This window comes from Seriola aureovittata, chromosome 2, assembly GCF_021018895.1.
Source record: "Seriola aureovittata isolate HTS-2021-v1 ecotype China chromosome 2, ASM2101889v1, whole genome shotgun sequence".
In the NCBI taxonomy this organism is placed as follows: Eukaryota; Metazoa; Chordata; class Actinopteri; order Carangiformes; family Carangidae; genus Seriola; species Seriola aureovittata.
Window position 1 is genome coordinate 8,414,441 of NC_079365.1, and position 133,489 is coordinate 8,547,929.

At 41.2% G+C, this 133,489-nt stretch overlaps 4 protein-coding genes and 38 non-coding genes across 46 annotated transcripts; 10 read left to right on the forward strand and 32 right to left on the reverse strand.

Annotated features, from left to right (window-relative positions):
- The first annotated feature begins 18,608 nt into the window (after positions 1-18,608).
- On the forward strand, positions 18,609-24,701 carry uba3 (ubiquitin-like modifier activating enzyme 3). 4 transcript variants are annotated; one of them, XM_056365272.1, is made up of 18 exons: positions 18,609-18,650; positions 18,774-18,812; positions 19,511-19,631; positions 20,247-20,327; positions 20,427-20,509; positions 20,616-20,696; positions 20,912-20,955; positions 21,373-21,437; positions 21,599-21,754; positions 21,858-21,960; positions 22,156-22,269; positions 22,478-22,531; positions 22,713-22,749; positions 22,856-22,937; positions 23,031-23,131; positions 23,289-23,352; positions 23,924-23,978; positions 24,120-24,701. In XM_056365272.1, the coding sequence occupies exons 1-18, from the start codon at positions 18,631-18,633 to the stop codon at positions 24,206-24,208; spliced, it is 1,389 nt and encodes a 462-aa protein (XP_056221247.1). In that variant the 5' UTR covers positions 18,609-18,630; the 3' UTR covers positions 24,209-24,701. The 4 variants fall into 4 exon arrangements, with proteins under 4 accessions (XP_056221247.1, XP_056221255.1, XP_056221265.1 ...); XM_056365280.1 differs by lacking the exon at positions 18,774-18,812 and having other exon boundaries at positions 18,616-18,650; XM_056365290.1 differs by lacking the exon at positions 18,609-18,650 and having other exon boundaries at positions 18,678-18,812; positions 24,107-24,701.
- Positions 24,702-25,104: 403 nt separating this feature from the next.
- tmf1 (TATA element modulatory factor 1) lies at positions 25,105-35,376 on the forward strand. Its single transcript, XM_056402553.1, has 17 exons — positions 25,105-25,728; positions 25,823-27,210; positions 27,901-28,004; positions 28,389-28,515; positions 28,696-28,801; positions 29,490-29,632; positions 30,091-30,257; positions 30,753-30,909; positions 31,372-31,464; positions 31,559-31,715; positions 31,834-32,026; positions 33,369-33,438; positions 33,522-33,614; positions 33,750-33,872; positions 33,965-34,123; positions 34,382-34,507; positions 34,637-35,376. The coding sequence occupies exons 1-17, from the start codon at positions 25,593-25,595 to the stop codon at positions 34,775-34,777; spliced, it is 3,483 nt and encodes a 1,160-aa protein (XP_056258528.1). The 5' UTR covers positions 25,105-25,592; the 3' UTR covers positions 34,778-35,376.
- On the forward strand, positions 33,085-33,157 carry trnar-acg (transfer RNA arginine (anticodon ACG)). Its single transcript has one exon. It is a non-coding gene; the product is annotated as a tRNA-Arg (tRNA).
- Positions 35,377-35,907: 531 nt separating the features above from the next.
- On the forward strand, positions 35,908-75,546 carry eogt (EGF domain-specific O-linked N-acetylglucosamine (GlcNAc) transferase). Its single transcript, XM_056364984.1, has 16 exons — positions 35,908-35,966; positions 37,268-37,520; positions 37,784-37,881; positions 38,196-38,304; positions 38,559-38,653; positions 38,759-38,863; positions 40,802-40,908; positions 41,270-41,373; positions 42,117-42,209; positions 42,631-42,702; positions 43,445-43,531; positions 73,520-73,588; positions 73,944-74,005; positions 74,172-74,291; positions 74,860-74,962; positions 75,262-75,546. The coding sequence occupies exons 2-16, from the start codon at positions 37,317-37,319 to the stop codon at positions 75,406-75,408; spliced, it is 1,575 nt and encodes a 524-aa protein (XP_056220959.1). The 5' UTR covers positions 35,908-35,966; positions 37,268-37,316; the 3' UTR covers positions 75,409-75,546.
- On the reverse strand, positions 38,986-39,057 carry trnae-cuc (transfer RNA glutamic acid (anticodon CUC)). The gene has a single exon. It is a non-coding gene; the product is annotated as a tRNA-Glu (tRNA).
- On the reverse strand, positions 39,390-39,461 carry trnae-cuc (transfer RNA glutamic acid (anticodon CUC)). Its single transcript has one exon. It is a non-coding gene; the product is annotated as a tRNA-Glu (tRNA).
- On the forward strand, positions 40,167-40,239 carry trnar-acg (transfer RNA arginine (anticodon ACG)). The gene has a single exon. It is a non-coding gene; the product is annotated as a tRNA-Arg (tRNA).
- trnae-cuc (transfer RNA glutamic acid (anticodon CUC)) lies at positions 46,876-46,947 on the reverse strand. Its single transcript has one exon. It is a non-coding gene; the product is annotated as a tRNA-Glu (tRNA).
- Positions 47,474-47,544, reverse strand: trnae-cuc (transfer RNA glutamic acid (anticodon CUC)). The gene has a single exon. It is a non-coding gene; the product is annotated as a tRNA-Glu (tRNA).
- On the reverse strand, positions 48,071-48,142 carry trnae-cuc (transfer RNA glutamic acid (anticodon CUC)). The gene has a single exon. It is a non-coding gene; the product is annotated as a tRNA-Glu (tRNA).
- trnae-cuc (transfer RNA glutamic acid (anticodon CUC)) lies at positions 48,669-48,740 on the reverse strand. Its single transcript has one exon. It is a non-coding gene; the product is annotated as a tRNA-Glu (tRNA).
- Positions 49,265-49,336, reverse strand: trnae-cuc (transfer RNA glutamic acid (anticodon CUC)). Its single transcript has one exon. It is a non-coding gene; the product is annotated as a tRNA-Glu (tRNA).
- On the reverse strand, positions 49,863-49,933 carry trnae-cuc (transfer RNA glutamic acid (anticodon CUC)). The gene has a single exon. It is a non-coding gene; the product is annotated as a tRNA-Glu (tRNA).
- Positions 50,458-50,529, reverse strand: trnae-cuc (transfer RNA glutamic acid (anticodon CUC)). The gene has a single exon. It is a non-coding gene; the product is annotated as a tRNA-Glu (tRNA).
- On the reverse strand, positions 51,054-51,125 carry trnae-cuc (transfer RNA glutamic acid (anticodon CUC)). Its single transcript has one exon. It is a non-coding gene; the product is annotated as a tRNA-Glu (tRNA).
- trnae-cuc (transfer RNA glutamic acid (anticodon CUC)) lies at positions 51,650-51,721 on the reverse strand. The gene has a single exon. It is a non-coding gene; the product is annotated as a tRNA-Glu (tRNA).
- trnae-cuc (transfer RNA glutamic acid (anticodon CUC)) lies at positions 52,246-52,317 on the reverse strand. Its single transcript has one exon. It is a non-coding gene; the product is annotated as a tRNA-Glu (tRNA).
- trnae-cuc (transfer RNA glutamic acid (anticodon CUC)) lies at positions 52,844-52,915 on the reverse strand. The gene has a single exon. It is a non-coding gene; the product is annotated as a tRNA-Glu (tRNA).
- On the reverse strand, positions 53,439-53,510 carry trnae-cuc (transfer RNA glutamic acid (anticodon CUC)). Its single transcript has one exon. It is a non-coding gene; the product is annotated as a tRNA-Glu (tRNA).
- On the reverse strand, positions 54,035-54,106 carry trnae-cuc (transfer RNA glutamic acid (anticodon CUC)). Its single transcript has one exon. It is a non-coding gene; the product is annotated as a tRNA-Glu (tRNA).
- trnae-cuc (transfer RNA glutamic acid (anticodon CUC)) lies at positions 54,631-54,702 on the reverse strand. The gene has a single exon. It is a non-coding gene; the product is annotated as a tRNA-Glu (tRNA).
- trnae-cuc (transfer RNA glutamic acid (anticodon CUC)) lies at positions 55,229-55,300 on the reverse strand. The gene has a single exon. It is a non-coding gene; the product is annotated as a tRNA-Glu (tRNA).
- trnae-cuc (transfer RNA glutamic acid (anticodon CUC)) lies at positions 55,825-55,896 on the reverse strand. The gene has a single exon. It is a non-coding gene; the product is annotated as a tRNA-Glu (tRNA).
- trnae-cuc (transfer RNA glutamic acid (anticodon CUC)) lies at positions 56,423-56,494 on the reverse strand. The gene has a single exon. It is a non-coding gene; the product is annotated as a tRNA-Glu (tRNA).
- On the reverse strand, positions 57,019-57,089 carry trnae-cuc (transfer RNA glutamic acid (anticodon CUC)). Its single transcript has one exon. It is a non-coding gene; the product is annotated as a tRNA-Glu (tRNA).
- Positions 57,614-57,685, reverse strand: trnae-cuc (transfer RNA glutamic acid (anticodon CUC)). The gene has a single exon. It is a non-coding gene; the product is annotated as a tRNA-Glu (tRNA).
- Positions 58,212-58,284, reverse strand: trnae-cuc (transfer RNA glutamic acid (anticodon CUC)). The gene has a single exon. It is a non-coding gene; the product is annotated as a tRNA-Glu (tRNA).
- Positions 58,811-58,882, reverse strand: trnae-cuc (transfer RNA glutamic acid (anticodon CUC)). The gene has a single exon. It is a non-coding gene; the product is annotated as a tRNA-Glu (tRNA).
- On the reverse strand, positions 59,406-59,477 carry trnae-cuc (transfer RNA glutamic acid (anticodon CUC)). Its single transcript has one exon. It is a non-coding gene; the product is annotated as a tRNA-Glu (tRNA).
- trnae-cuc (transfer RNA glutamic acid (anticodon CUC)) lies at positions 60,002-60,073 on the reverse strand. Its single transcript has one exon. It is a non-coding gene; the product is annotated as a tRNA-Glu (tRNA).
- Positions 60,600-60,671, reverse strand: trnae-cuc (transfer RNA glutamic acid (anticodon CUC)). The gene has a single exon. It is a non-coding gene; the product is annotated as a tRNA-Glu (tRNA).
- trnae-cuc (transfer RNA glutamic acid (anticodon CUC)) lies at positions 61,196-61,267 on the reverse strand. The gene has a single exon. It is a non-coding gene; the product is annotated as a tRNA-Glu (tRNA).
- On the reverse strand, positions 61,792-61,863 carry trnae-cuc (transfer RNA glutamic acid (anticodon CUC)). Its single transcript has one exon. It is a non-coding gene; the product is annotated as a tRNA-Glu (tRNA).
- trnae-cuc (transfer RNA glutamic acid (anticodon CUC)) lies at positions 62,390-62,461 on the reverse strand. The gene has a single exon. It is a non-coding gene; the product is annotated as a tRNA-Glu (tRNA).
- trnae-cuc (transfer RNA glutamic acid (anticodon CUC)) lies at positions 62,985-63,056 on the reverse strand. The gene has a single exon. It is a non-coding gene; the product is annotated as a tRNA-Glu (tRNA).
- Positions 63,581-63,652, reverse strand: trnae-cuc (transfer RNA glutamic acid (anticodon CUC)). The gene has a single exon. It is a non-coding gene; the product is annotated as a tRNA-Glu (tRNA).
- trnae-cuc (transfer RNA glutamic acid (anticodon CUC)) lies at positions 64,177-64,248 on the reverse strand. The gene has a single exon. It is a non-coding gene; the product is annotated as a tRNA-Glu (tRNA).
- On the forward strand, positions 67,216-67,287 carry trnae-cuc (transfer RNA glutamic acid (anticodon CUC)). The gene has a single exon. It is a non-coding gene; the product is annotated as a tRNA-Glu (tRNA).
- Positions 67,812-67,883, forward strand: trnae-cuc (transfer RNA glutamic acid (anticodon CUC)). Its single transcript has one exon. It is a non-coding gene; the product is annotated as a tRNA-Glu (tRNA).
- Positions 68,395-68,466, forward strand: trnae-cuc (transfer RNA glutamic acid (anticodon CUC)). Its single transcript has one exon. It is a non-coding gene; the product is annotated as a tRNA-Glu (tRNA).
- On the forward strand, positions 68,979-69,050 carry trnae-cuc (transfer RNA glutamic acid (anticodon CUC)). The gene has a single exon. It is a non-coding gene; the product is annotated as a tRNA-Glu (tRNA).
- A 1,619-nt stretch (positions 75,547-77,165) lies between the features above and the next one.
- On the forward strand, positions 77,166-119,114 carry tafa4b (TAFA chemokine like family member 4b). Of its 2 annotated transcripts, none has more exons than XM_056400243.1 (6): positions 77,166-77,872; positions 93,713-93,855; positions 95,257-95,372; positions 104,342-104,497; positions 115,780-115,904; positions 118,104-119,114. In XM_056400243.1, the coding sequence occupies exons 2-6, from the start codon at positions 93,782-93,784 to the stop codon at positions 118,113-118,115; spliced, it is 483 nt and encodes a 160-aa protein (XP_056256218.1). In that variant the 5' UTR covers positions 77,166-77,872; positions 93,713-93,781; the 3' UTR covers positions 118,116-119,114. The 2 variants fall into 2 exon arrangements, with proteins under 2 accessions (XP_056256218.1, XP_056256208.1); XM_056400233.1 differs by lacking the exon at positions 77,166-77,872 and adding an exon at positions 80,231-80,729.
- The last annotated feature ends 14,375 nt before the right edge of the window (positions 119,115-133,489 follow it).

Consider the following 133,489-nt stretch of genomic DNA (forward strand, 5'->3'; position numbering starts at 1 on the left):
TGCAGAGAAGAATGGCTTTAGGAATAAATATCCCTCCAGATGTGGCACAGACGGTCAAAACATGTTTTTGGACGGAGGACACAAATTTCCTGGACCGCTTCTGGCTGTGTGCTGCGCTCTGTCACCCCACCTGGAACATGACTTGACTGGACGAAAAAAAAAGGGCGGGTGGGGGTGGGGGTGGAGATGTTAGGAAAAACATGTCGTAGTAGCAGGGAACAAACTGACTCCATCTCCCCTCCACTCGACTGCACACACAGAACGCCAAACAGGAAAGGGATCAGGGGAAGGGGTCAGCAACTTGTTCCCAGAGCTGAGACAATCCATAACACCTGCTTTGCCAGAGAGTGGACACCGAACTGAATGGATGTGCTGAGTGTTTTTATTCCCCTCTGAGACTAAAAGCCATGTGACATCACACTTTCATGCAGCTGATTACTGGAAAGCACATGTTTTGATTTTTGCCCCACTGGCACAGTGTGATACATTACTGTATGCAAGTGGCAGGTTTGCTACAGGATTAATTTCTAGGAAAAGAAGGGACTTAATCACACCGTTATGCAAATGAGCGGTAGTGTATTAAGTTTAGGTATTGATTTATGTGATACTCAAGTACAATCAGGCAGAGGTCTTTCACTCTTTAAAGTGACCCAAACACCTTTGTAATTGGATGGCAAAGCATTTGACTGCTGTAATGGATCGAATCATTATTGACATGAGGTATTGATTGCCAGCTGTGCACAACCAATAAGGAGCGCTCCTCTGAGACATGTATATTTGCCCTGAGCTTTAGATCCTGATTAAAAGACTTTGGAGCAGCGAGGATATGCACTTTATTAAAATGTCAGAAAACCTGAAGAGTGCAGAGATTATTCTAGGATTAATAGAGTTTGGTTGTTTGGGACAAAGAACTGTGACAAGAGAGATGATGCATTATTAAACAAAAACCGCATCATCTGTTAGTACCCAAGAAACTCAAGTGTCTTTTGGCATAAAAATAGTTTTGTGTAACCTGAGTGAAATAAGAAAACTCCATTGTCAGCAGTGTGTACTCCACTCTCCCAACAATATAAAGTCAGGTCCCCCAACCCCCACCCCCCAGTGACTGCCTTTGCATGCACACACACACACACACACACACACACACACACACACACACACACACACACACACACTGCAGAGCTTTACAGTAAATAGGTGCACCATGCAAAAATCAGCTTTTCATCAAAAAAAGCAGCAAATACGGGCTTAATTCCCCACAGGGCCAGAACTCCGCAGCAAATCAATGAAACCGGCCTGTATCATTTTTGTCATTTGAACAACAAAGAGACATTATATTACATTCAAAAATGTTTGAAGTATGTTATTGTTATTGTGCTGTAGTCATCACAATGTGGGTTTCTCCCACGTGTAAGCACAATGAAAAATAACACTCAACTTATCCAAATAGTGGCTGGGTGGTGTGTCACTGGCTCATTAGGTCACATTTAAGTTGTAATTTCAGCAGTGCTGTTTATATTAAGTCTAGCCTACTCTAAGATAAAGTGGCAGCACTACTCCATTACCAAAAAACAAAGTCTTATTCCTCAGTAGTAAAAGGCCATGGCTACGGCACAATAGCTGTCACGCTGCCGTTAATTAGCCTGAAGCCCAGAGAGCAGGTCAGACTCTGATAACAGATGAATTTGTTATTCTTTTTCTCTATTGCTGCACAGACAACCTTCCAAGCTCTACTGTAAAAACAATGATTTACTGGTTCAAAATAAAATTCTCATGGAGCCCTATTAAAAAAAAAAGAAAGAAGCATTTATGTCCTTTCCAAATAAAGCACAATAGCTCCGTCAAAACATTATGTGCTGGCTTCTGCTGTCACATTAATGAGCACTGTAGAGGCTTTTCATTGTGAGAAGCTGTTGAGATTGTGCAGTCTCTGTTGCTGCATTATATTGTATATTTCCTCAGTCTCTGCAGTATCTTTTTGTTTATCATTTTAATAGCTCTGGACACTCAGGTCCCATGTGGCAATATAACAGATTCTCTGCATGGGATCTGCTCCGAGCGCATTAGGTGTGTGTTACATGTGTTCACGCGAGTGTGTGCTATACATGCCCACATAGGAGCCACCGTAAAACAAGTATGTGTGCTATCCACGAGCTCCATTCTGATTGTGTACGGCGCTAAAGGATCTAGAAGGAAAACAATAGGATCATGAAAAAAGCCCCAAGCCAGAATTTACTCTTCCTGTGAGTGTTTTCACATTTCTAAGCCAAAGGAGACTGGGCGGATGCAGGTACTCCTGCTAGTGAAACACACGTCTTTGGCAGAGCTTTTATACAGTCTCACGCAAGTCTAAGTGAAGGTGTGAGCACACTGCATGACTTATGTAACAGCATGCAACAAAACTTTTAAGCCCGTATGAGAGTCTTAAATGTGTCTGTCAATAGTTAGCGGGGAATTCACTGTAGAGCTAAAGCATTTATTGCTTTTTATTGCTTTGTGATATGTCAGTGTCCTTGTCTTTGAAGGTTTGCAACATGAATAAAAAACACATGGCATTCTGCACAACATCAGCGCCATAAGTCAAACCTTTGATAAATCAGTGCTATTCATTCAGAGAAACAGTATGTGCATAAATTGTTTGTGCTACAAAAACAATGATAATCAAACTTAAACATCAAACAAGGAAAACATATCTGGGGGCTTTCCAACTTCTTCTGACAATGCATCTTTCATCATACTGCCCGTGTGCACAGATATGAGTGAGCGATGTGATGTCTGTGTGCATGTGTGTGTTCACTCAGCCTGGCTCTCATTGAGCTAGATAGCCGTGTGGAAAACACAGATGGTTGTTGCTTTTGCTTCTTCCGCCAGACCTGTGTGACCTTTTACACAAAGATAACAGGGCGGGCTCTTATCCCCAGGACCCCCATCCCCCCACCCGCACCCCCCCCCATCCAAAAAACAGCCAGGCCTGGCAGCTCAGACAGAGGACTTCCTCCCTTCGAGCTGTCTGATAGAACAATATCAACAGCCAGCGCCACAACCTCCCTTTTGTGTCTCCACTCAGCTTTTGTTTTGGAATAATTAAGTCCTTTCTAATCAAGACAGGTCCCTGACAGACAGGAAATGAGAGATCTGCATTGAAATAAGATTAAGTTTGTATTAGTCTTTGTACACTAACAGTCCTTCTAACTCACTGGTCATGTTTGTTTAATACTCAGATGAGACTTACTGTTCATGTCATGCAAGACATGTGCTGTCATAGTGACAGTCCAACCATAAATTTGAGAATCGTTTGAAATTTAAATCAGAAAAAATGACTCATTTTTATGAAAAGTCATTAAATGAATATTTTCAAAATGACACAAACCATAGGTTTCTATTCTCGATCATTGTGCTATTTTTGTGTACTTCTGCTTTTTTTATTTTACTCACACTGTGTCTCTGTTCTGTACGTGAAGTTTGCCTCAGCAAATACTGATAATTATTTTTCTGTGCATTTGACCATATAGATGCAATCCATGTGTTTTCACACTTTGGAGATGAAACCATCCAAATAGATATTTAAAAGATAAGGCAAGAAATATTCTATATTTTTGTTATTTGTAATATCACCAAATCCTCTGATAAACTTTAGTCCGAGTTCCCCAACCTGTCTGTGACTCTCAGCCCGTTTGTTCCTATGAAGCTCAACAATGTTGTTTTTTGTTACTTAATGTTACTTAAACAGGGCATTTGTAAGAGGACTATTTTCATCTGTGGATTAACACACATATGCTATAAAGACAATACTTATTAGTAAGACACACTCATTGATTTTTTTTGTTTTTATGGGATTTGTTGACAGTAAGAAAAATATGCATAATCATCAGACTTATCCTTGAACAATTACAAATACTATCTTATTTCAGCTCCTCCCATTTGCAACGCCAGTCTCGTCAACTCATGTTGTTGTCCACATGCATGGGCTCTGTGTGACTGTGTCCTTTCTGAATGTCTGCCGTGCCAACATCACTTCAGGTCATGGTGAATTTTCGGTTGGCAGGACAATTTTTTCCCCTGGAGAACATTGATGTCCGTCCTGTGAGCACAAGGTTATAGAAAGCTATTATGTCAGGATATAGAGGCTTATTCAAATATATTTGACTTTGCTAATATCTTTTCTCCCTTATTTTCTCTATCTTTCTCTTTCATTCTCAGTGGCATCCTCTTTCACACTCGTGTTTTCTTTTCCTTTGTTTCTCTTTTTATCTCTCTCTCATGGCTTCACACTCAAGGGACATGAGTGGTCTAGCTGTCCTGTCTCTGGTCCGATATTTTGCTGAGGTGGTTTTAGCCGGGGCTCTTGTGTATTCTCATGCACACTGAGCCTCAGGGGATGAGGGGTGTGGTGAGGGCTCGGGGGGTGGGGGGCTTCATATACAAACTGGAGGGTTTTCTACCATCATCAGCACAAACAGCACGGTCAATTTTCATTTAAGGAAGCTGCAAAACCATCAAAGTGTGGAATATGCCTCAGTGCGTATATTTGATCACATGATTTATCATGACAACAATGCATAGGTCACAACATTGCTACAGTCTGGTGATGTGGTTAGACTGGTGATAATGAAAAAGCCGTTGACCTGTAGTGACCTTTTTGTGCGTTCATCTGTTTTTCAGTGGGAAACAGATGAAGGAGAAGACACTTAAAATAACATTACCTATAAGTAATATCTGCCCCAGGTGATGGGTGTCAATCTCAACACTGTGTCAGCTGATGTCAATCAGCAGTTATCACTCCTGTCGAGATGTGTTTCCATGGCAACCTGGAGGTCAAAAGGGTCAGCTTTGATACAATGCGCCACAGCCGATCGTTACTGTCGTCACAACACATTGGCAGGGTGATATTGCCTGAGTTGTCATTATTTGGCGCAGTGAAAATCCCTCTTGCTCCATCCCTTGGGAGTCACTTTCTTTACTCACCCCTCATTGACCCAGCGGCCATTGTCTGTAATGCCCACGCTTGTTTTCTAGAGCGGGGTCTTGGCTCTGCTGTGTCGTATTGGTTTATGAATTCAGCACTGTGGCGCCAGTGCAATAACTGAGATTTAAATGTCAGGTGATGGAGCCACTTTAAGCTGAAGTCTGTAATAAAGAAATATTGCAGCAGAAAAAGTGTCTTTTTAAGTGTCATGTGTGTACAGGTTGAAATATCTGTTTAGATTTTATGTGAATGTGTTTATGTGTGTGTGTATAGGTCACAGATATATATTTTGTGTGTTTTTTTTTTTCATTTAGCTCTAATGTGGTTAAATGGCACCTGCAGGTGAAACACAGCTGGGGTCATAGCCAGACCACCAGACAAAATAATTTGGAGCATTCATTTTTTTTGTCATGTTTTATTCAATTGAATTTCGCTCCCCTGTAGTGAAGCCAAATCCAACCCAAAGTCATGGCAAAACATATCTGACTGTTATTGAGAAATACATGTTGCAGCAGAAGCAACAATTCAGACTAAACTAATGAAATGTGGCTGATTGGATTAAATGGATGTATTCAAATGGCATCGCTGTCAATGGACTGAGTTAGACAGCAGATTGTCATGAAGCACAACTGTCATTATCATCATCAGACTGTATCCTGCATTAACGGGATTTAACCTTGACATATGTTGTGTGGGTGTCGATGTTATGAGGCAGAAAACAATAGACAGTTTTTTTATTATATTGTTTCCAAGTGTAGCTGTAAAAGCTAATGATTGTATTTTTGTCAGTTGTGTTGCAGAGTATCTGAAGACGAAAGAAATAAAAGTAACATTCACAAAGTACAAGCATCAGTGCTCTTTCCATTGTAGCAGCCATAGGTCCCCACTGTGAGAAAATCTGTACCTTCTAGCAGTATGCACATTTTATGAGCTCCATTACAAAGTTTGTGCTAACATAGACATAAACAGGCCATAAAATGGGAGATACCATCCTCGGGGTAAACTTCACTATTGGATTCCTCTTCTCCTCAGGATGGACACATGCTTATTGTGCTAAACAAACCCCTGCTCCCTTTAGCAACAACACCTTTCAGCATTTTTTCCCACCCTGCCTTTGGGAGGTGTGAGCGTGTGTGCGCGTGCTGGGAGGTGGCCTACATTTAACCACAGCTGCACTTTTCATTACTCTCATAAGGTGAGGTCGAGGGGTGAGGTGTGCACAGGTCTTACAGCCTAGGTGCACAACTACAGTGTTGGTGAAATGAGATGTAATATGTGGCGGAGTGGCTTTTATCAAACTGTGCGTCCTTGCGGCAGACAGTGAGCGGGGCGGACGGTGACAGGCAGGGAAATGAAGCTTTAGTGGTGGCCGCTGAGATGGAACAGGAGATGTCTCAGTCAGATAGATAGCAGCAAGCTAACAGCAAGCCACTGAGCTCCCTGCAGAGACCGTCAGCGGAGCACAACGTAAATTATAAGACAGACACATTTGCAGTTGTGGGCTGTATTCCTGAGATACTTTGTGCCAAATGGGAGGGCATAAACAAAAGTTTTCATCAGTGAGGTTTTCAGATGTGAGGTATCAAATTTGACAAGATTAAAGCAAATTTATAAAACAGTATTTGTTTTGTGCAGCTGTGACCAGCGTCCTAACCTGCAGAGGACATGGCTGTCACAATCTCATCTCCGATGTGCATCCATTACTGTGTGGAATTATAATGGGACACAGCCACTACAAGGGCAGAGCCAAACACTAACATGATTATGGTAATGACTGCCAACAGCTATCCCTCGAAGCGCCAGGGAGATGCGCACTGGAAAGGCAATTCCCAACAATTAATCAAAACACATAAATAGACATAATGTCATTGACTTTCACTCCTGGCAGACAAGCGATTGGTGAATGTTGTTGATACCTCTAAAGCTATTCAATCACTGTGATGCATGGGGTTGGAGGTGGGGGAATTTGGCAGGCTACAATACATCATGTCAACGTTTAGTTTACACTTTGTCAGCAAATGTAATTAGCCAGAATCACAATTTTACATGTTAGATACCTGAAGCACATATAACACCCATCTCACCAGAGTACTGAAGTCTTTAAAGTGGCCAGTTGTATTTCAGATTAAACAAACCCCAGGGATCCCCACTGTGATGACAAACTACTGTATGCTAATAGTGAAAACAGTGCTTTGAATAATGTGATGTGAAAGGACATGCTGTGAGGAGTCCGATCATGAAGAACTGCAACTAAACAAGGCAGAGAGTTTACAGCTATGCAAGCAGCTCTGTGAGGCTCTACCAAGACACAGCAGCAGAGCTTTGAGCTAAATGCTAACGTGCTCACGGTGCACAGTGGCATGTGCTTGGCAGGTTTAATGTTCACTGTCACTTTTTGTACAAAGTAGTACAGGTAAGGCCGACGGGAACGTCATCTGTTTCGCAGCCACTGTATTTTGATCATAAAGCGAAGTATTGGAATAATTTAGATTTTAACCGGATGATGCAGCTAAATGAAAAGTCAGGGGATCACCAAAGTTATAACAAGTCATCCTGAGGAGGGAACATGAATGCCTGTACTAAATTTAATCGCAATCCATCCAGTGGTTTTCAAGACATTTCAGTTAAAACCACAGATGTGAACATCATGGTCATGGATTTACCAGAGCCAGATACATCTCAGAAGTACTGAACCAGATTTTGTGGCATCAACCAGTAGTTGTTGAGATGTTTCAGTCTGGACCAAAGTGGTGGATCAACCTACTCATAAACCAAGAGCCACGGCACTAGCATGGCTAAAACAAAAAAAAAATGGTATAAATTACATTCTGTTTAACTAGCAGCAAAATGATGAAATATGAATAATATGATGAATATGTTTCCTAAACTTTATGTCTGATCTGATTAATGTCATGTCAATATATTCACTGATCACAGGACAACCTGTATTTCATGGTTGGATTGGAATCATATGTGGTTCACAACAGGTCTATGATCATTTCTGAGCTAATCAGAGTCAGTGTGAGGTTTTAAAGCATATTACAGCAGTTCTCTATCTGCCTGACAGCCTGCTGATTGGATCTTCCACCGGCGAGGAGAGCAGCAGTCACCCACACAGGGTGTAAATTCCAGCACCTCCTGTGAGCCACCAGCCTTTCTGATCTAATGCATGTGTGATCAGTCGAGCGTGTGGTTAAATGCAAGTGTTGACTACTACTTTATCCACAGAGACAGATGGCGCCCCCTCCCTCCAACACCACTTTTCACTTCCCCTTCTTCTCAAAAATACATGGGTTTGATTTATGTTCTGCCCCCATAGGCAACTATCTCTTTTACTCCTCTTCTCTTCTTTTAATTGCCACAGTTTTTTTCTGTCTCTCACCGTTTCCTCTCGGCACACAAAGGCTTTGCTGCTTTTTTTTGGGGTTGCAGTGGAGCTGCAGTATATTGCTGTAGGCTTTGAATCAGCAGACAACTATATAAAGCCTGTCTTGAGACTGGACCAACACGCAGGACCGGCCTCCATCAGAGCGGACTTTATATATGTTTCATATATACTTACTATCCCGGGAACCTTGAGGGATTTCTGTGTTTATGTTTCTGGTTCCAGGTAATATGAAAAATCCAAAACCACAATAAACAATGATCTTTTCATTTTTGCCCCATTTATATTTTTATCACTTTCCCTGTGACACATGGTATGATTTTCCATCCTCAGTACCACCATGGGAAGTACATAACCAAGACGGATATAGGGCTCTTATCAAACAGTAGCTTAAGGTTGTTTCAGCAATAGTCTGTGCTCACAGATATCCACCCTATATTATCACTTTATGACAAATATATAGAAATATAGGAACTTGGAGGCATATGGAAGCAGTGGTTGCTTTAGTTCAACACTCACTGAATTCAAGGCGTTGCTATGGTGTTAATAATATCTATAGTCAAGGTATCAGGTGAGATATGTTTTGGCAGACTGAGCAGAAAAAAAATTCACAAGAAGCCCCCCCCCCCCCCCCCCTCCTGTTCACATCTAATTCTTACCCCTTATGGATTGTCAGCTGTGCTGGATTTGATTTGTCCATGAACATCATAAAGTGGTGAATTGCTTGTGTTTATTAGTGGGGAGAGGGTGGCTTAGCCATGGTGGAGCTGTATTGATCCTCCATCAGCATCCCCCATGCTAAATCCTCTTCTTGACAACTGTGACTGAACAGTTTTTTTTTGCCTGTGGGTTGTGTGTAACCGCTCATGGAGAAATCAGTGATAAAGTACAAATTGTCAGCAATTCCTCTGGTATCCGTGAGTTTTTTCCTCTCATGCATTCTGCCCTCTAATCTGTCCTAGAGGGGGTTGTATGGCCTGGTTCCCACCTGCATTTGGCAGCTCCTTGAAGTCAGCACTCTATTACCCAGTTCTCTATATATTGTCATTCTGATTCTCCACTGTGTAAATATACTGTATATACTCTTGTGGTTTGTCTCTGTCTTCTCCGTGCATATGACTTCTGCTGCAGGTGTGTCCATCCTAGAGGAGGGATCCCTGCCCTGATGTTTGCTGTTAGTCGCTGCTGCCCTGCAATACAGTCATATGTTGTATGCCGTATGGTGCATTTTCATTATTTCTTCAGACAGTTAGGACCTAAACTGAAATCCCATCTTCCAAGGTAAATTAATTTGTCCATAATCTAGCTTGATGTTAATGATAACCATTTGTCCCCTGCTGTGGCAATAGATTGCTTCACTCTGAAAACAGCCACGTCGATCGACTTAAGAAGGTGTAAAATGCAAATAGATACACTGTCAAACCAGCGGAGGGCCCGCCCCAGGCTGTTTGCTAAGTGTTTGTGTGTGAAAAAAAGTGCCAGTTCTGTTCTACATACCTGTGCACACAAAGAGTTTGCAGTGGAAATGGGGTAGAGACTTTAACAGTCTTAGACTCAGTGAGCTGAAAAAACATTTTGTAGAGTGGTAATTTCATGTGTAGGGTGCACATGAAATGTACATGACAGAGTGTGTAGGCAACAAAAAAAAAAGAAAAAAAAATCAAAGCCAGGGTCTCATTTTCAGGTTAAATTTTCAGAGGATGGACTTAAAAGACATCATAGATTCCAAATCATTAAGCAGCTTTTATGATAAAATCAGTTCGTTCTCATCTTGTTTTAAAGGTAGAGTTGAGATATCTGATTCTGCCTGAGTTTTATTCGTGTTGTTTACTACTTCCCTTTTAATAGACTTCACTAAAAAAGTTATCCAGCCCTCAGTGGTGGAAGATTTTCAAGGACTTCATTTATAATCAAGCATTCTGGTGACTTTGTGCCAACACTTATGATCACTAGCAGAACCATTATCTACTTCTACAGAGAGTTATAAACTTAATGACTCAGCATAATCTCATTTTCTACTTCATTATTAATCTGATCCTCCACAGCTGTAATCAGGAGGGAAAATCTGTTCAAAATGGATGGTTTTATCATGTTTGTTGCAGACACTGTGCAAGCTGTTCATGCTCCCCCTACTCGCTACTACTGAACAGACAGAGGTATGATGACTGTTCTGAAACTATATTTGGATCTTTTGGTCAAAGATACAAAATCCTACAGAAACAATTGTTTGACACATCATATACTACTTCAGCTGAGCTTCAATTATGTAAATATGCATTTGATTTGACCACACTCTCCGTCCATGCACACAAATGCACTTACAGATAAACATGCCATGTGTAGCAGGACTTTCATCAAATTCAACAAATTGCAATATAATGTATTAAAGTATTTCCCTAAACTTTGACTCTGAATATTTGCACCCCAACATGAACTGCACATGACCCCCCCCCCCCCCCCCCCCCCTCCACACACCACATGCTAGGACTGCGGCTGTGGGCAACCTGTTTTTGGAAAAGCAGTAAATCCCCACTAGATGAGGTGTAATGAGGGAGCGCTGGGCAGTGATCCCCTCTGTCTGGACTTAATATGGTAATACCTGCCCCCACAACACCCCGGCTGTCGGCTGAGGACACAACTAGGATTTACTCTCTTTATTACCTCAGCGGAGCTTTTCATTTCCTGGGCATTTGGGTGGGTTAGTGGTACAAGCAGGCGGGAGTCAGGACTGGCAATCACTCAGGGTGATGCTGGGAGACACTGACATACAACAGAGTCATCACTTCAGGCAGAAGCGAGAGAGAGAGACAGAATAATCTTTTGTTTGGGATGATGAGGCCCCAGTTGCATGGCCTTGGTTGAGAAATGGGATGCGTTCAACATACACTCCCAAGTGTTAAATATGAATGTGTGGGTGTCCCTGGGTTTCTGTGTGATTATATTGCTGCATACTGAGTCATGTGACAGCTATTCTTTCATTGAGTGGCCCATGGGAGCTGATAAACACCACTTGGCCACCTCTTTCATAAATAAGTTGGCACCCAAGTTGTTTTTAATGAAGATCTAATTTTTGTTGCGCTCTAATGAATTCATGATGGGGGACTGGGGAGAAGCTTAATGCTAGTTGGCAAGCTGCTTGCGTCCGCACTAGGGGAGCCACTGTTATGTCATCAAACTGAGCTGAATCAGAGACAAGGAAAGTAAGTTACAATACAAAGTAAAAAGGAAGAAGTTCTTACCCACGTTTTCATACATGAATGAGTCTGACTGAGATAATGGCCGGTACTTTTTAGTGACATTAGGACAAAGCATTTAAAATCTGAGCGAAAGCTCCCTTATTACAATATAAGTCCAGTGTATACAGCCTGTTCACCCCCTTTTCACTGTATTTAAAGTCTGTGGTTACAGGTAAAATGGGTGGTATTTCTGGGTATACAGGCTGGTTGACCCTTTTTCACTCTGTTTACTGTCTAGTTACAAGGTATGCGGTCAGTAAAATAATAACAGGTCCTGGTTCAGTCCCTGGTTCACCCCTTTTTTCAATGCGATTACCAAGTAAATATTGTGTATGCAGACCGTAAAATGTAGCATTCATTATTCCAGTATAATTACACAGTACAGTCTATCACAAAAAAAGAACAGACAGAAAATGAAATATGTCCAACATAATGTAAAACAGATGTCAAAGTGTCAACAGAAAACAGACTGTAAAACATCTAATATTTTGTTTATTTTCTTGGAAATAAACTTAGATGCCTCTGAATAAGGCTAAATAAATCTGGATAACATGTCAGCCATATGGTAACATTTGGAAGCTCTGCAGTAAAGTCTTCTTTTTTCAAACACAAGGGTAGGAGTTTAAGAAAGAAGCGCTTGTGATGTAATTTATTTCTAGGTCATTCCTTTACAGAAATTTTTTACCCCTTTATTTCTTGTCCTCCTTTCCTTGTGCCGACCTCTAGGCACCCATTGACATCACGAAAGCGCTCGCTGAGATGTGGGAACATGGTGACATTGGTACAATGAAGTCATACATAATCAGAAACACGAGGAGTCAGATAATCAGATATTTTGTAGAAAAGACAACTGTTTTGCCAAATTATCTCCCACTTTATTTGAGATAAATAAAGAGTGATAATGGAATTATCTTTTACAAAGAGGAGCATTCTGTATTATTCCTGCCAAGTCATTTGAGAGGGGGAGTTCAAACAGACTACACCACTGTGTCTCCACCACTCAGAGATGTTTAACAAGCATACAATCACATCACATCGTCATTGTTCTTGATTAATGTGGTGATAAATTTTATTCATGGATTAAACTATGAATCAAGACTGAGGCAGATTGCAAGCAGATGTGTCGCAGTCATAAAGATTAAAAGTCCAGAAAAAAAGACATTTACGTTCATTAACATGTGATATGTCAACATGAGTAATATTGTGCACAGTCTCTGCAGTTATGATTATGAGAAGCCACTTTGTATAAATCTAAGTGAAATATGAATGAGAATGTAGCTAATCTTTCCATTATGTAATGTAGTAGATCTTAAATATCATTATGAGTGCATGTAAAAATGACTTATTCTTTCAGTGGATGGAATCTAAATCACATGAATCCAGCCAGAGAAAACTACAAACTACTAAAACACATTTTAATACATAACGCTGAGAGAAGAGCATCTTTTCTTTTAGGTGCCACTTTAATAGTGCCAATCTCACAGGCAATTTAACTTTAAGGGCTGCCATGCTACTAGGTGCTCTGCTGTGTCATTTCGAAGTGAAAGATTTCAGGATACCTTATCTCCTGTGACTGCTTCAAATGAATGTTACTTGTAAACATAAAAAAAATCAGTGTAATGACAGAGGAGATAAGCTGTAAGTTGCTAGTGGCATCAGGTCGCCAGTCATCCAAGTCTCGAGCCTCTTACCTAACCCTCATTCTCAGTGGAGAGGAAGGATATACCCCACTTCCTTGAGCTCCACCCTGCCCCATGCTCTGCAGAGGAAAGAGGAGAACATAAAATGCAGGGCTAAGAAACTCCCCAGGGGTTAAATCTTAGGGTGGGAACAGTACAGACAAAACACAGTAGCTTCTCTATCATAAATCATGGCTGTTTATAAGCTATGGTGAGGTGTGGTATGTGTCACACCTTAACTCAGGTGAGCTTGACTTCGATTTTGCAGTGTCGATCGTTTGATTTACAGCATTTGATTTGATTAAGCGCAAACGAAACCTGGTGCAACAGGAAATTCCTGAAGAAATATTCCTTCATTGACCGAATGAGATCAGCAGTGAGGCACTGCTTGGCTTTTTCACACCAAAAATTTACCAGATCAATAAGGGGGGGAATCACGCTCCCTGTGCCACAGACTTTGTCATACGCAGGCGCAGGAATGAGAGAGGAACACTTGGGAGCTCCCTTATTATTCTTTTATACACCTTCTCTGTCAGATTCTTCATCCTACTCAAATGGGAAAATCTAAATCTCTGTTGTTTGCCACTTGATTCTTAGGTGTGTGTCACTCTTGTGAGGAAATTCTTGGGTGACTGCTGACAGACTGGATGTTGTCTTCACAATGCACAATGTCTCTTCTCAGCAAGGAGGGGACAATAGTGATGGAGGAACAGTAGGAATGGCAGAGCAGGAAGTATGCTGAGGAGGACAGGAAATAGGAAGCGCAAAGCAGGAATAAACGCTGTTGAAATAGTCGGAGGGAAATTGCTGTGCCACTGTCTTGAGGTTCTCCCAGTCATTCCTCTGCCGTCTTTGAGAGACACATAAAGCACGCCTCTCTCAAAGATGAGAGGGTTGATAGAAGGAATATATCCTTGTTGATATTAATACTACACTGATACACACCGCAGCTCAATGGAGACATGGGCCCATGAGGATGCGCAGTTATTTGTTTGGTGGCATTTGACTGACCCGAGCAATATGTGTAAACAAGTCTTGGTGCCAAAACCATTGGAAACGAGCACTTATCATACTGTGAACCACTGTATGAGACTGTGACTAAGAGCTGTCACAGTCTTATGGTGGTGTAGCTGTCAAGAACTCAAACTGTCATGAACTGTGATGAAACTTCAAGAAACAATTAGATGGCAAGGTAGATCACTCTCATGTCTATACACTGGAGCCAGTAGCTTTAGTTAGCTTAGCTTAGCCCAAAGACTGCCAGCAGGTGGAAACAGCTGGCAGTTTTGTTTATGACTCTGTAAAGCACTTATATGACTCATAGTTCTTTCTTATGTGTTCTTATGTTCAATGTTTTTACATTTTCACTGATCTTAAAGGTTTTTTGGCTCTGTAAAGCACTTTGTGACTGTGAAAAGTGCCATGTAAATAAACTCTCACTTACGTACTCGCCTGGCTGTGTCCAAATGTAAAAATGTCAGCAAATCAGAATCTCTAAAACTCACAAATTCGCATGGTGTGTCATGTATGTGAGATGTTTCCCTCTGCATTAGTCTTTATGCAAGGCTAAGCTAATTACCTGTTGGCTGTGGCTCCTTGCTTACCGTACAGATACTCCTTCAACCAAGACAGCAAATAAGCAGATTTCACTAAACATTAAAGTATTACTTTAATCTTGACAACAGATGATGGAAATTAAAATCAGATATGAATTTCCATTAGTCTTTGATGGGATTATAACTCAGTTGTGGCATCTGACTGTAGTTTATCATATTTTCTTACTCAGCCCTACATTCATCCATATCTTTCTTTCTGTCTCTTAAGAGCTAGTCCCCTCTTTTGATCATTGTTTTTTAAAATCATTTGCCAAGGTTGCTCCTAGCTCATTTTAAGTCGCAAACTGTAACTAATATGAGTTCAAATATGAACTGAAAACGTGCCAAAGTCTATTGTTTTCTCATTTGTAAATGTTAATTAGAGAACATATATGGTCAAATATATTGCCATTAAAGTTAAGAGTCAGTGAGTTATGAAAATGTATTTATTTAAAATACAATGATCGGGTTTGGGTTAGATGTGAACATGTGAGACTAATCGGTCAATTGGAGTTACTTGTCATTCATAGAGTAGTGGGACAGGTTCTTCAAAGTCACTACGTGATCAACATTTTTTGGTCCAAATCTTCTGCTTTCCCTCCTTCTTAGAAAAAAGCTCTTAGGGACCAAACATTGGGGAAAAAAACATGTGCAACAAGGTCACGGCAAGTCCTCCACCCCTGTAGGCAGGAAGTGCCGAGCACAAATCGTCTGTGCGGCTCTGCCCATCAGAAACAGGAAGAACAAAGTGCAAACCAGCAATGACGCCACACCCCTCACACTAGGAAGATGGATTATGTTGCTGAACACCTTGGTGATGTTGCAACAACCTCTGACAATGATAACGGTAACCCAGCATCAGGTGTAAGTGCCATGATAGTCCAGTTTCAAAAAATATTAATTTGGATATACACTGGAAGTAACAGTGTAAAAAAATATATATTTAATGGGGTTTTAATGGTATTCAGTTGGGAAAATGCCAAATAAGTCCTAATTTTCCACCCATTATCAGGGTAACGAAATGTTTAGATTGAATCTGTTGCCCTTGTGGCATCCATTATCTATCTTTCCTTATCTCCTGTCAAACTACAGAGACCAATCCAAACCAAAACCCACAGCTCTGAACCATCAAACACAGCATGGATGCATTTTCATAGCAAATATCTCTTTATAGAGCTTCTTGGTAATTGTGAATTGAATACACTCCAGGCAATTTCAGTCAAAGGTAAACACATCCATCACATTTTAAATAATTGGAAAATACCTCACGTGCAACACATTTCCTGCTTTAATACAAAAAAATTGAATGGAGGTGTGTTTCCCTGGAAATCTATTCAGACAGACTTTGGGAAGGATTTAGATGTGCACTATTGCAATATAAAATATATGGACACACACACACACACACACACACACACACACACACACACAGACACACAGACACACACAGATAGCAAGACAACACTGTTTTGTTGAGTGTATATATAGAGTCTAATTACATTGTGAGCAGTGGTGATAAATCACTGGAGTCTTAATCAAAGCACTACAACAGAGAGAGTCATCAATCACTTACTACAGCACAACACAACATCAGCCCATCGCGTCTCCTTGTCTTGTGGCTGGCAGCCCCACTCTGCACCCAACATGGGACATATCGCTGTGACACATTATCATTAGCACAATCAACACCACTTTGGATGTACTGACAGAAAGCCATCAAATGGCAAATGGATATGGAGATATATGGGGCCATAAATCTGACAAACCCTGATTCCCATGTGAATGTTTGTAGAGGAAATGCACAAGGAGAAAATGAGATTTTCTTCTCTGTTTTCTGAAAAACTGGAGAGTGAGATGTGGTCAGGAGAAGAATATCAGCAGGTCCTCTGAGGTTCCTCTTCCAGGCAAGGTGTCAGTCTTTTGATAGCTATGATAGCTATGATCAAGTATTTCAAGTAACGGTCTTTTCAGCTCTGGACTCTTCGATCTCTGCATGGACACGTTAACTGTGCTTGGCTGTGATGGATGGCAGAGAGCTGGGTCACCTCAAAGGCACGGTAGTGACATTCAGAATGTCCCTGCTTAAGGTGGGAAAATGACAGATGGCATTTTAATGGAATCTATAAAAATGTGTCAGCACTGGAAGATGTTTTGACTTCTAGTTCTACGCTGCCCTACTTCAGATCCAGAGTACATTCAACATCAAGCGAAGACCCTCAAAATAATACTGGAGGTAAAACTAATAGGGGAGGCTTTGGATCAACCTGAAGATCTGGGTACAGTCATGTACTAAAGTGCCCATGAGCAATACTGTCAAAGCAATGTATCTCATTCATAATGCAAACCATTTTCAAGTGTCTTATTTTTTTGGGAATGAAATTTCAACAGATCATTCTGCTGTTTAACATGAGAACATAGCTGAGGTTAAATGAAAGTGGTCAGGACAGACAGAACAAATAAAGAGTGAGGGAGCGGAGGGCTGAGATGGCAGGCAGTCAGCTATGAAGGACATAGTCCCAGCAGTTATTTTTAGTTATCAGTTTTCGGAGGCTGTCATTCGGAACATCTCATTAAAAATCAGAAAAAAAAATCTTGCGCCATCAACCCATTCAAATCAAAGAAACTCTGAGAAAAAAAAGTGTCTTTGTCCTGCTGCACACACACACACACAGACACACACACACACACACACACACACACACACACACACACACACAAATTACATTGGCATCAAATAATTTGATTGCACTAGGCTATCACTACATACATTAGCCAGATTTTTTGGTGACCTCTGCAAAAGGCATCTCCTCCATATTTCCTTTAGTACTGGAGGGGGTGTGGACAGATGGATTAATTACATCTTGGGCCCACAGGCATGTCTCTTAAAATGCATAGAAGCCCGTCCAAGTTTTATTAATCATTCTATAATGAGAGATTAAACACTGAGATTCATTTGCACGTTGGACACAGTAAATCAGATACTTGAGGGAGGAGTCCTCACTAGTAAAGTCATTAATGCCATAATAATAACACAGAGATAAAAACTCTAAATATATCGATGGATTGAATTATTGATCCAATTACAGTTTGTTTTCTTTTCTAGGCCAATCAAGCCAATTTCATCCCGTCCATGTAAAAAGTTTATTCGACTCAAATGGGCCATTTCCTCTCCTGCTGTCTCTCCTTGACTGTTAACTGCTTTTATAGATAATTGCTAAAGTTATAGGACTGAGCCATACAGAGCAAAGCAATTATTGACTAATTACTTGCACAATCAATTATTTAAATTCGCCATTGGTGAATCAACTCCTCCTACATTTTTTACAAAGGCCAGATTAATTTTGCATGAAAAAGAACCAACATTTGGACAAATATGCCAAGACACTGTTTGACCATGAATATTTGATATATATACTATATATGGCCTACTTTACATCGCATGGGCCGCAGCACTCAAAAGTTAAATGCTGCCACCTGTTGGATCTTTGATGTAATCGCCTTTTATTTAGTGGACTGTTCACAATGCTGCGTTCATGACTTTCGGAAATATTGTAACTCAATTTAAACTGTATAGGCGCTAGCTAAAGTAGTTTATATGCCCTTTATCCCCTGTAACCTGGGACTGTATGGTGCAATAGCTCTGGTGGTCCGTTGTTAAACCAGTGCCCGAATCTACCTTTGTCCTGGGTACTATTTTGATTTTACTGGCCAAGAGGACTTGAATTTACTACTGCTAACTCCGACAATGAAAGCAGATAAGTAGCCAAACATGGCGGACACGGATGAGCCGTAAGTAGCTGCCGAAGAAACAAGCAAGAAACACAGTCATTAACTGCCCGAAAGATGCTTTCAAATCTCATTAACCTACGAAAGCACAGCATGAATGAACCTTCTTTTATTCTCTCTTTTTAGGGAGAAGAAAAGAAGGAGAGTAGTGGAGCTGACTGAGAAGTTAGTGATGAATTGGTAGAACTGCCGGAAGGTTTGAGGTTACTAGACAGGAGGAAGGTTAACGTTAGCTAGCTGAGGAAGCTAACCTAATACTGGTTGTAAACAAAACATTAAAGTAGCTAGTCTACGGACAAAACTATTGGCTAGTTGAGCGTGAGTTGCTAACACGTCCGTACAGTGATTGTTTTATAGTATCATTCACCTCTATTCAAAATTAGAGGTATTTACTGTACGTTCTCACTGTTGACATGTTAGCTATTCACCTAGCCTACCAACTGGGAGCTGTCCAGGCAAGAGAGTTGGAAACCTAAATGTCATAGGGTCCCAAACGCCCACTTGTCAGATATGCAATTTTACTACATTTTCATTGAAAGATTAAACGTATTATATCATATGGGTCACATATGTTAGAGAGCAGACGCTTACACGGGGCAGGCATGAAAGCAGAAGATTCTTGAACCTCATAAATTATTGCATGCTCTGCTGTAAACCGTAAATACCGTTACTATGTGAAAATTAATCATTAATCAGAGTACTGAGTTTAGGTCTTGACTGATTTGATTTTTTGCATGCTATCTGTAGACTTTGTGTAACATCAAACCATACAGTATTATGCATGTCATCTACCATTAAATACTCTGAGATTGTCAGAGATGCTGCTGATGACACATCATAAATGTACATATTGTTGTTTTCAGGATGGTGGTGGATGGAGGCAATGGAGGCAGCTGTGAGTGGGATGGGCGATGGAACCATATCAAAAAGTTTCTGGAAAGATCAGGGCCTTTCACGCATCCTGACTTTGAAGCAAGCACAGAGGTAATAATTACATTCTCACTTCTTCCATAATGCAAATTGTGTATTTATTAGAGTGCGACCGATATTGGATTTTTGGGGCTGATGCCGATACTAGGGAGTAAAAATATTCGTTATCGATATATCAGTACTGTTATATATATATATATATATAAACACTTGTGAAAAAGATATGTAATGAAAGCAGGATATTTTACAGTTTAACAATAAACTTTAATGACCTAAATGACATCAGTGCACTGAAACGGTAAACTTAACTGGGAATTAAATAAATATAAAAATAAATAGCCATAAATACAAAACTTAAAAACAAATATGTATATATAATATATATTTATCTCTATTTAACATGAATGAAAACAAAGGATGAAATATACATAAATTGCTGCGTATATAACTTGACTTAACACGTGCATTTCCACTGCATTATTGCTTCTTAATAGAAGTATTCATATTAGCGAATATATGCGCCGATACTGATATATCTGTGATAAGCCGATATTGGCAGATAAAATCGGCTGGCCGATAAATTGGTTGGGCTCTAGTATTTATCATTTGATCTGTCATGTGACATCTTGTATTACTCTAATATGTAATGTCCATCATCTCTCACCACAGTCACTGCAGTTTATGTTAGAAACCTGCAGAATCCTGGTGATTGGTGCTGGTGGTCTTGGATGTGAGCTGCTGAAAGACCTGGTATACTCACTATTATTTTGAATATTTAAAAAATTGTATGTAAGTTTTAATGAATGGTCAACTTGTACTTTTCTTGTTTTCATTTCTCTTGTGGTACAGGCTTTATCAGGCATCCGCAACATCCATGTTGTCGACATGGACACCATTGATGTTTCCAATCTGAATCGCCAGTTCCTTTTCAGGTCAGTACTGTTATGCATTCTGTGTAAAATTTATGACCTGCATTATTAAGTAATGTCATGTTTGAATCAAGTAATTATTTTTCTTTTATTGTGTAATTTTGACCAGACCAAAAGATGTAGGTCGACCCAAGGCGGATGTTGCAGCTGATTTTATTAACAGCCGAATACCTGGATGCTGTGTTGTACCGTATCCTTTTGACAGTGATGCATTGTGTGTCAGTTGTTCAATAAAGATTCTAAAAGCTAGATAAAAATTGAGTTGTTCAAAATGCCAAATCAATAATTCATAATCCAAATGGAAAGAACAATGTAGCCCTGCCATAGTATGTGAAGCATTGTTAAAATTCATAAACTTTTATTTAAAAAATTGCTGAGTGAACTTCTCCTTAATGCTATGTTCAGACATTTTAACAAAATCCAAGACCTGGATGAAACATTCTACAGACGTAAGTATTTTTATGACATTTAATTTCCTACTTGTTGGAAATTGTTGATGGGGGTGTAACAGTACAGACAGTTTATGTTTTGGTTCAATTCATAATACAGGGCTCTAGGTTTGATTCACTGACAATACTTTTCACTATAATAATCAACCTGAGACTAAAAGACAGACTGAAAAGCCATTTCAGCATTTAACAAGACTTCACAGTGGCTGATACATTCCCACTCAGCACTGCTCACCTGGCTAGACAATATGTGTTAAATTATATTGGAATCCTTTTTCAGTTCTGTGATGCTGATGATTTTATATTGTGAAATATTGTTCCACACGATTTTTGTGATGCAGTCTAACCCGTTCCGGTTGGACTGCATCGTTATCAGACATTAGATTTGAATGTATTCCCCTCTCTGTTTTCATCTAGAATTCCACATAATTGTCTGTGGACTGGACTCTGTAGTTGCCAGGAGGTGGATGAATGGTATGCTGGTAAGCTACTCATCTTAATTGCAATCTTTGTTACAGTCCTAATTTTCTTGTTACATTTGCCGAATTTTATGTAGTAATGCTTGTAATTAATCAATGGTAAAGCTGTTGGTTGTTGTGCAAAAAAAGGAAGTTTTGTGCAACCCCTGTGTCTTTCTGTGCAGCTTTCTTTACTGGTGTATGAGGATGGTGTCTTGGATCCAGGTTCCATCATTCCTTTAATTGATGGAGGGACTGAAGGCTTTAAAGGCAATGCCAGAGTCATCCTCCCTGGAATGACTGCCTGCATCGACTGCACCCTTGAGCTTTATCCTCCTCAGGTAAGGTTACATTTTTTTGTAAAAATAATGTTTAAAACCACAGCTTAATCACCTTACAGAAACAGTCCCTGGTCAGTTTTCTAAAATACACCTGTCTTTGTAGATCAACTTCCCCATGTGTACAATAGCCTCCATGCCTCGTTTGCCTGAACATTGCATTGAGTATGTCCGGATGCTGCTGTGGCCCAAAGAGACACCCTTCGGAGGTATGAAATCAGCCTGCGGTTCCAATAATTTCTGTTGAATAATCTTTGTTATATCAAGAATCAACATTAAGTATCACCTGACTTGTAAGACCTATGAACAAAAAAAAGTTAACATTAGTTTTGTGTGTGTGTGTGTGTGTGTGTGCGTGCGTGCGTGCGTGCGTGCGTGCGTGCGTGCGTGCGTGCGTGCATTAGACGGTGTGGCCCTGGATGGAGACGACCCAGAACACATTCAGTGGGTGTATCAGAGATCTCTTGAGAGGGCAGCAGAGTTCAACATAACAGGAGTCACATACAGACTAACCCAGGGTGAGTACATTGCATAAAACACAGCAAGCTGTTTCTGTCCAAATCATTTTTGAAACTTGATATTTTAGTCTGTGTCTGTAAAACATTCTTTCTTTTTGTGCAAAAAAGTTGGAGAAAATTACAACCAACATTTCTTATGGATGTTCACTCTAATCAGCAGAGTTGAGTAAGTAAAGCATATTTTCTATATCCTGTTTGAATGTTGCAGGTGTTGTTAAAAGGATAATCCCTGCTGTAGCTTCTACAAATGCTGTTATTGCTGGTAAGTAACTAAAAGTAAAAACTTGAGTATTTTAGTAGAGACTGGACCTTTGTGAAAGATTTTCATGCCCTACCATATAAGAGTTAATTATTTCCAAACAGTACTGAGCATACTGACTTCCTGTTAACAGAAACTTTGTTTAAAACTTTTAAAAAACTTGTTTCTGCTTTATTTGACCCAGCTGCTTGCGCAACCGAGGTTTTCAAAATAGCATCAAGGTGAGTTTGCTGGCTTTGCTTGGTAGCCATATGCACAAAAGAAATTTTTGTATAAACTGCGCATGCCTTTCACCATTTCTCATGATATTACCTTTTCCATCTGCAGTGCCTATATGCCTCTCAATAACTACATGGTCTTCAATGATGTTGACGGCCTGTACACGTACACTTTTGAGGCAGAACGGAAGGTTTGCCCCTGAAATGCATTTGGCAGTTCATGTTTGCTGCAGTGATCAAGTCACCATTTAGATAAAGTATGTTTATGTTCACTCTTGTTGCAGGAAAACTGTTCAGCCTGCAGCCAAGTACCTCTGGACTTGCACTTTGCTCCATCTTCCAAACTCCAGGAAGTGCTTGACTACCTGACTGAGAGGGCTTCCCTGTAAGTTTGCCTACCTCATTAGAATTTATTACCAATTACTACAGTATAACTAACCTACTCAAGTTCTGCTTACGGCCATACTGTGTTATCTTGCTGTTTGATTTGTAGGTATGTATTATACATTGCCTTCCACAACCAATTATAATTTTTTTTTCAGACAAATGAAATCACCTGCTATAACAGCAACAGTGGAAGGAAAGAACAAAACATTATATTTACAGGTAATAAATCTCTGGTTTCACACTGTTTTGTGTTTTCAGTTCAGTCTCATTGAAGTGTAAATCTGAGGTTTTCGTGGTAATGTGAGGTGTGTCCAAGGGATGCTCGTTTTGAATTTATTTATTTTTCCTGACAGATAGCTGACGCTCATTAACCGATCATTAACTGTTAACTGACAAGATTAAAAGTGATTATTTAGAATAAACGAGTGTTTGTAAACAAAAAACATGTTGAATCCTCCGTCACCGAATGCACTGTATAACCAGCATAATAGCTTCTCCAGTGTAGGAAAATATTAAATAACTTTTTATTCAGCAATAGCAACATGTCAACATGCTGTGGAGTTAGTCTGGTGCACAGTCTGTTAACTGCAAGACCGCCAGCAGTGAATACCCACTCAGATGGTACCTATGTCCCAGGATATTTTAACTGTTTGACTGATAGGTCAACATTCTTATTGTAGGTTAACGGTTAAGCGATTAATATTGAACAATATTAGTGTGTCCTGACGAAATTAGACAATCTTACAAGTTTTAGTTTGAGCTTAAGTTCATTTGGTATTTTGTTTTACAGTCTGTCGCTTCTATTGAACAGAGGACTCGACCAAATCTCTCCAAAACTCTGAAAGGTGAGATACTTTATTTATACTGAATATGTTTCCTAGAAATGGCACAGCATAGACTTTGAAGTTGTCAGAATACAATGAATGTATGAATGAATGCATTGTGAATATTCTGACTCCGTTATGTAATGAAGATTTTTTTTCCAGAGCTAGGGCTGACTGATGGACAAGAGCTGGCTGTAGCTGATGTCACCACACCACAGACCATGTTGTTCAGACTTTGCTTTACCTCATAGGAAGAACTCAAGCACTCCCACGACCAGCTGATGTCATTTGTGTTTCTTGGCCAACTATGACTGGATGCAGAATGTTGAAAATGGCCTAAAAACTGGAGCAGTTTACAGTGTATTCAGTCACAGTATAAATGATAATACATTAGCTAATTTTATTGTTTTAATGTACTTATTGACTAAAGTTAATGTTTTGCACTGAAAAGCCAAATCATAGTTCACACCTTGTCATGTTTTGGTGGTACAGCATCTGCAGGTGTTAGGGATTTCTGCATTAATGTGCTATCTGCACTACAACTTAAAGTGTGCTCTGTGCAAACAAAGAGACAACCAGTGGTTACTTTGGAAAATATTATTCTGTACTTCTGTTCTGGTTTTCAATATTTTCAATATTTATTTATTCCAACACATTTTTTAGTTGCAGTAACCACTGAAGTGACAATGAAGAGACACTGATAATGATGTGTGAACTGGAATAAAATGTTTTTTTTCTTACATAGCACTGTTTCTGTTCTCTTTATCTGCCATGTGATTGTGAGAGTGAAATAATATTCAGTATAAATGGACTGAGAGGCCTTTCTATATGAGATACACTTAGAAACCGTTACATGTATCAACACAGACTGAGCATTTAATTTGCAAGGTGTGGGCTGACTTACAAAAGCAAAGCCTCAAGCATAACATATTGAACTAATACTATGTACGCACTGCAGTTGTGAAGAATAGTTTTATATTATTATTATTATCATTATTATTATTATTATTATTTAATTAAACTCTTAAAAACGTAGGCGTATGGGGTTCTGGAGGATCTCCCTCTGCTGACCAGACTTCCCCAGCATTCCAGGCTCAGTCATACCGGATCATGACGTCATGGTGCTACGTGGAAAGGAAGTGGCGAGCAGGCTAATGCTAGCTGGGCTACAAGTTGAGCGCGACCAAAACAAACGATGACGGCCGAGCAAGTGAGCCGAAAAAGGCTTGGAATGGATTTTCCTTGGTAGTACTGGCAGCGTTTTTGATGCAGAATAAGAGATGTCTCTGTTTCTACATGAGTGACTGGCGTAGATTATATGATTTTTACGTGCCAAATGGTTTTGCGAACTGTAACTGTATCTGGATTGGTGCTGTCTCTGTACACCAGCGTTATGCGTTGGCTAACTTACAGCTTTGCTAGCTAGGTAGGTGATCGCTAGCTGTCAACACAGCTTTTCTGGACAGAACAAAACTTGAAATAGCTAAATATTGTTCACACCAGGTTAAAGCTGACAACGAAAAATGTCAGAGGACAGATAAAGTGACTGGGCTTTGTGTGACAACGCCAGTTTCCTTGCAAGAACCGTGTAACGATTTCTGAATTTGGTGGTTGCTAGCTAAATTATTAGTCAAAATGAGTTGGTTCAACGCATCTCACCTGTCCAGCTTCGCTAAACAAGCGTTAACGACAGCTCAGAAGTCAATCGACCGTGTTCTGGACATCAAAGAGGAGGACCAATGGGGTGACACAACTGTGATGCCCTACGATGGTAAGTAATGGGGTGGTACACTGTTGTCATAATCTTATTTTGGATCACTGCTACAACCACTTCATAGATTAAAAATATTGTCTGTTGTTGTCAGATGTTACATTACCTGGGAAGCTGTCATTAAGTGGAGGATGGGGGATGACGCAGTGGGAAGCACCCCCCGAGGAAAAGACCACCACTCCTCCTCCCTCCTCAGAGGCCATCACTACTCCTGTCACCCGCACTGTTGTGGATGAATCAGAAAACTTTTTTAGTGCCTTTCTGTCACCTGTAGATGTACAAGGTGTCACCCAAAGCCAGGTAGTGTCTGTACCCCCTGCTAAGTCCCAAAGGCGGCGTCAGGAGAAGGAGAAGAAAAACAAAGAGGCTGTGATCCTAAAAGACGTGGAGACTCAAAAGTCAGCACCTGCTGATAACATTCATAAGAATCAAACAGTTGCTGAGAGCCAGCCAGTGGAGTCTGAGCCTTCACCAGCAGCACCTTATCAAGACACTATCCTCTTGCATCCTGTGTCTCCTGTTTCTTCTTCCAACGATCTGAATTGTAACCCTGACAGCAAATTGAGTAGCGTAAAAAAAAATGTTGGCTCAACAGTTAATTCAGAATCAAAAACAGAGCAATCACAGACATCATCAGAACACCAGGTTGAGCAGGATACCACTGACTCCTCTGAACCTTCTGCTGTCACATCTGAACCGAAGAGCTCTACCCCTTCTGATTCTGCACCCTCCCCATCCTCTAAAGAAGTACTCCTAGAACATAAAGACTCAAAGGTGGAGGACCGTCAAAATGATACCCCCTCCCCTCCAGTAAGCGCCTTCTCCTCAGGAACCTCTACCACCAGTGACATTGAAGTGCTCGACCATGAGAGTGTATTGAGTGAGAGCTCAGCCAGCTCCAGACAAGAAACAGGTGAGGGTAAGGCTGGCCTTCACTTAATGCAGGGCTCTTTCCAGCTTCTCACTGCCTCCACCTGTGGAGATTTCCCCCGCCTGGAGGACTACCCCAAACTCACGGAGAGCTGCGGTTCCTCCTCAGATGCATTTGAACGCATTGATTCATTCAGTGTGCAATCACTGGATAGCCGGAGTGTCAGTGAGGTTAACTCAGATGATGAGATCCCTGGCAGTCGGACACTAGCGTCTGTCACTGCAGGTCCGGCTCCTCTAACGGTGTCGTCAGCTGTATGTCAGAAGCAGGAAGACGGTGTGGTGGAGAAGGTAGGAGAGGAGGGAGAGGAGGAAGAAGAGGCATTCACTGAAACAATGAGGGAGCAGTCACTGGATGAGATGGAGGAGAGTGGGCGGAGTGCGACACCTGTGAATAGTGAGCAACCTGAAGAGTTGATAGAGCAGGAACAGGAATCTGAGGCTAATGTCACATTATCTGATCCCTCCACCAACACTGAAGAACAGATCACTCCTCCAATCACAGAAGAAATGAAAAGTGTCTCAACAGTTCAGATACTGGAGCTTCAAAAGGTAACAACTTGCATTGAATTCCTATGTATCTGGTTTAATCAGTTGTAAAGATTTGTTTTATGCAAATATTGTATGCCTTTTATGTGTTTTCAGTACGGGCAGTAGTTGGTCATAGGGATGTCAAATTCTGCAAAATTTAAGTTTACAAATTCTATGTATCCGTGTGGATCACAGTGACTACACTAGGCTTTTTGTTCAACTCCAAAACATCCTACCTCCAGAACATAGCTTTGCAGCACTTGGTAAATAAATATGAGGGATTGAAGAAAAGCTGTTTATCTGATCAAGAGTAATTACCTGATAATTAACTTAATAATTTGTAACTCTGTAGTAATCACAAAGAAACATTTAAAATGTAACAACTAATACTTTCAAACTCAACTCACGATTTTGCCTTGTACAGAGGGAGATTGTCTTTAATCTGAATTTTCCCATGTTGTCCAAGACCATTCAACAGGCATGTATTTCAAAATATCTGCTAGTAAATAGTGTATTCAGAACTTATGTTTGCTCAAATATTCCCCGCAAAGTCCCAGAATTTGTTTGGCTATGTGAACAAGGCAATTGTAAAAATCACACAGTGTATTTAAACACTGCTTCACTGCTTTTCTCATGAGTAAATTTGATATTTTCAGGCTTTTCTGTGCAACTGCTGTTGTAAACATGAGGAATGTTGTGGACATGTTGCAGGTGATTGATGAGCTGTCAGGCCGCCTGGAGAAGAGAGAGTCTCAGCTGCTAGCAGTCAGCAAAGACAAGGCCGGGCTGGAGGAGGAGTGTGACAATCTCAAAGAGTGAGTATATGCCACACGCAGCTGATCTTGATAAGGAAGTCGTTTTGACCAATGTTCTTGCTGATATTTACTTCAGGCGAGGCTTTGCCAACATAAGATCACTGTGGATTAAACATTTACAAAATGATTATTGTTGTTTTATGTGAAAAACAAACAGCTAAGCTACTATAAAGCTTTAAATGGTCACATTAAATACCTTTTATGTACTTATGTAATTATTAAAACTACAATATAGATATACTGGCAAAATGTTGTGGTGTTTTCTTGAAGTAGCTCTGCTTGTTGAATGCTTAAAATAATCTACTTGTGCAGATCGTCTTGGCCTAGAGGCTGTATATATTTTGACTATGAGCTCTTTCACTAATTAGTCTGTTCATCCTCCAGTGAAGTGATAAGCCTCAAGGAGGAGAGCTCCACTGTTCAGTCCCTGAAGGATGAGTTCACCCAGCGCATAGCAGATGCAGAGAGAAAGGCTCAGTTGGCCTGCAAAGAGAGAGATATAGCGAAGAAGGTAACTCTCAAATTAGTGATCAGTGGCTCTACTTTCTCCATCTCCCATTAAACAAGTTGATAAACCAAGAGCTACAAAAGCAGTTTTAGATTAGAACCCAAATCCATATATTATGATGTTCAAATCCAAAATCAAACATGTCCAAAGTTTCTGTGTCAAAGATATTTTTCTGTGCTACAGGAGATAAAGGGCTTGCGAGAAGAGCTCTCTACAAGGCTGAACTCCAGTGACACAATGGAGATCATCAAAGAGAAAGAGGAGCAGATCAGGGGTCTACTGGAAGAGGGTAAGATACATTCACAGCGCAAACTATTACTCACCAACCCACTCGCCACCTGTTCAGTCTAAAAAGGCTGCACACTCTATGTGAACATAGAGGCAGGTGTTGACTCGAACTTGAATTATACTGCAGCTGCTTATACTGTCTCCAATTTCACAAAAAGTTGCTCAAGTAGCACAAGAGGTGTTGAATGAAGAGTGTGCTTGCCAAAAAAATATAAATGCATTTACCACCTGGATATAAACCTGTCAAAAGGTGAGCTTGCCCACATTAACTGTGTCCTAGCATACTTCGGTTATTATTTTTTATTTGGTAAATGCGGGACAATTTGCATTTTATAGCTTTGTTTCACAAAAAGGTTGCAGTTTTCTAAAGTGATTGAAAATGTGTAAAAAGAGAGATCCTTCACAGATGTGTATTTTATGGTGGGACAGCCCTAAGCACTAGAAGATTTGTCTGGAAATGTTTGATTAATGGAGTTAATGGATGGAAACCATAATTTCAAAGATATGGCAAATGATTTACTTGGGCTCAAACATCCTGCGTACATCAGTCTTGATGTAGAAGAGTGTGGATGTTTAAAATAATATCTGGAGCCTTTATACCACTGAAATACTGCTCAGACGTGGTGGGTTTTGTCTCAGCATCTGTTTATAACTTTACCTAAGTAGGTGTTTATTTATCGCACTTTAAGGTGAAAAGTTGTCCAAGCAGCAGCTGCAGCACAGCAACATCATCAAGAAGCTGCGTGTGAAGGAGAAGGAAAGCGACACAAAAATAATCAAGCAGCAGAAGAAAATCAAGGAGCAGGAGGAAGAGCTCAGGCACCTGCAGCAGGTCAGAATTCAGTCCTGATGGTCATTTGAAGAATTATGGCAGACTTGCAGGTTTAACATAATGATGGCTGTAGTGTGCTGGATCATGTCATATTTAGTTAAAGTTTTTAGTGTATCACAAGCTGTGTCAAAAAACAACAACATCTCTTGATAATACTCAACTTGTTAGTAAAGACATGATGAAACACCTTGTTCCCTTGCGATGTCCTGTATATAGTACAGGAAAGCTGAAGAATATATGGCCTTTAAATGTTGTATATCTACATATTTATTATTTGTTTACCTCTGTTTGTTACCGTGTTCTCTTTGTCGTTCATCATATGAACCAGTGTAAAACATGACTTGTTTTTCCTCAAAGAGTTGGACTCAATTACTGTCATGATTAGATAAAATATTATTGTAATTGAATGCAATTAGTATAATTATGGCAACCATTCTGCCCATTTTTTATATGTTTAGGTTCTGGATGGGAAGGAGGAGGTGGAGAAACAGCACAGGGAAAACATCAAGAAGCTGAACGCTGTGGTGGAGCGGCAGGAGAAAGAGCTGAGCAGGCTGCAGTCAGACTCTGAGGAGCTGCAGGAGAAAAACAGAAGCCTACAGGCCGCTCTGGACAACTCTTACAAGTAAATACTGCCACACCCTGCTGTTAATACTGAATACTGAGAACTACAGCTCTTACTGTAAATATATTCCATCCAGCTGGCTATTATATTCTTCTATGGTTGAGTATACATACAGCACAGTGTTTGGAAAGTGACACATTCATTGTGTGGCACTCCAGTTTATTGAATTTGAAAGGAAACAATGAAACTGAAGATAAATTGTTAGCTTCCACCTTTATTTTGAGGGTTCATTGGGTGTAGTGTAGGAAGTGTGGGAATTGTTAACATTGTTGTACATAGTTCCCCAGTTATAAGGGAACAGAAAGTAGTTGGAAAAATTAACATGTTCTTAAATAATATTTTATATAAATACCCCGTAGTCATTGTTTCATTTCAAATCCAGTGTGCTGGAGTACAGAGCCAAAGCAGTAAAGAATGCTTCACTGTTCATGTACTCGCTGACTACACTGTAATAGGGTCATGATGTTAATGGTCTTCTTCAACAACTGTTGCCAGGGAGCTGGCAGAACTCCACAAGGCGAATGCCAGCAGAGCCAGCGTGGCTGAAGAAGCAGCTCTGAGCAGGGAAACGCAGGCCAAGGAGCAGCTGAGTCTGGCTCTGGAGAAAGCCCAGGAGGAGGCCAGGATGCAACAGGAGGTCCTGGCCAACCAGGTAAGACATGCTCAAGATGTAGAAACACACCATGGAACAGTTTGTTTGCTGGATTAGTGCTGCGTGAGGGACACAGCAAACTGTATACTGAACAAGTTCATGCAACATGTACAGCAGGCTTTGGTTTAGAGTCAGTAAACCTCAATCCCCAATGTGAGTCACTACTGCAGCTATGATTTGTAACTGATTTCTTGCTGTGGGGCTGAAGGTACTGCATCCTCAGGGATCCTTAGTTGAATTTCTTACAGCATATGCATACGTTTCTTTTTATTTTTTGCACACTAATTTTCAATAATATTTTATATTAATAAATTATTTCATTTACACATAAATGAAACAAAGCTGGTACTGCCTGCATTAATTGTTCTGCCATTTCTCAATTTTGTGCACTTGCTAAGTACCTCCTCACTGCCAAGTTTAACTGTACATTACCTCATCAACTCTTTCTAATGTTGTCCACAGGTGGCTGACCTGAGACTGGCTCTGCAGAGGGCTGAGCAACAGCAGGCAAGGAAAGAAGATTATTTGAGGGAGGAGATCAGTGAGCTTCAGCAGGTAACTTCATATGCTTGATCTATTGTGTCCAGCCAAGCTAATTGCGACAGGGCAGGAATTGTTTGATGTACGCCATATTTTTTATTTTCTACAGAGGCTCCAGGAGGCAGAGACGAGGAACCAAGAGCTCAGTCAGAGTGTTACCTCGGCAACACGGCCCCTTCTGCGACAGATTGAGAACTTACAGGCCTCATTGGGCGGACAAACAGCATCCTGGGAAAAACTGGAGAAGAACATCTCTGATAGGCTCGGTAAGAGGCAGGAGTTTAACTGTATGTGTAAAACAATCGCCATGACAGTACCGTACAAAGCAGGTAAAAATCTTAACCTCTTTTTATTCTCCCTTCAATCCCCTTTACTTTTCAACAGCTGATGCCCAGGCACAGCTGGCTGTTGCTGTGGAGAAGGAGCGTTCAGCAACGGAGGAACTGTTGTCCATCAAGTCCCAGCTGGCTTCCCTGGAGTCCCAGAATTCCTTGCTCCGCCAGGAGAAAGCCCGCCACCTGGCACAACTGGAGGCTGAGAAGAACAAGAGAGAGAAACTGGAGGATGAGAGCAGCAGGTAATGAATTATAACTTAAAACTCAGGCCTACAGAGTTTAGTGATGGTGTATATCCGTCCATCAACCAGTCACCAATACATATACTCTCTGTTCTCTATGTATTTATGTGTATAACCGTGGAATGTGGGATAGATGGGTTGTGTTGCTTGTTTAGCAGCTTAAGCCAAGAGATTCATTTAACTTTGCTGTCCGGAGCTTTTTTGCTTTGCAGTCATTTTGTACAATGTATGGATGAATGAGAGCATCATCGGATGGTTAAAAATGCAGGTTTTCCCAAGCTGCATCAGAGAAGCTTCAAGTAGCACATTTCCCTGACTGGGAATTGAACTCAGACTGCAGTGGTGAGAGTGCTGAATCCTTCCCACAATACCACTGAGAGTGCATTGTAGATGAGATGGATGCTGTATGAGTAAGTGCTGTATGATGAAAATAGAAGAATTGATGTCTTCTCAAGTTTTTCTCTAAAACAGTGGTGTTCTTGTCTGCAGTTGGTGTAATTTTAATGCCACCACCTGCAGTTTCTGCGTTGTCTGCCTCGTCTCAGTAAAGCCTTGAGGGAATTTCTTCAAATTTGGCACAAACATTTACTTGGACTCAAGGATGAAGTGATTCAATTTAAGTGGTAAAAAGGTAACATATCTTGATCACAAAACCACAGTCTGTTGATTATGTGTGATCCTGGATTTAAAAGTCACAATTGTTGTCCCACTACTTTGTTAAGAGAAAGGGTGAGAGAAGACTTGTGGCCCAAAAGAATACTGCATTAGACCTGTACCAAACAGCTATGGCTGGGGGTTTTTAGACACGTGAAGAAAACACTGGCAATGTTTTTCAGACTGTGGAAGTTGTCTGAAACATCTACTCACTACATCTCCCCTTGTAATGCTAATGCCTCCACGAGAGTGTTTTTGTTTAACAACAAAGCCATTTGTGAGTCAGAGTATGAAGCAGAGGTTGGCGGAGCCACCCTCCCCCCTCCAAGGGGAACTACTCATGCTTGTGCACATGGCTGTATGTGACAGCAGTATCTTTTGTGAGAAAGTGACCTGTTGTCATGGGGCCAGTGGCGCAATGGATAACGCGTCTGACTACGGATCAGAAGATTCTAGGTTCGACTCCTGGCTGGCTCGGAACACTTTTATCTCATTATGATAGGTGTCTGCATATAGTGCACTTTGCAGACATCATGTGACACAGAGGAAAAAAATAGAGAATTGTCTCTATGTTTTACACTGTTATGCTTTTATTTGATTAAGCCTGTCAGAGAGGTATTATGTTAGTTTTGAATCTTTAATGCTGTTGATTGTTTGCAGTGATGTCTTGCTTTTTATCTCAATGTAGGGAGCATGTTGAATTGGAAAATCTGCGAGGAGAACACAGTCGAATGCTGGACGAGGCCAAGAAGGAAAAGGTATCATAATGCTCTCTCCTACTGTTGTTGTTATCCTCTATGAAACATCTTCTTTATGTGCACATTTTTGTTTTTTCTACCAGCTGCTGTTGACCAATCAGCTAGAAATGGAGAAGATGAAGGTGGAGCAAGAGAAGAAGAAAAGCTACTTGGCACAAGAGGCACTCAAGGAAAAGGTTTAGGAGGACTTTAGAAATTATTTTCATCAACTATTATCTTTAGTCTATTTCATTTAGTCAGCAGTTCTCAATTTAAACAGGGAAGATGTTTTAATTTTTTTTTCTAATAGTTGTGAAATGATTCCCTATCAGGAGCGGAAGGCTATGACCCACTCTGTAGGAGAGCCCGCAGCGTCTTCCACACCCTCCCTGTCCCGCTCCAGCTCCATCAGTGGTGTGGACAATGCTGGTCTGCACACCCCTATTCTTTCCCAGGTACACACTCTGGAAATGTTAAACTCGAGAAATGAAGTTGAGTTTGTACACACTTGGATTTGTGTAGGTTATTTGGTTTTATTCTTCCCCAGGATGACTCTTTAGACCACTCACTGGGCACCATGACCATGTCTGTGTCGATGAGTGGGACCAACCTGTACGAGGCTGCCAGGCTGTCTGGGGGGTCGAGCATCATAGAGAACCTCCAGTCTCAGCTCAAACTAAGAGAAGGAGAGATAGCTCAGCTGCAGGTAGCAATTCAGAACAATGTTGCACAAAACTACTGAAAACTGTATTCACAAGTTTGATGGTTCTGCTGCATGTCAGCCACACCTGCCTGCGGATTTTCTCACAATTTAAAAAAAAAAAAAAAAAAGAATTTAAAAGTGAAAAAAGTGTCAACTCCAAAACATGATAGAAAAAAAAATTGTCAACTCCTGTACTCAAAGCCAGTAATGGTATGTACCGGTGGTTTTCAAAACCCTTTTTCTTTCCTTCTGCTGTTGCAGCTTGAAATCTCTAGTCTGGAGAGGAGTCGCTCTGTGATGGCGGAGGAGCTGGTCCGACTGACTAATCAAAATGACGAGATGGAGGAGAAGGTGAAGGAGATCCCCAAGTTGAAAATTCAGCTCAAGGTGAGAGCTATAAATCTTGGGTGTAGTCTCAGAGATCAGAGAAGATGTTTTATTCTAACTATTAAACTCTTCAGAAGCACTGTGTCAGCAGAGGTTTCTTCTTCTTACTTGTGTGATTGTGCATATCAGGATCTGGAGCAAAGGCACAACACCATCCTGCAGATGTATGGAGAAAAGGCTGAAGAGGCGGAGGAGCTGAGATTGGACCTTGAAGATGTGAAGAACATGTACAAAACCCAGATTGATGAACTGCTGCAGAACCAGAAATAAACCGTTTTTACTGCACTGTTACATCTGGGACACTCACAAGCAAATCATTTGGCCATCTTAGCCAGAAACACATTCACAGAAAAGATAGGACATAAGATTTAAGTTTAATCACTTTGTCAAAATAAAATTCATTTATCTTTATCTATTATTTTATTTTAATGAATTATAATATACTCTATTTAAGTGGGGTGGTGGGATTACACATAACATACACTGCATTATTACAGAATCAGTATGAAGGATAGCCACAGTTTGTGATTCAGGTGTCCATTTGAAATCTTTGGGCGTTAGTACAAACTTTGCTTTAGACAAAATTTCTCATGATTGAACCTTTGACATAGTATTGTATAGACAGTTTATAACTGTAGGTTGAAGGTTTTTGCACTATACAAAGTCATCCTTGTTTATTTCTTGAGGCATATTCAGAATGGTTTAAGAAATATATAAAAAATTGTACAGAGAAATGTATGTATTCTTAACTCCTTATAAATCACACAATTTGGTGTAGACCTGAGAGTAGTCTGTGATTGGAATCCCAAAAATGGGATTTTAAATTATATAAATATGTAAATGAATAAACATTTATTTGGGTGGTGAAACTACTGTCATTCGTACTTTAAATTGTTTGGAATCCCATATTGAATGTCAGCGTCTTCATGGCATTCACACAAAATACTACATTATCTCAATGCTACATACACATACTTTCTCAAATAAATTTCCATGTTCTGAACAATTCCATACAGTTGTCCAATCTTTATCTTATATTTGACCCACAGTCAGACAGACATACATTTTATTAAAACTGACATTTTATACTGTTTGTGAAACATACACTACATAACCTATTGCCTTCCAAAATTGTGAAGAACAGGTGTGCTTCTTTTTAGGAGAGACATTTAATCAGATTTAGATCTGTAAAAATGTAAAACTTTTTGATACTGGATTTTACCATTTAATGGTAAGTTTGTCTTCTATTTTCTGACTCCAGCCTATTATCTAATTAATAGATACTGTTTCTTGTTTTGATGTTACCCTTTAGTTGACAGTATTTAGGCTGGAGTGTGGTACACAGCGCCACCCTGTGCCTGTTAATGCACACGACATGCCGGTATAAGGTTTCCGGTGTTATGGCGACCACCGGTAACATCATCGCTTCAGTTTGGAGAGTAGCAGGCTGTGCGTACAGGTAACCCGTCTCTCACACAAACTCATACGAATCTTAAATAGACGACTATTGCCAGTGCAAATTTTTGTACCACAAAAGTGTTGAATATTGTTTCCTGTCCGGTTCTTTTGCTCCATATCGGCACTGCATAAATTACTGTTAAGGGGTCTTGGCTTTGTCAAGAACTAACGCTACATGTTAGCCAATACGTAAATATTTCACACATTAGCCTCCAATAATTTGATTTTCATATACTTTATACCGTTAAAAAATAGTAAGTAATGCGTCATTACTTTTGCAGCTCCTCAGTCTTAACATTTATCTAACGTGCCTGTGCAGTCACTGAGTTTCTGGTCGGTTGCAACGTTAACGTTATCTTAAACTAACTAATGTTAAGCTAGCTAAAAGTTTGATAGTCTCATAACACAGTTAAGCTAATTAGCTGGCTAAAATGAAGTTTGCTTCTTTGAGATCTCATTAGCGACAAAAGACATGGATATAAAATCAGGGGACACATTTTCTACAGCTTTTAAAAAATCAGAAACAACCATCTGCCTTATATTAACACTTAAATTAAACCTGTTCCAAAAAATGCCATCATAAAGTTTTGTGAACATCGCCAGCGCCGTGAATTCACAGCTTTACTCTCTGAGACATTCGTGAGATTTGACAGTTTAATGCAGCACGGTAGTTTTTACGTCCACAGCCGACTGTTAGACTAATTTCACTGATACTTTACTCCCTCTAAGTTAATTCCGTGAGAATGCGTAATTAGTGACTGGCCATACATTTACCAGCTTTTGTCACCAAAATCTGCAAAATAGACTTTATAGAGAGAATAGAGTTTACTTATTTTGGTAAATCCAGAAACATCAATCTCTGATCCTTCAGATGTGAAACTGTTCAGGAGCCATTGTTAAACAGCACATTGTGGTTAGAGCATCAGCAAAAGTCACACTGTTCATCAGTCGTCGATTTTTGTGAGTGAAAAATGCCTTTGGCTAAAGGCTTTGTAAGCACATTCATGCTTGAGACTTTAACGAGTTAGCCACCTGGAGCTGTGTTGGTCACATTATTAAGAGCCCAGGACTTTTCATGTGCCCCTCCAATCTCATTTGTGATTACTCAGACAACAGTCGGAAAAAGGTCAGTAATACTTCCTGCAACAGGACCTCTCCTTATGTGGAGCTCAGATCCGCTTGGAACTATGCTCCCACACACTTGCTTGTGCCCACATGCTTGTATACTGTGGTGTTAGACTTTTAACCAAGATTACAGAGTGCTAGTCTGAGTCTGAATCTCTGTCTCACCCCTTCTCACAGAGGGCTGTGAAGAGAGGCAGCTATCTCACATGTCTATGTAATTCTGACTATGCTGCTCTTGGTAGCACTGGGCATAGTTTTTTCTTCCACTGTGGTCACCACTGAGAAGGCTGCAAACACCAACCACAAACCACCAGCACCGCTCCTCAACTTCAGCAGGATCTCCCTGCCGCCGGAGCACATACCCTACTTCCTCTACAGCAACAAGAGGGTCGCCAAGCAATGTAGTCTGGACCCACTCTGCCCTTTTAAAGTAAGATATGCACTCTGTCAACTTTTCACTGTTCAGATGTTTTTTCAGTGCAGAATGGCAGCATGTTAGTTACAGTAGTTTCTTTGAGTTTTGCTGTGTTGTGAAGGAAAGCTCCAAAAACTTTACTGTCAAGTGCCATAAGATTTAGATTATGATTGTGTCACACCACTATATAAAGCTTCTTGTCTCGCTTGTTCTCTCTCTCACTCTCTCTCCCTCTCACACCACACACACACACATTTTCACACTTGTTTTTACAACAGGATGCACTGGATTTGTTTGCCTGTTGGGGTTACGAGAAGAACTGTGATCCAGGGAAGCGCTTTAGCTATCCAGTGTGTACCAAAGCTGACTCTGGATGGTACTGCTCCTCACATCACATTCTAACACACTTCATGTTCTCACTCTTTTGTCCTAAGTGGTATAATGCAATACAGTTTACATAATTTACTTCCCACATTCTTACTGCAGCCATCTGTGATGTGTCAGATGCTCAGCAATCTTAAGTATCACAAATAAAAGTGCTCTTTTATGCATGGGTATTGAATTTACTGTACCACTGTCTCCAACTGTCTTTCCAGAATAAAAGTGTGCTCATTTACAGCATGCATCATTGATGAGCCATTCTGGTTTTGGCTTTGCTGATTTGCCTACAGTAAATCTCTGATCTGTTAGGACTCGTTCACTGGAGGCAGCCCAGGAGCTTTTCTGGAAGCAGGCTGATTTTGGCTATGTCAAAGAGCGTCTCTCTGAGCTCAAAACACTCTGCAAGGCCAGCAAGCCAGTAAGTCTGCTCATTTCCTTAGTTCCCACGGCCTACTGAGTCAACAGGAAGAAACAACAGGTAGAAAGAGACACAATGTTAAGGAGACAATAGGCTTGATTTTCTTAGGACATGATTTTCAGTTCAAAAGCAGTAGTATACAGAGCATATAATATAGACACCACTCTCACAAACTCCAAGATCCGTTTTTTTAGTTTATTAGTTTATTAATAGTACTTGAATACTGAGTAGTTCAAATTTTTTATATTTTTCAGGGGGACTCATCATTAAAATGCAGTAGCCACACTAGATTCTGTAAGGCAACTAACCTTTATCTGGACTTGCGGAAGACACGCAGAAGTCATGAGAGGTCAGTACAATTCAAATTACAATACAATTCAAATATCCTTCAAAAAAGCATGACCCTGATTCTGATGAGAAAGTGCCTTGGAACCTACCCATTTTTATTCTGCAGATACATGGAGGACTTCATTCAGAAGGGTGAGATTGGTGGTCATTGCAGACTGAACAAACGAGCGCTTGCTGCCGAGGGAGAGCACAAGAGCCCCTTGCAGTCTTGGTGAGGCAGGACACACACATTCACACACTCAGTTTGCGAGCTTTAGCCAAAGACTATGGCATGATCTCCTGGGAATTTGAGAAAACATGGGTTTATGGTTACTAAAAGAGTCCAAAAAGTGATTCCCTGACAGGGAATCGAACCCCGGCCGCAGCGGTGAGAGCGCCAAATCCTAACCACTAGACCACCAGGGAGTTGATAATAAATATTTTTGAACCGATTTTGTTATATATTACAGGCTTTTACTCATGGCCTGTATTATTCAGTAAGTAAGCAGATATTCATTGACCGGGAATCGAACCAGGCCACGGTGCTGGGAGTGCCAAATCCTACCCAACATTCTCACAAATTCCTTACTTGTCATTGCAGATATGGTCAGGACAGATTTTTTTGGTAAGGCTAGTGACCTTTTATTTGGATTTAGCCTTTTGTTTAAATTAAAACTCACTTACAGCATATTTTGGCACCTACCTGCAAGTAATAAGCTTTTATTCACGGCTTATATTATTCAGTAAGTAAAGGGATGTTCCCTGACCGGGAATCGAACCCGGGCCGCGGCGGTGAGAGCGCCGAATCCTAGCCACTAGACCATCAGGGAGCTGATGCATATCAAGATGAGTGTACAGCTGTATTTGGATGAATTCCTATGGGAGTCCTTATATACACTTTGATAGGTTTAAGTTAATTAGCCAATCCTAGCCACTAGACCACCAGGGAGTTAATGATAAGTGACGGTTTTTCCATTGTATCACAACCATCTATAGGTTACATGTACATGGTTTATGCGTCCATATAAGGTTGATTTGTAAATTGATTGTTAATGGTCCGGACTGTATGATCTGCATGTACACCCCTCTATCTTCCTTGATTTTGTGAATTCAACTGAGAATGGCAAGTGCTGAAACATGACTGCAAATAGATAGAAAAGACATAATTTCAGTATGACTTTACTGTGCAGGCCCCCTGTGTACTGCTGATATTGTTTTCCACCCTGGTAAAGAACAGGCATTTGTAGGTTTTAATCTAGGCATTAGTGGCTTTCTTGCATTTACAGCATGCATCAAGTTTACTTTGAGTCAGACCAACTGTTCCAGACACAAAAACATGTAGAGCGAGCTATAAGAGCTAAGAACAACAGGCTGTCACCAGGAGTAGTAGTCCTCCTCACTGATCATGTATCTTAAAGCAGTGGAAAACACAATGCAGTGCCCAAAGGGGAGGGTGAGACGGGACCAGTCAGAAATGTGGGGAGGGGGGGTGGAGTTTGTGCTTGTGTTTTGTTAAAACCATGTGCTGTGGCAGTGGGCCAGTGGCGCAATGGATAACGCGTCTGACTACGGATCAGAAGATTCTAGGTTCGACTCCTGGCTGGCTCGCTTCACATTTTACATTATTAGTAGAAAGAATTATATGCAGTTACTACAATAGTCATATACCGAGTCAGCAAATTTGACTGTCTGTGTAAAGTAGTGCCCATTATATGCATCTAATATAGAAATTTGTTGTATTATGTCTTATTGTCATTTTAAGACATGTTATATTATTAATTGTAATAGCATGACATTAATAATGACAGTAAATTATTGCATTTGTAATTATTCAACCTCCATACTCTGTAAACTGTTCAGACCAACATTAGCCTTGTATCAAAAAGCTGTTGTGTGTCTTGACACAGCCTTATACACTTGACAGCTGGACCTTTCCTAATCTTCTGGATTTGCCTCACCACTCTAAACTACTCAAACAATCCTGTCTGTGACCTGTCTATAGCACCCTAACCCTATATAGCATTGAACCAAAAGGAAAATGGGCACTCACCAAGCCCAATGCTCTTCGAAGTCAAATCACTTTTTTTTGTAATGCTTGTTATTTCCATGGTGTGCTACCTGTACATTTCTATTTATATTACGACATTGATGTGATGTGCTGTTTTTGTAGGTATGCTGAGCTGCAGACATACACAGAGCTGGACTTTCATCCCATAGAGGATGGACACTGTGAAATCATCATCGAAAAACCCACCATTTTTATGAAACTGGATGCTGGTAAGTAACAACGATTTACGTGACTCAGTTTAAAAAATCTAAATAAGTAGCTAAAACCTAAACTGTCATTGTGCCTTCATAGAAAATGATACGCATGTGTTCTGTACATGTGTACACATTTAACTTGTTTGAGGCTAAACACTGTATTAAGATTTTCCTGGAATCAACCTTCCAGTTGATTCACACTTAACAATGATTCTGCCAAAACTGGCTTCTAAAAATAATGTATTGAAAACTTGTCTCTAGCTTATTATTCTTTTTAGAGAATAAAAAGGTCTAAAACAGACTGATATTCACAGATCACTCATTTTCTGTTTTCATTTGTGACAATGACAACATAATAACTGTGTTTTTCTAATAGGGGTCAACATGTACCACCATTTCTGTGACTTTGTCAACCTCTACATCTCCCAGCACATTAACAACTCCTTCAGCACAGATATCAACATTGTCATGTGGGACACGGTGGGTTGTTATTAGCTGAACGTAGCTGATCTAATTGAGAGGAATATGCCTGCTATTAAAACTGGAAATTACAGCAATTCATGCATGACGTACTTGTTTACTGCATTTTATGTCACCCTTTCAGACTGAGGCAAAAGAAGACAAATGTTTCAGATGTTCATGTTACACCTTAACTTATCTGCCAAAATAACACATAAAGCAGGGTATTCCCATGTGGCCTGTCTCAAATGGATTGGTGACTGCTTATATCTTATAGCTACATAAGAAATAAATAGTTCCATTTATGAACAAATCCTTAGGCTGGGCTTAGATTATAGGTGTTTCAAATCTGTTCTTGGATCACAACACAAGATTTTGTTTAACAAGTCAGCAGTATGAGTGCCTCATGAAGACATCAATGGGAAACACCAGTTGAAAAACGGAATGATTTACTGGCAGCCCTATCCGGCCCATTGTTCCCTCTCTGTGCATAGAGGTAAAGAGGAAAAAGGAAAGAGAGAAAAAAGAAGAGGGAGGGAGACAAAACTGACAGGGAGGAGGAAAGCAGTGACCTTTCATCGCAAACTGCGCACTTCAAACCAAACAGGGTCAGGCTGTCAGATAATAGTGTGCTAAAAGACTTTGTATAAAACCAAAACTTCAGAAAAATACAACCGGCAGAGTTTGAAAACCTTTCAAAGGTTCAGGTTTCAATTGTAACATTAATCAACATTTGTTCCCTTCTTTGTATGTCTTTTCACCAGAGTTTTTATGGTTATGGCGATCTGTTCAGTGAAACTTGGAAGGCCTTCTCAGAGTATGACATCATCCACCTGAAGACCTATGACTCGAAAAGAGTAGGTATAATGTCACCTCTGAGTGGTCCTTGTATGCCTGTTCTTTGTAGAGGAGTTGAAATCATCACTTACTTAATTTCGGTTGTTTAGAAATACCAAACAAAAGTAGTTGTTTGCAGTAGTAATCCATTAAGGTAATTAAGAGTGCTGTTATAGCTCTCTGGTACTGGTTTGTTTTCTTCCTGGAAGAATCCTCTGGCACACAGGAAATATATTGTTTGGTGTTTCCACAAGCAGCAACAATGGTCTAGTTGAAATATAAATATAAAAAGCTGAAGTTAGTATGACTGAACAGATGGGAAATTAGCAATTCTTCCAACAATATTCCATCGTGTGTGTCTTACACCATGACATACAAGCAAACAGATTTCTGTGCCATGCTGTATACTTCCTTCATTGCTCTATTCATACTTGTTCCTAGGTTTGTTTCAAAGATGCCTTCTTCTCCCTCCTTCCAAGAATGAGATATGGCCTCTTTTACAACACACCTCTCGTAAGTTACCCCTCACATATCTATGTGTGTAGCCACAAACAGGATGTACTTTACAAAGGTTTTTGCTTTGAACAAATTGTAGTGTCCAACACTTTCAATGCTGCCTTGTTTGTGTCTCCATTTTATCTCACATTTTTTGATAGATTCATGCACAGTGATTGTTTAGTCATAAACATGCAGTTCAGATCAAAAATGTATGTGATTTTTCAAAAGCTCAGCAAGTGCTTATTTAAATGATAATTCTAAGGAGATTACTATTAAGATGATACCATGTAAATATGTGCTGTCCTGTGGTTGCTGCCTTGAGGTGTGAAATATTGATAGGTCAGCCTCAAGCTGATGCATTTGATTGCCCCTGCAGCACATGCCATGTTTATATTCATGTGCTCACATTTAGAGCTGCACTGCAGAAGTGCATGTGGGAAATTCTCAGACTTAAGTAATGCGTAGGCTCATATGATATGATATTTATTTGAGATTGGGAAATATGTTTACAATTGTCAGACTTAGACTCCCAGTCCAATGTGGTAGCACACAAATGTGGCCAGATTCAATTTACCTTCAATTCATGTTTAACTCAGTAAATTTTCATAATAATGAAAAATATTGTTAATATTTTAGCATGATGATATACAACCTATAACAAAATAATAATTTTAATACAATATTTTGAATTGAATGGATGAAAAATAAATTGCATATGTGACTAAAATGGAAACTTTCTGTTGTGTGCTGATGGCAGATCTCAGACTGCTACAGTGAAGGAATGTTTAGGGCATTCTCCCAGCATGTCCTTCATCGTCTGAACATCCTGCAAGACGGGCCAAAGGTGGGAAGAATGTCTTTTATGAAACACTAATGAATGAATGTGTATGAATGTCGGGACCTCTTGAAAGAGGCTGTATTAATTCTAATTGTTGCATACTGTCAAATCACTGTATTGGAATGGTCAGCAGTAACATAACTGTATGTCCTTTTTTGTTAATTAACTTAAACCTATCAAAGTGTATATAAGGATTCCCATAGCTCATAGTTCATCCAAGTACAGGTCTACACTGATCTTACCAGGTATCAGCTCCCTAATGGTCTAGTGGCTAGGATTCGGCGCTCTCACCGCCGTGACCCGGGTTCGATTCCCGTTTAGTGAAGGACTCTTTAGTTACTGAATAATACAGGTCATTTATAAAAGCGAATATCATGAAGGTAGGTGCCAAAATATGCTGAAATTGAGTGTGTCTTGATTCAAAGAAAATACAAAACTCAAAAAATCTCCCTGGCAATACCCAAAATCTGATCCTGGCCATATTTACAATGAGAAGTTTTGTTTGATTATTGGTTAGGATTTGGCAGTATCACCACCGTGGCTTAGGTTCGATTCCCAATCTGGAGGAAAATTTCATTGTGTCCATACCTTTAACATTCGTCAAAATATCTATTGAGTCAGTCTTTGTAGGAGGTTTTGTCTGTAACCATTTTCGTATGAACACAAAATGAATGATTTTTCTCTATAGTTTCAGTTGTTTTCAAGTTCAAATCACTACATTGACATGGTCAACAGTAACATAACTGTATGTCCTTTTTGGCTAATTAACTTAAACCTATCAAAGTGTATATAAGGACTCCCATAGGAGTTCATCCAAGTACAGCTGTACACTCATCTTGCTAGATATCAGCTCCCTGATGGTCTAGTGGCTAGGATTCGGCGCTCTCACTGCCGCGGCCTGGATTCGATTCCCGGTCAGGGAAGGATTCTTTAGTTACTGAATAGTACAGGTCATTTATAAAAGCGAATATCATGAAGGTAGGTGCCAAAATATGCTGAAATTGAGTGTGTCTTGATTCAAAGAAAAGACAAAACTCAAAAAATCTCCCTAGCATGACCCAAAATCTAATCCTGGCCATATTTACAATGAGTAGTTTTGTTTGATTATTGGTTAGGATTTGGAGGTATCACCACCGTGCCTTGAGTTCGATTCCCAATCTGGTGGAAAATTTCATTGTGTCCATACTTTTAACATTCGTCAGAATATCTATTGAGTCAGTCTTTGTAGGAGGGGCTTGTGCATATTCTCCTTTGTCCAGGTCATAGTATCCTAAAGGAGTTTTAAATCGAAAAAACAACTGGACTTGATTATTTGTCTGGGAAGACGTTTCACCTCTCATCCAAGAGGCTTCATCAGTTCATGTACGCATCTGACCAAGCTGGGACTGGTCCTACTTTCTGGTGTGGAGACCCAGGTATTTAACCTCTTGTGGGCGTTCACAAGGTTGATGATGTCACTGGTTCCCTTTTGTGCTCCAAGTGTCAACGACAGTCGTTTGCATGACTGTCGTTGGTGGAAAGTTGGTTTCGACTTCGTTAGTGCTCTATTGTGTTATAACGATGGTCGTTGGAGTCACTTGCCACTTGTGAACAGTTGTTATTCTTAGAGGCTAGATTGTTGAATCTCCTGGGAAGGGATGAAAGGGCAGCATTGTAAATTGGAGATAGGTGGTGTCTGAGACCTCCTCCCCTGTTGAGGGATCGTTTCTCTACTTTTACATAGATGGCCTCTTTTACTCCTCTTTCAAACCAACTGTCCTCTCTGTCTAGGATGTGGACATTGCTGTCCTCAAAGGAGTGGGCTTTCTCCTTGAGATGTAAATGGACAGCAGAGTCCAAACCTGAGGAGTTAGCTCTCCTGTGTTGGGCCATGCGTTTATGCAGTGGTTGTTTCGTTTCTCCAATGTAGAGGTCATTGCATTCCTCGTTACACCGGACTGCATACACCAGATTGCTTGGTGTGTGGTGTTCTGTCCTTGGGATGTACCAGCCTCTGTCTGAGTGTGTTGCTGGGTTTGAAATACACAGGGATACGGTGTTTGTTGAAGATCCTCCTGAGTTTTTCTGATACTCCAGACACATATGGAATGACTATGTTGTTTCTCTTGTTTAGTTTTTCTTTCTCAACCACTTTGCTGGTTTTCTTTCTGGAAGTAGCTGCAGTTTTCACAAAGGTCCAGCTAGGGTAACCACAAGTTGTGAGGGCAACCTTCAGGTGCTTGTGTTCTGCCCCTTGGGCCTGTGAGCTGGTAGGCACGTTATCAGCTCTATGTTGCAGGGTTCTGATAACACCAAGCTTGTGTTCCAGGTGGTGTGAGTCGAAAAGTAGATATTGGTCCGTATGCGTGGGTTTTCTGTATACCCCAATGTGGAGGCTCCTGTCCTTTTCCATGTGGACGTCACAATCTAAGAAAGGCAAACTATTGTCCTTGGCATCCTCTCTGGTGAACTTGATGTTTTTGTCCACTGAGTTAATGTGTTCAGTAAAAGCTTGCACCTCTGACTGTCGACTGTCATTGACACTTGGAGCACAAAACGGAACCAGTGACATCATCAGCCTTGTGAACGCCCACAAGAGGTTAAATACCTGGGTCTCCACACCAGAAAGTAGGACCAGTCCCAGCCTGGTGAGATGCGTACATGAACTGATGAAGCCTCTTGGATGAGAGGTGAAACGTCTTCCCAGACAAATAATCAAGTCCAGTTTTTTTTTTGTTTTTTTTTTCGATTTAAAACTCCTTTAGGAACTGAAACTATAGAGAAAAAGCATTCATTTTGTGTTGTGGCGGTGAGAGCGCCAAATCCTAGCCACTAGACCATCAGGCAGCTGATATCCATAAAGACGATTATAGAGTTGTACTTGGATGAACTTCTATGGGAGTCCTTATATACTTTAGTAGGTTTAAGTTAATTAGCCAAAAAGGACATACAGTTATGTTACTGTTGACCATCTCAATGTAGTGATTTGAACTTGAAAAGAACTGAAACTATAGAGAAAAAGCATTCATTTTGTGTTCATACAAAAATGGTTACAGACAAAACCTCCTACAAAGACTGACTCAATAGATATTCTGACGAATGTTAAAAGTATGGACGCAATGAAATTTTCCTCCAGATTGGGAATTGAACCTAAGCCACGGTGGTGATACCGCCAAATCCTAACCAATAATCAAACAAAACTTCTCATTGTAAATATGGCCAGGATCAGATTTTGGGTATTGCCAGGGAGATTTTTTGAGTTTTGTCTTTTCTTTGAATCAAGACACACTCAATTTCAGCATATTTTGGCACCTACCTTCATGATATTCGCTTTTATAAATGACCTGTACTATTCAGTAACTAAAGAGTCCTTCCCTGACCGGGAATCGAACCCGGGCCGCGGCGGTGAGAGCGCCGAATCCTAGCCACTAGACCATCAGGGAGCTGATATCTAGCAAGATGAGTGTACAGCTGTACTTGGATGAACTCCTATGGGAGTCCTTATATACACTTTGATAGGTTTAAGTTAATTAGCCAAAAAGGACACACAGTTATGTTACTGTTGACCATCTCAATGTAGCGATTTGAACTTGAAAAGAACTGAAACTATAGAGAAAAATCATTCATTTTGTGTTCATACAAAAATGGTTACAGACGAAACCTCCTACAAAGACTGACTCAATAGATATTGTGACGAATGTTAAAAGTATGGACACAATGAAATTTTCCACCAGATTGGGAATCGAACTTAAGCCACGGTGGTGATACCACCAAATCCTAACCAATAATCAAACAAAACTTCTCATTGTAAATATGGCCAGGATCAGTTTTTGGGTCATGATAGGGAGATTTTTTGAGTTTTGTCTTTTCTTTGAATCAAGACACACTCAATTTCAGCATATTTTGGCACCTACCTTCATGATATTCGCTTTTATAAATGACCTGTACTATTCAGTAACTAAAGAGTCCTTCCCTGACCGGAATCGAACCCGGGCCGCGGCGGTGAGAGCGCCGAATCCTAGCCACTAGACCATCAGGGAGCTGATATCTAGCAAGATGAGTGTACAGCTGTACTTGGATGAACTTCTATGGGAGTCCTTATATACACTTTGATAAGTTTAAGTTAATTAGCCTAAAAGGACTTACAGTTATGTTACTGTTGACCATCTCAATGTAGTGATTTGAACTTGAAAAGAACTGAAACTATAGAGAAAAAGCATTCATTTTGTGTTCATACAAAAATGGTTACAGACAAAACCTCCTACAAAGACTGACTCAATAGATATTCTGACGAATGTTAAAAGTATGGACACAATGAAATTTTCCACCAGATTGGGAATCGAACTTAAGCCACGGTGGTGATACCGCCAAATCCTAACCAATAATCAAACAAAACTTCTCATTGTAAATATAGCCAGGATCAGTTTTTGGGTCATGATAGGGAGATTTTTTGAGTTTTGTCTTTTCTTTGAATCAAGACACACTCAATTTCAGCATATTTTGGCACCTACCTTCATGATATTCGCTTTTATAAATGACCTGTACTATTCAGTAACTAAAGAGTCCTTCCCTGACCGGGAATCGAACCCGGGCCGCGGCGGTGAGAGCGCCGAATCCTAGCCACTAGACCATCAGGGAGCTGATATCTAGCAAGATGAGTGTACAGCTGTACTTGGATGAACTCCTATGGGAGTCCTTATATACACTTTGATAAGTTTAAGTTAATTAGCCTAAAAGGACTTACAGTTATGTTACTGTTGACCATCTCAATGTAGCGATTTGAACTTGAAAAGAACTGAAACTATAGAGAAAAAGCATTCATTTTGTGTTCATACAAAAATGGTTACAGACAAAACCTCCTACAAAGACTGACTCAATAGATATTCTGACGAATGTTAAAAGTATGGACACAATGAAATTTTCCACCAGATTGGGAATCGAACTTAAGCCACGGTGGTGATACCACCAAATCCTAACCAATAATCAAACAAAACTTCTCATTGTAAATATGGCCAGGATCAGATTTTGGGTCATGATAGGGAGATTTTTTGAGTTTTGTCTTTTCTTTGAATCAAGACACACTCAATTTCAGCATATTTTGGCACCTACCTTCATGATATTCGCTTTTATAAATGACCTGTACTATTCAGTAACTAAAGAGTCCTTCCCTGACCGGGAATCGAACCCGGGCCGCGGCGGTGAGAGCGCCGAATCCTAGCCACTAGACCATCAGGGAGCTGATATCTAGCAAGATGAGTGTAGACCTGTAGTTGGATGAACTTCTATGGGAGTCCATATATACTTTAGTAGGTTTAAGTTAATTAGCCAAAAAGGACATACAGTTGTGTTACTGTTGACCATCCCAATGTAGCGATTTGAACTTGAAAAGAACTGAAACTATAGAGAAAAAGCATTCATTTTGTGTTCATACAAAAATGGTTACAGACGAAACCTCCTACAAAGACTGACTCAATAAATATTCTGACGAATGTTAAAAGTATGGACGCAATGAAATTTTCCTCCAGATTGGGAATTGAACCTAAGCCACGGTGGTGATACCGCCAAATCCTAACCAATAATCAAACAAAACTTCTCATTGTAAATATGGCCAGGATCAGATTTTGGGTCATGCCAGGGAGATTTTTTGAGTTTTGTCTTTTCTTTGAATCAAGACACACTCAATTTCAGCATATTTTGGCACCTACCTTCATGATATTCGCTTTTATAAATGACCTGTACTATTCAGTAACTAAAGAGTCCTTCCCTGACCGGGAATCGAACCCGGGCCGCGGCGGTGAGAGCGCCGAATCCTAGCCACTAGACCATCAGGGAGCTGATATCTAGCAAGATGAGTGTACAGCTGTACTTGGATGAACTCCTATGGGAGTCCTTATATACACTTTGATAGGTTTAAGTTAATTAGCCAAAAAGGACATACAGTTATGTTACTGTTGACCATCTCAATGTAGCGATTTGAACTTGAAAAGAACTGAAACTATAGAGAAAAATCATTCATTTTGTGTTCATACAAAAATGGTTACAGACGAAACCTCCTACAAAGACTGACTCAATAGATATTGTGACGAATGTTAAAAGTATGGACACAATGAAATTTTCCACCAGATTGGGAATCGAACTTAAGCCACGGTGGTGATACCGCCAAATCCTAACCAATAATCAAACAAAACTTCTCATTGTAAATATGGCCAGGATCAGTTTTTGGGTCATGATAGGGAGATTTTTTGAGTTTTGTCTTTTCTTTGAATCAAGACACACTCAATTTCAGCATATTTTGGCACCTACCTTCATGATATTCGCTTTTATAAATGACCTGTACTATTCAGTAACTAAAGAGTCCTTCCCTGACCGGAATCGAACCCGGGCCGCGGCGGTGAGAGCGCCGAATCCTAGCCACTAGACCATCAGGGAGCTGATATCTAGCAAGATGAGTGTAGACCTGTAGTTGGATGAACTTCTATGGGAGTCCATATATACTTTAGTAGGTTTAAGTTAATTAGCCAAAAAGGACATACAGTTGTGTTACTGTTGACCATCCCAATGTAGCGATTTGAACTTGAAAAGAACTGAAACTATAGAGAAAAAGCATTCATTTTGTGTTCATACGAAAATGGTTACAGACAAAACCGCCTACAAAGACTGACTCAATAAATATTCTGACGAATGTTAAAAGTATGGACGCAATGAAATTTTCCTCCAGATTGGGAATTGAACCTAAGCCACGGTGGTGATACCGCCAAATCCTAACCAATAATCAAACAAAACTTCTCATTGTAAATATGGCCAGGATCAGATTTTGGGTCATGCCAGGGAGATTTTTTGAGTTTTGTCTTTTCTTTGAATCAAGACACACTCAATTTCAGCATATTTTGGCACCTACCTTCATGATATTCGCTTTTATAAATGACCTGTACTATTCAGTAACTAAAGAGTCCTTCCCTGACCGGGAATCGAACCCGGGCCGCGGCGGTGAGAGCGCCGAATCCTAGCCACTAGACCATCAGGGAGCTGATATCTAGCAAGATGAGTGTAGACCTGTAGTTGGATGAACTTCTATGGGAGTCCATATATACTTTAGTAGGTTTAAGTTAATTAGCCAAAAAGGACATACAGTTGTGTTACTGTTGACCATCTCAATGTAGCGATTTGAACTTGAAAAGAACTGAAACTATAGAGAAAAAGCATTCATTTTGTGTTCATACGAAAATGGTTACAGACAAAACCTCCTACAAAGACTGACTCAATAAATATTCTGACGAATGTTAAAAGTATGGACACAATGAAATTTTCCACCAGATTGGGAATCGAACTTAAGCCACGGTGGTGATACCACCAAATCCTAACCAATAATCAAACAAAACTTCTCATTGTAAATATAGCCAGGATCAGATTTTGGGTCATGCTAGGGAGATTTTTTGAGTTTTGTCTTTTCTTTGAATCAAGACACACTCAATTTCAGCATATTTTGGCACCTACCTTCATGATATTCGCTTTTATAAATGACCTGTACTATTCAGTAACTAAAGAGTGCTTCCCTGACCGGGAATCGAACCCGGGCCGCGGCGGTGAGAGCGCCGAATCCTAGCCACTAGACCATCAGGGAGCTGATATCTTGCAAGATGAGTGTACAGCTGTACTATGATGAACTCCTATGGGAGTCCATATATACTTTAGTAGGTTTAAGTTAATTAGCCAAAAAGGACATACAGTTATGTTACTGTTGACCATCTCAATGTTGTGATTTGAACTTGAAAAGAACTGAAACTATAGAGAAAAAGCATTCATTTTGTGTTCATACGAAAATGGTTACAGACAAAACCTCCTACAAAGACTGACTCAATAAATATTCTGACGAATGTTAAAAGTATGGACACAATGAAATTTTCCACCAGATTGGGAATTGAACCTAAGCCACGGTGGTGATACCGCCAAATCCTAACCAATAATCAAACAAAACTTCTCATTGTAAATATAGCCAGGATCAGATTTTGGGTCATGCTAGGGAGATTTTTTGAGTTTTGTCTTTTCTTTGAATCAAGACACACTCAATTTCAGCATATTTTGGCACCTACCTTCATGATATTCGCTTTTATAAATGACCTGTACTATTCAGTAACTAAAGAGTGCTTCCCTGACCGGGAATCGAACCCGGGCCGCGGCGGTGAGAGCGCCGAATCCTAGCCACTAGACCATCAGGGAGCTGATATCTTGCAAGATGAGTGTACAGCTGTACTTGGATGAACTTCTATGGGAGTGCATATATACTTTAGTAGGTTTAAGTTAATTAGCCAAAAAGGACATACAGTTATGTTACTGTTGACCATCTCAATGTTGTGATTTGAACTTGAAAAGAACTGAAACTATAGAGAAAAAGCATTCATTTTGTGTTCATACAAAAATGGTTACAGACAAAACCTCCTACAAAGACTGACTCAATAGATATTGTGACGAATGTTAAAAGTATGGACACAATGAAATTTTCCACCAGATTGGGAATCGAACTTAAGCCACGGTGGTGATACCACCAAATCCTAACCAATAATCAAACAAAACTTCTCATTGTAAATATGGCCAGGATCAGATTTTGGGTCATGATAGAGAGATTTTTTGAGTTTTGTCTTTTCTTTGAATCAAGACACACTCAATTTCAGCATATTTTGGCACCTACCTTCATGATATTCGCTTTTATAAATGACCTGTACTATTCAGTAACTAAAGAGTGCTTCCCTGACCGGGAATCGAACCCGGGCCGCGGCGGTGAGAGCGCCGAATCCTAGCCACTAGACCATCAGGGAGCTGATAGCTAGCAAGATGAGTGTACAGCTGTACTTGGATGAACTCCTATGGGAGTCCTTATATACACTTTGATAAGTTTAAGTTAATTAGCCTAAAAGGACTTACAGTTATGTTACTGTTGACCATCTCAATGTAGCGATTTGAACTTGAAAAGAACTGAAACTATAGAGAAAAAGCATTCATTTTGTGTTCATACAAAAATGGTTACAGACGAAACCTCCTACAAAGACTGACTCAATAGATATTGTGACGAATGTTAAAAGTATGGACACAATGAAATTTTCCACCAGATTGGGAATCGAACTTAAGCCACGGTGGTGATACCACCAAATCCTAACCAATAATCAAACAAAACTTCTCATTGTAAATATAGCCAGGATCAGATTTTGGGTCATGCTAGGGAGATTTTTTGAGTTTTGTCTTTTCTTTGAATCAAGACACACTCAATTTCAGCATATTTTGGCACCTACCTTCATGATATTCGCTTTTATAAATGACCTGTACTATTCAGTAACTAAAGAGTGCTTCCCTGACCGGGAATCGAACCCGGGCCGCGGCGGTGAGAGCGCCGAATCCTAGCCACTAGACCATCAGGGAGCTGATATCTTGCAAGATGAGTGTACAGCTGTACTTGGATGAACTTCTATGGGAGTGCATATATACTTTAGTAGGTTTAAGTTAATTAGCCAAAAAGGACATACAGTTGTGTTACTGTTGACCATCTCAATGTTGTGATTTGAACTTGAAAAGAACTGAAACTATAGAGAAAAAGCATTCATTTTGTGTTCATACGAAAATGGTTACAGAGAAAACCTCCTACAAAGACTGACTCAATAATATTCTGACGAATGTTAAAAGTATGGACACAATGAAATTTTCCACCAGATTGGGAATTGAACCTAAGCCACGGTGGTGATACCGCCAAATCCTAACCAATAATCAAACAAAACTTCTCATTGTAAATATAGCCAGGATCAGATTTTGGGTCATGCCAGGGAGATTTTTTGAGTTTTGTCTTTTCTTTGAATCAAGACACACTCAATTTCAGCATATTTTGGCACCTACCTTCATGATATTCGCTTTTATAAATGACCTGTACTATTCAGTAACTAAATAGTCCTTCCCTGACCGGGAATCGAACCCGGGCCGCGGCGGTGAGAGCGCCGAATCCTAGCCACTAGACCATCAGGGAGCTGATATCTTGCAAGATGAGTGTACAGCTGTACTTGGATGAACTTCTATGGGAGTGCATATATACTTTAGTAGGTTTAAGTTAATTAGCCAAAAAGGACATACAGTTATGTTACTGTTGACCATCTCAATGTAGTGATTTGAACTTGAAAAGAACTGAAACTATAGAGAAAAAGCATTCATTTTGTGTTCATACGAAAATGGTTACAGAGAAAACCTCCTACAAAGACTGACTCAATAGATATTCTGACGAATGTTAAAAGTATGGACACAATGAAATTTTCCACCAGATTGGGAATCGAACTTAAGCCACGGTGGTGATACCACCAAATCCTAACCAATAATCAAACAAAACTTCTCATTGTAAATATAGCCAGGATCAGATTTTGGGTCATGCTAGGGAGATTTTTTGAGTTTTGTCTTTTCTTTGAATCAAGACACACTCAATTTCAGCATATTTTGGCACCTACCTTCATGATATTCGCTTTTATAAATGACCTGTACTATTCAGTAACTAAAGAGTGCTTCCCTGACCGGGAATCGAACCCGGGCCGCGGCGGTGAGAGCGCCGAATCCTAGCCACTAGACCATCAGGGAGCTGATATCTTGCAAGATGAGTGTACAGCTGTACTTGGATGAACTTCTATGGGAGTGCATATATACTTTAGTAGGTTTAAGTTAATTAGCCAAAAAGGACATACAGTTATGTTACTGTTGACCATCTCAATGTTGTGATTTGAACTTGAAAAGAACTGAAACTATAGAGAAAAAGCATTCATTTTGTGTTCATACAAAAATGGTTACAGACAAAACCTCCTACAAAGACTGACTCAATAGATATTGTGACGAATGTTAAAAGTATGGACACAATGAAATTTTCCACCAGATTGGGAATCGAACTTAAGCCACGGTGGTGATACCACCAAATCCTAACCAATAATCAAACAAAACTTCTCATTGTAAATATGGCCAGGATCAGATTTTGGGTCATGCTAGGGAGATTTTTTGAGTTTTGTCTTTTCTTTGAATCAAGACACACTCAATTTCAGCATATTTTGGCACCTACCTTCATGATATTCGCTTTTATAAATGACCTGTACTATTCAGTAACTAAAGAGTGCTTCCCTGACCGGGAATCGAACCCGGGCCGCGGCGGTGAGAGCGCCGAATCCTAGCCACTAGACCATCAGGGAGCTGATATCTAGCAAGATGAGTGTACAGCTGTACTTGGATGAACTCCTATGGGAGTCCTTATATACACTTTGATAAGTTTAAGTTAATTAGCCTAAAAGGACTTACAGTTATGTTACTGTTGACCATCTCAATGTAGCGATTTGAACTTGAAAAGAACTGAAACTATAGAGAAAAAGCATTCATTTTGTGTTCATACAAAAATGGTTACAGACGAAACCTCCTACAAAGACTGACTCAATAGATATTGTGACGAATGTTAAAAGTATGGACACAATGAAATTTTCCACCAGATTGGGAATCGAACTTAAGCCACGGTGGTGATACCACCAAATCCTAACCAATAATCAAACAAAACTTCTCATTGTAAATATAGCCAGGATCAGATTTTGGGTCATGCTAGGGAGATTTTTTGAGTTTTGTCTTTTCTTTGAATCAAGACACACTCAATTTCAGCATATTTTGGCACCTACCTTCATGATATTCGCTTTTATAAATGACCTGTACTATTCAGTAACTAAAGAGTGCTTCCCTGACCGGGAATCGAACCCGGGCCGCGGCGGTGAGAGCGCCGAATCCTAGCCACTAGACCATCAGGGAGCTGATATCTTGCAAGATGAGTGTACAGCTGTACTTGGATGAACTTCTATGGGAGTGCATATATACTTTAGTAGGTTTAAGTTAATTAGCCAAAAAGGACATACAGTTATGTTACTGTTGACCATCTCAATGTTGTGATTTGAACTTGAAAAGAACTGAAACTATAGAGAAAAAGCATTCATTTTGTGTTCATACAAAAATGGTTACAGAGAAAACCTCCTACAAAGACTGACTCAATAAATATTCTGACGAATGTTAAAAGTATGGACGCAATGAAATTTTCCTCCAGATTGGGAATTGAACCTAAGCCACGGTGGTGATACCGCCAAATCCTAACCAATAATCAAACAAAACTTCTCATTGTAAATATGGCCAGGATCAGATTTTGGGTATTGCCAGGGAGATTTTTTGAGTTTTGTCTTTTCTTTGAATCAAGACACACTCAATTTCAGCATATTTTGGCACCTACCTTCATGATATTCGCTTTTATAAATGACCTGTACTATTCAGTAACTAAAGAGTCCTTCCCTGACCGGGAATCGAACCCGGGCCGCGGCGGTGAGAGCGCCGAATCCTAGCCACTAGACCATCAGGGAGCTGATATCTAGCAAGATGAGTGTACAGCTGTAGTTGGATGAACTCCTATGGGAGTCCTTATATACACTTTGATAAGTTTAAGTTAATTAGCCTAAAAGGACTTACAGTTATGTTACTGTTGACCATCTCAATGTAGCGATTTGAACTTGAAAAGAACTGAAACTATAGAGAAAAAGCATTCATTTTGTGTTCATACAAAAATGGTTACAGACAAAACCTCCTACAAAGACTGACTCAATAGATATTCTGACGAATGTTAAAAGTATGGACACAATGAAATTTTCCACCAGATTGGGAATCGAACTTAAGCCACGGTGGTGATACCACCAAATCCTAACCAATAATCAAACAAAACTTCTCATTGTAAATATGGCCAGGATCAGATTTTGGGTCATGATAGAGAGATTTTTTGAGTTTTGTCTTTTCTTTGAATCAAGACACACTCAATTTCAGCATATTTTGGCACCTACCTTCATGATATTCGCTTTTATAAATGACCTGTACTATTCAGTAACTAAAGAGTCCTTCCCTGACCGGGAATCGAACCCGGGCCGCGGCGGTGAGAGCGCCGAATCCTAGCCACTAGACCATCAGGGAGCTGATATCTAGCAAGATGAGTGTAGACCTGTAGTTGGATGAACTTCTATGGGAGTCCATATATACTTTAGTAGGTTTAAGTTAATTAGCCAAAAAGGACATACAGTTGTGTTACTGTTGACCATCCCAATGTAGCGATTTGAACTTGAAAAGAACTGAAACTATAGAGAAAAAGCATTCATTTTGTGTTCATACGAAAATGGTTACAGACAAAACCTCCTACAAAGACTGACTCAATAAATATTCTGACGAATGTTAAAAGTATGGACACAATGAAATTTTCCTCCAGATTGGGAATTGAACCTAAGCCACGGTGGTGATACCGCCAAATCCTAACCAATAATCAAACAAAACTTCTCATTGTAAATATGGCCAGGATCAGATTTTGGGTCATGCCAGGGAGATTTTTTGAGTTTTGTCTTTTCTTTGAATCAAGACACACTCAATTTCAGCATATTTTGGCACCTACCTTCATGATATTCGCTTTTATAAATGACCTGTACTATTCAGTAACTAAAGAGTGCTTCCCTGACCGGAATCGAACCCGGGCCGCGGCGGTGAGAGCGCCGAATCCTAGCCACTAGACCATCAGGGAGCTGATATCTAGCAAGATGAGTGTAGACCTGTAGTTGGATGAACTTCTATGGGAGTCCATATATACTTTAGTAGGTTTAAGTTAATTAGCCAAAAAGGACATACAGTTGTGTTACTGTTGACCATCCCAATGTAGCGATTTGAACTTGAAAAGAACTGAAACTATAGAGAAAAAGCATTCATTTTGTGTTCATACGAAAATGGTTACAGACAAAACCTCCTACAAAGACTGACTCAATAAATATTCTGACGAATGTTAAAAGTATGGACACAATGAAATTTTCCACCAGATTGGGAATCGAACTTAAGCCACGGTGGTGATACCACCAAATCCTAACCAATAATCAAACAAAACTTCTCATTGTAAATATAGCCAGGATCAGATTTTGGGTCATGCTAGGGAGATTTTTTGAGTTTTGTCTTTTCTTTGAATCAAGACACACTCAATTTCAGCATATTTTGGCACCTACCTTCATGATATTCGCTTTTATAAATGACCTGTACTATTCAGTAACTAAAGAGTGCTTCCCTGACCGGGAATCGAACCCGGGCCGCGGCGGTGAGAGCGCCGAATCCTAGCCACTAGACCATCAGGGAGCTGATATCTTGCAAGATGAGTGTACAGCTGTACTTGGATGAACTCCTATGGGAGTCCTTATATACACTTTGATAAGTTTAAGTTAATTAGCCTAAAAGGACATACAGTTATGTTACTGTTGACCATCTCAATGTAGTGATTTGAACTTGAAAAGAACTGAAACTATAGAGAAAAAGCATTCATTTTGTGTTCATACGAAAATGGTTACAGACAAAACCTCCTACAAAGACTGACTCAATAAATATTCTGACGAATGTTAAAAGTATGGACGCAATGAAATTTTCCTCCAGATTGGGAATTGAACCTAAGCCACGGTGGTGATACCGCCAAATCCTAACCAATAATCAAACAAAACTTCTCATTGTAAATATGGCAAGGATCAGATTTTGGGTCATGATAGGGAGATTTTTTGAGTTTTGTCTTTTCTTTGAATCAAGACACACTCAATTTCAGCATATTTTGGCACCTACCTTCATGATATTCGCTTTTATAAATGACCTGTACTATTCAGTAACTAAATAGTCCTTCCCTGACCGGGAATCGAACCCGGCCGCGGCGGTGTGAGAGCGCCGAATCCTAGCCACTAGACCATCAGGGAGCTGATATCTTGCAAGATGAGTGTACAGCTGTACTTGGATGAACTCCTATGGGAGTCCTTATATACACTTTGATAAGTTTAAGTTAATTAGCCTAAAAGGACTTACAGTTATGTTACTGTTGACCATCTCAATGTAGCGATTTGAACTTGAAAAGAACTGAAACTATAGAGAAAAAGCATTCATTTTGTGTTCATACAAAAATGGTTACAGACGAAACCTCCTACAAAGACTGACTCAATAGATATTCTGACGAATGTTAAAAGTATGGACACAATGAAATTTTCCACCAGATTGGGAATCGAACTTAAGCCACGGTGGTGATACCACCAAATCCTAACCAATAATCAAACAAAACTTCTCATTGTAAATATGGCCAGGATCAGATTTTGGGTCATGATAGAGCGATTTTTTGAGTTTTGTCTTTTCTTTGAATCAAGACACACTCAATTTCAGCATATTTTGGCACCTACCTTCATGATATTCGCTTTTATAAATGACCTGTACTATTCAGTAACTAAAGAGTCCTTCCCTGACCGGGAATCGAACCCGGGCCGCGGCGGTGAGAGCGCCGAATCCTAGCCACTAGACCATCAGGGAGCTGATAGCTAGCAAGATGAGTGTACAGCTGTACTTGGATGAACTTCTATGGGAGTGCATATATAGTTTAGTAGGTTTAAGTTAATTAGCCAAAAAGGACATACAGTTATGTTACTGTTGACCATCTCAATGTTGTGATTTGAACTTGAAAAGAACTGAAACTATAGAGAAAAAGCCTTCATTTTGTGTTCATACAAAAATGGTTACAGAGAAAACCTCCTACAAAGACTGACTCAATAGATATTCTGACGAATGTTAAAAGTATGGACACAATGAAATTTTCCACCAGATTGGGAATCGAACTTAAGCCACGGTGGTGATACCACCAAATCCAACCAATAATCAAACAAAACTTCTCATTGTAAATATAGCCAGGATCAGATTTTGGGTCATGCTAGGGAGATTTTTTGAGTTTTGTCTTTTCTTTGAATCAAGACACACTCAATTTCAGCATATTTTGGCACCTACCTTCATGATATTCGCTTTTATAAATGACCTGTACTATTCAGTAACTAAAGAGTGCTTCCCTGACCGGGAATCGAACCCGGGCCGCGGCGGTGAGAGCGCCGAATCCTAGCCACTAGACCATCAGGGAGCTGATATCTAGCAAGATGAGTGTACAGCTGTACTTGGATGAACTCCTATGGGAGTCCATATATACTTTAGTAGGTTTAAGTTAATTAGCCAAAAAGGACATACAGTTGTGTTACTGTTGACCATCTCAATGTTGTGATTTGAACTTGAAAAGAACTGAAACTATAGAGAAAAAGCCTTCATTTTGTGTTCATACAAAAATGGTTACAGAGAAAACCTCCTACAAAGACTGACTCAATAAATATTCTGACGAATGTTAAAAGTATGGACGCAATGAAATTTTCCTCCAGATTGGGAATTGAACCTAAGCCACGGTGGTGATACCGCCAAATCCTAACCAATAATCAAACAAAACTTCTCATTGTAAATATGGCCAGGATCAGATTTTGGGTCATGCCAGGGAGATTTTTTGAGTTTTGTCTTTTCTTTGAATCAAGACACACTCAATTTCAGCATATTTTGGCACCTACCTTCATGATATTCGCTTTTATAAATGACCTGTACTATTCAGTAACTAAAGAGTCCTTCCCTGACCGGGAATCGAACCCGGGCCGCGGCGGTGAGAGCGCCGAATCCTAGCCACTAGACCATCAGGGAGCTGATATCTAGCAAGATGAGTGTAGACCTGTAGTTGGATGAACTCCTATGGGAGTCCTTATATACACTTTGATAAGTTTAAGTTAATTAGCCTAAAAGGACTTACAGTTATGTTACTGTTGACCATCTCAATGTAGCGATTTGAACTTGAAAAGAACTGAAACTATAGAGAAAAAGCATTCATTTTGTGTTCATACAAAAATGGTTACAGACAAAACCTCCTACAAAGACTGACTCAATAGATATTCTGACGAATGTTAAAAGTATGGACACAATGAAATTTTCCACCAGATTGGGAATCGAACTTAAGCCACGGTGGTGATACCACCAAATCCTAACCAATAATCAAACAAAACTTCTCATTGTAAATATGGCCAGGATCAGATTTTGGGTCATGATAGAGAGATTTTTTGAGTTTTGTCTTTTCTTTGAATCAAGACACACTCAATTTCAGCATATTTTGGCACCTACCTTCATGATATTCGCTTTTATAAATGACCTGTACTATTCAGTAACTAAAGAGTCCTTCCCTGACCGGGAATCGAACCCGGGCCGCGGCGGTGAGAGCGCCGAATCCTAGCCACTAGACCATCAGGGAGCTGATATCTAGCAAGATGAGTGTAGACCTGTAGTTGGATGAACTTCTATGGGAGTCCATATATACTTTAGTAGGTTTAAGTTAATTAGCCAAAAAGGACATACAGTTGTGTTACTGTTGACCATCCCAATGTAGCGATTTGAACTTGAAAAGAACTGAAACTATAGAGAAAAAGCATTCATTTTGTGTTCATACGAAAATGGTTACAGACAAAACCTCCTACAAAGACTGACTCAATAAATATTCTGACGAATGTTAAAAGTATGGACGCAATGAAATTTTCCTCCAGATTGGGAATTGAACCTAAGCCACGGTGGTGATACCGCCAAATCCTAACCAATAATCAAACAAAACTTCTCATTGTAAATATGGCCATGATCAGATTTTGGGTATTGCCAGGGAGATTTTTTGAGTTTTGTCTTTTCTTTGAATCAAGACACACTCAATTTCAGCATATTTTGGCACCTACCTTCATGATATTCGCTTTTATAAATGACCTGTACTATTCAGTAACTAAATAGTCCTTCCCTGACCGGGAATCGAACCCGGGCCGCGGCGGTGAGAGCGCCGAATCCTAGCCACTAGACCATCAGGGAGCTGATATCTTGCAAGATGAGTGTACAGCTGTACTTGGATGAACTTCTATGGGAGTGCATATATACTTTAGTAGGTTTAAGTTAATTAGCCAAAAAGGACATACAGTTATGTTACTGTTGACCATCTCAATGTTGTGATTTGAACTTGAAAAGAACTGAAACTATAGAGAAAAAGCCTTCATTTTGTGTTCATACAAAAATGGTTACAGACAAAACCTCCTACAAAGACTGACTCAATAGATATTCTGACGAATGTTAAAAGTATGGACACAATGAAATTTTCCACCAGATTGGGAATAGAACTTAAGCCACGGTGGTGATACCACCAAATCCTAACCAATAATCAAACAAAACTTCTCATTGTAAATATGGCCAGGATCAGATTTTGGGTCATGCTAGGGAGATTTTTTGAGTTTTGTCTTTTCTTTGAATCAAGACACACTCAATTTCAGCATATTTTGGCACCTACCTTCATGATATTCGCTTTTATAAATGACCTGTACTATTCAGTAACTAAAGAGTGCTTCCCTGACCGGGAATCGAACCCGGGCCGCGGCGGTGAGAGCGCCGAATCCTAGCCACTAGACCATCAGGGAGCTGATATCTTGCAAGATGAGTGTACAGCTGTACTTGGATGAACTCCTATGGGAGTCCTTATATACACTTTGATAAGTTTAAGTTAATTAGCCTAAAAGGACTTACAGTTATGTTACTGTTGACCATCTCAATGTAGCGATTTGAACTTGAAAAGAACTGAAACTATAGAGAAAAAGCATTCATTTTGTGTTCATACAAAAATGGTTACAGACGAAACCTCCTACAAAGACTGACTCAATAGATATTCTGACGAATGTTAAAAGTATGGACACAATGAAATTTTCCACCAGATTGGGAATCGAACTTAAGCCACGGTGGTGATACCACCAAATCCTAACCAATAATCAAACAAAACTTCTCATTGTAAATATGGCCAGGATCAGATTTTGGGTCATGATAGAGCGATTTTTTGAGTTTTGTCTTTTCTTTGAATCAAGACACACTCAATTTCAGCATATTTTGGCACCTACCTTCATGATATTCGCTTTTATAAATGACCTGTACTATTCAGTAACTAAAGAGTCCTTCCCTGACCGGGAATCGAACCCGGGCCGCGGCGGTGAGAGCGCCGAATCCTAGCCACTAGACCATCAGGGAGCTGATAGCTAGCAAGATGAGTGTACAGCTGTACTTGGATGAACTTCTATGGGAGTGCATATATAGTTTAGTAGGTTTAAGTTAATTAGCCAAAAAGGACATACAGTTATGTTACTGTTGACCATCTCAATGTTGTGATTTGAACTTGAAAAGAACTGAAACTATAGAGAAAAAGCCTTCATTTTGTGTTCATACAAAAATGGTTACAGAGAAAACCTCCTACAAAGACTGACTCAATAGATATTCTGACGAATGTTAAAAGTATGGACACAATGAAATTTTCCACCAGATTGGGAATCGAACTTAAGCCACGGTGGTGATACCACCAAATCCAACCAATAATCAAACAAAACTTCTCATTGTAAATATAGCCAGGATCAGATTTTGGGTCATGCTAGGGAGATTTTTTGAGTTTTGTCTTTTCTTTGAATCAAGACACACTCAATTTCAGCATATTTTGGCACCTACCTTCATGATATTCGCTTTTATAAATGACCTGTACTATTCAGTAACTAAAGAGTGCTTCCCTGACCGGGAATCGAACCCGGGCCGCGGCGGTGAGAGCGCCGAATCCTAGCCATTAGACCATCAGGGAGCTGATATCTAGCAAGATGAGTGTACAGCTGTACTTGGATGAACTCCTATGGGAGTCCATATATACTTTAGTAGGTTTAAGTTAATTAGCCAAAAAGGACATACAGTTGTGTTACTGTTGACCATCTCAATGTTGTGATTTGAACTTGAAAAGAACTGAAACTATAGAGAAAAAGCATTCATTTTGTGTTCATACAAAAATGGTTACAGAGAAAACCGCCTACAAAGACTGACTCAATAGATATTCTGACGAATGTTAAAAGTATGGACACAATGAAATTTTCCACCAGATTGGGAATCGAATTTAAGCCACGGTGGTGATACCGCCAAATTCTAACCAATAATCAAACAAAACTTCTCATTGTAAATATAGCCAGGATCAGATTTTGGGTCATGCTAGGGAGATTTTTTGAGTTTTGTCTTTTCTTTGAATCAAGACACACTCAATTTCAGCATATTTTGGCACCTACCTTCATGATATTCGCTTTTATAAATGACCTGTACTATTCAGTAACTAAAGAGTCCTTCCCTGACCGGGAATCGAACCCGGGCCGCGGCGGTGAGAGCGCCGAATCCTAGCCACTAGACCATCAGGGAGCTGATATCTTGCAAGATGAGTGTACAGCTGTACTTGGATGAACTTCTATGGGAGTGCATATATAGTTTAGTAGGTTTAAGTTAATTAGCCAAAAAGGACATACAGTTATGTTACTGTTGACCATCTCAATGTTGTGATTTGAACTTGAAAAGAACTGAAACTATAGAGAAAAAGCCTTCATTTTGTGTTCATACAAAAATGGTTACAGAGAAAACCTCCTACAAAGACTGACTCAATAGATATTCTGACGAATGTTAAAAGTATGGACACAATGAAATTTTCCACCAGATTGGGAATCGAACTTAAGCCACGGTGGTGATACCACCAAATCCTAACCAATAATCAAACAAAACTTCTCATTGTAAATATAGCCAGGATCAGATTTTGGGTCATGCTAGGGAGATTTTTTGAGTTTTGTCTTTTCTTTGAATCAAGACACACTCAATTTCAGCATATTTTGGCACCTACCTTCATGATATTCGCTTTTATAAATGACCTGTACTATTCCGTAACTAAAGAGTCCTTCCCTGACCGGGAATCGAACCCGGGCCGCGGCGGTGAGAGCGCCGAATCCTAGCCACTAGACCATCAGGGAGCTGATATCTAGCAAGATGAGTGTACAGCTGTACATGGATGAACTACTATGGGAGTCCTTATATACACTTTGATAGGTTTAAGTTAATTAGCCTAAAAGGACATACAGTTATGTTACTGTTGACCATCTCAATGTAGTGATTTGAACTTGAAAAGAACTGAAACTATAGAGAAAAAGCATTCATTTTGTGTTCATACGAAAATGGTTACAGACAAAACCTCCTACAAAGACTGACTCAATAAATATTCTGACGAATGTTAAAAGTATGGACGCAATGAAATTTTCCTCCAGATTGGGAATTGAACCTAAGCCACGGTGGTGATACCGCCAAATCCTAACCAATAATCAAACAAAACTTCTCATTGTAAATATGGCAAGGATCAGATTTTGGGTCATGATAGGGAGATTTTTTGAGTTTTGACTTTTCTTTGAATCAAGACACACTCAATTTCAGCATATTTTGGCACCTACCTTCATGATATTCGCTTTTATAAATGACTACATGAATACACTTTGATAAGTTTAAGTTAATTAGCCTAAAAGGACATACAGTTATGTTACTGTTGACCATCTCAATGTTGTGATTTGAACTTGAAAAGAACTGAAACTATAGAGAAAAAGCATTCATTTTGTGTTCATACAAAAATGGTTACAGACAAAACCTCCTACAAAGTCCCCCCCTCTAACCTCACCCTTGAGGAGAGGAAAGCAGTGACGACATTGAGCAAAGACCAAAACATCACAATCCTCCCAGCAGACAAGGGTAGATGCACAGTTATACTCAATACAACTGATTACCAGGCTAAGATCACGGCACTACTCAACTACTCCAACACTTATGAAACTCTGAAACAAGACCCGACCAGTGGCTATAAAAAGAAGGTGATAGAATGTCTACAGCAACTACAAAAAGAAGGTGTCATTAATAAAACACAATATTACCGGCTTTATCCCCAGGACTCAACCCCCTGCCTATATGGACTCCCAAAAATCCATAAAGAAGGGGCCCCACTCAGGCCCATTGTCAGCAGCATAAACTCGGTCACGTACAACATAGCCAAACACATAGCCCATATCTTGGCGCCGTTGGTGGGAAACACCCCACACCACATCCAAAACTCCACCGATTTTGTGGGTAAAGTCCGAAACATAAAAATGGAACCAGATGAAACCATGGTATCCTACGATGTGACTTCTCTTTTCACCTGTATTCCAACTATGGAGGCTTCGGCTACGGTAAGACAACGACTCACACAAGACAATTCCCTGCAAAACCGAAAAAATCTCAAACCTGAACACATCTGCCGGCTTCTGGATTTGTGCCTGAACACCACATACTTCCAGTTTAATGGCAAATTTTACAGACAAAAACATGGCTGCGCCATGGGCTCACCAGTATCCCCTATTGTGGCAAATCTATACATGGAGGAGGTAGAAAACAAGGCTTTGAACTCCTTTGAAGGAACAACACCGAGCCACTGGTTCAGGTATGTGGATGACACATGGGTTAAAATCAAAACCAAAGAGGTGCAAGCTTTTACCAAACACATTAACTCAGTGGACAAAAACATCAAGTTCACCAGAGAGGATGCCAAGAACAATAATTTGCCTTTCTTAGATTGTGACGTCCACATGGAAAAGGACAGGAGCCTCCACATTGGGGTATACAGAAAACCCACGCATACGGACCAATATCTACTTTTCGACGCACACCACCCTCTGGAACACAAGCTTGGTGTTATCAGAACCCTGCAACATAGAGCTGATAACGTGCCCACCAGCTCACAGGCCCAAGGGGCAGAACACAAGCACCTGAGGGTTGCCCTCACAACTTGTGGTTACCCTAGCTGGACCTTTGTGAAAACTACAGCTACTTCCAGAAAGAAAACCAGCAAAGTGGTTGAGAAAGAAAAACTAAACAAGAGAAACAACATAGTCATTCCATATGTGTCTGGAGTATCAGAAAAACTCAGGAGGATCTTCAACAAACACCGTATCCCTGTGTATTTCAAACCCAGCAACACACTCAGACAGAGGCTGGTACATCCCAAGGACAGAACACCACACACCCGCAAAAGCAATCTGGTGTATGCAGTCCGGTGTAACGAGGAATGCAATGACCTCTACATTGGAGAAACGAAACAACCACTGCATAAACGCATGGCCCAACACAGGAGAGCTAACTCCTCAGGTTTGGACTCTGCTGTCCATTTACATCTCAAGGAGAAAGCCCACTCCTTTGAGGACAGCAATGTCCACATCCTAGACAGAGAGGACAGTTGGTTTGAAAGAGGCGTAAAAGTGGCCATCTATGTAAAAGTAGAGAAATCATCCCTCAACAGGGGAGGAGGTCTCAGACACCACCTATCTCCAATTTACAATGCTGCCCTTTCATCCCTTCCCAAGAGATTTAACAATCTAGCCTCTAAGAATAACAACTGTTCAAAAGTGGCAAGTGACTCCAACGACCATCGTTATAACACAATAGAGCACTAACGAAGTCGAAACCAACTTTCCACCAACGACAGTCATGCAAACGACTGTCGTTGACACTTGGAGCACAAAAGGGAACCAGTGACATCATCAACCTTGTGAACGCCCACAAGAGGTTAAATACCTGGGTCTCCACACCAGAAAGTAGGACCAGTCCCAGCTTGGTCAGATGCGTACATGAACTGATGAAGCCTCTTGGATGAGAGGTGAAACGTCTTCCCAGACAAATAATCAAGTCCAGTTGTTTTTCGATTTAAAACTCCTTTAGGATACTATGACCTGGACAAATGAGAATATGCACAGGCCTATAGTTTCAGTTCTTTTCAAGTTCAAATCACAACATTGAGATGGTCAACAGTAACATAACTGTATGTCCTTTTTGGCTAATTAACTTAAACCTATCAAAGTGTATATAAGGACTCCCATAGGAGTTCATCCAAGTACAGTTTTACACTCATCTTGCTAGATATCAGCTCCGTGATGGTCTAGTGGCTAGGATTCGGCGCTCTCACCGCCGCGGCCCGGGTTCGATTCCCGGTCAGGGAAGGACTCTTTAGTTACTGAATAGTACATGTCATTTATAAAAGCGAATATCGTGAAGGTAGGTGCCAAAATATGCTGAAATTGAGTGTGTCTTGATTCAAAGAAAAGACAAAACTCAAAAAATCTCCCTAGCGTTACCCAAAATCTGACCCTGGCCATATTTACAATGAGAAGTTTTGTTTGATTATTGGTTAGGATTTGGCGGTATCACCACCGTGGCTTAAGTTCGATTCCCAATCTGGTGGAAAATTTCATTGTGTCCATACTTTTAACATTCGTCAGAATATCTATTGAGTCAGTCTTTGTAGGAGGTTTTGTCTGTAACCATTTTTGTATGAACACAAAATGAATGCTTTTTCTCTATAGTTACATTTCTATGTAAGTTCAAATCACTGTATTGGAATTGTCAGCAGTAACACAACTGTATGTCCTTTTTGGCTAATTAACTTAAACCTATCAAAGAATATAAGGACTCCCATAGGCGTTCATCCAAATACAGCTCTACACTCGTCTTGCTCAATATCAGCTTCCTGATGGTCTAGTGGCTAGGATTCGGCACTCTCACTGCCGCGGCCCGGGTTCGATTCCCGGTTAGGGAAGCACTCTTTAGTTACTGAATAGTACAGGTCATTTATAAAAGCGAATATCATGAAGGTAGGTGCCAAAATAAGCTGAAATTGATTGTGTCTTGATTCAAAGAAAAGACAAAACTCAAAAAATCTCCCTGGCAATACCCAAAATCTGATCCCGGCCATATTTACAATGAGAAGTTTTGTTTTTGATTATTGGTTAGGATTTGGCTTAGGTTCGATTCCTAATCTGGTGGAAAATTTCATTGTGTCCATACTTTTAACATTCGTCAGAATATCTATTGAGTCAGTCTTTGTAGGAGGTTTTGTCTGTAACCATTTTCGTATGAACACAAAATGAATGCTTTTTCTCTGTAGTTTCAGTTCTTTTCAAGTTCAAATCACAACATTGAGATGGTCAACAGTAACATAACTGTATGTCCTTTTTGGCTAATTAACTTAAACCTATCAAAGTGTATATAAGGACTCCCATAGGAGTTCATCCAAGTACAGCTGTACACTCATCTTGCTAGATATCAGCTCCCTGATGGTCTAGTGGCTAGTATTCGGCGCTCTCACCGCCGCGGCCCGAGTTCGATTCCCGGTCAGGGAAGGACTCTTTAGTTACTGTCATTTATAAAAGCGAATATCATGAAGGTAGGTGCCAAAATATGCTGAAATTGAGTGTGTCTTGATTCAAAGAAAAGACAAAACTCAAAAAATCTCCCTGGCAATACCCAAAATCTGATCCTGGCCATATTTACAATGAGAGGTTTTGTTTGATTATTGGTTAGGATTTGACGGTATCACCACCGTGGCTTAAGTTCAATTCCCAATCTGGTGGAAAATTTCATTGTGTCCATACTGTTAACATTTGTCAGAATATCTATTGAGTCAGTCTTTGTAGGAGGATCAATCTGCAACCATTTTTGTATGAACACAAAATGAATGCTTTTTCTCTATAGTTACATTTCTATGTAAGTTCAATCACTGTATTGGAATTGTCAGCAGTAACATAACTGTATGTCCTTTTTGGCTAATTAACTTAAACCTATCAAAGAATATAAGGACTCCCATAGGAGTTCATCCAAATACACCTCTACACTCGTCTTGCTCAATATCAGCTCCCTGATGGTCTAGTGGCTAGGATTCGGCGCTCTCACCGCCGCGCCCCGGGTTCGATTCCCGGTCAGGGAAGGACTCTTTAGTTACTGAATAGTACAGGTCATTTATAAAAGCGAATATCATGAAGGTAGGTGCCAAAATATGCTGAAATTGAGTGTGTCTTGATTCAAAGAAAAGACAAAACTCAAAAAATCTCCCTAGCATGACCCAAAATCTGATCATGGCCATATTTACAATGAGAAGTTTTGTTTGATTATTGGTTAGGATTTGGCGGTATCACCACCGTGGCTTAAGTTCGATTCCCAATCTGGAGGAAAATTTCATTGTGTCCATACTTTTAACATTTGTCAGAATATCTATTGAGTCAGTCTTTGTAGGAGGTTTTGTCTGTAACCATTGTTGTATGAACACAAAATTAATGCTTTTTCTCTATAGTTTCAGTTCTTTTCAAGTTCAAATCACTACATTGAGATGGTCAACAGTAACATAACTGTATGTCCTTTTTGGCTAATTAACTTAAACCTATCAAAGTGTATATAAGGACTCCCATAGGAGTTCATCCAAGTACAGATGTACACTCATCTTGCTAGATATCAGCTCCCTGAATAGTACAGGTCATTTAAGGTAGGTGCCAAAATATGTTGAAATTGAGTGTGTCTTCATTCAAACAAAAGACAAAACTCAAAAAATGTCCCTAGCATGACCAAAAAGCTGATCCTGGCCATATTTCCAATGAGAAGTTTTGTTTGATTACCGGTTAGGATTCAGCGCTATCACCTCCACGGCTTTGGTTTGAGTCCCAACCTGGCGCAAAACATCATTATATTCATATTTTTAACATTTGTCAGAATATCTATTGAGTCAGTCTTTGTAGGAGGTTTTGTCTGTAACCATATTCGTGTGAACAAAAAAATGAATGCTTATTCTCTATAGTTTCAGTTCTTTTCAAGTTCAAATCGCTACATTGGGATGGTCAACAGTAACACAACTGTATGTCCTTTTTGGCTAATTAACTTAAACCTACTAAAGTATATAAGGACTCCCATAGAAGTTCATCCAACTACATCTTGCTAGATATCAGCTCCCTGGAGAGAGTCTTTACTTACTGAAAAATACAGGTCATGAGTAATCCTGTTCACACAAAACATCATATTTCTCCATCGTATATGTGATGAATTCTGATCAGGAAAAAGCTGAACACAGAATAAGGCGCTTTGTCACAATACCCTGAACAATTAAACAAACTGAGAATGATCAAAATGAATACACCAAACCTGAGCACTACACTATCATAGATTGCTAGCATGTTTACTTATTTAGTATCCTTTAACATAAGTACCAAAATAGAATAAGTGAAGGTAGCCACTGGCACAGTTATAACAGAACTTACAGATAACAAATCAGGGGCAGTGAGTGTTGTTCTCTGTGATACATAAGGAATCTCTACTTCAAATCACTGCATTGGAAAATGGTCAGCAATTAACATAGTTCTATGTGCTTTATGGCTGATTAACTTGAATATATTCAAGTAATATAGCATCCCTTATAAAACGTCATCCAATACTGGCTCTGCCCTAGCCCCACTAGCAATGCATTCACCACTAGCGGTTAGAATTCAGTGCTCTCACCATAGCGCCCTACATTCGTTTCCCGGTCAGGGAAGACCATGTGTTATTTCTGTATGTGTTGTAGTTACGACATCAATTAATGCTGTTGTTGTGTGAAGAAGTAGTGTTTGATCATTTCCACTCTTGTTTTTGCTTTCTATCCCTGTTCAATATACTTTAATTTTATGTCACTCTTTCTTGCACTTCTTGCTCTCTGATTCTTAGGGAATGTCCCATTATTTCTCCTTCTGTGACCCTAAATCTTAACACATTGTAATTTAATACCCTCTGACAACTAAGATATGAAAGAGAGAAAAAAATGAGGTGTAAGAAAAAGGACAGCTGTCATAGTCACAATTTTCTATTTACTACATTTGGTAATTTTATGCCTTTATTACAGAGATGATAGAAAATTACATGCAACAGATGTCCCATCCATACTCAAACTGCAGGATTTGTGATTGGTGACTTAATTGATAGTCCATGATGGTGCTCCTACTTTGTTCATCATGTTTGAATCTTTTGCAAAGCTTAATGTAATTATTAAATTGTTGTTGACTGAGCATCTATTCTTTAGATATTTAAGATAGTTAGAGTTAAGCTAAAGTCTACTGTTTTAATTGGTCAGATGTAGACAACCATGGAAGTGCCTTTGCCAATCATTTTGATCCTTGTCAAGTTCCCATTTATATATTAAAGTTCCTTATTTATGCTTCAGAGACTTATTCACTGAATGTATGTGTATACCGTATTTCTGTGGTAAGAATGACTAATTCTGCTTTGACCTCAAGTGAAGGCAACTAGGTTCTGTGAGAAACTGCTCTAAACATGCTCACATGTAGAGTACGATAACCCAGTGTGCCACATATAGCAACTGCATATTGTGTAAAAAAGAGAAAACTACTCCATTTGACCAAGAATAATGAATACTGAATATGTAAATTCAATGCAGCCTATCAAACATGGATATTCTGTTGCTGTACAAGCTTTAGGTGGGTGCACAGCTCCCCGGTGCTCTAGTGGTTGTGGTTAGACGTTTTCATCACTGTGGCCTTGGTTCAATACCTGATAGGGAAATATTTTTATGTATTGTTTGCTAGCATTCTGGTTCCTTATCAGCAAATGTCATATTAATTCTCCTCCTGCAAACTTATATTTAATACATATATAAATGTTGGCCCACTGTTCTGCAATATGAAAGATTTTGGTATGCATCTGTCGTTTACCATGAGTTGTGTGTGTAACAGATGATCAGCCAGTGTCATTTCTACAAATGGACATATTGACAAGTCTTAATCTTCCTTATAAATGTTTGATTTGTGCTCATTTGATCTTATTGTTATCTTTAACCTATTTATTCTGTTAATATTGCCACTACTCTTTACCTCAGCACAAACTGGAAGCTAAGAATGCTGGAAATTAGAGGCCAGAGAGTTCAAACTACATTGTTTGAGAGCAATGTAATGAAACCATGCTGCAGTTAGCATTAGCAAATACCAAATCATCCTTTCTTTTGAGGTTTCAGTCAAGTGCAAACTATAGCCATCTTGAGTTGTTAAAGACTTATATAGCGCATTAACAATTTGGAAATTTGTGTTCACCAACATGCAAACAGTGAATATCAGTTCACAGTGTATGGGACAGGCCCAGGGTAAGCCAAATTTTAGACCTGTGATCAGAAAAGGCTTTTAGATGTATTGTTTTGCATCATAGTCTCATACACTAATAACATATGACAATATTGTAATGCTCTGGCCTCTATGCCATAACTGAGTTTTAAGGACTAAGTTCATAATGTATTAGAAGAAAATAGAAAACAAGAACTATGGTTTTCTAAGCTTGTATTTTGGATGTGGAGTTTGGAAACTTGCTTATTCCCTTTACTGATCTGGTCTCCTCACTACGTTAAACTCAGGGAAAGAGCCTGCTAGTTTCTGTAAGAGTACATGTATAAGGCCTGTACATGCACGCATACTGAGACTCTCACAGCCATATACTCAGCTCCTTACCAATCTCTCACATCTATAACTCTCCAACAGTCCTCACAGGAGTTTTATGATCCCAGGTTTGAAGTACTTGACTGTATCTTTATGACCAGCAAAGCCCAATAACTTCCCTCCGTCCTGTGGAGCAGCTCATTGTGTATTCATGGCCTTCACTGGAAATATGCTAAGAGGCTTTTCAGCGAGACATGGGGCTGTTGGTGATAGCAGACCAGCCACTGAATGAGAGGTCTTCTCGGCCCTGACCCTCTCCCCAGCTCCTCCTTTCATCCCTAGATTAATGGCACAGCCAGAGACTCACACTGCTGCTCTCGTCTATTGTGTTCTATTCATCCGCCTTTACTGCCCCTTTCCTCCTACCTCCCCCTTGCCATAATTTGCTCTGGTCTAGCTTGCTCAGAATATCATCTTTTTCAGTACTCCTTAAAAATCATTTTTAAGTAGAAGAAGAGAAATTAGATCGGATCTGAACACTTATATGCTCGCTGCTTGTAGTAAGGTGTTATAGTTGAGGTTGATTCATTGTGTACAGGAGATTTCACAGGTTGTAACTTTCTGTAATTGTCATTACTTTGATTTGATGATAGTCAGGTTATGCTCCTTATTAGGTATTCCCATATGTTACAAATGTTAATACCTCAAAAAAGTCTAAACACTCTTTCAGAACACAAGGTGGCAGTAGAAGAATACAGAAAAAGAAAGCTTCTCTGTACTGTCTGTATAAACTGAGAAGAGCATATCATAAAAGAAAACCTTTTTATTCCACTTAAAAAATGATTTTTTAATGTGTTTTCAGCTAATTTTCATCTGGTCCTCTCTGCTGTATTGAAGAACAAGCCTTTAAATTATTCTGAATGAACATCATGTTTTCCCAGACGCCTGTCTTTTCTGTCCTTGGCTGATTGATTATTGGGTGCATTGCTGTTTTCAGGATGGGCGTGTTCGTGTCACCCTGCTGGCACGCAGCACAGAATACAGAAGGATATTAAACCAAGTGGAGGTGAGTCCAGCTTCACCTTCCCTCTCTCCCTCTCTCTCTCTCTCTGTCTCTTTCTTCCTTGCACTTGTTCTTCTCCCTCCATCTTTTCTTCCACCTGTCCTCCTTTTCCTTTCTTCTGTTTTTTCTCTTTCCCTCTTTTTGTCTCTTTCTCTTTGTTCACTTTATACAACTCTCCCATTCCCTCAACCCCTCCTTTCCACCATTGATTTACTGTCCGCCTCTGTTAAGTGCCTATTTAAAATCTTATTTGCTATAAACAGTGAGAGTAAAAAAGGCTTGTGATTTATATGGTCACTGCCCATATTTGTCTCCTCTCTCATTGATCAGACAACACGTCCCTCTGTTGTTGTTACAGCTGGTAAATGCCCTCAAGACTGTGCCTTTACTGGAGGTCAATGTGGTGGACTACAAATACAAGTGAGTTATAGAGTGCTCACCACATTACTACAGGAGCTATCCAGTGCTGCTTAGCACTGGGGATGTAACAGTGCTGTATAATAATAATAAATAAAGTGTTTAGCTTTTTAAATTGTGTAATATGACAGTGTTCACACAATGAAGGTGATTGATGCCTGTCTTTTAGGGATGTTCCCTTCCTGGAGCAGTTGAGGATCACCCACAACTCTGACATCTTTATAGGGATGCACGGGGCAGGTCTCACACACCTCCTCTTCCTCCCTGACTGGGCTGTCATCTTTGAGCTGTGAGTGACACTTTTTGTCTACCTGTCTCCCTGTGTGTGTGTGTGTGTGTGTGTGTGTGTGTGTGTGAGTGTGTGTGCGTGCGTGCGTGCGTGCGTGCGTGCGAGCGTGCGTGTGTGTGCGCGCACATGTGCGCGTATGTGTGATTGAGTGAAAGAGAAAAAAGACATATGTGAACAAGGAGAGCGATGGGTTTGGCAGCATGCTCTGCCCAAAGTAACCCTCAGCCACTCGGTGTATGACTGTGAAATACTGCCTAATTAACCAGGCATTCATCACACCTGGCTACCCTGGGTAGAGCAACCAATTGGAGAGTGTGTGTGTCTGTGTGTGTGTGTGTATGTGTGTGTGTGTGTGTGTGTGTGTGTGTGCGCGCGTGCGTGCGTGCGTGCGTGTGTGTCTGCACGGGCATGTTTGGGAGGGCATTGTGTACATTTTGGTGAGTGATATAGCGAGAACCACAGTGGGCATACAGAGAGAGAGAGAGAGAGAAAGATGGAGCAAGAAAGAGTGAAAGTGAGGCAGACCGAGGAGAGCAAGAGATAAAGTGTCTGCATCTGTCCCTCCCAGATATAATTGTCAGGATGAGAGCTGCTATCGAGATTTGGCTCGGCTGCGGGGCATTCGATACGTGACTTGGCAGAAAATGGACAAAGTGCTCCCACAGGACAAGGTAGGGGAAACTCCCGTACCAACCATCAGCTCCTGAGCACCTCAGCATGAGCTTCCTCAATTCATCTCACCCATCTCACATATACACATGCTCAACGCACTCCCATGCACAAATTATGTGCAGTTATAGGCACAGCAGAACAAATGTATAGACTTCACTTCTCACTTACGTTGTCTGTCTGTCACTTGAGAGTACAGCCTGACAATACAAACATACACATATGCTCTCTTGTTGTGTTGTTTCCTCATGCTTTTATATGTCCATTAACTGTGTACACTCTCCTCTAACACTTCTGGCAGGGTCACCATCCCACCCTCGGCGACCATCCGAAGTTTACCAACTACTCTTTTGATGTGGGGGAGTTCATGCGGCTTGTGCTGGAGGTAGCCGATTACGTCACACACCATCGCAAATGGCTGCGCCGAGCCCTTCATGATGAACTCTAAAGTCTCTGTGAGCGGAGAGGGGGACACGAACATCTGGCTGCTGAAGAACTCTTAACACAAGGCTGCCTTTTGCTATGATCAATATATGCCGGCAGTGTACGTTTGGTGATTTAAAAACATTTTTTTTTTTACGTTACCTCATTCACCAGTGGTCTGACAGAGTAATTGTCACCTCCTGTCCGCTGCTTTGATAAGTCTGGATAAGTGAAAGCAGTATGGTGGACAACTCGGGTTTGAATAGCTTCCATCAGCTCTATTAGTGTCAAATCAGTTAAAGGACGAGGCATGTGCAGTCGAAGCATCTGGAGAGCGATAAGACGTGTCCTATGTTTCTTCATTACCTCCACTGCATCTACTTCATTCCACACCAACAAAGTTAGCTAATGAGCAGCTGTTACAGCGTCCCTTCACATGCGACATCTTGTCACATTTGATCAGTGTCAACTTGATGTGAGCGTCTTCAGAGCTGTTGACAATCACACCAGAGTTTGTGAGCACATCCAGCATCCACCACTCTAATACGATGCGCAGTATTGACATGCTGGATTTGCGCACATACTGTAGTTGCAAACTTACTTACTTACTTTTGCAGTTAGTTTGACATATTGAAATGATGTGGTTTAAAGTTATGCTCACCAACAGTAAAAACACTTAAAACAAGAGACAGAAGGTAAGTGAGACACTCCTATTGCCAAGAGGCTTTTTTGAATCAGTATTTGTGTTAAGTGAATATGCAAGTACATTAATATTTTAAAACACTTTATTATTAAGTATTGTGAAACTTATTTGTTAAGTTTCAACACTCCATTCGTTCTCAAAACATAATGACATTTTGTTGTCATCTGAATGTCAAAACTATCCAATAGGCTTTTTAAATCTGCCTTTTACTATGGCGTCTTTATTTGAAGTTTACATGGTTTTCTTTTACATTTGTCACAGTCATTATTTAAACATGTGTCTTGTTGGTTTGATGGAATATCCTTTTGATACTGATGTCTCTTTTACTGTAATCTCCTTTGCACTTTATCAAAGGAAATGCATGATCAGTATGGTCAAATGATGAGGGTGCTTCCGCCAGTTGTTACCTTTCCTAAAGCCTTTTGTATGCTGTTAGTTTGATATTTTACAGTGAATTAGTCTGAAAGAGAATGAGCACAATTTGATTGCAATCTGATGCAATGCACAAGAGTATTTTGAGAGATCAGAGGATCATTTCCGTGTTTCTTGGCCTCTCCATGAGCTTTATGTTTTATTTACCGCCTCGGTCAGGGCTTTGCTAGTCTTGTAGGCAAGTTCATATTCTAAAGCTGTGGTAATATTTTGAAATAAATAATTCTAAAAAAAATGCTGAAGCATGTCTTCCTGTCTATGTCGGCCATATTAGGCATTACAGATTTAATTCATCTTAATTTAATCAATCATCTTTTGAAGTCTGACCTTGTAGGGTATAAACTGAAACCTCGCTCTTGCCAGTTCTTGCTGATGCCAGACAGCTCTTTGCTGCGGGTTTCATTATTTTAGTGAGTTCAGGTCTAAGGAGGAAAAGGGCTCTTCGCAAAAGGGCACTGGTTCAGTTTTTACTGTCACCATAATAAATCTAGGTGGCCTCAAAAACTACACGAGCGACCAGTGACCCACTATAACCACATGGGGGCAGTACAACACCACACATGAGGCCAGAAATTCACCCTACGCTGTGTGATCGTCCCTGACAGACTTGTTTCAACAGTGTATAGAGTGAGAATAATTTATGCTCAAATATATCCACTGGGTCACAAGAAGACAATGTTTGTTAAAGTGTGTTTGCTCCAATATCACAAGTTTGATGTCAGCAGTCGCGCTCCTGCACGCTCTTTGCGGATGTTGTGTCTGAACTTTCGGAGTATTGACAGACACCGGGCCTGTCTGGCATGGACACTATTTATGGCCCTGCTCGGGTTACTGGCAGTGACCTCGTAAAGAAATGAAGAATCTCTAAGCAGAGGGGGATCAAAAGCAGAGGAACCAAGATGTCTGTTCTCATTAACCTTCATTGCGGTTCCAAATCGATGACCAAATCCTGTTTTGTAGCGCAAAGCCTGGCTGCTGGGTGTATCCAATATGGAGCATCTGATTGGAAGAAAAGACGTCAGAAAATGAGGAGCACACCCGACCACCCAAATCGCCTTTCGATGTTAAGTGGGAAGCCTGAGGAAATACAGTTAACAAAGTCAAACTTTCTCCTGTGTGTGTGTGTGCGGGCTCGTTGTGCGCACAGTAGAACTTTATGCTTCATCGGCCGTGTGAGCGCAGCTTGTGTGCGCTCGCGTAATTAGAGGTGGCGCAGCAGACACAGTTTCTCTCACCTATCATTAACAAACAGGCACCACGCTTCCTGCCTCCGGCCTCGGTCTGAGGTCCTCTGGAAATTCACCACTCACAGCTCTTCAACCGCCCCGCTTGTGTGGCCTCCTTTCGTCCAGCCGTAAGTAATGATGTGTTTTCTTTTAGAAATGTTGAATGACTTATTTCTGTCGCCTTCAGTACAGGCCTGAAACTCATTTAGAAAACGGGCAAGTGATCTGATCGCAAGCAAAGGTGGAGGTTTAGTCACTGGGTTGGAAGCTGCGAGTAAAGTCGTGATTCACACTTCAAAATTAGAGGGAAGTTCATACATTGCGGTCTTTACGATTTTAGTTTTCAAGCGCGAGTTACCCCACCAGCTGCTTTGTTTTGACACCCCCCACCTCAGATGGATTCCTGCAGGACTATCGATTTAGGAGGAAGACATATTACTCAAGTTATGAGCAGATATTATCTCCCCTGGGGGAATAACCCCACAGGAGATCCTGTAACCCCTCATCTCTGATACATGACACGTGAAGACGCCTTCTGCCTATGCTCTTACCTTTACCACAACACCGCAATATACAAGGACGATTCTGCAAACCTTTAACATGCCAGCTCTGCTTAAAAACGGGAAACTGAAACTGATAAATACCTTGAAACATGTTAAGAAACCCGCTGGCTCTGTAACAACAACTAGAAACGTAATTGGAAGTAGAAGGGGAGTAAATTAAATTTCACACCGTTCAACCTCACACTCTAAAGTCCAGTAAAGTGTTTAGGTCACATGATGCGTTTTCCCCTGATACTATCTGACCCCTCTGAGGAGGGATAGATGAGATAAGTGCTACGGGCTGTTGCATCCATTAGCTGCCTCACTTTAAGATAAAAGGCCTCCGATCCCCATTGCGACACACAGGTTCGGTTCTTGCCGGTGCAGACAGGATATATTATGTTTTATCAACTTTCGGGAGTTTTTTTTCTTCACTTACACTTTACACAGTCAAGCTACTTTTGTCTATTTTGTCTGCAAACTGGATTAACTACTTGACAGCAAAGCAAGCGCATAGAAAAGCCCATTGACAGGACAGTCTGGAGCTGTCCAACGTGCTGAATTTATATGCAGCGCGTCTGGCTCTGTTTAAGGTGCTGAAACTAGTTTTTTTTTTTTTTTTTAAACTTCAGTTTAATGTTTTTTATCTGAATCCTGCAACTAAAGGGCTGCGTGTGCCTCAGTCCTGGCAAACCTACACCACTGTCTAATCTGCTCTCAGTTCAAACCCAGACAGATCGATTTGTAATAGATTCAAGCCTAGATTAATCGGTTGAAAATAGAACAACACTTTCTCACTGCGCACAGGTAGCAAAAACGCGGGTGAGGACAGTGCCAGACAAGGATGCCTGAGATTGCTCTGTGTTGCTGTCCTGAAACTCATTACAGTTCATGGTACATGGCTCCTTTTTCTTTCTTTCCCTCTTTCTTTCTTTTTTTTACTTTGGTTCTATGTATCTTTAAAAAACTGCCAACAAAAACCCCTCCACTGACACAGGGCCCACCGTGTGGCCCAGTAATGCTGGCAACAAGGCAAGGAAGACATCTAAATGTATCGGATACTCCTCACCTTGGGTCGTTAGCAGACATCGACCTCCTCTAAGTCTTAACGACTGCAAATACAGCGCAAAGCAATCAATCGCCATCAACACACCCGAATAGTCCGGGGATGAAATAATTGATAGGCTGTCTCCTGGTGCGTAACGGAGAGGCGGCGGTGATTAAATTCTGTTTAACATCTCGGTGGGGGGTGGGTAGGTGGGGGGTTACACCATCAGCGCATATAGACGAGCACAGGACCAAGTATTGATATCCAGACACCATCTGTAACATGATCGACGTGTGGAAGCAAGGTGGACTATTATGTGACGAAGGAAAGGGGGGTGGGGTGGGGGCTTATCGTGGACTCATGCTCAGCGTGGCACCTGTCAGTCAAGACCGAAGACCGATGATGAATTTGGGCTAAGTCTAAGGTATGTCAGTAGGTATTGTCAGGCAAACTTCTACCAGTTTGAACAAAACTCACTAATACTCTCAGAGACCTTGTACTCATATACCTTAGTGTTAACATAGGATTGGGTCTAGATCCATTCCTCTTTCAAAAGTGTTGTGATCTGTGACTCTGTCCAGTTCATTCAAATAAACCATTAAAAGTAGATAAGTGAAGTATTTGACGAATAAACGAGACTGAACGACATGTTAAGATGTATGGCAGCCATGTATACAGTTTCTCCTCGAACATATAGCTAATTGTCCCCCCGTCGTCCCCGCCACCCCAACAGTCCAGGCTACTTGTAGACTACATGACATCAGTGAGAAAGAGGGGGTGTACTTGGGCGCTGGTGAACTGGGCGGGCGCTGTTGCACGTGTTCTGAATGGGGAAGACAGGCTCGCATCGCATTTCTCGTGTCCAATCGATCCCCGCTCGGGAGGAGCGACGGGAGCGCAACTATCACTCCTACATCACTATACCATCACTCTCATCAGCATCTCTCCGGCGACTATAACGCCTCCCTGTGACAGTCGCGCGCAGGTTGATGAACTTGTGTGTGTTTGTGTGTGCGTGTGCGTGTGTGTGTGTAGAGTGTGGAGCCAAAAACATCAGCCCGGCGTCTCTTTGGGGGGATTACGCACTTTTGATGACTTTCTCTTCAGTCTGGTTTTGAGATGGGACGCGGTGAGATCATGGCAGATTGGACCACATCACTACTGCGCGAGCTGTGTTTTCTCGGCCGGCTCCGTGGGGCTGGTTCTCCGGTGTGGCAGTAGCCATCCTCACCCCTGCTTTGGTGTGTTTGTGCGCGGGCACCGGGGTCTGGACAGGAGGCTCAAAAGGATTGCCAAAATCAGTGGAGTTGAAGCAGGAAGTGTCAAAGCGCTCTGTTATCTCACCTGGATCCTTTACAATTCGCAGTGATCATGTCATCGAGTTTATAGATTTGGGTAAGGTGTTTTTTTTAATTCAAATTCAATCAGTATAGATTCCCATTTTAATTCCCTGTGTCTTTCTGTGGCGCACAGTCAATAGGCTGCTGATGAGAGGATGAGGTCAGAGGGGGACTTTTTCTGTTGAGCTGTGGAACATTTCTCCATGGTTAGCAGGGAGAGAAGGGGTGGTGACTGGCTGACTGACTCCCTAAATGACTGGCGAGCTGAAAGCAACTTTAATGTTCTTGGCTCAGGGCGCACATTTTTTTTCTTCTTTTTTTGCTGAGGGACGCTTTCCTAAAAGAACAGCAGGATTCCCAAAGGAAAACCTCCCCGATCTCCAAGTGACTCCGCTCCTTTTCGGCGCGTGATTGCCATGCGTAAAAATGGAACACATGATGAGCCGATTCACGCGTCAATTCCGCTGACCGTGTGTAGCGCGTGCTGTCGGTGAGGGCAGGGAAGATTGAGGTGAGATGGATGCAGTGTTTCAATCGCTGTGAGGTTAAATAAACGATCGGTCGGAGCCCGGCGCTGCTTAGCACCTATTGAGTGATCTGCGAGGATGATCCGCTGACCGGGCTCTTTTCTAATGGCTTTGCATGGATCTTGATTGGCCGTGTATAGAGAGGATAGCGCGCGGAGCTCAGACATATGTGAGAGAAATGAGGTGCCGCCGGGTTCTCCGAGCAGATTGCGCACGGGGGAAGGGAGGTGTGTTGCAGAACCTAGTGGGCACACTCTATTGGGCGCACACGCACTCACTCAGCACGCACAGACACCCCCGGTTTCTCTCTCTCTCTCTCTCTCTCTCTCTCTCTCTCTCTCTCTCTCTCTCTCTCTCTCGCTCTCGCTCTCGCTCTCTCTCTCGCCCTCTCTCATGAGCACACACAAACTTAGAAGGGAAAATTACTTGATGCATGTTAATGGGCGCAGTAATGAGACCCAACCCCTATCGTGTTGTAATTGTTAGTCATCCTTGTCTCCACCCCTCCCTCTCCCATCCCCTCTTTCCCTCCCTCTCCCTCTTTGCTTATATCTCTCTCTGTCCCGCTGCTCGACTATGCAATTTGTACTGTATTGAGAGAGTGTAATTATTCCCCCATTGTTTTCAGCGCGGCACTGGCACTCCACAGAAAGTGGTGTCATTAGTGTGACAGGGCCGACAGGAGTGGAGAGAAGGGGAGAGGAGAGCCTGGTGGAGAGGATTGGTCCAGGGACTTAATTCTCATTGACAGTCACATTAACACAGGAGCAGCACTCTTAATCCTGGGGAGATTACTCTCTCCAACCTGACCCCCTGTCACCCAGCCTTCCTCTACACACACACACACACACACACACACACACACACACACACACACACACGCACATTCTGTGACACACACGCACACACACACACACACACACACACACACACACACATACCTGTATGAGGCAGGCACTGTGACGCCTGGCTGTGTTGCTTTTCCTGTCCGCAGCGGATGGCTTCTCCTCTGTCTTTGTCACCCTTTTCCATCGCCTCACACCCACCCTCCCTTCCTCCCACTGCACAGAGCCACACACACACACACACATACACAAAAATTCACACACTTGGCAATTACTCCTCACTCAAGGCTCTCTCTCTCATCTGGACCCTTCCTCTTCGCCCCCCTGTCCTCCTATAGCAGCTCCCAGTTGTGGGACGGACGGTTTCCTCAGAGGGCCATTCGGCTCTACATGTTTCAACAGCCTCCTATCTACTTATCCCACAGAGAGGTGTTCAGGATGACTGGCTGGGAATGAGGGGGAATGGATTGTGTGCATTTGTGATTGTGCATGAGGACACGTCCAAGCAGAGAGGCGACGGAAGGCATCGAGGAGAAAAGAGAGGTGCGAGAAATGAGCTGGAGAGACGGAAAAATATTTGTGAGAGATGAGGCAAGGGAAGGAGATTGCGTTTGTGTGCATGTGTGCGAGTGTGTGAAGGAGAAATAGACAGTCTATAAGTGAAATGACCTGTATGTGTCTCTGTGTTGAAGTAATAGGAGAGACTTTGCACAATTGAATCTCGTGTATGTGCACTTACTCATGTGTGTGAAGGAAAGAAAATACTGCACGTGTGAAAGGCGTCCTCGGTGATACGCTAAATGAATAAGCAGGGATCAACCATGTAGGACTGGTGAGGTGACGGCAGCGCGACAGATTGGAGATCACCTCTACACACACACACACACACACGCACATATACACACACACATACACACAAACACGCTGGCATTAACAGATTGACTGTGATGAATGGCTACTTCCCAACTGAGAGGAGAAGGAGGAGGAGAGGAGAAAAGAGAAAAAGAGGAGAGGCATTCTTTCATGCCATGGGCAGAAAGATGGAGAAAGGCCTCCCATTTGTAAATGACAGTGTGCTGGACAACTTTTCATCTTGGGCAGTTTCTGGGTGTATTGAGTCAGGGAGCACGAATAAGGTGTCACGCAGAAGCAGGTGACAGCAGCGCCTTCACTCATCCTCATGAAAACGGGCTCAGGGAAAAATCCACTCAGGGACTGATGTCTCTTCTCCAACAGGAGATCCATGACTCTAATGGAGGAAGCGGAGATATTTGATCAATGAGTGTGTGCATGGTGTGTATCTGTTTCTTGTCTAAACCACAAAACCGCAATTGGACAGAGGTCATGACCCCGGGGAAGAAAGGGTAAAGTTCAGATGATGCTGACAGGCTACAGTGTAACATGTGATACTTTGTTAACAGTGTGTGGTGGCTCAGACTAGATCCACTGAATTTGACCCTCCATGAATGAAATTGGTGCTCAGTTACTACAAGGATTGTATTTGAGTATTTCATACTCTTATTCCCGTTTTAAATATTTTTCTATAATTCTTTATATATCAATGGATCTACTTAAACTCTGTCTACCTGTCTTTTTGGTTTTTATAATGCCACAGACGTAGGCTATAGTACCTATCTATCTGAAGACAATTGACATGACATGATCATGATCCCGTCTTTGCTATCACTACCGGCACAAACTGGGATCAAGCATATGAGTACGGTGAAGGTCCCAGTTTACCCACATCACTTTACATATCAGTAAAAGTCGATCCAATCCTCCAAGTCTTGTCCCATAAGCAGAGGTTCTCACATTGGCCTTTACTTTCACACATTAATCGTTTAGTAAGAGCTGGTCCAGGCGGAGGTGGACGTCTCATGTTGGATCTCCACAACTGTGTGTCTTCTTAGTCCTCCGTTCCCCCGTCCTGTCCGTCAGTCAGTCAGTCAGTCAATCAGTGACAGCGAGGCCTCGGTCTCCTGTGTGGCGCCATCGGACCACCCAGACTCTCTAATTTCATCTAACAGGTCCTGCTTTGACTGACAGCTCACACTGCCACATGGCCTCCTCCTGTCCAGCCTAGAGAAGACCGCTCTCATGATTTGAGAGCAGTTGACAGATTGAGGGTTAGTGGATCATTGTTCTTTATGAGTCAAGTGCCTTTAAAGAGTCAGTCATGTACCGCTGAGGGATTATTTTTCAAACATCTGTTTTTTAATTCTGTAGTAATTAATTTATGTCTTATATTAGTCACTTTCAATATGGAGAGTGTTTTGAGGATGCTGTCACCCTTTTATGAAAACTGAAAATAACACCACTTCACAGGCCTCAAGGTGATTTTCTCCACAGCTCTGACTCACTTTGACCATGACAAATCTCCCTAAGTGATAGTAATGATTGTAATTGAACAGGCACAGTTCCTTCCCACAGTGCTCCATCTATCACCTTGGATGCAATCTGCTGCTTCCACTCGTGTGTGTATGTATTTATGTGTGTGTGTGTGTGTGTGTGTGTGTGTGTGTGTGTGTGTGTGTATGTGTGTCCATCTGTGTGCGTCTCTGCGACAGACAGCATGCCCCTCTGGCAGCTGGCAGATGTGCTGGTAACCGTGAGCGACAATGCGAGTGTGTGGGAGTGTTAGTGTGTTTGTGGGATTATGAAAAGCTCCCAACATGCTCTGCAGCGTGGGTCCGCTGCGAAGCTGCGGCGGGGAAGCGCTGCGGTGGTGGCGGAGCCTGGGGCGGTCATCACAGCAGTCCTCAAACAACACTGCGCCTCATGAGGGGAGGGAGAGGGTTTAACCCTGTGGGATGCAGAGCACGAAAGGGGGGAAACGGTGGACAGATGGGGGAGGAGAGGAAGAGATAGAACAACACAGAGGGGCAAGAAGGGAAACCAGGGCCCCGTGTGGGTATTAGCTGGACGGAGAGCTGGATTGAACGGATGTGTGAGAGAGAGGCTTCAAAAGAGGGGAGTATGGATAGTCAGGACTGAGGGGAAATCTGTCAGATGAGTGAATGAGTGTGTGTAAATGTGTATGTCCCTGTTTGTGTGCACAGTTTATGTGTGTGCGTGCTGGAGGTGATGGCTTTGTAATGAAAACAGCAGGCAGCCAGCGGTCGAGGGTCCCTCTTGGTGGCTGACTGATGTCAGTCACCAGTGGACAATAGCCTCCCTTTGGGACGGCTGCTCGGTTGAGGATGAATCTTTATTGTGAGTGTGTTTACGTGTGTCTGTGTGTGTGTGTGTTTGTGTGTGTGTGTGTGTGTGTGTGTGTGTGTGTGTGTGTGTGTGCATGTGTGTGTGTGTCACTTCACATTTACTGGATTGAACATATTTACGCATATGTTATCCAGGATGAAACAACTGACAATTATTGCCAAAGCACTATCCTGTGTTTGCATTGAAATGGAGGAAACTGGAAGTGAATTACATGTTTTTATATTAATCACACTGTGGCTTCATTCAAGCTCAAGGTTAGGCACATAGTGATTATGGCTAAGGTTAGGGCAAGTCTACAGGGAATAAGTAGTAGTAAGTCAATGTAAAGCGCCAAATCATAAAAACAAGAGTGTGTGTGTGTGTGTGTGTGTGTGTGTGTGTGTGTGTGTGTGTGTGTGTGTTGTTAGTATCTGCATTTACAAGCACGGGTACATTTGTATGAAAATGTTTTTGTGTCAGCATAATCGTTCTTGAAATCCGTGCGTGATCCTCGTGTGGAATTGCTTTGTAGGAGTGTGTGAGCGTGTGCGCCTGTTTGTGTGTGAGAGGGGTAAGAGGCCCTGCTTGTCTCAGGGGAGCGGAGTGATATGGTGTCATGCTCTGGAGACCCACAGACAAATTAATTCACTTATTGACACCGCTGACACGTCTCAGTGACTTTGTAAAATGAACAATTGATCAGGATTCCTCTCTCTCTCTCTCTCTCTGCTCTCTCTCTCTTTGCCTCTCTCTTTCTCTCTCACACTCTATTTTCCCGACCTCTCTTTCCCCTTCTCTCTCTCCTTCTCTGCTATTCCCCACTCTGACCATTCTCTCCAACTCCTTCTTCTGTAGGTTTCCTCCTCTCCCTTCCTTTTCCGCCTTTTTCTCTCCTACTTGTATCAAGCTCTGCCTTTCCTTTGGCTGGCCAATTGACAGGCGTGGCACGTATGATAATTAATATAATTACGCGCAAGCTGGTCATTAGCAGTAGAGGCGACTGATATAATCAAGATGTCGGTTTGTCTGCATATGAGTTTCTGTGTGTATATGGATGTGTAAAGATAGCAAACCCAGTGTGTGTGTGTGTGTGTGTGTGTGTGTGTGTGTGTGGTGCCAGAGAGAAGGAGAGGCTGTGAAAGCAGCAGTGAGTGAGCTTCTTTATCTGTGTGTCCATTGATTTAAAGCTGTTGTGCGAAAGCCTCATGAGGCCCAGAGTTGGAGTTCAGTGAGCGTTTGTCCCGTGCTTTTCTCTGGGCCTAAGGAGCAGCTACAACTATACAGAGGTCGAAGCTCATAGAAAATCAAAGCAGGCTCCACATCAAGGTTGTTTATTTTCCATTAATCATAATTCGGCCACAAAGCACAATGAATTGCTGCTGCTCTCGGGAGTCTCACTTGTCAGGGCCTCGGCCTGTTTTTGTTTGGCTGCGGGCTGTCATTCGATACACAGCGCCACAGACGAAGGGTCCAGTCAGGGTGGGCAATACAGACACACACACACACACACATAACACACACACACACACACACACACACACACACACACACATACACACACACACACACATACCCACACACACACACACGCACACACACACACACGCACACACACACACACACACACACACATACCCACGTGCAGACTTTGTTCCTGTCTGTTTCTGTTTCTTACTCTTTGTACAGAGAGGAGCAAAGATCAGTGATTGGGTTTGTAGACACTATGTTTTATTAGTAGGTTAAGTTGTGCTGCCTCCCTTCCACGCTGCTCAGGTTCACCGGTTTTCTCCTCTACACCTGTCCTTGTTTTGGTCCTTCACTTATACAGTAGGGAAGAAAAACTTGGGGACAGTATGCAAGCTTTTGAAAAAAGGGGAAGATAAAGAAAGAAAAAAAGAAAGAAAAGAAGCACCTTATAGACCAAAGAGTTGGTTTCCCATTACCAGAAAATTGCTCATCCTGTTACATAGTGAAAATGCTAAATTTTGCATTATTGTTCTCATAAATAATTCCTAATCCTATTACCAAGTCTGGTATTAGTAAAATAGTAAAGCCAGGATGTAAAAAACAACTTTTACTTTATTAGTTGTGCATGATAGTGTGAATAAAATGTGTAAACGGGTGTGCATGTGCTTGCATGCACAAGTGCTGGTATGAAATCACTGTAGTGGGAAACCTCACAGTACATCTTGCACGGAGGGAGGCGGATCTGTAGTGGAAGCAGAAAGCGTACTGAGTGAACAGAACAGTATATAAAGATTGTGATTCACCATTCTAAATCACAGTGTTTACTTTTTTTTTCATCACAAAAGCAAGCTGCAGCCAGCAAGAATAAAAGAGGAGTAACAACAGGAGAAAGACATCAATATTGCAGATACCTAGTTTGTCTTGAGCAGAGAGGGGAAGAAAACCTGCCAAAAATGCGTGTGGGTGTGTATAGCCATCTAAAAGTGTCTCCTTTTCTTTCCAACTTTCCATCCATCTTCTAGTGCTGAGGGACACAGACTTTTAATAGCCTTTTATTGCTTTATTAGAGTGAGCCGGATTTACAGCCCGGGCCGTGCCTCTCTCTGTCAGTGGCTCTGAGGAGGGCTGCTCTGATCTATGTCGGCCCATGCTGCCTGTCTGGGTTTTAAACAACAAACTTGTAAAGAGGAAACCAGAGAATGGGCCGTGGTCAGAGACTTGTTGTGTTAGTGATCTAATGTTTATTATCCTGTTGGTGTCTGTGCTTTTTTCCCCTTCATAAAACAAGTAACAGCCTACATCTGCCCCCCCCCCCCCCCCCCCCCGCTTTAGTAGGAGTGGTTGTTAAAAGACTTTAATGAGACTGTCTTGCAATGTGTTAATGTGACAGGTACTTTCAGCAAAACCGCACTATGAAACAAATACTCCTGTTCATCCTGTGTAAACTGTAGGAAGTGTGATCTTTGTGAACACAGCATGAGTCTGCCATTGTAAAGCAGCTGGAGAAGTGACTGGCCGCCTGCTTTGACAGATGAAACACACGTTGGGAGTCCCATCAGTTCTATACAGACAGATAGATAGATAGAAGAGGAGGGGAGGGAGTAGAGAATGGTAGAGAAAGAATGATAGAATAGACAAAGAAAAACAGCAAAGTCCAGACACACAAAAACAAATGAATTTTGTAGCCTCTTGCACACACACACAGACACACACACACACACACACATTTCGTGGTCACTGGATCCTAAGACGATGGCTTGTGCAGCAAGGTGGGATTTGGACTTAAGTGCAGGCCGATCAATTGAGCTGTAATGGTACCTTAGTGCCAAGGCCATTCTCTGAACTCTGCAGTCAATACCAGAGCCAGGTAATGGCCATGAATTCAGACTTTCACTCACAACTCTCTTTCCTCTCTTTCTACCCACCTGGACATTTCACCAAACAGAGGATCCTCCACTTAATTGCTTGTTGGTTTATTGGAGGAAACAATATAGTGGGGGGAGGTGTGACAGAACGGATGGATAGCAGTGAGCAGTTGCAATGTTTTTATATGTCCCTCAGATGGCTTCTGAACTTATGGCCTCATATATATATATTATATATATATATATATATATATATATATATATGTATATATATAATCATATACTGTAAAATATTATAAATGTACAATTGCTGTGTACCTTACAAAGCTATAGGCACAGTGATACAGAATCCATACAGAATTGTAGCTACATATTTGTGCATGTGGTTTTAGAGAACATATTCATGGCGTGTACTTTATGTTATAAACAAAACTACCATATGTACTGTGTTTGAGAAGTATTAGTAAGTGAGTGGTAAGAAGTGTTAACATTATGTCATATGAGAAACAATGGCATTAGCTTGTACATAAGTGACACTAGAACAGAGTAATTTATGTACAATTTCAACATATAGAGTGTGTACCAGAGTACATACATTTCACAGTTAACACACAGTCTGATTCCACAATGATGTGGAACTGTGTGAATTGTGTGTGTCTATCACTGTGTCTGACTGACATGCATTATGTCCAAGGTTCCTGCTTCACTGCCTCTGTGTAATGCCACAGTCAAAGGAAATCCCATGCACATTCTGACACAGCTTCACACGCCCACAAACTTGCCTGGTGACGTGTTGAAGGAAAATTGTTGGGATATGATTAGAACTTGTAGTCGGGGGGTTACCGACTTTATTTTAGCAAACAGAAAACAGCGGGAGTGGAGAAAGCAGAGGTACTCATCTGCACACTGATAAAGGGAGGCGAGGGGAGAAAGAAAGACAAATGCACACACATGTGCAGAGGCATGGATGCTGTAGAGAGCAACAGTGACAGGAATAAGTGAGAACAAACAGGAACCAGGAAAATATCAGGCTGATCATGAGGGGAAAGGAAAATATATGGAGCTCTGGCTTCTGAATACATACTGGTGTGTTAATTTAAGCTTGTGTGTGTCTCTGTTTGTGAGAGAGTGCGCTTATGTGTGGGCACACACCCGCTCTGTCTGCCTGGCGACCCAGAGGAAATGGCGAGGAGCAGCATGCTGTAATGGTTTAGAGTCAGAGGCAGACAAATATATAGAAGCAGAACATTACACACCCTAACTGAATGTTAATACTGTGCATATCGGCAGAAATCTGAAACGCTTCACATAAGATTCCACCGGGCTTTGTGCTTTCGGCCGTTTCATTTTCGATATCTTTCCGCCTTAGGGAGATGCACTTTGTTTTACACTGATATGCTTTTTGTCTGCTTTGTCTGTGTCTGGGCACAGAAAATCACCATACTCAGATATACTGGTGTGATGCTTCTGTGGTCTTCAATCTCACTGCCTTTCTATTTTCCACACATGCACACTGGAGTTCAACCAAAACCCATGTGACAAAAGCAATACTGTTTTTTGCTCCTCTATCTGGGATCTAGACATTTATTTAGCTTCATTTCATTTCATACTTCATGTAAATGAAAAAAACTGTTCTCAGACGGAAAGCAAAGGCTCCAAAACAGCATTATGTGCCTCATGGGAGATGAAATCTTTGCTCTAAACACGGACTAAAATTATTACTGGCAGCCATTTAGGGTAGGTGATCCTGTGAATCTATTTTATTGTAGAGAAAACTCCAGGAGACGACACTACCTCTGAATAAATAATATGTAAAAGGCACAGACTGAACCACTAAGAACGAAAACATTAAATGTACAGCAAATTTTAAATTGGACTTTTACTTCCTGTTTTTATGTCATGAAGAATCATCGGCATTCACCACATGTCCCAGCTGATAGAAAATACCAGTGTTGAATATCTGAAAAGGAACTAGAAATGTAGTTTGCCTTAAATGAAGCACAAAGGGAAAATTTGATCCTAATGTGGACACAACATATGCTCAGTCATTTTCATGTTCATTTCATCCTGCTGTTATTTCTTCACCACAACATTGCCACTTGTGGTCTGTAGGTCGACTATAATAAAGTCACTGAAATGTCATTTAATGCATCATAGATTTCAAGACATGAGTTGTCAAATTACCGTGACACTGAGCAAAATATGAATCTTATTAATCTTAATCTTATAAGAAGAAATATGAAAAGGGGAAATATTGACCTGTGTATGAGCTAGAGAAAAGGTCAAGGGTCACCAGTGTCATCCTGGTGAGGATTGTGAATGAAATAGGGCCAAAAGTTGTTGAAAAATCTTTTGGATGGATCAACCAAATGACCAACATCTTCATACTGAGGTGGCTACAGTTTGATGACGAGACTATCGAGTTGAAAATTCCTGTTCTTATCATCAAGTCTGATCAAGTCTGGGAGATGCAATCACTCCAATGAGAGATAATGCATTCATTTAAGAAAGACAAACCAGAGATGTTCACAAAAGCCCAAGGTTGAAGACTGTTACGTACCGAACAGGTGACACTCACATTATCCTGTAATAATGCAGTTTGGATTCTTCGCAGGAGCTCAGTTCTACTGAACGGGAACTTCCTGTACTATCCTTGCAAATGATATAATCTCTGTGACTGAGAAACAGCAGCGTGTAAGTGACATCCACATCATGCAAAGAGTGTCTCACTGCTTTATTCTTGATGTTCGGCATGCATGCATGTTTCCTGATATGGCAGATAAGGTCACCCAGGTTGTATGTAGAAGTATCATTTTGCTGATGACGCGTGTGCATTTCTATGTTGCCGATTTGTGCAGTGCGTGCTGGCGGAAGATGTGCTGTTTGGATGCAGGGCACACAGATGTATTTGTGGCCGAGGTGGGTTTGTCTCATTGCATGTCAATGAGCCCCCGTGTCACTCCTCTGTGATTACTGCAAGAAATGACACAGATCAGCCCTTCAACCCTCAGAGACAGAGAGAGAAAGAGGAGGTGGAGAGGGTGATACAGAAAGAGGGATAATTTTAGAAAGAGCGGGACTTGATGTTCTCAGATAATCTTGAGCACGTTTGCGCACTGTTTGTTAACGTGAGTGTGTGTATGTGTGTCCTTTCTGCTGCCAAATCCAACAACTTCTCACAGCCGTGATGACCAGCTGATCCCCACGCACACCTCTGCTTCCTTCAACATAACGCCCCCCGGGACACTCGTGCCTTTTTGGTTTATATGAAAATGTATGAGACTGTGTGTTAATCAGCATTAGCACAGATTGTTTTGTTTCTTTTTTTCTTATTTATTACTCTGTTGTAAGGCCACAATCTGTGTATATGTGTGACACCCAGTAGAGGTGACAGCCCCGCTGTGACTGATGGCATGTTCTGTCCCTGAAGTCCCGACTAGACTGAGCTGCATCTGGAGACCACACATACACACACACAAACACACACACATGCACTATTGTGCTCTTTTAATGAGTGTATCAGAGAACAAAGCTGATAAAAATGCGTGCCATGGCCCAGCCTTTAAAAAGAGAATAAGAAATGGGCTACTGTGCTGCCATGCAGCATGCCTAATCACTCCACACACACACTCCACACACAGCACATTGCATACTTTCACATACTGTACTGAAATGAAACACACAAATGCAAAACACACGAAGACACTGACACAAATCACACAAAAGAAATAAACACACAAAATGCTAATCTAAAATACACAAATATATAAATACTGTACAGGGTGGCACTGATATTGTTTCTGCATTTGCATTCCACTTCCTCTGCAGAGGCTCATATTTAAGAGGCACTCACACATTCATCCCCTACTTTATGCAGTGCGTCTGCTAACATAATATATTATGCAGTATATGTTTAAACTGTTATTTCTCAATGTCACCACTGCTCCTAGTATCATTGCCTTTCTCTCACTTTCTGCCCTCTCGTCATCTCGCCACCTCTTTTGTCCTGCTCATCATCCCATCTCTGTCTTCCTGAGCTGTGCCACTCCTTGATGTTGTGTTGAAAGATAATTTGTCTTTAGCTTAACCAATCATTCTCTCTGACTCCCGTTGCCTTTCCTAGTTTCTCACTTATGTAGAACTAATGTGCTTGTTCCTAAAGAAGCCTGAATCTGCTCCGTCTTTGACTGATTTGTGGCCTGTGCTGTTGGTTCATTCTCCACTAGGGGGCAGTGACACTACATCGATAGCTCAGAGGAGGCAGCAGAATTGGTTGGAGCTGACACCTTCCTAGGAAGTTTCTGAGCAAATCAGCAGACTGAGCTGCATATCAATGAGTCATGATGAATAATGAAGGTTTGAGGAGGGGAGAACATTTTGTTATTAATGTGAATCTGTTGTCTTTCATTTAGATTGCAGAGTTAGTCCCTTTGTAAAGAGAGGTGTGTTGACACACTCTTACAGCAGGATGGTAATTTACCCAGTGAATGTGCGAGTCAGTGTGTGTGTACGAGTGTGTAGCAGTGCACACGCTTCAGAAGCTGTCACTCAGCGGTAATTAGGGAGAGTGTCTCCTGCTGTCCTCTGACACTGTTTGAATTTACCTTGCAAACACTGTGCAAATATACTGTATGTGTGTGTGTGTGTGTGTGTGTGTGTGTGTGTGTAAAGCACCAGCTTGTGTGTAGGGCTTGTTTGATGTTTGATTGCTGCCGGTCAGTGTTTTAGCTCTGAGGTTATTCTGCAGGTTTTTCTTATGTACACCCATTTTGGAATCAATTTAAGTTTTTACTGTGCTAAGTACACCGTTTTAGTGTGTCCATCAGTGTATGTGTTTGTACACGATAGCATATGAGAAAGTGTGTGTGTGTGTGTGTGTGTGTGTGTGTGTGTGTGTGGGGGGGGGGGGGGGGGGGATGTGTGATGTCTAGAGTGGGGATCACATTCAGCCTGGGGGTAGGTGAAACTATTGTAAACAATGGATCTGACAGAATCTAGGCCTTCACATCTCTATCCGTGTGTGTGTGTGTGTGTGTGTGTGTGTGTGGGGGTGAGTAGCCATTGGAGGCCATTGAGGAACCCCAGGGCAGACTCACCTCTCTGACCCAATGTCTCTCTACCTCCTCTCTCCAGTGGCTTCTTCAGTTTGAGGTGAGGAAGAGGAAGGAGGCTGCGGACAGCTGAGGTTGAGTGAATGCAGCCATGGCCTGTACGCCCTGTCCATTGAGGAGCTACTCAGTGGAGGAGAAATCAAAGAGGACAGAGATGATCAACAGGTGAGATGACGTCCTGCACAGATGAACATGATAATTATTATATTATTTATTGTTTAGTCTATAAATTGTCAATGAAAAATCCCATCAAAAGTTCCTGGAGCTCAATTTGACATCCTCCAATGACTTGTTTTGTCCAATCAACAGTTTAAACTCAAAGAGATTGAAGTTATATGGATATAAGAGAAAATCTGAAAATATTCACCTTTGTGAACTGGGAACCTGCTTTTTTATTTTTGAAAAATACCTTCAGTGATTAATCCATTATCACAGCTCTCGTCCACTAATTTTCCAGTCGATTGACTAATTGATTAATCAGCTAGTTTTTTCATGAAAAAAAAAACATCCAAACAACAGTGGAGCTAAAATGCTTAATTGATCAAGAGAAAATTAATCAGCAACTATTTTGATAATTGATCATTTGAGTTATTTTTCCAGCAAAAAATCGTTCACTCATTTCAGCTGCTCAAATGTGAGACTTTGCTGCTTCTCTTTGCCATAAATGATTGTTAACAGAATATATTTTAGTTTTACACCGTTGGTTGGACAACACAAGCAATTCTAAGACCTCACTGTTGGGTCTGGGAAGTGTGATAGATGTTTTCACTATTTTTTGTTTCAAATACTTGTATAGTGAAGCTTGAGCATGATTCATACTACAGGTCGTCTAATGCACATAATGCTTCAATACTATTATACAGCGACAAATAAACAACAAAGGGAAGGGACAAGAGATAAAACAAGCAAAGGCAAACACAGACACAAAAGAAAAACAACAGTGATAGAAACAAACACACAAACAAAAAACTCCTTGGAGCACACAATGTTTTTCACTATGTTTTAACGTTTTATAGACAAAAACGATTAATTATGCAGGATGATCAATAATGAAAATGATGATTAGCTTCAGCCCATAACCACATATTATTATTTCTAGGCTGAGCCTCATGTTTCTTTCATTGTAACCTGTCACGACTCATAAAATGAACTTTTTTGTAATTGTCTGCTGCCAGAAGAAAAGTTGGAAAATTGGAAGAGTTAATCCTAATTTAATACTAATAGGCATGAAAGGATGCTGGTAACGTAGTGGTACAGCTGGTGATAACCACTCTGCCTATTGTACGTGTTTCTGAGTTGGAAGACATTTTTCCTCAGTTCTATTCTGTTTCCCAGCTTGTCATTGTTTCTCCTGACCTTTGCTGGCTCACCTCTCATATTGTTCTGCTTGTTCGAAGAGCAATATTTTTGTTTGCTGTGCTATTCTGTATCCTGTCTTTTTTTTGTGTATGTGTGTGTGTGTGTGTGTGTGTGTGTGTGTTTGTCGGTTCTGACCTCTTCTCATGCCCTCTTCCCCCCCCTTTGCTCTCTCTTTGCCCCTCTCTCTTCCCTGTCCCTCTCTCTTAGGATGAAACTGTGGGGGAGGTCAGCTTGGCCTTTGCAGGTTGCCTTCCTCGTTGCCTTGGTGATGCTCTGCGTTGACCCGGTGTCCGCTGGCAACCGTAACCATCGGGGACCGACAGGTACACCAGGTCTTGCTCTGAACCCCCCCTTCCACCACCATGAGAGGTTAATTACACTGTCACTGCAGAGGTACAACACATGTTCTCTGAGCCTGTCACTGACGGAGCCATCCCCATCCTGGAGGAGGGGGCTGAGCGGGAACAATTTGCTCTGTCCCTCAGTATGACAGAATGTAATCTAGACAAGACCTCGTTTTGGGTTTGGATGCAAACATACCCCTGTTTGAGTGATCGAAAACCCAACAGATACAAATGGCACTTAAGCTGTCAGGAGCTGTCGACACAAATAGATCAGTGTAGGTGTGATCTGATCTATTCAGAGTGGTTGCAGACGTTCAGCAGTTCAGAGGTGGTGCTGTTGTCAAGCGGCCTGACTCTTCGTGGTTTGGGTTTTCTTTAAAACAGTATATATGTGTGCATGTAGGCCATGTAGGCTCATGACTTCTAATCCTCAGGCTCATAATTGCCAATGCCTGCATTAATATGCAAGCCCTGCAGCCTAACCACCCCCACCTCCCCACCCCCTCACCCCTTAACCAAGGCACCACTATTTCCTAAGTAAATCCATAAAAAAAGAAGAAAAAAAGAAAACCATGCCAGCGCTGACTTAATTCAGGCCCATAAGCTAAATATATTCTCTATCTTTAATTTCCATAAGTCATAGAGACAGGCCTCCCCCCAACCAAAAGATGACCAATACAGTCTTATTAATAATTCATTGGGGCTGGCTACAGGGACAGTTGTGCTGAGTCACACAAGATCTTGTGCCGCGATTTGTTGGCGACAACCTCCCAAGTCACCTCTTCCTTGGACTTAATTATGACAATTTCCTTAATTATCTCTGGGTTTCTTTGCTCTCACAGCTCATGTTTTGCAAGGTGACCTTTACGTGCCACAGGAATGCTACCAGCACCCAGTCTATGCAAGTGAGTGATGGTATTAGTTTCCTTTTTGACGGAGAGGAGGCAGCCTGCTTACGGCAGGGACACTACTAATTGCAGGCCTTGTGTATTGTGAAGGTCAGCATGAGTACCCATCTCCTTCTTACTTCACTTCTGCTGTGAAACAAGATGACTCTCTCCTGAACCGACTGGTGCTTTTTATTAGGGGGTTTACTTTAATTAGTGGAAGTTTAAGACTTGTTGGCTGTGAATACCAGCAGACACATACGCAGCAGTTTGAGGCTGAAAAATAATTGGCTGCATGTTATGACTGTGAGATACGTTTTCTGCTTAAGTGCTGTTTTGTTGGCAGGTCAGTGAGGCATCTGTTTGATCCATGTTTCTGGTGATGTACCATTTGCTGCCACATGGTGGCTCTAGAGGTCAAAAAATGCTCCTCTAGAAATATGTTTTTTTTTCTTAGTCTCATTTACTCAGTGTCATTCTCAAAGGCAATCTGTCACTTTACAGAAACTCACCTCAAAAACAAATCATTAATAGGGATAGGTGGAATGAATGTCAACTAACCACGTGCACATGATATAACTGACAGTTGTCACTTTAAATAAATGTGGGAAAAAAGTAGCATCTGCTTTCTTTTTTATTTTGCAGCAGTACTCTGATGGGTATAAAAGATAGAGCAAGAGTAGAATGAGCCACCAAATGTGCTCCTCACTCACAGTCATAGTGTCTCTGTAATCTCAGCACATGACCACCTGGCAGCTGCTGCATAAAGTGTCTGAAAACCAGTTTATGTCGATTTATGTTGCTTTTTATCTGACCTACAGATGGCAAGTACTAGATACATCCTAAATGATTAAAAAATTAAACTTAAAAAAAACCCATATGTATATACTTTTAAATTTTTATGGCCTGTATTGCCTGACATTGACTTGCATCACTTTTAAGAGTAGTAATAAATAACAGATAGCTATTTTAGAAAAGAAATAAAATCAGCAAATCATTGCAGGTTGTAGTAATGTCTTGCCCAAGACAGATCCCTGCAGGTCCACGTCTCTCTCACTCCTGAACATCCATGTAACAGCAGCTAAGAGCACAAACAAAATGCACCTATATGTTCACATCTTAACGCTAAAACATTCAGCCATCAGAGATGATCTGCTAATCTGTTCATTACTCTTACTGCCATTTTCACAGTTGGCCCTCTCACAAATAGAACAATGGTGCAAAGAAAATTATGAAACCTAATGCAAAACACGCGCATTAACACACCTGTCAGGTCTTTATTGCTATTCATTTAGTCCTGTGCTGGATTTCATAACAATTACAAGGAACAATTCACAAGCAGGTCACACAATGAATTGCAGTCCAGGAGCTGTCAAGGTAATGCAACACAAATAATTATGCACTCTAACTTATTGTGTTGTTCTTTATTGAAACATCATACTTACCTGCAGGTAAAACCACTGACTGTGTTCTTATAGCTCTGATTCTGAGAAGCCTTCTCAAGTATTTTGACAGTGAAATCACTGAAATTCTAATTTTCCCTTTTTCTTTTTCTTTTTTTCTTTTTTTGAATTTTTGACTTTTTGATACCGTGGCCCTGAGAGCTCAACGCACTGCAACTTAAGAAAACACATGCAAACACACAAACGCGCTGCTGGTCACGCCGGTCACGAGTTGGACCTGAACCTGGGCACCGCACCTGCCTCAACATTGATCACAAAAGATATCTTACATTCAGAAAGATGCATTTCTTCATGAATTCATGGAGTGTTTGTGGGACGGCCTGTGTTCACCTTGGCTCATGTGAGGACCTGCATACTCAGCTATTTCTGCTTAAAATATAAGCAAGCTTCGCTGTAAACACATTTTACACTACATCTGTGTGTGTATGTACTGTTTGTGTGTCCCTGCACATGTTTAAGCAAGCATACCCTACTACAGTCTGTGGCTGCTTAGAAGATGCCTCCTTTTAAAAAAAAAAAAACAAAAAAAAAACCAGCTCTGGCAAGGTCTCAGGGAAAAGGTTTTATTGGGAATAGATTTGTTGCACCTGAGCACTCAGCCGTACCAACAACCTGTTATGATAATTAGCATAAAGCTGGGTGAGGCCTGATGTGGGCCTGTTAAACACTGATAATGTCAGGAGGATTGATGGGCTGTGCTGGACCAGGGTAAGGAGGACATTGAGGAGAGTGGAGGAGGGGAAGGAAGGGCAGCTAGTTATCTAAGAGCTTAAAGAGGCCAGAATTTAAAAAGAGACACATTTAGGAGATTCAGCAACTAGGTGTAGTGTGTGGATATGTTGCTTTATACTGGAGAGGACTTGGGAATATGTTTGACATCATCATCCATGATCTTTGTACTCGTGAAGCCTTCCAGTTGGTTCCTACAGAGACGTACAGTATGTCCCCTCTGCATTGACTTTGCCGCCTCCGTCAGATTTGCTAGATATCTGGCCTTTCAAAGAAGTGGACATGCCTGTCAGATATTGACAGGGGAAAGACACGGCCTTTTGATAAATTGCACAGTGTTCCTGCTTGCCTGTGTCTGTCAGAATACATCAATCGCCCGGCTAACCCATCAGTTCAAGGTAGCTTGGTTTGTTGGCTGCCCAGCTACTGTTGACACCCCCCACCACCCCCCACCCACCCACCCACCCTACCTCCCTTTTGCCTGCCGCAGGAATAGAAGCATTTAGCCATGCTTGAGAAGTCTTTTCATCTCAGCGTGTGCTGGGCTCTATTACACTGAGACGGCCATAACAGAATGGTTTAAAGGCAACATTGAGACATTAGATACACTGTTATTATGTGTATATAGCTGGAGGGTGACTGCTCAACACATGAATCTTAAGCAGATGAGGTGATAGGCTGCTGCACTCTGAGCAGCGGCTGGTGGAGGGAAGACAAAACTGAGAGGGCTCATAGTAAAGCTGCAGTACTTCAGTCCGCTCTCCACACCCCTTTTTCTGATGTCTGGCGCTTGTCCTGGTTTTTGTGTTATTTTAATTCAGACCTCTTGATTTTGTACAGTTTTGATTTAGAGTTGGTTTTAGTCACAGCTGGAGTGGATATTGACCTGATTTTATGCTTTTTGCTCCTGGAACCAGTTACATTTTCTGAAAAATCACTTCTCAGTAACACTGTGTGACAGAAAATCATAAGGTTCTCATATCGACAAATTCCTATGTAGTTCAGTACAGTTGCATCACCCATGAAACGTTTATGAACAGTTTGTTCTGTAAGAAACACACAGCTGATACTGGCACCAATTTCAAAACTGAAACAATGTTGAAATATGTCAATTATACACTAATAATGCTATCGTTATGGTAGACAATTCTATTCGCAATAAAGACACAAAATTGCTTTACAGCTCTTGTTTCTGGGCAGCAAGCGTGGGTGGTTCTGAGTCGATTTCTCCCACATTAAATAGATTTTGGCTGTAAACTCCATATGCTTCTCTAACCTCTGTTTATTGATTTAATACCTTGGATGCTCAAGGGTATAAATCATTGATAACCCTTCAAAGATGCATATTTCTGCCTAGAAACAGGCCCACACTTACAAATTAGTTGAATATTTTGACCTTTTCCAGCAAATGACCACTGGTGTACCATGATAAAACTTTATTTGCATGGCAAAAAAAAAAAAAAAGTCAGGAGGCCAGTGATATAGGACACTAGTGTAGCTAAGACTTCTGTTGCGGCTTACACTATATTTTTATTCTTTACTCACATTTCTGTGACACCATATAGACATTTTCCACCTCACCACTGAACTGAAGACACCATCAACTTTATTCAAAAGCTGAGAGATAACAACACAACCTAAACAGACTTTCATTTTCTCAAATTATAACATGTTTGATGTTTTTTTGTAACCACTGATATTAAAGAAGACAAGGTTTTGGGATATGATGTGTGTCAGTGGAGAGTCACTTTTATGTGCAGGTCTAAAGAATGCAAATTAACTCTTTTCCTTTAGCATGCACACTCAGTTTGAGGTCAGCGGTCATGCCTGCACTCACAGTTGGAAAGGCGGCTACCACCACACACAGGAAACTGGAAAATAATATAACTTTAACAGGATTTTTCCGCAGGATATAATTTACTCCTAACTTTTGAACTGAAGTCCTTCACATTTCTTCTTTGTCGCATTTTTGCACCGTTTTATTCCAGTTAGTGATAGTTGTGAGGCAACAAATCATCTTTGTTCTTTGTTTCTCCATGCAGTTTGTTGTGCTTCTCCCTGGTGAAGGCTGCGCTAGCAACACACCTTCCACTGCTCACACACACACCTTCAAAAGCTTTGCAGTTTTAAAACACAAACAGCCTTGGCCCAGCTCTCATGTAGGCAATAAAGAGTGGAGACCTGTGAACCTTCTGACCTCATTATGCCAGCGAGAGGCGAGCTGCTCTTTGTTCTTTCCGCTGCCTGTGACACCCCTTCTCCTCCTCCTGTATGACTCTCTCCCTGACTCTCTCTCCCACCTACAAGCTGCCTGTTTCTGCGATGGGGGCCGGCCGATTGACCAGTTTTACCCTGTCACCACTCTACACAGTGGAATTAATTATCAGTAATGATACTGAGGGCATGAGTCTGAAGAAAACAAGGGCAATTTGATTCGTATTTGACTTTTTTCCATCAGTGCTTAGAATGTGATTATTACAGTTATGATTACGTCTTCACTGATATTTCTACAGCTACAGAGTTCTGCTCTATTTTATTCTATTCTAGATTTCTCTCAGTAGATAAAGGCTATATGTGTGTGTGTGTGTGTGTGTGTGTGTGTGTGTGTGTGTGTGTGTGTGTGTGTGTGGGGTAATCTGGCAGCTGCTCCGGCCTCAGGAGAGCCTGAGACAGAGGAGTGAGGGAAATGAAAGTGGAGGGATGATAGCGGAGGGGCGCCCTCAGAAAGCCAGGGATCATTGATGGGGCTCTCTAGAGAAGAGAACAAACAAACTTTAAATCAGAAAGGATGAGAGGGGCCATGGCCTGCAGAAATGGAACCCTCTGCAGAGTGTGTATGTGTGCTGTGTTTGTGTGTTTGCGTGTGTGTGTGTGTGTGTGTGTGTGTGTGCGTGTGTGTGTGCGCAGACTTTTGTGTCTGCCTGCAAAGCTCATTCAGCTGAGCGTGAAAAGTTTTGGAGTCTGGGTAAAGTCACGTACATAAATGAAATCTGGGCTTATGGTACAGTATAACCAAGGTTTTTGCAGGGCTGTAAAGAGGCTTATAGGTAGTAATGTCGCCAGCAGGGTTTGCTGTGCTCGGGAAACGGTGCCAGAGACTCTCAGGAGTGCACAACAAGCTTTGAGAGTGAAGATAAGGCAGCTAGAATCCTTTCAGAAGCCATAAGCAAAGATTAAATTTACTAAACATTTTACCCAACATTTGTGGTTGGCGTGTTTTCCTTTAGGTGACCGTCCTCCTAAGGGATTCATGGGTTTAATGCGCTTGAGTGAGTGTAACATTAGCATAGACACTTTGCAGTACACATTTCTAAACATAACATATATAAGCCTATTCACACATAATCCTCGCAGCATCCTCATGCACATGATGTTAAAATGTCAACTGCTACATATGTGAATGATACGGTGAGTTCTTTTTATCAGTATGAAGCCATGTTGATCTTTTAGCTTGTGGACTCGCTGATCTGTTTAACACAACACATTTCCCAGAGGAGGATAACAACTGGTTGACATCATCACACACACAAATAAAGACACATTTTGTCACTGGGCAGAAAGCTTTGGGTTAAAATTGACTTGAAGTTGAACGTGTCCTTCTGTCCCGTTACTGTCAGGAGAATGTTATAATTAACCAGACCCAGGTCCCCAGGGAAGTGTGGACTGTGGTGATAATCAAGGGAGATTAGACGCTGTGTGTGTGTGTGTGTGTGTGTGTGTGTGTGTGTGTGTGTGTGTGTGTGTGTGTGCGTGTGTGTGTGCGTGTGTTGACGGTGTCATGTCAGGTGAAAAGCAATTATCCTAACATAAAGTATGACTTTCAAAAACACACACACAAAGTCAGAAGCCAACATATTGTACATACACATGCACAGACACCGCAAACACATGATGAGAAATGCTAAAACTGTATACAGTGGCAAGAGAAAGTATGTGAACCCTTTGGAATTCGCTGTTTTTTCTGCATTCTGTCATAAAATGTGATCTGATATTCATCTAAGTCACAAATGTAGACAAACACAGTTTCCCTAAGATAATATCACACAAAAAGTTATTATCTTTTGTGTCTTTATTAAACACAGCCATCAAAAATTCACAGTGCTGGTGGAAAAAGTAAGTGAACCCCTGGATTTAAAAACTGGTTGAACCTCATTCAGCATCAATAACCTCAAACCAGCTCTTCCAGTAGCTGCTGATCAGACCTGCACAACGTTCAGGAGGAAGTTTGGACCATTCTTCCGACAGACCTTCTTCAGCTCAGACATATTCTCAGGCTGTCTGGTGTGAGTGGCTCTCTTCAGGTCATTCCACAGCATCTCTGTTGGATTAAGGTCTGGACTGTGACTGGGTCACTCCAACAGGTGGATTTTCTGTCTGAAGTCATTCTGGAGTAGATTTACTTTGATGTTAAGGATCATTGTCCTGCTGCATCACCCAGCTTCTACTGATGTTGAGCAGGTGAACAGCCACCCTGATATTATCCTGGAAGAGACCTTGATAAACTTGGAAATTCATTTTCTCCTCTATGATGTTGAGCTGTCCAGGCCCAGAGGCAGCAAAGCCCCAAATCATGATGCTCCCTCCTCCCTACTTCAGCTTTAGGATGTTTTCATGTTGGTATGCAGTGTCCCTTTTTACACAGTACATAGTGCTGCATGTTCTTTCTAAACAATTCAACCTCAGTTTAATCAGTCCACAAAACATTTTCCCACTAGCACTGTGGAGTGTCAAGCTGCTCTTTGGCAAACGCAGCAATGTTTTATTTATTTATTTTGTTGGAGAGAAGCGATTTCCTCCATAATGTAATGTAATAGACACCAGGCTTCATGTAACCATGTACCATGATCTGCGTATAGACTCATGAGCAGAGATGTTAACCAGCTGCAATGATTATTTGAAGCCTTTAGCTGTTGCTCTGAGGCACTCTGTTACATTACTGAGCATCTGCGTTGTGCCTTTGGAGTCATCTCAGCTGGGCGCCCACTTCTAGGACGAGTAGCCACAGAACTAAATTATCGATTTAGACAGTTTGTCCAACTGTGGACTGATGAATATTTAAACTCTTTGAAACCACTTTATAACCCAATCAGTTTTATGCAGATCAACAACTTGTGAGATCTCTCTTTCGTGAGGTGTGTTTCACATCAGCGGACGCGTCTTGTGAACAGCAATCTCAAAATGTTTGAGTGTTTTTGTATCAGTCAGATTAGCTCTGACCCACACCTTCAATCTTGTTTCATTGAATGGACTCTGGGTTTGATAAATGCTGACTCCAATTAGCTTTTGTTAATGCCATTAGCTGAGGGGTTCACATACTTTTAATAGTGATGGGCTCTGGCCAGAAGCCATAATGATTCAAGTGTATTCTATTAGTGGGTTGCTCCACCGCAGGACTCCCTCATAAAATGTGCATGTCTGTTCTTTGCTTAGATCAAGTGGCTTATTTTATGTGAAAAGAGTCCAAAGAAATGATTATTTTTTCAACATGTCTTGCTCCCATTTTTTCTCCTGCACACAATGACAACAACAGAGCTTCCTCTGTGACGACGTTAATGAGGGCGCTGGGCTGAGAATAAAAACAAACTATCACTAAAGAGTGTTTATTTATGAATCAAAGACTATGAGCCCAGAATAAATTGAGGAGTTTATACAAAAGTAAATAATTCAGCAGATTTGTTTAATTTTCAGAGAAGCGGCTGTGGTGTGTATTTGATTGTTTTTTTTATTTTGCAGCACAAATTTATTTGTATTTAAACTACATTTTTTGCAACACCAAACCATCAAAATACCAATAAGCCACCTTTTACAGTCTATGAATTTCTAATAAATAATCCCTGTCTCCTCTCCTTTCTCTCTTTCTCTCTCGTAGTCTCGTACCAGGTGAAGCAGGGGACATGTGAGGTGGTGGCCATCCATCGCTGCTGTAATAAGAATAAGATTGAGGAACGCTCTCAAACCGTCAAGTGTTCCTGTTTCCCGGGGCAGGTTGCTGGTACCACCAGAGCCAGACCTTCATGTGTGGAAGGTAAAAACTTGTGTGTCTCTGTGTGTGTGTGTGTGTGTGTGTGTGTGTGTGTGTGTGTGTGTGTGTGTGTGTGTGTGTGTGTGTGTGTGTGTGTGTGTGTGTGTGTGTGTGTGTGTTTGTGTGTGTGTGTGTGTGTGTGTGTGTATGTGTGTGTGAATGTGTATATTCATATATCCTAGTGTCGTATTTGCAGCCCAATAATCCAGACACTATATTCTTTTCATGTTCAGCTCCAAGCCTCATTTCCAAAAGCTCCAGATTTAAGCACACAATCAGTCATCGTTTCTTAAAAGGAAAGGTAGCAGCTTCTTCAATTTTAAGAAAAAAATAATGCTTTGTATTTCTGTGAAGGAAAGATGCTCCAGCAGACGGAAGTTTGAAGGAGAACTTTTCCCTACAATGATAATCATGCTGGTATAGCTGCTGATTGGCCACCAAATTTACCCTGAAGGAGCTCTAAAGATTCCACACTGTATGAAAACATAATGTATATTCTGTATGAACCCATTCAACTCTTCATGAAAGCTATATGACACCTACAGTCAGGAAGAAACATGTTGTGTTTTCATGACTGCATCACTAAATCAAAGAGAAATATTTGAGATGTCTGGTGCATTATTTTGTTCACTTTTCCCCACAACTCTGCAGCAGGGTCAATTCTGCTGCACCTGTTTGTATCTTTTGGAAACCTTAGGAGCATGACTAGAGTTCAGGATGAGGTTGTGTACACTTGGACAGTGCTTGGCTGCACAACTTGTTTTTAGACTGATTGAGGCACTCCAGATTGATTTTTGAGCGATTAGTAACATAAATAAATGAGTTCATTGCAGGAAAGATTAATAGGTTGTGCTTTATGTGAAATGGTTGTCAGGTTGGATTCTGTGTGAAAAGTGTATTTTTTTAAAAATCAGACAAACAGGGAGACACTGGTCTACTTGTAGCACAAACAGAGCTAAGCCTTTTAATGGAGGCTGAAAGCAGGGAAAGCTGATGGAAAAATAGCACCTGGCCTTTCTATCCCTCTAAACAAAGAAACAAACCATGGGTGAGAAAATGTCTTCTCCCAGTCTCACTCGGGGTGAGACAGGCTCTCAATCAGTCACACTTCATTCTTAAAGTATTTCAGTGTTTCAAAATGCCACTCATACACTGGAACACTTTGGAAGGCGGTTAAATAATATGTTTTTGTGTATAATTGGGATCTAGTCAAGCTGTACATCTCTCGCTAGTCCAGCAGTCTGTGGTTCATCATGTCTCAAGGAGATCACGTAACATGAAAGGTTAAAGCTGCTAATGCAGGTAATGGAAGCCCAGCCAGCAGTGTCTCCTTGCCTTTCCTTATTCCCCCGTGCTGTATGAAAGGAGAAGCAAATATACGACAGCTGTCGGCCGAGACAGCCTCGGCCTCAAGACTGGAAATTTAAACTGCGGTTTAAAAGACCTGATTTTATTTGGGACAGCATTCCGTTTCATATCTGGTCGGGCCACTAGAGTATATGACAGATGGTGATAGACGAAGTATCTTCTTCTGATAACTTTTATAGGTCGAGACATAACATTTGGGTGATAACCCAAGCATTCGCAAGACGAGAGTTTTGGGAAAAATCATCAAATCCATTCAATATGTTGTTCATGATGTTGAGTCAATAATTAAAAAATAAATGTAATATGTATTGGGTATAGAAAAAATAGAGCAGATGATTTAATTTCCATAGAATTCTGCTCACACATCCACAACAGGCATACGTAGACATGTGTGAATGTGTTTGTGCCTTTTAACGCGTGTTGTATAAGTGCGAGTGTTGTGGTGATAGACAGACGAAAGCTGCGGGTCGTTTTCATAGACCTTTGTTCCACCCGTTTGTCTGCGCTGAGAGCTCCTGCCCAGCAAGAAACAAGCAGTGTCAGTGACCCCTATCATCCACAGACGCTCCGCTGAGATCACAAACACACACACAGTGTTTCAGCCAACCCGATCCAATCATGCTGTATTAGCCCCCTACCAGAGCAAAATACATAGTTGTCTCATACATGAGTGGTGCCAGTGAATCTCCGAAGCACACAGGTTATTCAAACTGTTAGGGTCAGCTGGGGGGTGGAAACTGATTCCACACTCACACAGACCTGAACGACTGATACACTCACACAGAGTATTTTCTCAGACATGGGACTTGATCAGAATCGCTGTTTTTGGTTCATGTCCTATGAGAATAAAGTGGTTGCACATTATTATCCTAATGCAGTAAATGAATGAGATAAGAGGGAAAAAAAAACTTACAAAAAAGACCCTCATCCACCTTTTGCTTGCTACTTAGACTGACATACAATATAGTAAGTATTAAGAAACTCTACAAAAACAACTACTACTACCACTTTTTTTTAACATTTTGTGTATTTTATTATTTATGTAAACCCTGTCTTTTGTGGACAATGGCTTTATTTCCTCATTGTGTGGTGTCTCACTTACCTCACTGCTGTATGTACAAGAATAATAACAGCAATCACAAGATTTTTCCAATTTTTTTCATCATCTAAAAAATAATTGTGGGAGCATATCGAACCCTAATACTGTATGTTGAAAGGTGCTACAATAATCCTTCGCTTCTCCACTAAATGGGCCTCCACATTTGATGAAGGTGCTAAAGTGTAGAGATGACCATGGAATAGTTCATGTTTAATATGTTATATGGGCTTTGAAATAACAAATATATATTACTCTTGTTTGCCAAATAGTTATTCATGGCTTGTGTTTAGGGTCAGTTGGACCCAAAGGCTTTAACTTCCTGTTTAACCTCTCATAAATAAACTTTTTTAAAACACTCAATAACAAAGATCATAATAAAGTTATTTGAGAAAAACATCCACCTTGGAAACATACCTAAAGTACGGCCATTTATAAACCAAAAAGATGCTGAAAGATTGATTCATGCCATAATTTCAAGCCGACTTGATCAGTGCAATGCACTTTTTACTGGGCTCTTAAAAAAAATCCACTGAGACACTTCAGCTCATTCAAACCTCTGCGGCTCGGCTATTAACCAGAACCAAGAGGAGAGAGCACATTAGTCCAGTTTTAGCTGCCCTGCATTGGCTTCCTGTTACATTTGAAATTGATTTCAAGGTCCTCCTCCTTATATACAAAGACCGTAATGGGCAAGGACCAAGATAGATTGCTAACTCCCCGATGAACTATGTACCTCCAAGAACACTGAGATCATCTACTGCTGCTTTATTGAAGGTTCCCAACAAGAACTGTAGGAAAATTGGTGATGCAGCCTTTGTCAGTTACGGCCCAAAGCTGTACAACACTCTACCTATAGATATCAGAGAGGCAGCACACCAAGTATTTTTAAAAGAACGCGCAAAACTTATTTCTTCACTTCAGCCTGTAACTAGGTTTGAAAATTGCAATTTGCGCCACATTTATGCACTGCTCAACATTTCTTTTAAATGTCTGCCTATTAATGATTTATTATTTTATTAATTATTTTTTTCATCTCCTTTTACATTTATGTTTTTATGTTTTTAATTTTAGATCAATGCTTTTAACAATGTTTTATCTTCATTTTATGTCTTTATTATTATTATTATTATTATTATTATTATTATTATTATTATTATTATTATTATTATTATTATTATTATTATTATTATTATTATTATAATAAGAAGGAAAGTGCTGTGTATAAAGTCTCCTCAGAAATAGAGCCTATGAAAATCCATTTATTTAACCATGTTTTCATCCTGACTCTGGTCTGTAGTGGACTTTTGTCAGTCAGAATATAATACTACTACTACAATTACTATTAATAATAATAATAGTTTATTAAAGGTGCATCTAGCCTGTTGGACACCCATTACACAAATACAGTTACAAAGAACATGAAAAGGTACGAAATATCTAGCTGATAAAATGTTTTTGTGCATTTAACAAGGGCCCAGGGTCTCCCGGACCTCAAACACAGCATTATGGTTGATATACTATTACTCATATTTGTTTTACCCTCACTGTAACTTCTTCTTGCATCTTCTTTTCATCCTCAAGTTATTTTTCAAAATGAAACAAATCTCACATGTTCATATGTCAGTGTGAGTCACTTCTTACTTCACCCATTGTGTTGCTATTCCTGCCTGTGGCCAGTAGACGGTGCTTTTCCCATTCAAATGACTCCGTCAAAAACATACCTACTAGTTCATTTCAACACTATTTTCACCCAATAAAGAAGTAGATTTGTTATTTAACCTCTTTGATCAGTTCCTAGATGGGAACAATTGCTTGATAATGATAAAATCAGGCAACCAGAGCAAAGATGATTGGCTTTGTAATGAAAGCTGGGATAAATAAGGAATCATTTGAAACTTTGCTAACCTCTCAGAATAGGCAGTGCCCTGATGCCTTGCTTTTGTTTGTTCACTTCAAAGACTTAGTGGGCCTAGAGTTTGCTAAGAGGAAGGAATGATGAGAAACTAATTGACTGACAGTTATTACTGCATAACTGAATTCACTTCTTTTTGATCGTCTTAATCACTTCTCTTTTTCCCCCTGGAAACACACAGCCACACACACACACACACACACACACACACACACACACACACACACACACACACACACGCACACAGCTCAGATCCTCCATCACACCAACACCAGTCACAAGGTTTTCTAATTTCCTATTCAGATCTCACCTCTGAGTAGCACCAGCTCTCACTTCCAAATCCAGTGCTCAGCAACACTTATCTCATGAGTCATGCTTGACCTCTGAGTTCACAGTTACAAAATATCTCACGTCATCCAACACTGTTTTACTCACACAAATACACATCGGTGCACACACATCCACTCACGCTCCTCTTCTCACCTTTTTAGGCTTGAGCACTGACGGAACGAGAGAAACCCCTCTCAGTAGCCAGTCTTTGTAGAGAAGCCATAGTGTAAATGGGGTTTCATTATTGATGCCGACTGAAAGAGGAGTACATGGTAGCAGGGCCCATCACTAGCTGCCTCATGGAGCCCATTACTGTGAGACAAACTTTTTCAAGTGAACCCGATTCATTACAATATATATTTTTTTCCCATTAATCATTAAATCACTTCTTTTTGTTTATATTTTCTATTAGGGTTAGTGGTGGTTGTGTTGTGTGTGAACTAAAGTGATAAATACTAAGTAAGTACCAAAGTATATCTAAATCTGTGTGTCTATTTGTGTGAGTTTTCAGAGGTAGAATTGACAATAGCCAATAAATACATGATCTGTTTTTCTGTCACTCTACAGGAGGAATGCGTTGGGTTCACTTGTGTGTCTGTGTCTCATAGATTTCACATTCAGGGACAAATTTTGAGGAACGTAGTGGCTGCCTAAGTGAAGAAAAAAAAAGTTGTCTCCACTGTTTGGTTTCACTGCAGTGGCATTCAGGATAAATAAAGTGCTTTTGTCTCAATTGGGGTTCTGCCAAGTTTAGTTAAGCTCATAGCTTTAGTTAGGAAAGTGTTGGCTATGGTTTGGGTTTGTTTGCACCTCCAGGGAGTGAATGGAAATCTGTACCATGTTCTAAAAAAAAAAAAAAGCTCCTCTTGTACAATGTGTGGGGATTTGCTTCCTGCTAAAAATATTCTGTATCGAGCAAAAGTCTTGTTTTCAATACAACTGTGTAAGTATTAGCATCACATTGTACAAGACTGCCAAATGTAAAGGTACTCATTATGAGGAATGACCCCTTTCAGAGTGTCGAATTATTAACACATTTCTGTGTATGGAGCATTTTAATTCTGCAGCTGATACATGCGCAGCTAAACGGAACCACTTTATATACTGCTGTGTCATTTAACCTTTAACTATGTGTCACATTAAATGAACCTCTGCGCTTTTATCTGACAGTAACTAGTACCTACAACCTTGAGATAAATGTTGTACAGAGTAATAGTAGAAAGTTGTGCATAAAAAAAAATACTCAAATTGCAATTGTTCATGTTAACTTTCCACTTGTGTATTGTGTGTGTGTGTGTGTGTGTGTGTGTGTGTGTGTGTGTGTGTGTGTGTGTGTGTGTGTGTGTGTGTTTTTCTGTCTGGATGCTCTGTGTTACAGTGAAAAGGGGCCTTATATGTTTCCTCAGACACTGCCATTGAGGTGTGTTTGGTGGTGGAGAAAGACAGAGAGCACCGTGACCTGATAAAAATGGTTGAGTGGATTCAGTTTGGTGTGAGATATGGTGACACACAAACTCTGTTTCATTACTGGGCTAAGAAATCAAGTTTAGTGTTTCAGCACACATCAGCCTGCTGTTGTTTACTCCAATATCTGCTTCATAATGTCATGCTTTGTGTAATTTTGTCAGTCTGTTCCTGTGAGTGTGAGCGTGTGTGTGTGTGTGTGTGTGTTTGTGTGTGAGTGTGTGTAACTCTTCACCATGTATAATCTTTTTCTGGCAGTTTTTCCACTACACTTTCCACTTGTTTTTTCTCGTCATGCATACCTGTGTGAGCCGGTGCAACAGAGATACAGTGTGTTAGTAAATCATTGCAGAAAGAGATGGATGCTTTTCTCCATCTGCCTGTGCACTCCAGGATCACTGAGTGGAACAGTTACAATGCCTGAGGGTATTCATACCTCTGGGTCCACCCCCAACTTCTTGTGTGTGTGTTCGTTTTTTTGTGTTCGTGTGAAGCTACATCATTTTCCCTTTAAATAGTAATGATCTGGGAGCAAGGGCACAGGCTTGCTTGTGATTGTGCTTTTACGCATGACACTTACTGCACAGTGGGGACGTCTGCATACGTGTCCACACACAAAACACACAAAGGCATCTACGCGTGCACACATACAAATGCACAGACACACTGGCACACACACACACACACACACACACACACACACACACGCGCATGCAAAGTAAAAGTAAACTCCCCTTCGCGGTTTGTGTTGTTCCACCGAGTGAGTTCAGGCAGTGCCTTTGTAAAGTATTAATGGGCAAACACTCTCTCATGCCTGAGTGCACATATTGTATTAGTATGCCCTGCCTTACATCAAACAGGCAACATTTGAATGATACAATGGGATACGTAGACATTGAATTAGGTTTTATAAATATATATATATATATATATATATATATATATATATTATATATATATATCAAAGGCTGATCTATTATTCTTTATCATGTGACTTGACAGACTTCAGATGAAAGGGTTAGAGGTGAAGAAAATCACTTTGAACTGAGTAACTTTTCAATTTAATCACATGAAAAACATTTTCCACGTCACTGAGTTAGTTGGCTGATGAGATTTCACATCTCCCACCTTAGTGTGTTTGAAAGATAAATAATGTACATTCACAGATGAAATATATCTATTAATGTAGTGTGAGATACACCAGATTTATTTAAGCCTGTTTTTGTTTCCCCAGGGGAACACTATGGGTGCAAACTTGTTTGTTGTGTGTACTTTTGAGATATTTTCTTTTAGCCAAAGAAGTGCTATATATCAGCTTCAATCTTTTTGCATTAGGGGTCTTGTTTGTCAAGAGGCACTTGTTAAATACCTGCAGAGTTGGAGGTGGCATGCCTTCTCAAAGTGTTAATTGGCAAATAACAGGGCACTGCATGCATAAAATTATTAATAATTCACATACCTGCTCATATCTGGTCACATGAGTCTGAACTATTGCTGTATAGTTGTGTTCATGTAAAGTCACATAGTAAATGTGGATGAGGGGACCTGCAGTTTCAACTTTGTCCACTTGATGTCACAAACATTACAATGACAATGCGGGCGGCAGTGAAGGAAGAGATCAACAGCAGCTGTGTTGAATGCTCATGCAGCTTACATGCTTGCTCACACATACAAATAAAAACGAAAAGCCACAGCCATGGCGTACCAGTGAGTGACATTAATCAGGCATGTGTTGGAATGACGTGATGTGATCAGTAGGAGGAGAGACAGAGCTGTCGGCAGCCTCATAGCGTAAAACCTCCACAGACCTTATTTAGAGAACCCCAGAGACGAGGCGACAACCTGGGGAATAACATAGCCCCAGTCCCTTGTGTTGCCTAATCACCTGCACCTTAAGCAAAGCACTGTCTAGACGTTTGCCCTCAGCTGATCCCGTGCTGAAAGTTTGAGTGCGAACTTAAAAGGGAGCCATTCTGAGTGCAGATTCCATTGTAATGAGCTGATAGTAACTGTGATGAAATGTGTGCCTGAGCTGTAAACCTTTTTTAATTAGCATATGCACCTTTTGTGAATATAAATGTAGACTCTTAATGAGACTGATGCAATTAGAGTATGTAGGCTGAGAGGTACTGCGTTACACACATTTTACCTGGAGATTATGTGTCCTGTTTCTATTTTTGATCATGGCAATGATTCATTTTTACTATTACTTGTTGAATATGCAGTGAAAATTCCACAGGATAGTGCGGGGAAAGTGTAAAGTTGTCAACATCAAATTAGCTTGTTTGTTCATTTTAAAAGCAACTGAACTAATTAAATTATTCTCTGATCAAGAAAAGTTGTGACTGACTGCATGCAGAGTTAACTGTGTGACTCATGAACAACTCGTGTATACGAGTCATGACAAGTTGTTGCTGAGTTGAAGACTCTGATGTCTGCATAGTAAATATGAAGCTATAGCCAGCTGGTTAGCTTAGCTTAGGATGAGACCTGGAAACAGGGAAAAGCTAGCATGACAATGTTTATGCTCATTAGGACAGCTTTAGTGGTGTTAGTAGGTGGATCTTGTTATCCTTTGGACAAAGCCAAGCTAGCTGTTTCCCCCATTGGCAGTATGAATGAGAGTGTTATTAATATTCTTGTCTAATTCTTGGCATGTTTTTTTTTAATAAAATATCAAACTCTTCCTTTATAATAGAATTCAAGATGTCCATCCATTGTGGAAATCAGATGCCACATTTTCAGAGTTAGTCTTGCAGGAAGAGACTTTTATAGGCCGTCTGTACAGTAGCTGACCTTGAAGGCCTCATAGTTTCAGGGTGAACCCAGCCAGCACCCACAGCACCGAGCTCTGCACATGTACACCAGGGCATGGAAAAATATGGTCCCAGAGGTGATGATCGCAGTATTAACTACTGCACACACAGTTAAGTACCTCTGTAAGCACCTCTGTAATCTTTTTATCATTGACCTGTCGAGACCTGTCTCTGAGTGCTGTTCAACATCTGAACTATCCATGACATCACAGACCACGAAATGGCCCGTGTTCATTTTCCAACTTGACAGGCAGTCGCTTATGTGTCACGCCCGCCCCGCCCTCCTAGTATAGCATGATAAGCTGCAGGGAACGCTAACTCCATAATAGCACTCACAGGCCATGCCCATTAGCTCTGAATAACACTCTCGCAGTGCAAAGCACCGTCGTCGACACCATAATGGCCACATTAACGAGCATTACACAGCCATTGGTTTTTAGAACAGCTTACTGCCACTGAGCTCATGCATCATAACAGTGTGTTCAACACTACGCCTTGTGATAGCTGTGAGAGTTTTTTTGTGGTGACTTGGCAATTTGACGTTGGCCTCCTTCTTCTTGCTATATGTTTTCCTGTCTCTGTCGTCGCATTTGCGCTTCCTATTTTCCACTCTGCTTCAGTTCGTTACTCTCCTTCTCTCTGTTCTCTTTGTTAAATCTGCTCCTTTCTTTGTCGGACTCAGTGATAGTGATCCTCAAAGGGCCTCCTTCCTTCCCACCCTTCCCTCTCCGCTTCTCTTAGTTCTCCTCGCTGCTCATTTCCTCACTACAAAGATGTTTTCTCGGTGAACACCTATTATTTAGCCTCGTCTTCCTCCCTCTATTTCTCTCAGTCACCGTGTTTTCTCCTTGCATTATGCTTGAGAGGATTTGATTTGTCCATGTTCTTTTGCATTATGCAGTTGAAAGCCCATTTTCCTGCCAATACAACCTCATCTCCTTCCTTTGTTGGAAACAATAGTCACCAGAGATCAAAATTCCTTTCTAAACACTGTCAATTCTGCAACTAAATGAAGTTTGAGAAATGGAGGCCCTCTTTTATCCATTTCTATCTCTACACTTGAGACAGCAGAATGGATGGATGATGAGTTTGGAGTCTAGACAGTGGGTCAGATGATCTGGGAGATTTGATTGTCAGCTGCTAAGACATTAGAAAACTTTAGGTTTAATACCAGATTCACTGTGGATCAGGCTGAGCTCTGGAGCTGGATCTTATCCATTTTCTTGCTGGATATGCAGCAAACCATCACTTAATTCTTTCTTAATTTAGATACAATTAGGGAATTTGTTCAATTGATTTTTAAAAAATCAAACACTAAAAGGGCCTTTTTATATTTTGTTTTTCACAACATTGCACAGAACGAGAGAGACAGGAGTTTCAAAACAGGGCTGCAAAAATCATACAAAAGATCCTAAACATTTGTGTTTCTTTTCTCAAATACATGAAAACAAACTGTTTTAACTGATAGCTCTTCTTCATCATAATCCTGTTCTTACTCTTTGAATTATTTAATAGCAATAATCATCATTGGTTCTAGCTTATGTTTTGCTGATTATTGGGAAAATTGAGAAATCAAATCATTTGTAATTTCATTTAAACTATAGGGAGCATCTGAACAAATGCAAAAATACACATACATTCACGCATTACAGGCTTGCAACATTTGATTGGTTATATCCAGCATAGTTTAAGGACTTTTATTAGTCCTTAAACGATGTCTAAGCTTGACAGTGAAGTTTTGTGTCATATTTCCCCTGTTCTTTCTACTTTTCTATTTTTTTTCCCTTGCGGTTGCCAGACTTACCCATTCCACACAGGGTTTAAGATCACATTTAGAGGGATTACATTAATCTGATTAAAATGAAAAAAAGGTAACTGCTATGCATTTGAGCTCATGTGAAAATCACAGCAATCATATTACAGATGAAAAAACACATGACTGCTCTGAGATACTGTAGAACTGAACAGAACTGCAGTGTTTATTGTAAGGGCTGTCCATGGTGCTGATCCTACTGCAGTCCCTGCTGCAGTAGGATCAGCACCATGGACAGTGCTTGTTACCTTATCGCTATAAAAATGATATTAGCATTATTTTATTTTGACATAATTGTTTATGACAGTTGTATACATTAAATTATAACACCTAGTGAGTTACCGTGTTTCTTGTTACTGAGTAAAAGTGTGTGTGTTATACCCCTGTTCAAGGTTTTTGTCTTTAATTCAGTGCTCCTCATCATATCATCATTTCAGTAACCTAAGTCTTTCTGTTCCCCCGAATCTCCATTTGCTACTTCAGCCTCCATTGTAGCCCAGAAGTGGTGGTGCCACATGCAGCCGTGTATGGATGGGGAGGAGTGTAAGGTGCTGCCTGACCTGACTGGCTGGTCCTGCAGCACTGGCAACAAAGTCAAAACCACCAAGGTGAGAGGAATGCCTGTCTTTGTTTGTCTGTTCTTATACATGTGTAAGTACCCACCTCTTTGCATCGCTGTCTCAAAATTGGTCTGTCAGTGTAATTAGTGACACTAATGTACATTTTATGGATGTCACTTCACACATGCATGTGGTGCCTCTGCTGTTTTCTCTGCTTGCAGTGTCACCTACATGTATATCCAGCCAGGCTCGTTTATTACAGAGGTTTTGATATCTTCTGATTTGTAGGTAACAACAAAGCATGTACCCTTATCAGCGTTCACATAAAAAAAATCCCCAGAGAAAGACACGATGTCCAGAAAAAGTAAATAAATGTATTGCTGAGCATCTTCCAGCTAGAATAACATTTGATGTAGCTAGAATTGACCTTGATCTTCAATTGAAGTATTTTTCTGGGAAACAACTTGTCTCAATTAGTGTCTGGTAAACAAACTTTCAACTAGATGACTCTTATTACTATTTTTAATGCTGCATATGACTGTATAAGAAAAGAAAGAACTCAGAAGTGCTTACAAAGCAAATTAGAGATATTATTGTAAACAATGCTTGTTTGGATCTTCAAGATGCCCACAAATGAATCTAGTCTAATTTAAGCACTAATTACAAATATCAATAAATATTACAAAGAAAATACAAAGCTAATGAACAAGTCTGTCCCCCAGTGAGCCATACTTGTTAATCTGCTGTAACTGTACCTCCTCAGGCAGGAGTGAAAAAAAAACACAAGTGATAGAGAAAACACAACACCCCTGTACACTCTGTACTCCACACAACCACTGTGTGATACCATGTCAATTGACGCTATTCAGATGAGATGAATTGATTTAAATGAGGGTCCTTCATGGCCCTTTGTAAACTGTTGAAGTGTGAAAGTTAATTTGCGGGACTGACGACTGGGGTGTGTGTATGTCTGTGCCAGGGTGCATGTGGTGGGATGGAGCAGGTGCAGTTTATTTACAGGTGAAATATAAAAAGGGAAACAGTTGTGTGGGAAGCGGTGCAGGCGCCATAAGAGTAATTGCTCGAGAGATGGCATAACAGCACAACATCTGTCGCATTCATTAGAATGCATTATGGCTGGGGCCTTCCACAGAGGCTTTACAATTAAGAGTCATAATTAAATTGGTGAGTGGGATAGACTGAGAAACAGCGGCACCGTTGGGCTCAGTCACAGGCAGTGGAATTAATGACCCTGGGCCTAACACCAACTCTGGGACTGATAGGTGCAATTATCCTCATTCTGTTGCATGTTGCCGTTTCTCTTCTTCTCCCTCTCTTCTCCCTTTCTCTCTATTTTGCCCCCCCCCTTCATGTCTGACTAGCCGATCAGCTGAGAGAGGGACAGGGAACCAATGGCTGACTGCATCAGTGGACATTAATTGTGCATTTGCAAGGTGCTTTGGGACCAGAGAGCAGTTACTTGGAGACTTGGTGGCAGATGTCACTGAAGATAGTTGCAATGAGACATCAATTCCCTGGCAACTGCTCACATGGCCCTGTTCTCTCGCTTTCTCTGCGTCTCTCTTCTTTGTCCTGCATCTCTCTTTCTACCCATGACCTCCTTTCACCGCCTCAGCGTCTCATTCACCACAATGATTTGTATCTGTCCGGCTCTCTTTCACTCCCACACAGCGTAGGTGTGTTGTAGAAAGATGCATAGATTGCATGACTGACTTTTTTAACAAGGAACAGCAAAGACACTACACCATAGGATACATGTTTTCATATGTCCCATTTCATACATTTTGCAAACTTTTCAGGTGTGGAACTGGAGAATAGGGTTTTTTAAATATATGAGCTTATCTGTTTATTTTAACTGCACATTGGATGAGGTTTGCTGATGAAAAACAAGCTCTTTACAGCTCCAATTATACGCCTTCAACTTACTGCCCATGTGTAAACAAACCGTTTCGGCTCCGAGACATGTGAAATCCAGCTTTAGCAGTTGAGACACTGCTGTTCCCGGCAATCAGTCAGGCAGCTAGACTGAAAAACAAAACATTTTCAATCCAATGAAAAAGACATCGAGCCAGAAATAGCAGGGAAATGGTTTGATTTGGAGTATCCTCCTCTGACCCCTGATGGGCTTTTTCAAATGGAAACTTTCATTCATCGAGTGTTGGAGTGGGACAGAGTCACTCCACTCCTAATTTTATTCTTTTATCTGTGCTATTGTTTCTTTTTTAGGTCACACGATAGCAAGAGAGCCACTGAGCCACGAGGAAGAGGATGGATGACTCACACATATTTACTGTACGATGGGGAAAAATATCAAGGAAAGGATGCTGTAAGGCTTTCCATCACTAAACAATGGGATAAAACGTACTCATCACAAACTATGTACACTTGGCTACATGGACCCACAAACACAGCATATACTGTATGCTGGTCAAGGACAATGGACTACAGTAATAGACACCCAGGGTACATCTGGAAACAAATGGACTGTTATTTTCCAATGATGGACAATGTGTGGATTGATCAACAAAGGTCAATTTTAGACACAGATTAAGCATTTCAAAGTATATATTTCAACAAAGCATTTGTGGATGAGTGTGAGATGTGAACTAAAGCTGTGCTTAGAGTGCTGCTGGATACAGTCCAGAAGTGTTGTCAATATGTAGAGCTTATACTGGAGACAGCAGAGATGATTTGGCGGAAATTAAAGCGATAGCAGCTCATAACTAGCAAATAGCAAATTAGCATCAAATTGCTCTTGTGGGTCAAGTTACTACCATGAAGACTGTTTTGCGGGAGTCATTTTGCAGTTCTAATTAGGAATTGCAGTGTAGGATCATAACAACATATTAAAAATTCATGTAAGATATTTGCACTAGTTGAAACCGTTTGGGAATGTTTTGTTTTTCTAGATATCTCCCATCTTTTGCTGTGGATGTCACATGAAATCGAAGGTGAGCATTTTGTAAAATGTCTGACACTTGAAGTAGATAAATATATATATCACGCCCCATTATTCCTGAGTAGTTATTGGTTAAAAATGGCTCTGACTATTGAGCCTCACTTACATGCAGCTTGGTACAATATGAACTAGCAAGGTGTGAATCATCAGTCTCATTTTTGCCAAGAAACATTTCCAAGCTCAGCCTTCAAAGTTATATATCTTTGATCTATTATATTCAGTCTGTGACATCTCTTATGTTAACTGTTAAAAGGAGGCCCATAAAATGTTCAAACAAGGAGGATGAGTTGTCTTTATGTTGTTATTTCACTCTGGTGGAAATGTTTTCTTCTTTCTCTCTCTAAATGTTCAGGTTTTGAATCTTTAGAGGGACTGCAAATATAAAATAACTGTAATAATAATGGCCTTTTTAACTACCTTTATTAGGAGATACAGCGTGTTTTTGCACGCACATTGCCCATTGATTGCCTCCAGAAACCCCCTCCACATCAATGCTTTCGGTGAGATATACTGAAATAATTGCTACAGATAATGGCAGTCCAGCCCTTTGAAACAGGTTTTTTTTCCCTACAGGGCCCGATCATTACTGCACTGAGTACAATAACGTAGCGGCCCTAAACAACCATCTTAAATCTCTCGATTATGTCTGTCCATTCTCCCTCTTACACTCCCCTTTTCTTTGAATCTCTCTGTCCCTCTCTTGTGCCCCTCCCTCTCTTTCCTGTCACATTGCATATCATGTAAAGGATGGAATCGTTAAAATAGTTTTCACACACTCTGTCCCAAACAGTATATCTTTATTTCTCAGCTGCTTATTATAGTGTGCAGCCTGTTCCTCTTACGCTCTCCAAATCCATTTTTTCCCTCACAGACACACATCCAAATGCAAGTCTTTCCCAAACTGTTACTGTCTGCCTCTCTGATATGTGAATGTGTTGGGTCAGTGTGCCCAGGGGTTAGCCCGCTGGGGGCTACTCCTCTGCGAATGAGAGCCTCTGCTTTCAGACATGCTGCTTTGTGAGCTATGATTAATCTGTGGGAGCTGAGCTGCTGCCTCTCCAGCTCCAGTGCTGAGCTCTGAGCCAGAGGGAGCTGGGGGACAGCAGGGCTACCAGTGGCAGGCAGCTCTACTCTCTCATTACTGAGAGGCCTGGATAGCACTGGGCTTCTCTCGGGACCGCTGACATGGAATATTTTTAGGCCTACGGTGCAGCACTGCAGTTAGGCCAGTCACACCACAATGCCCTCTTTCCTTGAGCAGTGTCTCAGCAACAATGGTCCATTTAGAGTGGGGGATACGATGACACTCTGCAGCTGCATTCGCACACAAGCAAATACGCCTACAGTCACATAAACACGCTTTTTAAAGGAGACAAAGGGACGAGCCTCAATTGCAGCCAACGTAAGGCGCGATGTCTCCAGTCCTGTGCACCCACCCCTAAGATGATCCTTGGGCCTCGCTCCCTCTGCCTGCGTTTCTGCAGCAGAATCAATATTTGAGGACAATTAACGCTGCGCTGCTCCCTGGTGGCTGGGGTTTCACGCTGCAGCTCCACCTTCAGTTTCAGACACGCTTAGACCTCCCAGGGACAGAGACACAACTCATCTCAGGTCGCTGCTATTTAACAAGAAAATTTGAAAAGTGTACATAAATTCACAACTGCTGTGCAGGCTGGCCAGCCCTGCACCAGAGCAGTCGCACGCTCCTCTGCCTTTGCCAATTTATGAGAAGGAGGATGACTGAACTCGCTAAGAGGCCACCAAGGTATCTTGGAGGGATTTTGTATTAGCATATTCACCTTTAATGAGATGTTACCTAGCATACAAATTTAATAGATATCACCGCCTGTCCACTGGTCTATACATTGTCTGTTCTTTGTGTCTCTCAACATCACGACTTCAGGAATAATGAAAGAAATCTATTTGGGGTATGAATTATGATTACAGACAGTAAACTCAGTGTAAAAAATAATCTTATTTTTAACTGTGTTTGCATGTGTCTGTAGTGTGCCAGTAGGGTTCTAACCTCCCAAATGTCCCATGGAGACTGGTTGCTTTTATCTCCACAGGCTAGCAACTGGTGGGACCCAGAGGGCAGGACCTGCAGAAGCAAACAAACGGTGTGGAGGAAATAACTGCAGAATAACATGCTAATGAGAGCAGATAGGCGGTTTGAGTTGAGAATGGAAAACAAGAGAACGATGAGATTCCTAAAAGAAAAAAACAGAGATAAAGAGGTATAGCTGTGGTGTTTGAGAGAGGGGGAGTGTGTGAAGAATATTTTAAGTATGTCTTTGTTTATGCACTAAGCCTGGGCGGCTCCCGCGAGGCCACTTACGTCGTCAAACCAAACGCCTCCAATAGTCCATCATCACACTTGTCGGCTATTCACACAATAAGTACCTAGAGAGGGAGAAATAAGGGGATGAAACGCCATTGTCTTGGCTTATGCATCATCTTTTGTCAAGTCCAATTTGTATTAGCCTCCAGCCATATCCAGGAAATATGGGTTCAGGATTCATGTTCAGTGAGAATGGTAATCTTCAGATGAAGTGAGTCTGTCAGAGGCAGAGAGATGTGTGACAACTTGAGTCAGCTCTAGGAAAAGAGAGCTTTGCCATTGTTGAGGAAAAGGGCTCCAACTGTCTCAAGCTGACATTGATTTAATATAAGTCAGAGGGAGATTAGCTGATGAAGAAGATGTGATCAATGTTATCAGCGGCGGATGACATTCACTGCTCTTGTCACTGTCACTTCAGAGGGAACAAATCAACTCAAGCCAAAATGTTTCCTGTAGGAGATCACATCTTTTTAGCCCAATAACTGTGACACACAATTACTGAAATGTGCTTGGATGTGTGCACAAAAGCTCTCAAAAATACATTATTCAAACCCAAATTTAATTGTTTTCACGCCTTTTATCAACATTCAGCTCACTTGACAACACAATGCAGTCGATGCCCTTCATTCTGTATTTTGGTGCAACACATTTGAATAGTGCAACATGGTCATGTGGTTTAATTGGCTACCACAGCTGGTTAGCCGTCAGGTGATGGTATGGGGATTAATTGCATTAGCTCCACTCTCTTACCCAGCATAGAATATGTGACAAAAACACCACAACACAACCCATTAATATTCAATGAAACCAAGCAAAAAAAAATTAAAACGGCGAACAATCAAAAGTGTCTTTAATATTCATTTTGTAGCAGGCCTGCGACGGGCCGATATTGACGGTGGAGTGAACGGGGGATTCATTAACATCTCCTCCCTCACTGCTTCCTCTCGCTGAGCCGTTCTTTGCTGCGTCGTCAAACTCACTTATCTCTCTGAAGCAATTAGCCACTTGAGGCTCCATTGACCTGAGCCTTTGTTAGACTAACGGGTTACATTAGCATGGCCGTAGCCTGGCAGTCTTGGCAATGCATGTGTTGGCGCCAATGTGAGCGGCACTGATAAAGAGGAGCCCTGCAGTGTGCACATGCCACGTGTTTGTGTGTGCATGTGTGTGTGTGTGTGTGTATTTGGGAGAATACAGGAGCTACATACATGCATATTAACCGGCTGCCACTATTGTCCCATTATTGAGCACATATAGCAGGCTGCACTCTGTATGTCTGACCTTCATGTGTGGAAGGTATAAAACTTGTGTGTCTGTGTGTGTGTGTGTGCTGTAGTCCTTTTTGCACAAGAATGGTATGGATAACTAAACAGTCAATGTAAGCAATTCATATCTGTGTGTAAATGTAATTTTGTCTGCCTTTATGCTATGACATGCAAAAATATATATCAGGAGCTGAATGCACAGTCACACTGATAGTGTACACAACAGCTATCAGACTCTAGCAATATACATTTCAATGCACAATATCTCCATTGTATTATGTGGGATGTGTATTGCACTGGTGCGGCAGATGTGACAGATTTAATTTTGCCAACTGAGGCTATAAGACTACACAGATATACACATGACAATATGATGAGTTGCAGTGCTTGCAGGGGAAAGGCACTGCTTGCTGTCACCGCTGAGCATATAACTATAGAGACCATAGTGTGGTGTGTGACCTGTGGCACTCAGTTGTCGAATATGGTATGGTAACTGCTATTTAAAGTCTGCTTCTAATTCGGAGAAATTGCATTTATTTTACTGTCATGCTGTATTACTGTCAACTGTGTAGTGAGCTTCCTGACATGTGAGAACAGAACAACTGGGAGAATCCACATTAAGATGACACATAAATATGAATTCAGCTGTCAGACAAACAGCCCCCATTTATGCTAAGCAGAGAAATAGCCTACTAGTAAGCATTTCAGTGTTTACGACAATGACAACAACAGCTAAGTATGGATGCATTATTCATAATTAATTATCCAAATGTGCTACTCCTTCCTTATTTACCAAATTAATGGTTTGTTTTGCTGAGAAATGTCCTCTGTCTCCTACGTTGGGTGGAGAAACAGCATCCTCATAAATTTCCCTGGCAGGTGAGGTATGGAGAGAGTGATGAGACAGAACAAGGGAGGATCAAACACACAGAAACCATTAGTTCCGCTGCTTCTGTGGCTCAACGCTATACAACTTTAAAATCACCACACACTGCGACCTCACAAGTTCTGCAATGTTGTGGTGCTTGTAATGAAACTGAGTCAAACTCCTGCCCCATCTGCTAGTTAGCCTCCGTTCCACTTGCATTTGGAAGGATGTTTCTTGTTCATTCATCTTAGCTGAAACATGCTCCTGTGATTTTCTGTCCCTAGCCTCAGCTAAACCAGTGGACCATAAGCTAACCTAAGCCCTAAACCTCACTGTGGAGGCAGGTGTTGCAGGAAACACACTTCTAAAGAGCAGAAAACACTATTTGAGGCAGGAACAGACCTTGACACCTTGAGCCGAGAACTTCTGGCTCCTGTTCCAGAAGTAATAAGATTTTATTCAAAATCACGCTGACATTTGTAGTGATGCAAATTACAAAAAAATCATGTGTTTCACTTAATTTGGGTGTTTGTAGATCTCATGGATAAGGTTGAAAAAGATTATGTAGGATACGAAATGCTCACTACCATGCTGAAAGGTTTTCATGATAGCTGTAGTTTTTTGCTATGCTAACAAATGAATTATTGCCATTGTCATTACAAAACTGTCATAGCAAGGGCTGTCTCGCAGACACTAATTTGTATCTTCAGTCCACTAGCTACCCTGGTGGTGCTGAAGAGCAGGCTGATATTCAGACGCATATTTTCAGAGCCCCCTGACCGTGGTTGCACATCTGCCGGGACTGGCAGCCAGATGCTGTGCCCTCAGCCAGACCTCAGCCCAGACGACAAGCTCCACAGACGGTGACTGGCGTCTCTCATCCCGCTCTACCATGTTCACCCTCAGAGCTCAGGGCTATACGCCTCTACGGCTGCTTCTGTGCCAGCCTGACAGATGCCCTGTCAGCACAGATGTGAATGGTATGGGGGTGGTGGTGGTGGTGGGGGGCAGAATAGAGCTAAATCACTGTGTAATCAACGTGTGTGGCTGGAAGGTGATGGGGGCTCAGCGGGCACGCAAACATTTACAATTGGCCAGGCAGTCCTTGTAAACAGGAGTGGTTGTACAAAAGAGGCAGGTTGAATAATTGATAGGATGTAAGAGGATCTGGCTTTGGGGGATTTTGGAGCATTGATTCTGGCTGAGAGGGAGTGTGCAGGGGGGTGGGGGGTGGGGGGTGGGGGGTGGGGGGTGGGGGCTTTCCTGGTGCTAACCTTTATGAATGCTTTTCTCTTTGCTTTTGCCTTAGCCTTGCCCAGCCCTGCACACCAGGTATAGCTTTTCCTGCCTGCCTCTGTTCCTTTCCAGCTTCTCTCTATGTTCTCCTTTTGTGATTTTTTTCTGTGTGAAATGGTTGGTAAGCCGTCATGCCAGCGCATGACAACATAGCCAGAGAGAAACAAAAGAGCAGATGGCTGCAAAGAGCAAGAGAGAAATAATAAAAAGAAATGATAGAATAAGAGAGGTGCAGGACAAATAACCCAAGAAAGGGAAGAGGGAAACAAAATAGACAAACAGGAAAAGGATAGAGAGATAGAGGGTGGAGAACAAATAATAGTGTCTCAGTAAAAGGGTAGAGAGAGGAACACTGTCATAGCAAAACATTTCACTCTGTCTGCCTCTGGCACAAAATGTCAGAAAACAACTAATATAAGTATGTGATATTTCCCCACTTTACCTGGATGAAAGTCATTAATAATCTGCTCTCTCTCTCTCTCTCTCTCTCTCTCTCTCTCTCTCTCTCTCTCTCTCTCTCTCTCTCTCACACACACACACACTCACACACACACACACACACACACACACTCACACACACACTATCTACACTGTGGTAACCCTTTCATCTCGCCAGCTGCAGGGCTCATAAAACGAGCTGATATAAATAAATTCACCAGCTTGGTTTCAAGCCCTGTTCTTAGTCTGCCAACACACACACACACACAAACACAGGGATTCACCGCACGGATGTGTAGATGCACACAAACACAGACACAAGCACACACTGTTTCACAGCCTCTTTTGACTTTGCACACTTCATATTCACATCATGTCCGCAGACTGAGAAACCAGCTTATCTGTGGTTGTTTCACTCGAGCTGTACTTCCCATCAAACAGAATGGGTATCAAGATGTTACAGTTCTCAACATTGGTCACTGGTAAAAGTGCTGCTGCCTTGTTATTGTTGTGCAAGTGATGGACACTCGCTGTATATAAAATGCAAATATCTCTTTGAACAAAGTCACACAGCTGCACCATCAGGTGCTTGACTGTACATTGCCTGTTTTTTTTTTTTATTTATCAGAATACATCACAAACATGGCACCTGGATATTGTACAGTATGACATCAGAATAATTTGTACTTCAAAGTGATACACAGTCACTTTTTTCCTCATATCCTACTAACTGCAGTTGCTGCAGTAATTTCAAATCCTGGTCTTGCCTAACCGTAACACTTTGCAATTAGCTATGATGGCTATGCTAATGCTTTCCCTTCTCTTCTCTTGGCTTCTCTCTTTAGTTGCATAGTGAGCTTGTGTGTCTGGGGAAAGTGAATGGAGATGAGGCCTTTTTTGGACTTCGTCTTGCTCCGGGATTTGCTTTATCTTTACTTCAAATGAGGCCCGTTTTGTGCATGAAGTAACTGAGAACAGTGGGTGGCTTCTCGCAGACAAGAGACATGTGTTTGTTTGGCATTGGGTGGGTGGGTTACATCATATAGCTGTCCGCCTCATGGCCATGCGCTCCTCTGTGCCGACACAAAGACAACGCGCTAAGACCATCATCAGAGGAAATTAGCTCAGTAGCGTTGAAAGCGCTCGCTTCTCACAATAGCCAGTGGCCATGCTAAATCATTAGCCTGTCACTTCGTTGGGGTTGAGTCCAATTATTCTCTCAATCCGCCTCCAAACCAAATTGCATTATTGCAATTATGTCCATTGCATGACATATTGTCGGAGCAAGGCTGTATGAGATGGGGAAAGGAGGAGAGGGGCTGAGAAAAATGAGGCAGATGGAGGGGGAAAATAATTTTGGTGGCATTATCAAGCACCAGAGAATGTCTCACTGTTTGCTAGCTGGCTCTTTAAAAGGGCATATTGATTATGTTTTCCGCTGTAACGGACGTTTATATTTACCACATGAACATCTCTCCCAATCACCCTTTCCCTTCCACCCTCTCACTTTTTCTCATTAAGACGTTTTCGTGTCAGACTTTATTATGGGGCCTATTGTGGTTACTTGTTGCAGGCCTTTCCCCACTTCTCCCTCCCTCTCTCTCCTTCTCATCACTCTCTTTGTGCGTCGACCTCACTCTCCCCCTGCCTCTCTACCACAGAGTCTCTCATCACAGCTTTTTGCTATCGCAGCACTCTTGTCATCAGGCTGTCAGTGCTCATCAGGACATTGCTCTGCTGATCATTGTGCATCAGATCATTATCCAGACCTTCCACTCTGATGAAGTCCGAGGTGTAGCACTGCGCGGCCCTGTCAAACTCTCCTGCCGGTTCTGTTGGTGTCACCAGCTCGAACTGCAGTTCCAGCCAGGAGAGTCAACGCTGTCACTGGGATGTGAGAGCATCACACTGAAGTGTTCAGCAATTATACTATCTGACTTTGTACTACTGCACTCTAATCTCATGTCCTCTCAATCTGTTGATATGCATATTGACTTCCGGTTGCAATAGTGGACACCAAAATATATCAGAAAATAATATTTGTTCTTGCTTACAATAAGATTAGGATCAGTACACCAGAAAAGTTAATATTTGCAGCAACAGCTTCACTGTGCAATTTCTCTCCAACAGCCAGCTGAAGAGTTTACCCCCTTTAACCGTTGTTTTAGTGTAGTCAAGCCTCCTCTCTCCCTGTTTCCTGCACTTGACAAGTGTGTGTGTGTGTGTGTGTGTGTGTGTGTGTGTGTGTGTGTGTGTTTGTGAGTGTGCCCCTGTGTGTGTGCGCCTGTGTCTGTCTGCAGTGAGACCTTGGACCCAAATGTAATTAGACTTGGTAATGATGTGGCCTGTTTACAGCTTAAGCCCTCTGCTAATGATAAATGCACTTGACGTATGTAGTCCAGACTACACTTCAAAAAGAGAGTGTGGGACAAGCTCCATGTCATTTAGTCAGCCAGCGGTAATGTATCATTCATTTACATCCTGGACCTCGTGCACAGAGACCCATGTCCTCAGAGATGTTTTGGACTGACCACAGTTTTGACAGCTGACAAATCATCCTATACCCCGAACACCGAAATTATGCTAACTGCAGAAATCTTCCAATTTAGTGAGGAAACTTTTCTAAATGATGCAGCTATAACATATGTGTTTCATGAAAGTGATTAGTTCACATCATCAATTAATGAATATTAACTCAGAGTTAGTTAATGTATTAATTGATATTCCACCAAATTGTCTGGATTCCACTTTGAAAAAGACATTTCAGACCAATTTTTTAACTTATTATTTGTATCATCAGTATCATAACTTTACTTTAGGGGAGATAAGTCAGGTAAGTAGTGGTGTGAAGTAATGATTAAGTTATGATGAACACTTAACATATGATATTTACACTCACGTTATCAGGTGTTTCCATTAAGCTTATACATGTCAGTACATTCTCCCCAAGTGTGCTCGGCCAGTGATGCAAAAGGTCTTTAAATTGCTGGTTTAAATTGTAGTAATAACAATGTCATGGTGTAATAATGGACTATGCATTTAACACTGGCAGGAAGCCAGGGGCTTGACAATATGAACGATGGAGAAAGACGGAGAGAGAGTGAGGGAGAGAGAGAGAGAGAGAGCTATGCCATGCTATCCAGAACCCTGACCACCTGCTCTCCCTCCTTGCTCGCCATGCTGCTGGGGGTCACCGTGGACACACTCAGCAGACATCTACTTATACACCTTGGAATCTGACTGAAATGCATGTTCTCCCTCATTACTCCACTGTGGCATGTGTGTGTGAGGCAATGTGTGCCTTTACACGCGTGTAGCCAGGAGTGCATGTACGGCCCTGTGTGTCCTTGTGCGTGTGTGTGTGTGTGTGTGTGTGCAAATAGGGTGGTCTGGTTCCCCAGGGGGTGAGATTGTGAGGTGGTGGGATGTTAGGGGCTCGGTGCGCGGTGATGTGACAGCACTGGGGCAGAGCAGGGCCAGTTGGTGCAGCTCCATCTGTGGCCCTTCTGTTCCTCCACTAGCTGACCTTTGACTGTCTTTAGGTGTTACATGACAAGGATATCTGAGCCATGGCCCTATAGGGCTGCTTGTGCTGCAAACTCAGTATACACAGAGCTCAGTAAAAATGTGCATTGAGTGGCTGCAGAATAAATCACACCCTGTGTCAGATGACGGTAGGATCCAGGAGTGTGTGTGTGTGTGTGTGTGTGTGTGTGTGTGTGTGTGTGTGTGTGTGTGGACAGGTGTTTCTAGATAAGACTGAGAGGGGATTTTGTAGAGGCTTTGATTCACACTTGACACTGTGCTAATGAGAAAAAAAAAACTAACTTCACAGTGCTAATTTGGGTGTAATATCCCAAAGTCAGGCGATCCACTGAGGACAGGAGAGAGAGAAAATTAAGCATCTGCTTCATTTCCCTAACTGGCGGTAGCCAGACTCATTAACAAGAACTATGCTCATCCAGAGAGGCTCCATTGAAGCAAGGGTCCTCATAGAAAAATGCACACAGCCAGTTGAACACGTAGCAGACTATAAAGTCTGCATCACAGCTCACCTCCATTTGTGGAGTTACAGAATCCAAATGAGAATCTCAAAGGGAAATCACACACTGACAGCAGATTAGTGACAACCAGTGACATTAACTTGAGGGAACCCTTCATAATATCAAAGGGACTGATGTTCCACACTTTCCTGCTGACGTGTGTTTCCAGTGAGTGTGAACATCCTTCATTAACCTCCATGGTGATGATTGTGAGCCGCAAGGCCGGCTTAAACAAAGCTGCCTATCAGGCTGCTGAGCTGCCTGGCAAGATTTCTGGGTCACTGAATGTGAGAGCTGAGCTCATAACAAAATGAAGGCTGTTGTTGCTGTGAAGCTGCACGACAGATGGGGCACAGGGACTGTTTACGGCCACAGTAATGGCAAATTTTTTAGTTAAATAGGTTAGTAAGAGTTGGAGGAATCAATTAGCTGTGGATGGGGCGAGGTTCTTAAAATTCATTAGTGATAGCCTAATTACAGAGGAACAATAGGCTGATAATTACATCTACAATAATTAATACACTAATTGTTACGAAAGGAGCGTTGAGAACACAATCATCAGCTAATAGCTTATTACTGAGTTGATACAATCAGCAATTCTGTAATGAGAGATGACAGAAGAAAAACTCGGGCTCAGTGTGGTGAAGGATGGGGCCTGTTTTTACAGATGTGCAAAACCAGGATGGAGCCTACTGTCATGAGTCTGATCCCTACCAACAAATAAGCCAGGCAAATTTATTTAATGTTAGTCTGTACTGGCAAACTATTTAGTAAGTGTGGAATCAAAGTTTGTTGAATGCAAATGCAATGTGTGTGTATGTGTATGTTTGTATGTGTGTGTGTGTGTGTGTGTATGTGTATGTTTGTGTGTGTGTGTGTGTGTGTGTGTGTGTGTGTGTGTGTGTGTGTGTGTGTGTGTGTGTGTGTGTGTGTGTGTGTGTGTGTGTGTCTGTGCAACAGTAGTGGTTCAATTTTGCTGGCAAAAATGTTTTATTGACAACTGCACTGAGCTGTAGCAAGGCAGTTTTAAATAACAGAATTGTTCAATTTTATACAATAGGTCATTATAGAAATCTAAACACAGCTTACTTGAGCTTGGTACGCTCACACATACAGAGGACTTCACAGACAAGACAGGGGACACAAGTCACACTGAAGGAAGTGGTTACTGCCCAGTCCCGTCACGTGCCTGTCCTCTTAATGATGGACAAGGTGAGCTGAGACTCGATGGGAATGGAGAGGACAGCAAAGTCTGGCAGGAGAGCTCTGTGCCGTCATTGACCGTTCATCTTCTGGGTGGCGTCCCCATCCTAGAAGAATTGGCAGCAAGGTCGCTGCCAAACCGAGGGAAGTGTCATAATTACAACACCCTGGAGGTGTCTCGATTCTGGTGTCAGACTCCCTCGTGAACATCACACAAGACCTGGGAAGGAGACAAGGTCATCTTTGACTGCAGGTAAGTCATCATAGCGGTAGAGTTGCTCTTCTTTCAGTTGAAAAAAGAAGGGATCACATCTGTAGGTGTGACAGATGTTTACACAGCTGGTACTGGGTGGAGTTTTGGTGGGTTTTGTTGTTGATTGGCCAAACAACTACGTGCACAGTAAAAATCGAGGAATCCTACAGAGGATGCAGCCTGTGGTAAATACATTAATTAGTTAAATTTCAGTGTTTTTATACTCTGAGTTACCGCCAGGCTGTTTGGGAGTGAGCGCTCCACTCATTTATTCTTGTTCTGAATTGATGAATTGTATTGAATTTATATGTAAAGCGTTACAGCATTACAGGAAACCTTGATGTCTCAAAATGAAGCAGCGAAAAGGAATCCTAGAATAGATACCACTAATTATCGCAGTAATTTTTGATATATCTTCACAAATCCTACCAGTCCACTCTGTAGTATCCATCTCAATGGTAATTGAAACCCATGAGAGGAAGGTCTTTTTTAATTGATTGTTGTATGTTTGGCAGGTAGTGCACAGGAAACCCTGGGCCATGATCAAGGGAACTATAACTGCTCATTAGACAGTGTAATAACATAAGATGTCCACAGGGAAAGTCCATAAACCATCTCCTCATTATTACTCCTGCACACCTTTGCTTGTGTGATATGGTGTGGTCCGCGGCAGTGTAAACGCATGAAAAGCCCCCGAGATCAGACTGTCTGCCCTGCTCTCAGCCGTCTTGACAGATGTCGACATGTGAACGATTGTCCTTGGGTAAACCTCTAGTGGGTTGGGGGATATGTGGCTATATATGATGTAAGCTGCAGGAAATGAAGAGTCCTTGAGAGAATTAGAGGTTTCATTTGAAAAACTTATTTGCTCGTGTCTGCTGGTGCACCTCTGAATGTTCAAGAGGCAAATGTTTCAGTGTCTAGAATACACTAGCACCTTTGAAAAGAAACAACAAAATAAAACAAAAAAATGTGTCAATTACAATAACCTCAACATTAACATTACAGTTGTAGTGGGTAAGTCATTCTGTGACCTTCACTGACTCTACCGCAAAGATTTTCATATGTTATTTTGTACATGTACATATAGGCGACAGTATGTTGTATGAATTGTATAAACATTAGCAGCAGCTTATTCACAAATTTATTATCTCTGGCACTCTAGCCCGAGATGATGTCAGCTGCACAGACCTGCTTGTTTACATTGTTAAAGCTATTTAAGCAGAAGACAAGCAGGTTATTTCTGTATATGTACTACATATTATGTACTACATGCAAGAGTGTTTATATAACTAATCTGTGAAAACATTATTAGACTGAAATGTCAAACGAGGTTTACAATCGGTTCCTTTAAAGAATTTCCAAACACGTTCCGTATTTTTAAATGATTTCTTCTGCAGCTGTATTGAGACTAACACACAGCAACATAAAGGAATGGAAAGGATGCAAAATGTAACCATATTTATTTATAATGGTTTTACGCAGAGTAACAAGACAGTCACAAAAAGACCAAAGCAGTTAAGCCCAGGCAAATGAGCAGACACTGTTTCGTGGGGAGGATAACATGACTTTGATTAGTCTGTTGTTTGGGTTGTGGTGTAAGTTGTTGAGCCAAGGAAATAATTTCCAGCTAAGGAAGGGTGTGCTGATTCTGTTAGGAGGGCCTTTGCGTAGTGGCATTTCCCTCTCCTTTGGCCTGGGTTCTGCAGAATTTTGGATTCAATATTTCAATCAAGGACACTTTAACTGTCAGGTTTATTTTGATCACAGTTACTGTAACTTAACTTTTTCACAGGCTGGCATTGGACAAAGAAACAAATCACAAGCTCTTTAATAGGGCAACAAAACATCTGAAACAACCTGCCGGCACCACGGGCTCAGAGGATACCCTTCCACGACTACAAGTCTGTGCCGGGTGAGCAATACAATAAATTAGCAAAAGAAAGATATAATATACAGTGTACTGTAAATCATAGACAGTGAAGCAGACAACAAACATATATACAGTTAGAGACTCTTACAAGGTCACAGTACAACATCACTGTGTAATGACACATAGTCTGGCAGGAGAAATAAGTTTTGTACACGTCAGGGAGGGCAACACCTGCAACCGCTGCCAGGAAGAGCGCTGTGTTGGTGAAGGTCTTCAGCTGGAGGCAGTGACCAAAGAGTCAATGGCAGCATCTGCATCCACTGCCAAGCAGCAGCCCCGGTGTTTGACATCTGGGCGAGAGGAAAAACAGACAGCACAGGCGGAAAACATTCAGCTCACACTCACAGAGTACAGACCGCCACCGAATGTAGAAATACAGCAGCAGCAAAATGCTTACAATCAAACTGGTGCTTTCTTTATGACCCCTCTAATTATGACGCTCCTCTGCTGGAGTCTGAGGTGAAGCTCATGTAGCCTAATGTTTGGTTAATTTTAACTTCCTTACATACTTATTTGAAACATTGGATTGGAATGAGTTGAAATCATTACTTGTGTCGACCTTTTAGTGTCTGCCAACATCTTGTGCACCACAGCAGGAAGCTGTTGGAGGCAGTGGACTGAGACATGACTAGATCAGACTGTGAGTCTGCTAGTCCGTCTGTTTAGTAGACAGGTATATTGACTTTCATTCATAGGACATATATCGCCGTTTGTTCAGGGTAAATGTTAGAGCTATGACTATGCTTGACTGATGCTGTAGATCTGCCTTAGACTAAAGTAAATACGCCCCTCATGAGCAACCCTGACTTGGTAGCTGCTGGCTGTCAGCAGGACATTCACGTCTCTAATACAACTGGCAGGGCACGACACAACTCAGCCAGATAGCCTGACTGCTGTTTGCACCTACTCACATCCTGCACACTGTATTTCTGACAGTTTGGCCTGTTCCACCTCCAGCTTCATCCATTTCTTGGGGAAATATGTGTACAGATGTACAATATGTATCATCATGT

Bases quoted from the DNA above. Each gene is read 5' to 3' on its own strand.
- tafa4b (XM_056400243.1), top strand. From the start codon at position 93,782: ATGGCCTGTACGCCCTGTCCATTGAGGAGCTACTCAGTGGAGGAGAAA. The intron at 95,373-104,341 runs GTACACCAGGTC...TCTCTCTCGTAG, and splicing joins TAACCATCGGGGACCGACAG to TCTCGTACCAGGTGAAGCAG. The intron at 104,498-115,779 runs GTAAAAACTTGT...TTGCTACTTCAG, and splicing joins CAGACCTTCATGTGTGGAAG to CCTCCATTGTAGCCCAGAAG.
- uba3 (XM_056365263.1), top strand. From the start codon at position 18,745: ATGAACCTTCTTTTATTCTCTCTTTTTAGGGAGAAGAAAAGAAGGAGA. The intron at 20,956-21,372 runs GTAAGTATTTTT...GTTTTCATCTAG, and splicing joins GGATGAAACATTCTACAGAC to AATTCCACATAATTGTCTGT. The intron at 21,755-21,857 runs GTAAGGTTACAT...CTGTCTTTGTAG, and splicing joins TTGAGCTTTATCCTCCTCAG to ATCAACTTCCCCATGTGTAC.
- eogt (XM_056364984.1), top strand. From the start codon at position 37,317: ATGCTGCTCTTGGTAGCACTGGGCATAGTTTTTTCTTCCACTGTGGTC. The intron at 38,654-38,758 runs GTCAGTACAATT...TTTATTCTGCAG, and splicing joins ACACGCAGAAGTCATGAGAG to ATACATGGAGGACTTCATTC. The intron at 38,864-40,801 runs GTGAGGCAGGAC...CTGTTTTTGTAG, and splicing joins AAGAGCCCCTTGCAGTCTTG to GTATGCTGAGCTGCAGACAT.
- tmf1 (XM_056402553.1), top strand. From the start codon at position 25,593: ATGAGTTGGTTCAACGCATCTCACCTGTCCAGCTTCGCTAAACAAGCG. The intron at 30,910-31,371 runs GTAAGACATGCT...TGTTGTCCACAG, and splicing joins AGGAGGTCCTGGCCAACCAG to GTGGCTGACCTGAGACTGGC. The intron at 31,716-31,833 runs GTAAGAGGCAGG...ACTTTTCAACAG, and splicing joins GAACATCTCTGATAGGCTCG to CTGATGCCCAGGCACAGCTG.